This window comes from Gouania willdenowi, chromosome 17 (genome assembly GCF_900634775.1).
Source record: "Gouania willdenowi chromosome 17, fGouWil2.1, whole genome shotgun sequence".
In the NCBI taxonomy this organism is placed as follows: Eukaryota; Metazoa; Chordata; class Actinopteri; order Blenniiformes; family Gobiesocidae; genus Gouania; species Gouania willdenowi.
The window spans coordinates 10,737,127-10,856,379 of NC_041060.1; the positions used below are offsets into that span (position 1 = coordinate 10,737,127).

A 119,253-nucleotide genomic window follows, 5' to 3' on the forward strand; every position below is an offset into this window, starting at 1 on the left:
AGCTTTGAAGCCATTTATTACTCAAATTTGTTACAAAGTTTTGATATTCAGGTTTAGAACAGGCATCTAATTCGTACTCTTATTCGTGCGATGGGTTTCCGCTATATGTTTGAAATGAAAATTAAATCAGTGTCCTTATTGGTTCATCTTTTTGTGGGTATCTGCCCTGCGATTAACTGGTTACCTCTGATAACATCTGATTTCACTCTTATTACCAGGATGCTAAAGATATTCTGTGACCTTTTCTAAAATAAGCATATACGAATGAACAGCTTTTAGTATCTCCATTGTTCAATATATTTTTCAGAAGTATTACTTACTTTACAACATATCCCACAGAGCTCAATTATAGCTGAGAAATTAATTTAGATGAAAACAAATAACACTCTGCAGCTCTACCGCATCCAACTGAGCCTACAGTAAAAAGGGACAATGGTTTGATTGTGACTAAAATACATGAAGGAAATTTAAAAAAAAAAAAAATACACCTGAAAACCCGACAGGAGCATCAACCAAAGCCCATCACAGTCGCCTATCTCACACAATAAAAGTGTGAAATATTTCATTTCCAGTTGTTCCATGAAGCTAATGGATTTTCTTTATGGTGTCTGTAGCACAATTCTCAGGCTGTGTCATTACATTTCCCCCCAAAGTGAGACTTACAATGGTTGTCATGCAGCACAAAAGCTTTTGGTTCATAGAAATAATCAGAACCAACGTCGCCGTCACCGTCTGGATCTGATTTTTCAGTCTGGGCTCCCAGCAGGTGGAATGGGAATGGAGAACCACGTACGAGCCTGCAGAAACATAATCCTGCAGTAAATTCAACCGTTGGCTCAGCTCTGCTCTACATATTTCAAGGTATTTCTGTGACTTTGGTCTGTGTCGCCGCGTAAACACTGAATAAACTAATCTGTTTATTTCCAGGGTTGGGGTCAATTATAACTGTAATCACGTAATTGATAATTAATTACAATTTTGGCATAATTATATTTGAAATTGTAATTGAAAAAATCTGTTTGAAATGTAATTGAAAAAATCTGTTTGAAATGTAATTGAGTTTAGGTAATTTACTATGTAGTTGTAAATTAAGTTAATTTACTAAGTAAGTTGAAAGTTCTATGGAATTTCATGAAAATTCCACAAAAAACTATTCATTACAATTTAATGAAATACAAAACTGTGGAGCCATGTTACAGTTCTAAGGCATACATACATTAAAATGTGTTTCATATCAACTTTTCTCACTACCTGTCAGTTCTCTTGAGGATCATTTTACCACTAAAAAAAATTGAAATCGAGGGGTGTACTGATCCACACCAAAAATATTAATGCCAATATTTTCATGGATAAGGAAGCCTAACAAGGTAACCAAGAGATGAAAAAAAAAATTGGATGATAGATAATATTTTTTACTGTATTTTACAGCTGATTTACATGTCCAGTATTATGCTATTTTTTACACATCTCCATTTGTTCTAAAAACCCCAACAACATAGTATTTGAGGTTTATTTTCCCAAACTTGCTGTTTTCTGGAGTTTTAACCTTTTGAAAAGTCATTTTCAAGATGCTTCTAAAAACAGGCTGTTTTGGGGCCTTCATGCATATGCATGAGTGGGTGTGTCTGTAGACGCAGATTTCATGCCACAGCTGATCACCATAGCGATTTTCTTTTACTATCCACACACTTGTTTTTTTGTTTTCAGCTAAAAAACTGCACATTACAGTAAAACACATGGCTATTTAAGAAGCTATTGTGTGTGTGTGCATGTGTGCGTGCGTGCGTGCGCGCGGTTGCGTGCGTGCGTGTCAGCTGTTTCAAACACCACTCACTAGAATGTTAAGCTGCTAAGTCACTGTTTTGTCATCTTCACCATTTCTAACCACAGGAATAGCCCATTTGAGGTGATACTCATTTGTTTTGTCCAACTGCTGCGTCGCACTGGGTCACAAACACGTCAGATCTTGTCAAAAGCGATACAAGTCGATGTAACGGCTACTAAAAATGGAACCGATTGTGAGCGATCACACTGCGCTTCAGATTATCGTTATACTGGATTATCATACTGAACATAAATATATTAACTGTGGATAAAGGGACTAGTTAAGGGAGTGGGCTCGTCCATCATTGTGGGATGTTGATCAGTCCCTTATGTTAACCCTAACTGCTCCCTGGGTGCTACACCGTGGCTGCTCACTGCTCCTTGGGGAGGGGTTAAATGTAGAGAAAACATGTTGTGCAGTGTATGTTTTACCTGTGAGGTAGTTTGAGAGGGAGGAGCTGAAATTTTTATAGAGTAGGAGGTGCCAGGATTGTTAGGAGGAGGAGTTTCCACGATGTGACATCACAATGCGAGAAAAATCCAACTTGCCCGTTTGGAACTGACTTTTTACAAAATGTGAAATAACAAAGGAGGGAGGAAACAGAACTTTTTCAACTTTGACCCTCTGAATCACTGTAGCAAAACCATTATAAAGTGATATTTTCATAATACCGCACCTTCAGGACATGGGTCAAAACTGACCCGTTATCATAAGAGATGCTAACAGAAAACTAATATAAGAGGAAGGTTAAGTTTTATTGGCTCATTTATTTCAGGCTTGGTAATTAATTGTAATTGAACTTTAGTAATTCAGAGCGTAATTGTAATTAACTTTCAGGGGAAAATAATAAATGTAATTTTAATTGTAATTGGAAAAAATACAGCTCACTGTAATTATAACTGAGTTGTAACTGAACATGGATAATTTAAGATGTAATTGTAATTGAGAAATGTAATTAACCCAAACCCTGGCTGTTTCATTAGGAGCATCGAGTACCTTCCGTAATCAGCCCAGATTATTCCCAGGGCTTCCCACTGGTGTAACTGCAGGGCAAAGCTGCTAATTAGAGACCTACATAAATGATTTAAAAGTCAGAAAATTATGCAAAAAATAACACTAATGATTGCTGTAATATGGAAATCAAGGTATTAATGCACTGTTGCTGTTAGAGCTGCCTGACTAATAAGTGGCACTGTGAATAAAAGTTTCCTTTTCGAAAGAAAAAAAAGAATACAGACATGTCGTAATGCAATGTGGGTCACATCTATTGTAAAGGCCATGTGAAAGTCAATTATTCATTCCTTTTAAAGCAAGAAAAAGTTTTACAGCTTTCATATTTTAATTCTGGCAAGCGCTCTGTGGTGTTGTAAAAATCTGATTTTATAGAAGCTCAGGGGAGATCACATTTGGGTGTTACAGCCATTCAAGGACAGCAGAGGACAGCTGTCAACACTTTTTACTTTTAAAAAGAACTGGGGACATTCTAAATGTAGGAATGAAATAATTAACAAGTAGTAATAGAAGTAATTAACATTTTTCTAGATTCTTGTCAATTATACACATCGACGCCTCTGATCTTATCAAGCAAATAACTCTTGAAGTCTTCCACATCCATCTTCATCCAAGTGTCTCCTTTCCCCTCTGGTCAGACTTAGTTAAACACCAGGGAATGAATTTTCACATAAGGTCAAATATGAGATATCTACGACTGAATTATTGATGTGCTCTTGCTTGCCCTCCATAGTGGCTTCACTTAGAGAGAAGTATTTTATAGAGAGGTAGTTCACACAAACTTTTACAGGGATTGATGTCGTTAATTTGCTACAGGAGGGACAAAATTTGATTGTCACTTCAGAGAAGTAACAGTTGCTATTGCGAATGGGTGTTTGTGGGGGTTTATTTTTGGTTGTTGTATTAAAACTGGGGTACTCAATTTATTTTCTTTAATTAATAAAACAATTCTTATTAGCATCATATAGTATATCATAAAAGTAATCATTTCTGAAAAAATCGTACGTCTGTGTGCTGTCTGTGCCTTATAATTAAGTATTTTAGTTATTAAGACCCAAGAAAACACAATCTTGGCGGCCACCGCCTCCAGCTCCAATCACAGGCTTTAGAGAAAGGAGGGGTGAGCAGAGCCCACAATGGAGCCTTCTCATTGGCTGCCGTGATACATAGTGAAGCGCGAGCACGGTGCAAACTTGTTTTCAGTCTTGGACTAACTTTGGACGCGCAAGTGTCTGTTTTCCTTCTAGGCAGCTATTGTTTCATTTTCATATATTTTGCGTGCATTCTTTTCCATGGCGACGTGTTTGACAGGTAATGCACGTTCAGCCCTCGTGCGCGATTTTGTGCACTTCCGTGAGAGGAGGAGATTGGGAGGGATTATCAGAGTGGAGGACAGGATTTACGGTTCAAATTCAGCCATGCTCCTCTGTCATGGTTCAAAAATCAGGTAGTGCAGGTTTAATTGTGTGGGGGTTCAGTTGTACAATCTTATTTTTTTTTTTTTTTTCTGTGTAGTTTCAAATGGTTGAGTGCGTATTGGTTCACAGTTCCCTGATTGCCTTACCTCCATTGCCTCCACTGCCTTTCACTTGAATGCTTGACTACCTCCTCACTCAGTGTGCCCGACACTTCAAATCCAGGTCAGGGGTTTTATTAGTTTTCCATTTTTTGTAATATTTTTCTTTTATTGGTTAGCTACCTTTTGTTGTCCTTGTTAGTTGTTGTTTTCATCCCCTCAATGTACTGTATTGTGGGTTTGTTTGAGGTGTTTTTGAATCTGTGACTGATATCAACCTTGTTTTCTTAATCCTAATCCTGCTTTAACCTGCCCTAATCCTTCATTATTCCCCACATCACCTTTGGGTCACCAGATGTAAAAGTACATTTTAGACCAATATGGTATTTACAGGGCCGATGCTGATAATTAAGCATCGTGTTAGTTCAGGCAGGCACGGCAGCAGTGGCAGCTGGTGAAAAATATTCTAGGTGGGGCTGTACCACATAAAGACAGTTTCAGTAACCATCCCGATACAACTGAACAGAAACGGCAGGATATCAGTGCTTTGTGAAATAATCATTATTTAATGCCAATATTAATAACTTGAGGCATTTTTGCACAACATATTGCACAAACACAATTTTGGCAATAAATGATTTAACTTGCTACACGTTTTTTAACTTTTTATATACAGCTGAGCACATGCAATAGTGCATTTAGTGGTAAATCAATAACGCAATCTTTATGTTCTAAATATTTTAAGAAATTAATATTGGAATAGAAAAATACTGTACAGTAGTTTATGATAAAGCTAAATGTTACTAATGTAATCAGAACTGTAACAGGTAATTTTTCAATTAGCAGGTCAAGAAAAATACAATCTGCAACAATTTTGATAATTTCAACACTTGAATGAACAATCCAGAAAATGATGAGCCGATTACACATACAATAATATAAGCAAACACACACTATTTAGACAAATAACTGCAATACGTTGCTGGATGACGTATTGTGCTAAGGTCAACTTTATACAAAGGAAAATCTGGTCAAGGCAATCAATGTGTGACAGACAGTACGATCTGTTGAAGAATACTTTATAAGAATATGAAATTGGCCAGGACAAAAATGATGGTACCCTTAAATCACCTGACAGCAGTGATTGGCTCAACAACAACATTGTGCAACAAAATATCAAGTTAAGATTGAGTTATGGGTACCATCTCAGATAAATGTTTCATATCCCTTACTCCTGTAACAGTCCATGCCTTGTCCATGGACTGCATCCAGCTACCCAAGCCTTCATGCTGTACCAAGTACAAGAGAAGCCTCTTGTATACATTTTCCTTTTCTTGCTGGCTTGTTGGCTTATTTTGATGTTAGGCTGATCTGGGCCTCGCTGTTTTATTTGAAGTTTTTCCACCATTGTTCTCAAATGGATTTTGGAGAAGAGCTCATATAGTTTTCCTGTCAGCGTCGTGACTGTCGTCCATCATTGTCATTGTCCTCATTAGCAAACTCCCACAGTCACACTTGGCTTAGGGCGATGTACTATCACCCTTTGGGCATCAGTTTTGACAACGCTGATTGCTGAGTCGTTCGAGCAGGAATTTATCCAGAGGTGAGCAGGAAACAATTTTCCCCAAAAATTAAATGGTAAATAGACTTGATTTTATATAGCGCTTTATCACCACACTGACGCAGTCTTAAAGCGCTTTACATATCAGCTCATTCACCCAATCACTCTCACATTCACACACCAGTGGGACAGGACTGCCATGCAAGGTGCTAGTCGACCACTGGGAGCAAATTAGAGTTCAGTGTCTTGCCCAAGGACACTTCGACAAATAGTCAGGTACTGGGATCGACCCCCAACCTCTCGATCAGAAGACGACCCTCTACCACCTGAGCCACGGTCGCCCATTAGAATTTATATCTTGTATATGACATGTTAATGCAAATTTATTTCATATTATTTATTAAAAATCAAAAACACTGAGGAGGGCGGCGCCCGAGCACCCTCTCTTGGCCAACCGCCACTGCACGGAAGTCAAGCTAGTCCAGCCCCTTCATCTGTCAGTAGCTGTTAACAACTGACAGCATACATCCCCTACTCAGTTAGTCATCCAACTAATCATGTTCTATACTTCCCATTGGTTAGTGTTGGTCTCAGCGCTGCATTTAAACCACAGCAACACGCTTACTTCCGCACGCTTCGTCTGCAAACGCCTCGCAACCCAGCTCAGCTCCTCCTCTTCTTCTAATTAAACACTGTCTTTTATTACCATCGAAACATCTGTGCTTCTGTTCCAGGGGGTCCTGCTGACCGCTCTCTCTGCTTATGCTTCTCCATGTAGCTCATGAAAAATCGAATGGGAGCTCCTTTCGCTTCGAGCTTTTTACGCAGATGCTGGAAAGGGCAGAGAAGTCCCAGATCAGAGTCAAATCTAAAATGCATGCTAAATAAAGCTATTTCACTAAAGTGATCCTGACGGAACTAATATAGGTAAAAGAAGAAGAAATGCGATGTATCGGCCGATGTATGATATACTGGCTAATGTATGAAAAAAGAACATTTATATATTTAACGTGAACATGAATTCTTATAATATGCAAAATATAAATCAAGACAAAGAAGAAAAAACCCTACAGGATTAAAATAAGAACCTTTCATTAGTATCACTACATATAAAGACTGTAAAGCACATGTGTCAAACTCATGGCCCAGTGGCCAAATCCGGCCCTTTGGAGCATCCAATTCGGCCCGCAGGAGAAAGTGAAAAATGATAAGGAATTTTGTTATTATTTATTTGACAGGGACATTGCACAACAAATGTCTTGCACAGACCAGATATAGCTACAAGCTAATTGTCATCTGTAATCCCTGGGCAGAGGCAAAGTGACAGCAGGTTTATACAGTGGACAATGAGCATTCTTACTTAAGAGTCCACTCACAATTTAAAAAACAGATAAAGCACTGGCAAAAGGATCTCCTCAACAAACATTCAAATGCAATATTTACAGTATTTACAATTGCAATTACAATTATTTTGTTTTTAAAAAATGTACCTTCTTACATTTTTAATAATACCCTGATTAACCAGTTTTGTGCTAATGATCACAAGTCTGACCGTCTTTCAACCACTTCTTTAGGTTAAAGCTGATTTCTGAGAGGACGTCTCGATGTCCCGCCCTCAACAGCTCCAGTTCCTCCCCCTGCCTCTGCAATCTACCAGAAGCCACGCCTTTACTTTTCTGCAAGCGCATCGCGGAACATAACAAGGTCGCATTGGGTCGCATTGATATAGGTCTATGGGTCAGGTAAGAGCCGGGGATGCTTTCGGATAACGTTTTATTTAATCAATGCATGTAACGCACCGCATTTAACGTTCAGTAACGAAAACGGAATTGTAACGGCATAAAAAGTAATTAGTTAGATTACCCCGTTACTGAAAAACAAACGCCGTTACTTTAAATGCCGTTATTCCAAACACTGAAGACTAGTTAGGTGTTTTTTCGCATTTCAAAAGAATCATACATAAACATAGATTTCTCAGGAACTCCTGATATCAGTTTTAAGTTTAAACTGTTGCAAGGTGCTATTCTCTCGAACAGTTAATGGCAATGAGTTCCACATCCGTGCAGCTTTCACAGAGAAGCAATTCTGTCTAAAGGTACAGGACCTAAAGTTCACATAACTGTTTCCTCTGGAGGAGGCTTGCGTTGTTCTAAGTCCTGCCTCTACACAAGATTTCACATTTCTCAGGGGCTGTGGGGCCAAATCATGAAGAATTTTAAACACTAACACTAAACTGACATTAGAAAACAGAATGAAATTTTCAAACATTAATAATTCATATTTCTTCACAGTGTGACCAGTAGTGGTATCAAACAGTTTTTTTTATCTTATATTTTGAGTGCCTGTTTGTACAAGCTTTGGAGCAGCTGTGACACAGTGTTGGTTGATAGAGACCAAGTTGTGATGCAATATGTGAGATGTGAAAATATCATTGCATGCTTGGCTGCATCTGTGCTCTGTTGAGGGCAAATTTATCTGAATTGCGATAAATTAAATTACGACAGTGCTCTGTCCAACACTATGCCCAAATACTTGACAGACTCTGCTTCTAGAATTCTTGTTCCTTTTACAATAATTTCCGACGCAGAGTAAGATGTATTCCTTGTTGAGAAAAACATGCTAACAGTTTTGCTAATATTTAGTGTCAAGCATAATTGCACCATCCAATCTGAATTTTTTTCCCATTGCTCCCTGGAGCACAGCACAACATGAATCAATGTGTTAATGAAACTCGATAATATTTGCAGGTGCTCACAGTTTGCTGACAATTTTTTGTCTTTTGTGTATAGCTTCTGTGTTCACTGCAGAGGAAGGGCATCTGATACAGTAACAAACCACAGAATGCAACTTTGCTGTCAAATAGTATGCTTGTTTATTTTATGAAACTAAAAGAGGTAAGTGCATTCTTTACCTATAATTATAGAATTAAAGATTAAGATTTTAAATGTGGTGATGCCTGTCTTTGGGTCTCAATCTCTCTGCCGTAAACATTTGAGAACCGATGCTTTAATGTTTCGTCGGCATTATTTGTAACACTGCATTTGTGATCAAAAACAGTTCATATTTAGACTATTTATAAGCTATGGAAATAATACATCCATGCAGTGAGGTGCACCTGGGTGAGGAAAAGGAAAAGCAACAATCATCCTAGTGTGTGCTAATGCTCATTTACGCCCTACACTTGTTTTCTTTACACCGGTGTTTGATTACAATTGCTGTTAAAGCTTTGAACCTAGAACCTTATTCATAGCAACTTGTAGCCATGCTGTGTCTTTTCTGTGGTTGCTTGATTGAAAGCTTGAAAAATCAATTTGGACCATATTTTTCCAACCGGCTCAGGGTTTGTCAAACAGACAACAGAGAGAAATATAAAAAACACATCCATGTTTTTTTTTTTTTTTCCTTACCTCTGAGCGTGGCCAGCTGAGTCCTGTGGTGAGAGAAACAGTCAATGAATCACGCTCAACCTTGAATTACTTCCCTGACATCCTCAGAGCAATTTCCTCTCCTCCAGCTCTGCTTCGGCTGCTGTCCAGTCTGGGAGCCAAACATCAAAGTAATTGGTCAACAATGGTCAAAAAAAGAGAGGAAAACATCAGCGGGTACGAGAAGATGAAAAAAAAAAAAGCGATGAAAGCCAAGTAGATTTTGTAATAAACATTTACTGACAAATTATGATGAAAGTTCAACCACTTTCCTTAAATTACTTTAATGATATTTTTGTAGCCCAAAATTTATCTCCAGGCTTTCATTGATTTTTAACATATTTTAAAACACTTTACTCACTTCTTTCTCCTAAAATCGTCCATCAAAGCAAACTGATGCTGATTCTCTTTCAGACACAAACTAACAGCAAACCACATATTTATATGTTTTAAACATAATAAACGTAAAATGTAAAAAGTTAAGAATAATGATGATAATAATAATACTAGCGTTTTCATTTCCTGAAGAAAATGCAAGTGAAGATGCAGGTGCTGGCCCCCGTCACGTTAACATTAGCTTAGCATTATCATTACCCTAGCATTAGCATTAACCTAGTGTTGGCATTATCCTAGCATTAGCCTAGCATGAGCATTAGCCTAGCATGAGCATTAGCCTAGCATGAGCATTAGCCTAGCATTCGCCTAGCAATAGCATTAACCTAGCATTAGTGCTAACCTAGCAATAGCATTAACTTAGCATTAGTATTTGCCTAGCAATAGCATTAACCTAGCATTAGCATTATACTTGCATTAGCATCAGACTAGCATAACATGAGACTAGCATTGGCATTAACCAAGCATTAGCTAAGCATTAACTTAATGATAGCTGAACTTTAGCAATAAGGTTGAACAAGTTGATGCCTCCTGGCATCCTCATTAATAAAAATAACAATTAATTTAATCTAAAAGCCATCCAAGGACACTTTGCAATAAAAACAAAATAATAAAAAAGTGTAATACATTATAAAGCAGAATAATAATTTAAAAAAAAGAAAAATACACATACTATACTAAATACATATACTGTGTACTGGGTATACAGTATATAATGCAAACAATTCATAATGGTGTCAAACTGTCCCTTCGTAGAACTACTATTCAGCATTTAGTGTAAGGCAATAAGCACAATTGTTTCATTGAATAGCATTCTGCTAGAAAAGAGGCTTTCAGAGAGTCAGAATTGTCCTGGTTGTGCCAGACTGTCACGGTGCAGCACAGCTTTGCCAGTTCATTGTCACTGTAAAGTCCTTGGACTGGGGAAGAGGACCCAAAGAAAACAAATCCAGATTGAATCTGAACTTCACCAAACTCAAAGTAGATGTGTGCAATGCTGGAGCTCAGGTGCCTGTTTAGAATGATTAAGGGCAGCTGTGGCTACAATAGTAGCTTACCATCACTAAGTGTGGAATGACAGAATAATTCTTTAATTCTGTAAAGCTCTTTGAGTGTTTATGATAGGGTGCTATATAAAATCCAACGCTTTATTATTATTATTATTATTATTATTATTATTATTATTATTATTATTATTATTATTATTATTATTATATCTGTTCCTTTAATTTGCCTTTTAAAAAAGGAACAATCCAAGGTAATGTTGTGCAACGTGTCAGTGCTATAGTGATCATATTGTATTGTTTGTAAATACTAGGGGTGGGACGATACGCTGAGTTCACTATACAATATATTATAGATGGTTGTGGGCTCATGATTATATATATTTTTTCATTATTTAATATTGCAATATATTGTCGCACAATATCTTGTTCATGTGTAATATTATTACAACAGTTAGCTCCAACCAAGTAATTTGATTGGATAACAGACATTCCAAGAGTGCTGACAGAAAACAGGCTCAGATGCCCACACCAAAAGTATTAATAACAATATTTTCATTGATTAGGAAGCTTAACAATGTACCCAAGAGAAAACTGACTTGTTATCAAAAGAGATGCTAACAGAAAGCTAACACAAGAAGACGGTCACATTTTGTGGGGTTAATTATTATTAAAGGCTCATTAAATGTGATTAATTGTAATTTAATTTTAGTAATTGAGAACGTAATTGTAATTCACTTTCATAGAAAAATAATCAAGAGGTAAATACAAGTATAGACAAGGAAAAAAAAAAATATGTATATATATATATATATATATATGTTGATTTAAAGAAGGCTTTTGATACTATTGATCATAAGGTACTAATATCCAAAATGGAGAAATGGGGGTGTTCCTAGGAGGAGTCAGGCGAAGCAACACTCCAGGCAATTCCTTAATGAGGGAATGACATAGTAACATGATATACAGTAAATCTTGAAAAAGTTGTTTTCACATAACACCCCTAACTGGTTCGGCAGGAATAAATCTCTGAATGTAAGTACCGGAAAACAAACCATATGTTATTTGGAAATAACTAATTTTTCTGTACATCTCTGCCTCATGACTGTTAGAGGTCTCCAGCGTTCTCCCACTACTTCCCTTTCCATCAGAACGTCTCAGACAGTTCAGAACCTCAATGGAGGCAGGTCGTTCCTTCCGGTCCATCAGCATCGAGCTCAGACGTTCCTTCAGTTTCACTAGTTCTCGCTCCTTCCTCTTGGACTCATGACTGAACTGAGACGTTCGACTGGAAATTACGTTCTTCAGCTTTAGAACCTCCTCCTTCTCAGTCTTTAGACAGTTCTGCAGGGTCCTGATCTTCAGGTGAAGCTGACGTTCCGTCTCATGGAGACCAGCCTTCTCCCTCAGAGACAGCTCCAGCTGGTCCTGTTCCATGCTCTTCTTCGTGTGTTTCTGTGAGAAACTCTGCTTACGGCCATACCGCTCTGATCAAGCCCGATCTCGTCTGATCTCGGATTCTAAGCAAAGCTGGTCTGAGTGAGTGTGAATGTATATGTGTGCGTTATCGTCGTGGCGGCTCCCCCTTCACTAGCTGACGGGGCTACTCCGTCACACCTTCCTCCCTCTCCCCAAGGTTGCCAAGGTTGGGCAACCTGGAAAGGTAGTCCGCCACAACGTTGTTTATGCCCTTGCGATGACGGACCTCGAATTTGAAAGGCTGTAAGGACAGATACCACCTTGTCAGCCTACTGTTGTGGTCCTTCATGCTGTTAATCCAGGAGAGTGCGCGGTGATCCGTTTCAAGGACAAACTCTCGCCCAAGGAGATAGTAACGGAGACTCTCTAGTGCCCATTTGATGGCCAGACCCTCTTGTTCTACCACCGAGTATCTGTCCTCTCGAGGTAAAAGCTTCCTGCTCAGGTAGAGAATGGGCCGCTCCTCTCCTGGATCACCTTGAGCCAGGACCGCACCAAGGCCAACTCCAGAAGCGTCAACCTGCACTACGAAACCCTTGGTGAAATCTGGACTTTGGAGGACTGGAGACGAACACAAGCACTCCTTCAAAGTCCGGAAAGCTGTCTCGCATTGTTCTGTCCAGACCACCGGATTCCTTTGGTCTTTTGCAGTTAGTGCGGTGAGTGGAGAAGCAATGGTGGCGAACTGTGGCACGAAGCGTCTGTACCACCCAGCAAGACCCAAGAAAGCCCTCACCTCCTTCTTTGTTCTCGGTCTGGGACAGTTCCGCAGTGCCTCCACCTTGTCGACTTGGGGTCGCACCTGACCTTGACCCAGTTGATAACCCAGGTAGCGCACCTCTTCTCGGGCCCACTCACATTTCTTGAGATTGAGTTTAAGCCCTGCGGCCTGGATCTTCCCCAAGACTTTCGTCAGATGGACCAAATGCTCCTCCCATGTCCGACTGTAGATTACAACGTCATCCAAGTACGCCGCACTACACTCTTCGCACCCTTGCAGCACCTTGTCCATGAGCCGTTGGAAAGTGGCGGGTGCTCCGTGTAGACCAAACGGCATGACGGTAAACTGGAAGAGCCCTGCTGGAGTACGGAAGGCAGTATAAGGTCGGCTGGCCGAATCCAAAGGCACCTGCCAATACCCTTTGCACAGGTCGAGAGTAGTGATGAAGGTCGCTGACCCAATCCGTTCCAACAGCTCGTCAATCCTGGGCATGGGGTAGGCATCGAACTCTGATACAGCGTTAAGCTTGCGAAAGTCAATGCCTATTCGTAGTGTACCATCCTTCTTATACACTATCACGACTGGACTGCACCATTCAGAGTTAGATGGCTCGATGACTCCAAGCTGCAGCATTGTCTCTATCTCAACCTTCAGCTGCTCCACCAACTTCTGAGGGATGCGATAGGGCCGCTGACCACATGGCTGAGAGTCCTTCAGTCGGATAGTGTGCTCAATCAACAAAGTTTTTCCTGGCTTGGCAGAGAACAGAGAGGGTAAATCATCAAACAGCTGCCGGAGCTGGGTACCCAGTTCAGCAGTGAGGTGGGAGAGATAAGGTCGGTTCCCAACTTCAGCGACAAGGCCAACATCTAGATCCTCCTCTTCTTCCACTGCTTGGACCAGGAGGGCAGCATTAGGAACTGGAACAGCAGGATCTTTCCACTCTTTCAGCAGGTTGATATGATATGTTTGTTTGGCCTTCTTCTTTTCAGGGTGATGGATCTCGTAGGTGACAGGCCCCATACGCCGTGTTATGACATATGGGCCCTGCCACTTGGCCAAAAGCTTGCAGTTCGAGGAGGGAAGTAACAGCAGTACCCTCTGTCCCGGCTCAAAGCTCCGGTTCCGAGCTTGTCTGTCGTACAACCTCTTTTGTTTCTCCTGGGCCTCCCGCAGGTTCTCAGCAGCCTCCTCCTGATACTGAGCCAGCCGGTCCCTCATCTGGAGTACAAACTGCACGACCCCTTGTTCGCTGGCTTTGGACTTTGAGGATGTCCACATGAAGTTGAGCAAGTCCAATGGGCCCTGGACATCCCACCCATACAACAGTTCAAAGGGTGAGAAGCCCGTCGAGGCCTGGGGCACCTCACGGTAAGCAAACAACAGGAACGGGAGCCAGCGATCCCAATCCTTCCCGGAGTCATCAACAAACTTCTGGAGCATTTTCTTTAGAGTCTGATTAAACCGCTCCACTAACCCATCTGTCTGTGGATGGTAGGGTGTAGTTTTGAGAGCGGTAATGCCCAGTTGCTGGTGGAACAGTTGGAGTAGTCGGGAAGTGAAGTTTGTTCCTTGATCCGTCAATATCTCTTCCGGTATTCCGACACGAGAGAAGAGCTGAATTAGAGCCCTGAGCACACCTGAAGCGGTGATAGTCCGTAGAGGGAATGCCTCGGGAAACCGGGTGGCGTAGTCACACACGACCAGGATGTATTGATGACCTCGGCCGCTCCGGGGCAATGGACCAACGATATTCATGGCAATCCGTCGGAATGGTTCTGCGATGATGGGAAGCGGTTGGAGTAGCGCCCTGTCAGATTTGTGAGGAGAACCAGTTAGCTGGCAGGTAGGACATGTGCGACAGTAAGTTTGTATGTCAGTGTACATGCCCGGCCAAAAAAATCGAGTGCTTATTCGTAGGTATGTTTTGTGCCGACCGAGATGTCCGGCCCAGGGCAGGGTGTGCGCGAGTCGCATCACTAACTGTCGGCAACTAGCGGGAATAACTAAACGTTTGCAACCATCATTACAAGCATACAGAACATCATTTTCGATCACAAACTGTTCTTTCCCCGAAAAGGAAGGGTGTGTGCTGGTCACCACCTTCTCAAATAAACATTTTAGTGAAACATCCTGTCTCTGCAAATTGGCAATATTATCAGGTACTTCCCACAGCCCATCAACAGTTAAGTCCTTGGTATCATGCACAGTACACCCCAACCCTTTCTCAAAACGCCTCTGCCGCCGGGATTTGCGTAGTCCCTTGGTCCCTCCCTCGCACAGACTACCATCCAAGTCAGGCAGAGGTTGGAGACCAGCAACTTTGGCTTGAGTCCGGGTAACGACAGGACACACCACATTCCCCATGACCAACCCCCTAGAGTCACTTCCGGGCCCCGGCAAGAGGTCCATTAGCAGAGGGAAATCCGTTCCCAGGATTAAGTCCTTTGGCAGATTGTCGACTACTGCCACAGTCATGAGATACTGTTGCCCCTCGATCTCAACAGAGACCTCTGTTTTGGGGTAAACATGACAATCCCCGTGAACACAAACAATGTCTGTCTTGGAATGATAGTCTATATTGCTGACAGGAACAAAACTCCTTTTGATCAGGGAGATGAAGCTCCCACTGTCAAGCAGTGCTATAGCCTGCTGACCATTCACCAAAACTAGTCTCTCAGTTCTTAGTGTAAGTTGACTTCCCCCTTGCTCATTCTCAACACGAGGAGCATAACACGCTCCCGTAAGTTTAGTTTTACGCATTGGACACACTGACGCCTTATGTCCCAGCTGCTGGCAGTAAAAACAAATTAAGGTCTTACCCGGTCCTGGCTGTTACGGGGTAGAGCTGGCAGTACCTCTAGCATCCTGGCTGAATTCACCTTGGCGATGTCGTGGTGGTCCAGGCGGTGGAGCTGGACGATGGCCGGGACTGGAGAAGCGATTGGGACCTCGATGGGCATTCTGGTATTGCAGGGCCAATCTTGCAGTGGTGATACCATCCTCAGGTTCATGCTCCTTCACCCAGGTCCTGACTTCCGTCGGTAGAACCCCAAGCAGCTGCTCCATGATGATCAGCTCCCCAATCGCGTCTTTGGACAGTTGATCTGGACGAATCCAACGCCGGTAGAGTCCTTTAAGCCGATGATACGTCTCCGTAGGTGTCTCCCCATATGGCACCGTGGCTACCCGGAACCGCTGGCGGTACGTCTCTGGAGAAATGTCAAACTTGGTGAGCAGTGCGTTCTTTATGCAGGTATAGCTATGTGCTTCCTCATCATCCATGGCAGAATATGCCTCGAGCGCTTTCCCAGCAAGAAGTGGGACCAGCCGGCATGCCCATTCTGACTCTGGCCATCTCCAAGTTTTTGCGATCCGCTCGAACCGTAACAGATAATTTTCAATGTCTTCGTCGCGATGATAGGGTGGAATCTTAGGATCATTAAACTGCCTCCAGTCTGGTCTTTGTCCACCTTCCCCCTCACGGTTGTCGTTAAACGAAGTAGCTTCTGGCTCTTTCCCCAGGTAGTAACCAGGCTGCACTACCACTCTCGTGCCACCAGGGGTTGGTAGCCCCCTCATAGGAGGACTACTGGATATCTCCGTCACAGCAGATGCCTGGGACAGCCGTCGTGGCGGCGGAGACCTCTGCGGTGGTAGCTGTAGTGGTGACGTGCGCTGGTCTGGAATGGCCGCCCTCAGCCCACGAAGCTCCCCCAGCAGGCCCTCCTCTCTCCTCTCTTGTCCGTCCAGGAATGCCTTCAGTATCGATACCAGCTCAGCGATGGGTTGTTTGGTAGAAGCTTCATCTTCCCTTTCCAGTGACCCAATTTCTTCCTCCTCCTCCTGTTTCCGTTGTTGACCTTTACGCCTCCTTCGACTAGCCATATCCCACTTCTGACACCAATTGTAGTGGGTTCGATACAAGAAAATGATATGGCTTAGTCAGCTTCGTGTTCTGGTGAATTTATTGTGCAGGTCCGCCCAAAAGTGCAAACAAAAAAAATGACTTTGCCAAAACCAGATCCACGTGCACTTCTTTCTATAATAATTACAATATTTACAATATTCACAATATTTACAACCTGCTTCGTCCTTGCCAAGCGTTTGTACCTTCCATGTACTCAGCTCCCCCTTCAAGCACACACTGCCCATCTGTCATGTTGAAGGCCCTTTATATAGCCTGAGGCCCCGCCCCCAACACAATGAAAATAAAGAAAACCAACAGTTTCTCTACACACAGAAACGAAATCACAAGATAAGTATTTTTAACAAACGACAAAAAGAACTAACCACAATAATATATTTACTAATGACTCTCACATTCCCCAAAAGAGAAAATAAAATACTTCAGTATTGAAACCGTAAAGTCACCTGACATCCCGTGACGTCACTCATGCGCGCCCTGCATATGACGCAATATAATGCGGAAGACGTATTCACTCAGGTTGGCTGGGTAAGTGTATGACTGAGTGGCATATACCGGTGGAATGTTTGCAACTTGGAGAAACTGTGGATGGGAAAGGAGTTGAGCAGCGACCAAGTGTGCACCCATGGCGGCTGCGGTGGCTGATGACACGAACCCTGAGGACCGTGGTAAACGGATGAAGCGGTAAGGAAAAGCTGGTCTGAGTGAGTGTGAATGTATATGTGTGCGTTATCGTCGTGGCGGCTCCCCCTTCACTAGCTGACGGGGCTACTCCGTCACAATGTCGGGAAGATGGAGCTCAATCAGGGAATTATTGAAAGGGTTTATGAAACCCAGGTTTTGGATAGTTTGATTGACCACAACCTTTGCTGGAAACCATACATAGGATATTTGTGTTAAAAAATGTCAAGGAGTATAGGAATAAATAATAGAACAAAGTATTTACTACCGAAAAAAGCTTTACATACACTTTACTGCTCAATAATCCTATCCTAAACCTATCTTATGGCGTTGAAGTCTGGGGCAATACATTTAAATCAAATCTACAAGAGATCTGCTCATTACGAAAAATAATTATAAGGGTCATCAATCATGCGGGTTATAGAGACCACACAGTCAGACACAGTTGTGCTGGGTTGTAAACAACCCCCCACTTCTGTTCCTCATTGCATAACCCATCATACTGCCCACACTGCTTCACACCATTTACACTGATGTCCACCCCATATATCATTACGTGCGACCAGTACAAGATGAAACCTTGTCTGTAGTGGTAGCATTTCAGAGCATGGAGGATGCCGTAAGACGTTTAATGTTAACCCAACCACAAAGAACGAGTGTATCATGTTTTTTCCTGCAGTCTGTGCCTTCTCCTTGCCCTCCGAGGGCTCTCTTTTGTGTTTCAGGTGTCTTGATGCTGGAGCTGGAGGTTCCTGATCAATGGTTCGCTGCTCAACTAGTGTGAAACACTCGGATGGACGATCCTTCTATCCTATTCTGTTTGCCCTTCTGTTCACTAACCCAACCAGTCGACACAGATGGCTGCCACCTCTGAACCTGGTCCCGCTGGAGATTTCTTCCTATAAAAAAGAGGGAGTTTTTTTCTTCCCACTGTCACTAAATGCTTGTTCATGTGGATCTTGTTGGGTTCTTTCTTTCTTTCTATGGACTCTATATTTTTTTTTTAATTCTTCAATTTTCTGATTCAGTTTCTGTTAAGACGGTGTTTATAGTTCACAAAACTGTGTCACTATACGAACTACCAAATAATCTACAAAAACTGTTCAAAGCAAGAAATAATGGTTACAATTTAAGGGGAGAACTGAACTTTATTCATCCAAAAGTCCACTCAACTTCAAAAACCTTGTGCACTTCTGAAAGATACATTTGTTTAATTTGTGTTAAATCTATTTCATGTTTGGTTTTTCGTTGTATAGTGATGACAACACATGTATTCCATTGTTTTGTTTTTATTGTTTTGATGTTGATTTTGACATAAGTTTGAGACAAAGAAATAAATAATGAAAGAAAGAATTGTAATTATTAGGATAAATGTAATTGAACCCAACCCAACCAGCTAAATAGTGCAAAATTACACATACATAATGCATTTTATGTTCTATTCAAAAGCGCAAGCAAGTCAGGCTAAATGCAGTACGTTTAAAGAAAGAAAACTAGCCTTTGCCATGACAGAGACATTGATGTAAAGGCTAGGCTGCTATCAGCTCGTGTCCTTTATCACTACCCGTCACGGTGGCTGTTCTCTTCCCATCATCCCTCAGTCAATGGATGTCATTTAGCCAAATGTCAGCGCAGATTGCAGACCTTGGCCACACTTCTTATAGCTAATAAAAGGATAAAGCCAGAGACGAATCAGCAGAGGTCTCTGCTTTTCTCCACGCCAATCACTCTCCTGCTGATGATATGACCAAAAGAAAGTCTTGTGATAATCTCTGTCAGAGAGAGAATGCACACAAAAGAAGCAGTTTAGGAGATTATGGTATTCAGCTTCAATTGGGCTTTTCTAATGGGAAATGATTAGATGTCTCACAACACAGAGAGGTGAATTCACTCGTTTTAGCTCATATTTATCCTAAAGCAGAATCAATAGTAGTGCAAAAAAAAAAAAGAAGCAAATTGAAGACCACGGCAATACCTCCTAAAAGTACACATCATGTTGAATTGAGGCTATTGTGGATAACATTTGTGGAAGAACAAAATAAAAGGTCTGTAAAAGATATATTTAGGGAGTGTGTGAAGAGAAGTTTCACATAAAACACGTCCAAAACCAAACTGTCTAGAAGAATTTTGCCAAACTGGGGTACGTTTAACACTTCTCAGGGGGTACACAGAAACATTTGTCAGTTTATTTTTTAACATTATAGATTTTTTTTTTTTCCTCATCCATCGATAACAATTTGTGGCACAACTCTTTAAAATACACCAAAAGTTGAAGTTGAAATTCTAAAATGAGAAAAACATCAGAAATAAATGAATAAAAAGGCCTAAACTCGAGGTTAATGTTGGACGAGACACAGGAGGGAGTTTAGACAAGCCTGCAGACACAAATAAATAATGCATAACGTGAGCTATGGGGTACTTGTGATAAGAAGTAAAGGCTAAAGGGGTACAATAAAGTTTGGGAAACACTGAATTAGGGAGCATTTAGCCAACAGATGCCAAATTGGGGGATAAATAAAGGTCTATCCTGGTTCCCTGTTGCATCGTTGCTTTTTCTCGATTCACTTGATTTGCAAAATAAGAGCTTTAGAGTAGCGTCACAGTTAGACACCAATTTACATTTAGCTTCAGAGAACATGACTTCGACCTGAAACCCTTGTTAAAACAGTGCTACTGTACGTTTCGATCAGGTTACATAAACACCAGTCATCATCCTCTAAAGATTCTACACTTACCCTTATATTCTGTCCACACTCAGAACAAGCCAAAAACGAAGCAGTTACATCAATCAATGCTAGAGTGCCAATTTACCAATAGGTATATAGAATAGGTATCGATCTCTGTCTGCACTGTTATTTTCTTCTTCTGCTCTCCAGCATGAGAAAAGTCAGCCTTAATATAGAGCCGAGATAATTATCCCACAATGCTTTGCTCGCACAAATGATTTTTTCCACTAATAGTTTGTTTACAAAGAATTTCAGATATTTGGTTTCTCCTTTTTGTTGCATTATTTCTTATGAAAGCAGTACACAAAATCAGTATACCTAAAAAATACAAGTATCTTATTCTTCTTCTGCTGCTGCTTTCTGCCGTACAGGAAAAAGTTGTGTAGTTGTTTTATATTGCAAAAGTGCTATTGAAGATGTCAATTAAATTAAATCATTCATTTGATTTCTGGTATGTTTGATCTATAATTTTAATGCAAAAACCCATATGGTGCAGTATATTAGAATATATTGGCACTTTTTTGTTTGGAATATCAAAAGACTAATCCAATATTTTAAAATTAGCAAGCAAAAAATAAATGATTTCAGAGCTCATGGGGAATAGACTCTGCTAGATCTAGCTTGATACAGAAATATAACCACAAAATGAAAAAAAAAATTAGCCCAAGAAATGATATGTTACTGCATTATTATGTTTAAACATATAAATGTGTTTCCTGTTGGGAGCAAACCTTTGCATAACAGCAACCACTCAGCTTTATACAGTTATCTCAAGGATCAAAAACTATATGCTGTGAATGCACACATTTGTGCATATTTGTTTTTTATATATATTGTCCAGTTGCATGACTCAGAGTATTATTTATTTATCTGTTAAACAGTAAGTATTTGCCTGAGTCTATTTACCACCATGTCCTTTAAATACATTCAAATGTACATTTAAATGAATTACAATAGGAGGGTAAAAGGATCTTGAATGTTTTAAATTTGAACACTGTGCAATAGGACCTTAATACTGAAACAAATACAGGTAAACATGCATGAATTTTAGACTCTGCTATATGGGACTTCAATTGTAAAGTTGTGCATGTTAAAATAAAAATGTACTTTTTGCAACATTTAGCAACAAACCACATTTACAAAACGCATGTTAATTTTTTTTTTTTTTACTTGACCAGATTTACAGCAATATTTGGGAAATTTGTGATTTTTTTTCTCGTAAAAAAAATAATGTCAATGTTAAATCTAAATCTACTGTAAATATTAAATATTAAATTAAAATGTTAATCCAAATATAGATGCTAAATTTCAAATCTAAATCTAAATGCTAAATATTAAAACTTAATGTTCAACCTAAATCTAGATGTAAAATCTAAAGGGTGAATTTGCATATTAGCTAAATATTTAGTGTAACATTTAGAATTAGATTTAGATATTTAACATTTAGAATTAGATTTAGATTTAACATTTAAAATTGCATTTAGATGTATCATTTAGATTTAACATTTAGATTAAACATTTATGATTTATATTTAACATCTAGATTTAGAGTTCACATTTAGCATTTGGCATTTAGATTTAGATTTATCATTGGCATTATGTTTTCGCGAGAAAAAAAAATCACAAATTTCACAAATATTGCTGTAAATCTGGTCAAAAGTAACATGAAAAAAATTCACACACATTTTTAAACGTGGTTTGTTGCTAAATGAGGCAAAAAGTTGCTGTTTATTTTAGCATATACAACTTTACAATCAGTGCCCCACACTGTTATTCTCACGTGTAAACATTTTCTTTTTGGAAGAAATATGAACAAATCTATAGTAGGTTAAATTTACCTTCTAGGTAAAAGCTGCATCTTCACCTAAACAGGTTTGTGACAAAACACGATTTGCATTTTGTTTTGTGTTTAATCTTCTGTTACCATGGAAACATTGAGGAGATATTGTCCATATTTCTTCTGGCAGCCTGTTTGAGGCTATGACAAGGAAGGACAAAGGGACTACGGGAGCAGAAAGATGCATAAAATCTTTACAATGAACAATAATGTACTGCAATAGGTTTCATGCCAGATTTGAAGTGAAAAAAAAAAAGTGAAGAGCAATATGCTGTGGGTTTCTTATACTCCTCCTTTTTTTTAAAACGTTATTCTCATCCTCATGAGGAGGTATAACCTATTCCTCCAATCTTCTTCTCAACGTGTGAACATAGAGGATGCAGGAGGCCATTTACTGCACACTTGCTTGTCTGTTTCTTCACCTAGGCTCTGCATGTTTCCTTGTGATACCTTGTTGTTGGCTATTGATTGCTGCTTCCCACAAAGAAAGAGACTCATCGTAGCTGGGGAGAGCTTTTCTGTTGCAGAAGAACAAACAGAATTGAATGGCTTTTATAGTGAATGGTTAAGCACAGCGACCTCCCCAAATCCCTGATATCATAATGACAAATCATGTATTATTGTGTTGTGTACAATGGGGAATACGACTGCATGCTTCTCTTTGTATTTGCCCACAGACTGTATTTGGTGCTTGATTGAAATAATAATACTTTTCTTTTTTAGAAGGCTTTGATACCTCTCTGTCCCTACAGAGTACACACACAAAGAACAGTCTTTTCAATTTGAAATACCACGTTTCAAACAGATTTGACCTCCATCTAGTGGCAGAACGGATTCTGCTTGAAGTCCATTAGGTTAAAAGTTCGAGGAGGCCAAAAATGTCAATCTCTCAGTAATAAAGATTATCAATATGGGTAATCCCAGATGATTGTAGATAAATTCAAAGTTCAAAACTGTAAAGGACTGTAAGTCACTTTTGTTTCAGGCAACTATCAGCAAATATCAGATTGAAGTCATTTGTCTTGTATTGCATTTGGTGATGCCAGATTGAAGATTAAAAAAAAAAAGAAAAAGTGAGACTGTTTTAACGCAAGGGTTCTCAACCTTGGGATCACGAGACACTGAGAGGAGGTCGCCAGTTGCCTTTAAGACACCAAAACATTTTTTAACAATTTAATCCTTTTTTTTTTTTTTTTAACCTTTTTCTGCAACTACACCAAACTTGCCATATTTCAACCAATTTTCAGCACTTTTTCACACCATATTTTTGTTCCTTTTAATTATTTTTTTTTGCTACATTACTCTCATTTCTGCCATTTCTCCATCAAATTTCAATGACTTTTCTGCATTGGCATTTTTTGCATTTATAAACCCTTTCCACCACTTTTCCCACCTAATGTTGCATATGTTGACCCGTTGTCCCCACTTCTAACCTCTTTTCACCATATTTCATGCTTATGTTTGCCAATTGAACCAGATTCACGATTTGTCATGGCCATAATTTGCCAGTTTAAACTACAGTAACTGTTCCTACTTTTTTCTGCCACTTTTAAGCCATTATTGAGACTTTGAAGTGACCCTTTTTTGTTAATTTTTGGTCACTCTAATTTGCAACTTTTAACCAATTTATGTTGTTTTGAAATATCCATTTCACCACCTTTTCCACCATTTTTGATCACATTTAACCCATTTTGTTTCTGATTAAAACAAGGATTTACATCTTTAAGATGACTATATATGGCCCAAATGACAATAAACTTCCTTAATAACAGTGAATATTATCCAGATAAATAAATAAATGTGGTTAACACAGATTCATAGAACAACGAATCGTCATTTTGCTGACTTTATGGATGGGCCCAAAAAAGCTCTCCCCTTTATTTCCCCTCATAGATGGCCCTGTGCCCACATGACTGTTCTGCAATGTTCTTGTCTGTGTTCTACCACCTTCACGTACAGTGGGGGTCCCCGTTCTCTGGTACCTTGATTTTGGGAGTCACAGGCTGAAAAGGTTTAGAACCACTGGATTAAGGTATGAAGCTCATCAAACAAAGCATGTGAGTATTTCTTGGCGTAAACACAAGTTGGATCAAATATAATCACTGTATGAAAATCTGTGCTGCAAGATTCAACCAAAAACTGTTTAGAAATCGTCTTCTATCAGCCAGGAATTGATGTGCCGCGGTCAGCAAAACCAAGTTACTGCAGTGTTTATTGCATTGTTGTTTTACATTTGTCTTCTTATTTGTGAAAAGAGTGTTTTCACGCCAACTGTTGAAGACACAAGGCTTGATACAGTCTCTGTCCTGGATCCTCATTTTAATGCAGGGAAGCTTAAAGCTGCTGCACTGATATTGATTGCTGATTCAATATGGAACGGTAAGGGAGTTTTGATGATGCACCCATTCAGTCAACGGGTGGCATTTGGAATGCATTCATATTAAGGATTGCCCCAGATTTTCACTTCCAGTACCATACCGGTATTGCCGCCTTGAGAATTGGCCGATATCGATTTGATCTGTTATCAACATGACATACAAACTTTTATTATTTTGTAGTGTGGCTTGATTAACCCTCCTATTATCCTCAAATATTAACACATTTTACCTTTGGGGTCAATCTGACCCCAGGCATATTTTCCTCCAGAAAAGGATTTTCAGAAAATTGTTGACCAAGTTTTTCTGTCAAGCACTTTCTTTATTTGTTGAATAAATTAAAAAAAAAAAAAAAAAAAAAACCTTGATATTGAAATCGTGACCTGTTATCAAGCGCCACCATCAGGCCAAACTTTTAAATTTGAATTATTTTATCTTAAATAGTTTTCATCCAAATCATCTTAAATTTACTGACAACATTAACGACCACAGGAGTATGAACCATATTGGTTGTGGTGATGATATGACCTTTCCTGCAGCGCCACCATCAGGTCAAACTTTCAGTTTTAGAGTTAGTGTATCTTGAAAATCTTTCATCCAAATATTTTCTAATTTGCACATTCATGACTCACAGAAAGACCCACATTGATTGATGTTGGGAACCCCCCTTTCCTCTCATAAACATATTTATTTACTTATTTTTATCTTTGTTGTAACATATTTAGGGTTATTCACGATACAGTCCTCTGTCTCAGACACACCATCCTTTACGTCATTTTCACTGTGAAAGAGCTGTTCCAAAATGAGAATATTGTCTATTTTTTGAATGATGAACATTGAATGGGGTCAAATTGACCCCACGTATAATAGGAGGGTTAAGTGATGTTACTCAAACAGAGAACAATAGTCAACAAAAATAGGTACGAGAAAAAGGGATCCATCAACCAATGGGTTACTTACATTTTAATTGTAAACAATAATATTCTATTCTGAATAAGGTAAATAGAAAATAAATCAGAAGATCCTGAAAAATATCATGATTAAGTCCAATAAAAAACAATTTTGTTGGAAATTTGAGATGCAGGCTGATATAATCCTGTTAGTGTTGTAGTACTCGAGATCGGTCTCAAGACCAGATTTTAAAGGTCTTGGTCTTGTCTCGGACTTGAAAGCATCTTTATTCGGTCTCGGAGTGCCTGAATTTTGGATTTTTTTGTCTAGACCGATCAAGACCAGCACTGATTTCTACTATTCTTCAACTTTCCAAATGTGATAATGAGGAGAAGAACTTGATAAAACAATAAATATCTTTGATTTAAACGTTACCTTTTTTTGTCTGTCAAATGTATTCTAAAGAAACTAAAACTAAAGACAGAATGTGTCAGGTTCGGTTTTGTTATTTAGCCCTTGTGGTCCTCTTTCAGTTATTTTGTCTTTGTTTATTCTGTTTGAGTCTGGCCTCCTGTGTTAAACTATTGTCTTTGTGTTTCAGGTATTCCTGCTTGTGGCTCCACCCCCAGTGATGTCTGTGTGCTTGGTTTGTGACTGATTAGCTCCCTCATGTTTCCACCCAGGTGTGGCGTATTCCCAATCAGGCCCCAATCAGCTAAATAGTGCATATTTAGCTGAGTGCTTGAACAGTGAATGTTTGGCTGGATCATTGTATGCTGTTGCATTTTGTTCCCGTCTTTTTGGTTTCAATATTAAAAAAAATGGACTACTACAAACGCTACACCTGCCTGCTTCCTCTATCGCTCTCTGCATTTGGGTCCACACCTAGCCCTGACAGAATGTTCTTTAACTGTTCAACCTTATCAAGATGTTTTAAATGTATTTTTATGGTCTTGGTCTATGGTTGCCTTGGTCTTGTTCTTCACTCGGTCTTGACTCCCAAAAGTCTTGGTCTTGGTGCATTCTGGTCTCTGGCTAGTCTTGGTCTCCGATAATGTGTTCTTGAGCACTAAATCCTGCGCTTGTTTATTTTCCTGATACTGGCTGGAATCCAATATCGATTTAGGACACCTTTCATTGGTACAAAAGTTAGGATAACTGTATTCTTATAAAATATAGAAACTAGTGACAGTTTACGTCCTTGTGCAGAAAACATTGCAACATGATGCTGCGAGATCTTCTGCTCTTTTACCTCGATACAAACCATTGATTTTCCAACCATAACTAGAGAATAAAAACCTGTGTTACAAGAGATATCCAAACAAGTGTGCAGTGTAAAAGCAGACCTATACATCACCACAAACCTATAGAAACTTGTGTAAAAAGAGTCAACAGAGAGATTATTTGGTGATTAGAATAGTCCCAAATTCTGAGTAAATTGTACAGTTGTGTATTGGTTCATCAGCATTCACTTTTGTCTTTCAGTTTGTCAAACATTACAATAACCCTGAAGTAATTTGAAATGAATAAAGGTTTGAAAAGAAGAAGGAAAGTAAGGTGAGATGGGGGCAGATAATTTTCTACGGCACAAACCAAGGATCAATATAATTCTGTTTGTTGTGATTTCAACCCAATTACAAAAAAAAAGAAAGTCGATTCCTGAAAACGATTTTGCCAGTGAAAGCAGCTCTGGCTGTTATATGCACATCTTATCCAATCCTGTGGTGGCATGAACCCACGGTGCAATAACCTGAGGCTTTATTTTGAAATGTTAAGCCTGTGCTGTAGTAATCAATGATAACCCACTACACACAGAAAAGCTTGAATATCACTCTGACAGGCGAGGGTGCAGATGTGTGTAGGCTCACATGACACGGTTCAGATTCGTGAATTTTAAGATTTTCCTTTAATACGCTTTGAAGGGTGAAGCAGAGCACTCATATTAACATATTCAAAGTCTACTTGACTCTGAGCTCCCAGGCTGTTGTGGCTGTCTCATTAACTCATTCAATTTACAATCCCAACGTGTCGTGCATTGTTCAGCCGCCAGTTCAAGCATGAAATGTAAAACTGTTTCTTTGTGATTTAATTTGTGGGCTTTGTTTTTGTATTCCGCTTTCATTTTTGTCTCAATGTTCCTGAAAACGTACTCATTCCAATACTGGGTTTACATTATTTGCAACTTTTGCTCATTTTAAAATAATATGAAAACCTGACTTATGGTAAATTCACAGTAATGAGGAAAAAAAAGACTTCATATTGGTGATTTTTTTCATTCTCAGTTTAAATGTTTTTTTGGGGTTTTACTAAGAAATAACAGCAACATTTATCTCTGACTCCTACAGTGAAATCACTTTTTTATTGGATAAATCATCTACTTTGTATAGAAAATAAATAAAAAAGGTTAATTCTATAACATCTATAAATAAATAAATAAATAAAGATTACTATTGGTTTTAGAAAATAAATACACCAACTATAGTGACTATTTATTTAGATCTTGCATTTATTTCCATCATGTAAACAGAATATCGTAAGAAAGAAAGAAAACAAATCTCAACGCAATTTTGCAATTCAGTTTACATTTCCGAAAAGGACCGTATTTAATCCCACCTTCTATCCATAAATTCCATTTTTGTTAATTAACTAGCTTCTCATTAAAATAATAAACATCATTTCACCTTAGAAAGTCTTATGAATGATTTCAAAAACACTAATTCACAGTCAACATATCCCAAAATACAATTTTACAAATAGCGAACAAACATCACCATAAATACTGTATATAGGGTCAACAAATTGAAATTTACTGCTGAGGATCATCCTCATCACTACATCTTTTGAAAATGATTTATTTCTAACTTTTTTTTTAAATTGCTTCATACTTGGACAATTCCTAAGTTCCCCATCTACACTGTTCCATATTCTAACCCCGCCCCCAGCACTACCAACCTTAATTTTCTTAATTTTATAAAAAGAGTTCCCATTTCATAACACAAGAAATGTCATCAAAAAAGATTAGGATTTCATCTATAACGCCACTGGGAATGAGTGCATGAGCTCAAAGAAAAGATAGAAAAGATCCATGACAAACGTTGTCCCCTACAGTGGATGGAAGTTAATAGTCTGGTTCTCAAAAGGATATGTTAATTAATGTATGTTGAAGAAACTGAAGCTGTTAAAGTCTTGATGGAAAAGAAGGGATTTTCTTTGAAATGAAGACTATATCAAATTGTCCCAATCAACACTGAATTCCAGGTGAATAAAGATGTATACATTACATTGAAATAGTCGATTTTTTTGGAATATGTTTTTTGTGTTACCTAATAAATAACCAGAGTAAATGCTTTTAGGCCTATAGATATTATTGAGATGAACTACCATGAGCAAAAATCCACAGTGGATACATTCAATAATGTAATAAATGCCAATGGTAATAATAGTAAAGTCTGTGGGTGTGCTTTCTGAAGCTCTGACAAATATCAGAGATATTTTAAGGCTTTGCTAAGGCATTTCCTTTAACTTCTTTAACCACTGCAGGAGTTGAATTTTGATTGAAAAAAAAAGGACAACTTTTCTGCAGCCAACAAATCAACGACACAATATGAAAACACTTATTGTTTTTTTATTGACAGCACACAACAGCAATTCAGTGCATCTTTACAAGTCTTTTTTTAATGTTAAAACAAGGAAATGTGACATCATTCGTACACAGTCATAGGAGTAACTGTTGATATTACGTATTTTAATTTGTCCAAATACAGGAAATGATGCAGAGGGTAAGGTCAAACATAGGTGTATTACTATATTCAATCTGCACACAAACTAAACTAATCTTTAAACATATTTGTATGTAAAGTATAAAAATACAAAAAGAATTAAAAAAAAATAGGGTTTACAGTGTAGTAACAAAAAAGATACATTCAGTTGACTAGAATAATAGAGCATAAACTGATCTTAGTACATGGGGACTTTCTGGGAATCCTTACTGAAGAAAATGGCGGCAGCATTTTGCAAGTCATCATCATTGCTTGAATGCTCCTAAAGGAGAAAAGAGAACAGGAACATCACATCTCTGAGAATAATGCAATAAATAACACAATTGGAGGCTGCTCTTACATTGAGTGGTCCAGACATGACCTTCACATCCATCAGTACTGAATCAGACACTGCAAAAAAAAAAAAAAAAAAAAGGCAGACAATAGTATAAAAGGGATGCAGAAGTGTATGGGGCACCGATTGTAAAGATGAGCATGCTAATTTAAACAGCAACTTTTTTTTTTAGCAACAAACCACGTTCAAAAAACTGTATGTGAATTTTTTTGTGATACTTTTGAGCAGATTTACAGCAATATTTGTGAAATTTGTGATATTTTTTTCTCGTAAAAATATGTCAATGTTAAATCTAAATGTTTAACATTAAATATTTACATTTAGATTAAATCTAAACCTAAACCTAAATGTTAAATGTAAATGTTAAATGTTAAATGTAAATGTTAAATGTTAAATGTTAAATGTAAATGTTAAATGTAAATGTTAAATGTAAATGTTAAATCTAAATGTTAAATCTAAATGCTAAATCTTAAATATAAATCTAAATTTAATGTTTAACATTAAGATTTACATTTAATATTACAATTTATTATTCCAATTTAGATTTCATAAAACGAACATTTTGTATTTAGATTTAACATTTTGCATTTACATTTAACATTTATATATAGATTTCAAATAAAAAATTTAGATATACAATTTAGATTTAAAATTTCAAATAGATTGTAAATCTAATTGTTACATTTGAATCTAAATGTTAAATATAAATCTAAATTTTAAATGTAAATCTTAAATGTTAAACATTTACATTTGGATGATATTTTTAGGAGAAAAAAATATCACAATTTTCACAAATATAGCTGTAAATTTGATCAAAAGTAGCATCAAAAAATGTCCATACGTTTTTTTTTTTTTAATGTGGTTTGTTGCTAAATGTTGAAAAAAGCTGCTGTTTATTTTAGCATGCACAACTTTATAATCAGCGCCACATAGAATTAAAATTAAAAGTTAGCCTTACTGTGCGGCTTCCACAACGTTCTCGTCAACAGCAAGCCCAGCAGGACTACGCAGGATAAAAACGCCACGATCACCAACCATACGAGATGGGGCGCACTGAAGACACAAAGAAGTCCAAACAGACCATTCAGCTTTGACATCCATGGAAAATCAAAACTAATCTAGTCTTTTTACCTTTCATGGGGTTGACAGGGAGTGATGGTTGTCTGTAGAGCTTTTTGTTCAAGAGGCTGATTTGATGTCAACCGGGCTGCTGGAGATAAAGCTGTTACACATAGAGATAAACATCACAAAGCTTGGTAAGCTTAGAAGTATTTGAAGGACTTTACATGGAAATCATTGTCTTAATATGGTTGATATTGTAGATATTTGATCAACAGAACACGTGAGATCTGAAACTCCATGCCCTACAGGATCTAACGGGGGTTTTCTCATTATTTTGTGCTACTATTTTCAAAGGGATGTTTTTGGGGGTTTTATCCAGACAAAGGTCAATACCCCAATGCGTAAAGAAGGGGTTTGATTTTATTTCTGTTCTGAACCTTTATTACAACTGAATAGAATATTTTAATCAGTTTTTCATGCTCAATTACACATTGAGCAAGATATACAGATAAATATTTTAGTTTTTTGCACTCAATGAACTGTTCTTAAATATGTGATTGCAGATTTGTTATTTTTATGAGTTTTAAAGAAAACTGTCACAATTTTTTTATTGTTGTTTATTCAATTAACTTTTTTTTTTCCAAAGGTTGCATTTTTTTTACCCATTTTGTAAAAATGCAATTGAATGTTGCTGTTGGTTGAGATTAGATCAATGATGTCACTGTCACTGATGGCCCCACCCCTCCTATAAAAGATGGGAGGAGGGACTGGTTTCCTCCTCTCACAGGCCTTAGTGAGCATTGATTGGCAGCTCCATGCAGAACTGTGAAATGCTGTGGGGGCGGGGCTGCTATGACTGGGCGTGTCTTAACTACTTTAGGAGTAATGTGGAAATTCATTAAAAAAAAATTCAATTCTTAAAAAATTTTGCATGTACTGCTTTGATTCTAACATATTACTGTTAGTTTCATGTCACAGATGTTAGTTCTACCTCAGGTGTGTCGTATGAGTTTTCAGTGAAATGGTCCCAGACTTTTGAGACTTTAGGTTGGTTCTTCTTTTGTTGCTCAATTCTTCTTCACAATGTAAATGGTGAAGCGACACTGTGCCCAGCAGTTCATGTATGGTACTGCAGCAAAAATTAAGCAGAAAGCGGCCACCGGGCAGATTTCATCATGAATTTACAACATTAAACAACGCGTTGACGCACATTTTTGTAGTCAACATTATCAATTATGTTACGAATAATTTTTGCATTATTGCATATGTTCCACACATTGTGGTTGGTGGGAATCTCGAGATGGTATATATATTTAATCCTATTTTTTCTTTTGCCCTCCTGGCAAGAATCTCAAACTCTGCCTATGGTGGCAGGTCAGTAAAAAACCTGGGGGTGTACTTACACTTTAAAGGGGGGTGCAACAGAAAAAGGTTGAGAATAACTTGTAAAAGTTACGGTTTGACAAACACCGTAGAAATTAGTTCCAAGGAGCTCGAAAAAAACAAGGAAATGGTGTTGGCATGCGGAAAACAATAGATAGATTCTTTTGCATTACAGTTTTAGTATCTCCTGGGCGTCAGCTCTGCAAACTAACACAGGTAGTGTGGAAAAGCAACACAACAATGCCTTGTGTGTATATGTGTGTTCTCGGTCAACCTACTGGTGCTTAGCTGTGGTGTAACTATGACTTGTATGGCTTTCTTCTGCTGCCCAGCATAGCACCAGTACCACCCAGCATCCTCCTTCTGCAGCTTCTTTAGGGTGACAGTGAGAGCCTCCTTTTTGTCATCGATAATGGCCACAGACCCGTCGTCATATTTCCCCTCGGATCCCGTCTGCAGGCAGGAGCGCCAGTTTCCACTCCGACACCACTTCTTCTCACTTTCTCTGTTGGCAAGGCAGTCGCTGGTGAATCACTGTGTGCTACTGTTTTTGATTTGAAGATGCAGGAGTCTAACTATGGGGTGCCGATTGTAAAGTTGCGCATGCTAAAATGAACAGCAACTTTGTGCAACATTTAGCAACAAATCACGTTTCAAGAACATTGTGAATTTTTTTTTTTCTGTTACTTTTGACCAGATTTACAGCAATATTTGTGATATTTTTTCTCATAAAAATATCATGTCAATGTTAAATCTAAATGTTACATTTAAATATAAATGTTAAATCTAAACGATAAATGTAAAATCTAAATGCTAAATATTAAATCTAAATGTCAAATGTCAATTTTAATATGTTAAATCTAAATATTTTCAGTCTATTGTTCCATCAATGAGAATTTGCATATTAACTAAATATTTAGATTTACATTTAAAACTTAGATTTAGATTTTACATTTAGATTTAACATTGACATTATATTTTTACGAGAAAAAAATATCACAATTTTCACAAATATTGCTGTACATCTGGTCATAAGTTCCTTTTTTAAACGTGTTTTGTTGCTAAAATGTTGCAAAAAGTTGCTGTTTATTTTACCATGCGCAACCTTACAATCGGTGCCCCAAATTTAACTAGCATGGAAATAAATACCCTAAATTACTACCTGTATCTCTCACTGTAGAAGCATTCAACTGTGACACTCTTTCCTTCCTCTCCGCTCACGCTGTGGTGCATCACTGACATACCTGCCCAAACAAAAGTAAATCCTCCAGTTGTGCTCAAGCGAGAATGATTAGTTGCAATTCCCCTCACTACCAGAGGTGAAAGTAATGGATTACAAGTGCTCACATTACTGTAATTGAGTTGCTTTTATGAGTATTTGTACTTTTTTGAGTAAATTTTTTGTGAAACTACAAAATATTAAGTAGTGCTGTTGATTGATCCTGGTCCAACTCTCAACATTTTTGTCAAAGTATTTCAATTTGGTATATTTTGTTGTAAAATGTCAGTGACTGCTCTCTATGGGTTGAAATCCGACTATTACAATTGATTTTTGCTATTGGCGGAGAACAAGATTAAGTGACATTTTGGAATTATTTTATTTTATTTTTTTATTGAGCAAAAGTGAAGAATATATACACATAACAAGGCACTGACTTGAATGTCATATACAACGATCAAAATAGCAATAGTCAGGATAGAATATTAAAGTCAAAACCAGAAGTTCAATCTCTACACAGAGGAACGAAAAAGAGACAAAAACAAAACAACGCACGAATGAAGAAAAATATAAAATAAAATAAACAATACATACATAGTGACTTTTAAAGGGGATAAATCAATGGTACAGTAGAATACAGATTTAAATGGGGTTATAGCTTTTCACGTTTTGGGACCATCTTGCGTCACAAACAGGCACTGTTAGCCCCGCCCCTTTTATAAAAACTACCACCTGTGGGCTCTACAATCTGTAATGAGTAGGTTGTATTGAGAGCAGACTGAATCGAGAGGTACATTGGCTTGCTGCACCGAGCATTTGACGGTGTGATTCTCAATACTTCCGGTTTTGTTCCTCGCCGGCTGAAAACAATGGCTCTGGGGAATTGTGAAGGTCATTCATCATCAAATGTTGCAAAACAGTTGCTGAATGGCCCCGTAGACTGCTCTATTGGACTTTCCCCCGACACCGAGGGCTCACTCTTCCAAAGACGGGACAATGTGAGCGGCCGAGTCCCTGACAGCTCTCGCTGCACTGTGACCCATATGACGGTGCATAAAAGTGTTTTGGATTTTGGTAGTACAGTATGTGGTGGCTCTTCTAAGCCAGCAGCACTGAATGTTTATAGAGCTGTCTAGCATCTTAGCTGTAAGCGCGTCATGCTTAAAAAAAAAAAAGGAAATATGATGCATATTTTTTTCTGTATTGTATGAGTTGAAACGCTGACTTAACTTTGAATACTACACGCACCGGTTACTATAACTAAATACAGAATATAAAATGCAAACTTATCTGGTATAATGGTGAATTTAGTCATCTGATTTAGCAAAGCGCTGCAGACAAAAACCGTAACCCTAACCCTAACCCAGCCGCTCTATTTGACTCAGAGCCAGCTCAAGTCGTCTCCGCAGGTCCTCGTTTTCAGTTTGCAACTTGCTGGCCATTACCCCAGTTGCCGGCAAAACACATAAATCGTGGTCCAGAGCCATCACCTCCATCTCCGATTCCAAAAAGTCCTCCATTGGATCTGCGGCCGCAGGGCTCTCCTGCTGTGGCCTACGTTCCCACACACTGGGTCTTGACTCAGGCAATGAGTAGTTGTTCCACTCGAATACAACTGGCACAGCCCCCCTTTTTAGAAGCCTCTTTCTTCGTGGTGTAAGCACAATATCACTGGATAAGATAACCAACTCGCCACCATTGTCGGCGAGGCCAGGGAGTAGAGGGGAAGCGCCACTGACGGTGTGAAGCGGGTCGAGCACCGGGTCTCCGGCGGCGGGGAGAAGAGTGCGGCGGTGGTGGCTGCTTCTCCAGCCCATAGACTGTTGCCACGGCACGAGCCCAGCCCCGCTTCGTACCCCAGCCCTGAGAGCCAATCTTATCCCAAAGTTACGGATCTGACTTGCCGACTTCCCTTACTAAAAAATCCACGTTTAACTGAACTATTGCGGCGATTAGTGCACCATGTACCCAACACGAAACTGCCACATTGTGCTCTTTTGGCTGTAGACAGAGGCTAAACTTGTTTTAGCTCCCACAGCAATGGCGCCGGTTCTGGAAATGCCCGTACGTCACGAAGGGACTATATCTATCTGAGCCTGTGGTCACGTGACTGCCATAAAGTGAAACGTTATGCAAGGGAACCGTGGAAAGATTTATGACCAAAAATTAAACACGGGGGGTGAAAGTAACTAGTAACTTTTACTTTGAATATTATTTCATTGCGCTACTTTTTACTTGTACTTGTATTTTTTGTATGACTTACTTTTACTTGAGTACAGTTTCAATCACGTAACAGTACGTCTACTTGAGTAGGACATATCAGTACTTTTTACACCTCTGCTCATTACTTACCATTAATGACATTGATGTAAGTAAACGCCACTGCATCCCGGTTCCACACGCCACCAATCTCCACACCGCACATATACGAGCCTGAGTCGTCCTCCTTCAAGTCCTCCATGGTCACTGTGAAAAGCTCCTGAACGGGGTCGTCAAAGATGCTCACCTTGGGATTGGTCGAAAGCAGATCATCTGTCCTTGCTTTGGTGTCACAAAAGTCCCTGGTCTTGCCCTGACACCAATATTTAACATAGCCGGCGTATTGTGGCTCGTAATGACAGGCGATGGTGAGGGATTTACCCTCAAGGATGGAATACTCCTCTTCAGTGGTGACCCTGCAGAAGAATTCTGATAAAAAGAAAGTATAAAAAAATTTAAATCGTAAAACTGAGCTTCGACTCTTACTAGTCAGATACTCTATGTAATTTCGCCATGTTTTTGTGGAGAATATCAAAACTACACATTTTTGGAAAAATTGATTGTATAAGCAATCATAAAAAAATGTTTCCATTTGCCCTGATACCTATTTGGCCTCCATCTTGGATTATACATAATGGACAACATAAAAAGGGTTTTCTTCAATACCTCGACTTTTAAATAACGTAGAGCTTTTATTTTGAGAGCTTAACTATCATTTTCTGGACCAAGGAATCTAATGATTTCAACATGAATAAGCTAGATCCAACTACAAATTTGTAGTTTTCCATTTTTATTTAAGGTTTTACAAGTGACATGAACGTTCTATCAAGTAAGTGTCCGTTAACCTTTTTAAAACCATCAAACGTAATTGAATGAAAGTAGAAACTATTATACCAGAGCAGTACTGAGAGACAATTTACAACCCCTTGATAATATGAAATCACCCATGAAACAAAATATATAAGATCCTCTACTCTTTGCCTCAAAAGTTTCTTTAAGAGATTTTCCTCACCTTGTCCTCACCTGATCTCGGGCACGTTGGATATGGATATGCGTACAGAGTGTGTTTTTTGTATAGTTTTGCTGTCATATTTGTACCTCAACATAGGTGCTATCATGCAAATCTCTTCCATTATGTCCAGCACACGCTAGGAGCATTGGATTCCTTGGCCCTGAAAATGGTAGAGTAGCTGTCAAAATAAAAGCTCCAGGTTATTTAGAAGCTGAGATATTGACAAAAAAAAAAATTCATGTAAAATCCAAGATGGGGCAAATGGAAAAATTGCTTTTTTGATTGCTTATACTGTAAGGTTTCCAAAAATGTATAGTTTTCATATACTCACAAAAATCGAAAGAAAAATCAAATCAAAATATAGTGAACCTGACTATATCTATGTGTAGCACAGTTTTTTTAATCTGCAACTGAGCAATGGCACGAGTGGCCCTGAGCAACACTTGTGCCACATTTTTAGTTTCACTTCCTATTTGTTATAGAGGACTGTTCCCACTTTAATTCGTGCCTCCAAACTTGTCCAGAATTGGATTATCCCTGTGTAACACACAAGCTTTTGAAGGCTTGACAAAATAAACATCAAACAAAACTGTTGCCACCGGGAAAACAAGACAGAAACCTAAAGGGGGGGAAAAAAAACTTAAACGGAAAGCGAAAAAGGTTTCCCAGACTTCTGCAGAAAATGGCAGCTTTAACAACAAATGATGAATACAGAGAATAATCACAAAGTAAACAAAGGAAAGACACAGAGTATTAAACACTTTAACACTGTGTGAAAAGGTATTAAGCAAAGAAAGCAAGTTAAATTATTTAAGTCATTTTTATCAAGAATAAAATAGGCAGCTGTGACCAATTGGGTTTTCTTTCTAAAGTGGTTCGGTTTTCATTACTTATAGTTTTTTTTCTTCTTTTTTTTACCTGGAATCGATGCCATAAGAACGGTGAGCATAATCAGTCCCAGCATGTTGAGATTAAGGTTTGTTGGGTTTCGTTTCCTCTGCCTGTACCAACAGTCGCGTTTCCTTAAAGTTAAATTCCTGAAGGTCATGTGACTGTTTCTTGGATCCAGATGCTCCAGATGTTAACCATGTCAGTATCAGTTTGATCAATCCGGTAAATTTGATTTTTTTTCCTGAAATCTTTCATCACTGGATCCACCAACATTCCCATTGTACGCATGGAGAATGACATACTTTTAAATGGATTGGTGTTTTTTTTTTTTTTTTTAAAGAAAAAAAAAAAAAAAATGCAGCATTAGTTGCTTTAAACACGTTTTTCAGTGAGAAGGTGTGACGTAGCAAGGGTAAAGTTTGCTTCACTCAAAGGCCATTCCTTCTATATATTTAAAATGATCAATAAACTATTAAAGCTGGGTCGATTAACTAACATTTCTAAAACTGCACCTGCAATTTCATCCAAAAGTTGAGCTGAAAATCACTTCCACAGTGATATTTCTGCTATTTTCACGGATTGAACTATGGTGGATGTTGATTTTGCGGCTTCCGCCTTAAACACTCGAATACAGACAAAATTTTATCACAGCGAACATCATTGTATGGTTTTATTTGACTATAACTACCATTAATCCTATAACGCCCACTGTAAAGGGTGTTCCTAACTGGTGAAATAGCATGTCACTCAAGCTCTATCAGTTTTATTTACATATTCGGCGCACACGCTATGCTAACTAAAACAAGTAACTGTGTCGTTTGCCAGGTAATCGACAGCTCAGCTTCACCAGTCAAACGGCGATAAATGTAAAAATGAAAATCCGGCAAGTAAACACATGTAACAGGTATCTTAATGGATATATCCGCCCCAAATAAAATACAGGAAAATGCAAATACAACATAAATGCAAATGTAAAATATACATCAGCATGTATGAAAAATAGGAGAACTCTACAACACAATCATCATCAAACCAGAACAAAGAAACACAAGAATTGACGGTAAGAATGAAGAAAAAACACTTTTTAAATTTTAGAAATGTAACTTTGAACATCGCAGTAGTATTCCCAATCCCACAATGCATTGCAAGAAACTTTTGCAAAGTTGAAGACTCGTGACCATTTGTCAACAAACCCATTTTTTGTGATGGGAGTCGAAAACAATCTTGCAAACAGCAATTTTCTTCAATCTTTTTTTTGTGAGTTTGTCTGAAATTGTCTGAATTTGGAAAAAATCAATTTGATTTTATTGATCTGGGAGGCTTACATTATGTCTTTATCTGTGTTGTAAAACATTTCTTAGTTATCATCCCCAGCATCTTTGGCTCGTGAAGAGAAAACAACATTCTGGAGAGAAACAGGTACACTGTTGGTTCTAAACGCTGCAGAAAAAGCCAAAATAGTCAAACACTGCTGTTCTTCATTTCACAAAGAAGGTTGTGCCTAAAGTTGGGAAGTATTATCCCCATGAATGTGGATACAGTAAGTACAGCAGGTCTTTGACTCTGCTTTCTTTTTAACAACCTGGCTCCTCCCCAACAACATCATGCCAAGATTTTTTTTTTTTTTTTTTTTTTTTTTACGGCTGTAAGAAATGTAATTGGCAAGCAACAATAAAAAATGACTTCATTAATACCGCACTAAGCTTAAAAATGGTGAATTTGCTCCAAATGTCATTAAGTCAGATTAAATGCGGACAGACAATGAATTGACGACCACATTCATTGATGTTTCTTCATCTTTTGTTTTTATCGAATATCATTTCATGGTAACATTTCACGGAAATAGAAACTAAAAGTTGGTTTTAACGAATTTCAAACCCAGCATACAACACACAAAATGTAAACCTTAAAACTAAAAGCATGATAACATTGGCTTTTGTGTTGTTTCAATAAAAAGACTTTAGCCAAAATATGAGGAAAAAATGTTTCTTTAATAATATCTGTTATTTATTTTAAGAATAATTGCCTTTTTTGTGATTTACAGATGTGTGTTAATAATTTCCTCAGGTATTGGTGTCTAAAGCAGGGGTTCTCAACTGGTCTCATCCTGGGACCCACATTTTGCCACAGTCATTTTTTTTTTTAAATTGAACCAACCAAATTGTGTTTTTTAAAAATAGCTGTTGAAAACACACATATATAATTTTTTTTTAAAAATATAAATCTATATATTTTCCTGTGCAACATGCATTTCACAGCATGTCTGTTAAAAGAAAAGTTTCTTTCAAAATAAAAGACAATTTGAGAGACATGCAGTTTTTTTTTTTTTGACCAGCGACCCATTCAGTACAGGTCCGCGACCCACTTTTGGGTCCCGACCCACCAGTTGAGAATCGCTGGCCTAAAGGACACACATTGGAAAAGTGGGTGTAACTACTTTCTCAAAGATGCACATTTTTTGTAATTTTCCCAAAACAGATTTGTTTCTAAATTGAAGTGTAATAAACTGTAAATGTGCTTTACTGCTACATTTCCAATGATGTATTTTGATAGTTGTCTTTTAAGCTGTAATTATGATGCTGTAATACCGCCTGTTATTTCTTCTCACAGATGCTGCTGAAATATTCTCATACAGTACTTCATATCAAAGATTATTTATAGTATTTAAGACTTTGACTTCAAGTGGAAATTCAACCTGTTCTTCTACCTCTTCTACATTATGATAAAAAACTTCTCAACACTAATCTTGAGATTTACCTCAACCAACCCCAAGGCCAGCACAGGACATGCACAAAATTAACAAATAAATTACTTTTCTATTTCATGCCTCAAAGTAGTTCGAAGGACTTATTTTATTCTTGCTATTAAAGCAGAAAAAGAAAGACATTCACACCTGACCTTTCGAGGGGAAACCGAGGATCTGAACTTGATTAAACCCATTTTTTCTGACCCTTTTTATTTTCAGCTTACATGGCCATGCACTTTCACAGCCAGCCAAAATGCCGGCTTGTGACAAATGTTAATCCACATTGGCTCTGTGCGGTTTAAAGCAATTCAAGGGAAGGAAGACGTGTTGAACATTTCTCCAATAAAAGCAATAGTTTTGGGGAAAGTGTGTGTGAGTGTGTGGGATGGTGGGGGGCCTCAGAGCACTAACACTTAAAAGTTCTCATTGTCAGATTCATCATTTGGGGAAAACCAGGGTTGGGGTCAATTAAATTTTTCAGTTACAATTATGTTTTCAATTCAATAACGAAAACAGAGAACAGCAATCTTTACAATTACAATTACAATTAAATTATAAATATTTCTATCCTCAGAAAGTGAATTACAAATATGTTATCAATTACACTTAATCATAATTACTGAGCCTGAAATAAATAACCTAAAGAAAGTTAACCTTCCTCTCAAATATCTATCATCTTCTTTCTTTCCTATCTATTGGTTTCCTTGTTAGGTTTCCTAATCAATGAACAAATCGGTTTTTAATATTTTTGGTGTGGACATCTGAGCCTTTTTTTTATGTCAGTATAGCCCTAGATTACATTTTGTTCTAAATAGTCAAATTTGGGAAAGCTTGATATGAAACACAATTTTAATGAATCTAAAAGTTCATTTCATTTGAGGTCAATTCAGAAATCAACCTAAAAAAAAAAAACGGTGCAGTCCGTAACTTTTATAAAAGTGACTTTTTGTCATATTTGCTAAAGCTGTCACTATGTAAAGACATCTTTACATGAAACTAATAGTTTGTGTGAAAAAACAGGCTCATTGAGTCCCCCCTGCTGCTCCTGCAGCCTTTGGCAGATTTGCCAGAATGCACCACAAACCAATCAGAGCCAGGATTGTGTTTGATGGGCTGTCTGACAGCTGTTGCTCACAGTCTCCGCCCTTTTCTTCTGTGGCCAAAACACAGCAATGCTCATAGTAAGGTAGTGCCTGGAGCACCGTCTTTTTTACAGTGTATGGTCTGGAGGAGTAGAAGATGGATTTGGTGACTTTTCTGCTTGAATTTAATTACTGCTGCTTGATTTACATTATGTTTGATTTGTAATTGTTACACTAGAACTATGTAGTGCACGTGTTGTTCATGCGCACACAGCAGCCTCCGTGTGGACTGCTGTGAATGACAGTGTTGTTATGCTGCTGCTGCTGCTGATAGATTGGTGTGTGCACATTGAGAGCGAGAAGCGCTGCAGTGATATGCTTTTAACATAGCATGTTATATTACTGTGATGATGCTGTCGGGCTAACGTTAGCTTGTTAACTCTTCTGAGGGAGGTACTTTGGAAAGTTTGGAGGCAGGGCAAGAGAGCAGCGGGGAGGGAGGGATCAGAAAGTTGCAGACTGCACCTTTAACTAGGTGTTCTCTTCTGAATAGTGTTGTATTGAAAAGTTTATTATCTTGTTTCAAAGTCCTCATTATAATAACTTGCATGTGCTGTGATCATCTGTGTGTCCTGTACTGGAGAATAAGCCAGCACATTATACCTGAAAATAACTCATTTGGCAGCAAAAGTCAACAAGACCATTGATTTTATTTCTTAGTGCAAAACTGGAATGCTTTACAAATCTTAAATGAAAAAAAAAATCACAAATTTTCCTGTTAGAAAATTAAATTGTACTGCATTAAATGTGACATAATAAGTCAAATGTATTATGGGATGGTTCCATCCAAATCAGCAACACATTCTTCTGAGGAGTTGTACAAATCTCTCTTGATGTGACCTGTAAAGATAGAATAAAAACAAAACAAAAAAACATCAGGTGTAAGATACTGCACACTCAGCTCAGAAAAGCACTTTTTCAAAGCACCGTCAACCTGAACAGAGACAGAAAAATGCAATGTGACCTTGGCAGCTGCAGCCAAGTGTGAAATCCAATATCCCGGTTTGTTACAAATCAAAAGCAATAGGCAGTATCTCTAAGCTCTCGCACTGAGAGGTTAATGTAACCACGTCTAGCAAACAAACAATAGTAAGTATACATGTTTACTGAGAACCTGGCACACACTCGAACGCATCACAGTTACTAAATGCCTCTCTGGATTCTGATTTACAAACTCCTGTATGTATCTACTGGTGGTTCATTAGCATCAGCGCACACGCACACACATAATAAAAACACCTCAGAATTGCTGTGTATATAAGAAGATAAAACTAGCTTTAGACAACAACAACATTTTTGATTTGTTTATTTTAACATTTTTAGAGTGGCCTTTTATTGTGGCCAGCCTAAGGCACACCTGGGCAATAATCATCATGTCTAATCAGCATCTTGACACGCCTGCAAAGGAAAAGTGCTCACTAACTAGGGCTGAACGATTAATTGCATTAGCGATATTATCGCAATATCATAAAATGCAATTTTGTAATCGCAAAGGCTGTAATTTTTCATTTTGTTTTCTTGTCTTGTAGGACAGTACTTGTCTTGTACTGTACTGTCCTGTTAAGTTCAGACAGTGTTTAAGAAGTACAGTCCACAGGTTTACATGTTTCATGAAACATGAAGTTAGTTAGATATGTTAAAGAGGTAAAGCCACAGATTTGTTTTCTTTATTGTTGTAATCTGTGCTTTAAAATTTATATTTATTGAAAGTTTAAATAAATCTGAAATTGTTTATTATGAAACAGATTGATTTATTGCTTGTGTTCATTGAAAAATTCATGAGGCCCTTGAAAAAATAATCGCATATTAAATGGAAATCGCAATATTGAGGGAAAAAAATAAATCGCAATTAGATTATTTTCCAAATTTTTTCAGCCCTAACACTAACACAGATTTAGACAGATTTGTGAACAATATTTGTGAGAAATAGGGTTTTTTTGTGAATATAGAAAATGTTTTAGATCTTTGAGTTCAGCTCATGAAAAATGGGAGCAAAAACAAAAGTGATGCGTTTATGTTTTTGTTCCGTGTATATTTATACAATGATTATTGCTATTTTAATTGTTTTTTTTTCCTTATCAAAAAACAACATTTTAATCATACACTTCTATAAACAATATATGAGTCAGTTAAAAAAAAGTTAAATAATGCACATCACAAGGTCACATTACATGTTGCACTACAGTACATGTTAGTGTTAACTTACCATGACCACATATGCAGACAATAAAAAAATTAAAAAAGACTATATGGAGAAATATTGATTTCTAATATCATATTTTTTATTTTTTTTTATTCTTAATATATTGTGAATCGATTTTTTTTTTTCCTAACCTCAAACAATCTGAAATAACCCTCTTATTTTGTGACATTTAAAAGTCAGTAATGACAACAAATTAGGGAAAGGCCATGAAAAAATAAATAAATGAAAATAAATACAATGGCTATGGGGACAATTTTGAACAGAAAAAATGTGATGCTTTTAGTTTAGTGTTAAAAAGAAAAAGCTCACCTTTAGAGTGGAAGTGAGTGCTTTAGCCAATAAAGTTCATAACGACGAGATGAAGGACCGTGTGAGCAAACAGGAAGTCAGCAAACGCTCTTTCAGGGGAGATGGACAGGAAGTCTCCTTTGTTCTGTGGGTTGATCTGAATACGAAGACACACTGAAAACAAGAAAGACAAAGTATTATCTTTGGGGCAAAGCTCTCTTTATGTTTAGGATGTTTTCATTTCTTACTAAAGTACATCAAGCCCTGTGATAGCACTGAAACAACCCTTACATATTTGAATTTCAAAATAAACTGCATAAAGTCTGCAAATGTGGGACTTTTGTGCTCAGAAGCTGTAGAGAGAAGCACAAACTAGTATGGATGCATCTAATCTCACACTGACCGTGTCATTACCTGAAACATTTCAATTAGTTAGTGACAGTACAAAGTAGCGAATTATATACACTCCGTTTATTGACATTGTGGGATGTTTTGGCATTGCATTGTGGGAAGTGGAGTCCTGCAGAAGTGTTTTTACTTCATTGCTGTGATTTCTTGTGTTTGTCCCCAAAAACTGACTTCCCAACACATTCCTGATGTTTTCACAGACTGAAAATTTAGTGGCAAAAAATGGTTGTTTGCCTCGAGGCTTACGCGAAAAAATCCGAATCCACCCGACTTTGAGTGTCTCAAGAAGTGAGGTGATACTACAGGGAATACCGGGAACAAACTACAAAAACAAAAAGGGTGTCAAGAAAATCACTGTTCTTGTCTGGGGAAGGAAGAGAAGAAATCTCAGTAAAAATGAAGTTAAAACACTTCCATGCATCAGTCTACGGGATTCTACCTCACACAATGCTAATTTTTATTTTTTTAAGTTTCCGTATCAATAGCCACCAGGACTATCTGTACGTTTTCCGGACTAAGGCGCTGCATTCGAGGATTCGTCTTTCCGCTGCTGTGGGTTCGAATCCCGCTTTTGTCATATATTTTTTTTTCGTTTCAACATATTTAACACGGAAATTTCGACCTTTAAAAACACATATACAAAAAAAAACAAAAAAAAAAAACATTTTAGGGTATTTCCTGGGTTAGGGTTGAATACACTGGGAGTCTCTTGATATGTTTAATGTATCCATAGCCATTTTTTCCTCCAAGCAAATGATCTTCAATTTATTGATCTGAGGCCTTGCTACACTTTGTCTTATATATATTCTAAAAAATTATCTCCAGCGGCTTTATTTCAGCATGTAGATAAATTGCAAAACTCTGTTTAGCAGCACATTTTGATAAATTTGTTTAGATTCAACGTGGATTTAGCAATGAGTCGTCCTTTTGACAGCTGAAAACTGCAGGCAATGTTAATTTTCCACTAATTATTTCACTGTCGCCACATGTATTTCTCTTCATCATTGAATTCTAATAAATTTTCACAAACATTTTCCAAATTAGTCCTATTTTTTTCCCAATAGCTTTACTGCATTAGCTGCTCTGCAGTAGTTTAGTGAAGTTCAATCAGCAGTTTTGCCATCAAATGTTGAACTAACAGACATTATTCTAAATCACAAATCTAATCTAGTCTTACTAGCATTTTATTAATCAGACTATATTACATTTGATAGCTGCAGCCGGGCATCTACAGTATAAACTGTCAATCTCTCCTAGCATTAGCATGGAGGCTAGCACCTGCAGCAGTTTGTGCACAGAGAAGTACTCTGCAGAAGCTCTAAACACTCAGACAATGTAAGATCTCATACAGTAAGTAGATTCATATTTACCAGCAAGTATGAAGGAGCCCACACAGGAGATGAATCCCGACAGAAAGCTGTTGAATGGGAAGGTTCCAACGAGCAGGCAGTAGAGGAACTGCAGAGCTCCAGTCAGCAGGATGTAGAGCAGATACGAGTCCACCACCTTCAGCTTAGTGGGGGTAGTGGAGGTGTATTCCTCCAGAAACCGAGAAATAACGGATATCACTGAGTTAGACATGTTTGTGGTGTTTAATAAACACTAGAGACTTGGCTCTGCTTCCTTCGTCTAATTCGTGACGTGTCCCGACAGAAAGAAAGCCACCACGGTGTCACACGTAAAGTGTTCCGGGTAACTTCGAACAACGGCTTTTAATAGTTCCCGACAACTTTGCATCTAAATTAAAAACTAAAAAGTATTAAAGGGCAATAAAACAATGATTAAAAAAAAAAAAAAAAAAACTAAAATATACATACATACTATTTTTATGTATTGTCTGTTTTTATCTTGGTTATTGTAAGTTTCTTTTTTGACTTGTGTGTAATTGTTTTAACTTAAACTTTTGTTTATTATTATTATTATTATTATTATTATTATTATTATTATTATTATTATTATTATTATTATTATTATTATTATTAATATAACATAGCTGCACAATTCCCAAACAAATTAAAGTTTCTGTCCAACTACATTTCTTTCAGTTAGAAATATTTAAATTCATAACAAAGACACCATATATGTGCTGTCTTTCCTATATATGCACTCACAAAGATGTTTCAAAAAACAAACAAACCCATGACTTAGTCTGTAATTTATAAAGTTATTATATAATTAAGTGTTTTGTAATATTTCTATTTTTATTTCCATCATAATATTCACACAAATGATGCCCATTTTATGAAATAACATCTTGTGAAAATTATTTCACGTCATTGACCCAGTAGTTTATTTTGTATTTTGTTATTTGATGCTATGTAATGCAGGATTTACATTTTTAGCTGTTTGCTGAGTCACCTAGGAACGAACAGAACAGCTCCTCCTCTGTTTAGATTTTGTCTTTCTAAAGATTTCTGCATTCAACTGATGCTTCTACTTTGGGAATCATTTAGAAATTCTAAACGGCATTAACAGGCGGAATTAAGCAGTATTAAATTAATATGTTACTTAAAATAATAATCAGAATATTTTGCTTTTTCATGAGAAAAAGCAATAGATTTAAGTTTTCAGATGTATCATCTAATATTGAATGACAAAGTATCTCTTATTATTCTTATTTAGGACTTTTTGTTGAAAATTAAATGTATTACTAAACAAAGAGAGACGATATTTTCAAAATGACTGACGCGGTTGCTTATTTGGGAGACAGTCAGTGAAAAGGTTTAAAAAATAAATAGAGAGAACAGAGTACCTACCAAAACATACATAAGCTTAATAAATTACATAATATCAACGTTAACAACGTAACTGCTTTATTTGAGCAACAGTTTGAATATATATATTTTATTATTTTGTTTTTTACGTGACTGTGTTTCGAACGCGATTTTCACATACATGTGTTGCTCAGTGTAAATAGACGATCTTTGTAGCTGGTCGGATGACATAACAGGGAACGAGTTATAAAACGAGGGCATGCTGTATTGTTTGTATTCGGTAACCTTCGGCTAAAGCTAAGCTAACATAGCGTAGCTACATTAACATGTAAACCGATGGATCCTGTAATGACTACAGCGAATATTCATCACGACTGTGAAACTGAGTGAGTTCATCTTTACTTTACGTCACAACCTGTATTCAATACACGGCAGCTAAACTTCAAATATGAGTTTTTAAAAAAAAAAACAAAAAAAAAAAACAATGTAAAATCACTCATTTGTTTTCAATGTGGTGCTAAAATTGTGTTTTCTATGTGTTCTTTAACAGACCTATTAGTTGTAATGCATTGACTGCATTAGGGAAATGGTTTTTGTTAAAGTTAAAAGCGTTTTATCTCATTAAACACATTACGTATGCTAGCTTTTCTTTAGCTAAAAGGGACCAAGTTGAGAAAAGTATTTTAATTTGTCAGTAAATTCAGTATGGGGGGAAATTATTATTTTTTTTTCTCTCCCAAAATAAACCAGTATTTCCTGGTTTCCAGATTGTGATTTGCTCTAGGAGTGTCTCTTTCCTTTGTGAACTCTTCATCTGCTTTGACTGGTAAACAGGTGAAAGGTGAGGTGAAACATGTTGGTTTTAAAGGGTGGGGGTTATTCATTCATGGCTTCATATTATGATTGAGGAAAAACACAACAAAAGTGGGTTGTGCACCTGTTAAACTACTTTGATAATGGAGTGCTGACTAATGTACGGAGTGGATTATAAGGACAATTTATATAGATAAAATAATTTTGGGCAAATCTAGATTAAAGACAAAATGTCGAGTTTAAAGTAGAAATTTTGAGAATAAAGTCGAAATTTCAAAAATGATCTCAAAATACGATATTGTGATTAAAGTCGAAGGTTTGCTATAAAGTCTAATCTACGGAAGCAGACGAGGGCCAATTCACCATATACGATAACAGAGTGTGTGTGTGTCAGTGGTAATTTTGTTGACTAAAAAAATGTCGTTATGGTTTTCTACTACATTCTTTGAAGTGACAATAACGAGACTATGACTAATTAGAAAATAAAATATAAACTGTTGTATCGTCACTGGTTGTTCCGTCACTGTCGGACCCGTGTCCTTCTAGCTATAGTTCCGTCAGTTTTATTTTAACCCTAACCCAGGAATTCCCCTAAAATGTTCCTTTTTTTAATTTCATATATGTATTTTTAAAGCTGGAATTTGCCGTGTTAAATATGTTGAAATGAGAAAAAAAAATATGTCAGAAGTGGAATTCGAACCCACATCAGCGGAAGAAAAAAATCCTTGAGTCTAGCACCTTAGACAACTCGGCCATCCTAACACGGTGGTAATACTTTTTCAATAACTAATAAAAATGAAAGTATACGTACTAGTCACATGGAATGTGCAGAAGCGGATTAGAGCCAATTTTGATGGGGAAAATAATTTGGGGTCAATTAAGAATAATACTGAGATTAAAGTAGAAATTTCGAGAATAAAGTTGAAATATAATGTTGAGACTAAAGACGAAAATAACTAGATTTAAGTCCAAATTTCAAAAAATGAACTCGAAATACAATATTGTGATAAATGTTCCAGGTTTGCTAATCAGTCAAATCTACAGAAGCTGACGAGGGCCAATTCACCATATGACAACAAACAGCAGCTCGTGGTCATCTACAAAATGCTGTCTATCGATGAATGCGTTAAACTTTTCTTCGAAGTTGGGTTTAATAACAAAGAGATTTTTTCTTTTTTAACTTTGCTAATGATGTCTAATCAATGGAACCGGACTCGGGCCAATTCACCATATACAACAACAGTCTTCATCAAAACTGGCCCTAATCTGTGTCTGTAGCTCCTCAATAGCCACAGGCGGACTGAATGCTCCACCTCTTCCAAACTTGACTGGTTTTATCTTCTGAACAGATTATGTTTTTGGCTAAATCTCTTCAAAATCCTTAAAGAGTAACTAAACCCCTGCTTTCTACTGACCTACCACTAGGGGGGAAATTCTAAAAGTGCCTTGATTATGGGCGTTACTTCTGTAGCAGTAAGACATGCCCGGTCAGTCAGGACGGTCAACGCTGTGTGCAGAGACAGACAGGAATATACACACATGATGCGTCTGTACACACACATAGCGAGTTCACAGCTGAGATGTGTCACTACACCCACACAATCACGATGTGAAGCTCACACACGGCCCTACAGCCCCGCTCTGCCACTACCTCACGCACTTAGCACAAATTGGCCCTAATCCTCTTCCGTACTAATGTAAACTGATGATGGGTAAGTTAAACAAGCAATAACTGCTTTGTCACTGCTGTGGCTTTGAGCTGTCAGAGTGACTGATGGCATGATTGCTGTGAAATGTGTCTCCCCTGCATATGCCTGATGGAAATTATAACATACAACAGCATTTTTAGTTTGGACCGCGCGTGCTATCAACTATTGTTTTTATTATTTTTAATTCTCCTGTTTAATTTCACTGTGTCAGAACAAGTTCAGTCAGCAGCTGGTGGCCTTCTTGGCGTCCGACCTCCATGTCTCTTTTGAAGACGGCAGAGTCCAAGATCCTTTCCTGTAAGAACACGTTTACATATGGTTTACATGTGATTATGTAACGCCTCCAAAGGAATGTAAATAGCTGCTGAACTGAAGTGCTGTTGTTGTTTCGTCCAGTTATTCAGAATGATTTATGGGCCAGGTTTGTAACCCTACCCAATCAGGAGAGAATATGGACTCTGTCCATCACTAATAAGACGGCTAGGAAACCTACAGAACAAGGTACTGTTCTCACCAGAAATGTAACTAAGCTTTACATTATGTGTCAAATGAAATAAAAATGACAAAATATTGTTGTATTCAGCTCCTAAAACCCCCCTGGTGATGGTCCACGGCTTCGGAGGGGGAGTGGGACTGTGGGTCAGGAACCTTGATGGGCTCTGCAGATCACGGCCCGTTCACGTCTTCGACCTTTTAGGCTTCGGTCGGAGCTCCCGGCCTTTTTTTTCCTCGGACGCTTCCGAAGCGGAGGAACAGTTTGTAACTTCCATTGAACAGTGGAGGCAGTCTGTGGGCCTGGAGAACATGATTCTACTGGGACACAGTCTGGGAGGATACCTCGCCACCTCATACGCCATCCAATACCCATCTAGGTAATCCTATAGATACTGTTTTTCTCAACCAGGGCTGATAAAAAACAAAATGTAGCTTTATTACTGCAATATTTCAGACTTTCATCTGATAGATTCACGTTCTCTGTTCTCAACAATCAATACCATATGTGTCAACACCATAGGTAACAAGTAACAAAGTACAAATACTTTAATACTTCGTTACTGTACTTAAGTCACTTTTTCTTGTGTCTGTACTTTACTTGAGTATTTATTTTTTTGGCAACTTTTTACTTTTACTCCTTACTTTTTTAAACCTATCTGTGCTTTCTACTCCTTTCATTTTAAAAATGAGTTTGTTACTTTTAAGACCTTCGCAGATGACGTCGGGACGTAAAAAGACCCAAAATTTTGGTAGTTTGAGCTTTTTTTTTCCTATTAGACAGGTCCTTCAGTTTTATGCTTAACATTTTCAAGTTTTTAAAAATGTTAAACTCAAAGCTGCTCTGGGTTTAATTGAGCATTTGCTTTTTTTTCTTAAAACATTTTATTTACAAATTGTATTTATAATGAGTGCTAAATTATCCATGTGTTCATGAACGGTAACATATTTAACCTGTTTCCACGTACCAGTTTTCTACAAGTTCTTAAAAAAAATAAAAGATATGGAATTTGCTGATTTTAATTAATTCTGGTGCAAAATTTTTGGTTGGCTCTTAACATAACTGTTAAATATAACTTGGAAAATGTAATTATCATTATCTAAAATATCAGCATCAGTTATTTAAAAATTACTCCACTTGCTAGTTAATTCCAATAAATAAATCCAATGAAATGTTTATAATTCCGGTGTAGTGTTGACATTGGCTCCTACCTCGGGTTGCATAAGGGGTGTAAAATTTCTGGTAAATTTCCATGTTCATTTGTTATTCAAAAATATAAACTTTTATTTGGAAGCACTTGTTAATTATTTGCCTGTTAAGGGCCAACCTTTTAAATATTTAATTTACTGTTAATTCCTATCGAAAGTTACCAATTTTGACAGTTCCTGGAGTTTTGCAACCCTAGTTAAAATGTTATAATAATTACCAGTGCAGTGCCCGTAGGAAGTATGTATTGCTATAGAAAAGTGGGAGGGTAAGTAGCTTTTTCATGGATGGCCAAATTAGGTTGTGTTTGAAGGTGGGACACCATCACTGTAGAGGTAGGACTGATGACATCATCACTGTAGAAGTAGGACCAATGTTCATTTGTTCTAACTGATGACATCATCACTGTAGAGCTAGGACTGATGACATCATCACTGAGTCTGTTTACTCAGGAGGTGGGGCGTAGGGGTGGGGCGTCCAAACAAATCCAATGTTGCACACCCTTGAACCAAGCAGCAGCCATGTTGAAACTCTCAGGTCAGTCTGATCCTGATCTGCGGAGATATTTGAGGAACACACACACAAACACAGACAGAGATTCCTTGCTTTTATAGAGAGGTAAATAATCATTTTGAATAGATGCTAATATTTATGTTTGGATATGATACAATTATTTAAAATGAGCCTCCTCATTTTAAATAATTGGGAATTTCAATAAACAATTCCCACAAAAACACCCGATCTTAAATTCTCGTGGAAAGTTACTGGAAGTTTTCCGCCCCTTTTGCAACCCTACTCCTACCGGAGTAGTAGGTTGTTTAAGTGGTTTTCTTCACATTTTTAAAAATCTTGTTCTAACAATTACTACAGTCAACATAATAATGTATGTTGGAGCTACTTTGGATGTGTCTGAAGCTATTATTGTTGGCTTAGCCACCGGTTACACTAAATGCAATGTCATGATGTTACCATCTATGTATTTATTTGACAGGGTCAATGCAATTCAACATAGATACAAACATTTGCAGCTGATGTGATGCACATATAGTATATAGCTAAACTACTATAATTCACTACAGTAAAATAGTCAAAATACAAGGATTATAAAACACACGCACAGCTAATTACAAATGGGTTCAATTTTGGTTTGTGCTAATGTGAGCATAATGGCTGCCACCTTACCTCAAAGATGACCAGGTTTTTCCTCCTGGATGCTCGCCAAGAACTTTAAAACATATACCACAACTAGACCTTTAGTATTATTTCATCTTTTGATGGAGTTTGCACTTAAAATTCACTACAGGCACCCTTAAATGTACTTTTCTCTGAAATGCAGAATCAATTCTTGAATCTTTGTGACACTGCAATTTTTCCATCCAAATATCTTGAGGAAAGCAAACAAGCATAACCCTACTAAAAACCAATTTCTTTTAAATACAATTTGAGGTTCTTCAATTTTATCAGTGGCTCACAATCCGCCTGTAATGCACGAGGGGCGCGTCTGATGGGAAACAGAAAATGTGTTATCAACACTTTCTTGTCTTTCAGCTCTGAACGCCAGATATGTTTGATTTTTACCTTCTGGAAACTCTTTTGGGTAATCACTGGGTTTTCAAACTGTAAACACTGAGCTGTCAGTGCTCTCACATTGATGAAATCTGTAAATGGATTAACTATTTCTACAGTTTAAGTGTGACAGCAAGTTTACTTTTAGAAGAATTTAAAATCATTAAATTTCACATCTGAGGCCAGAGGTGGTAAAAGTACAAGTCTTCAGTACTCAAGTAAAAGTATAGATACTTGTTAAAAAAAAATACTTTGGTAAACGTATGGAAGTTGCTCTTTTACTTGAGTAAAAGTAAAAAGTACATGCTACTAAATGTAGTAAGTAAAAAAGTAAATCAAATGTCCTTTCAATTATAAGACAGGTTTTTTAATCCAGCAAATTCCATATCTTTTATTTTTTAAGAACTTGTAAAATGCTGGTATATGGAAATAAACTAAATCTGTTACCTTTGAACACTTGGATAATTTAGCATTCATTATCTACCTATAAAAGCAATTAATCTCTGTGGCTCAAATATCTCTGCGGTTCAGGGACAGACAGAGCGGAGACTTTCAACATGGCTGCTGCTTCGTTCAACGGTGTGCAACGTCGGATTTGTTTGGACGCCCCACCTCCTGAGTCGACGGACTCCGTGAAATTGTCATCAGTTGCAACATTTTAGAAGCTCTACAGGGATGATGTCATCAATTATAACATTTTAGGAAATTGGAGTGCCATTAATAAGCTGAAGAAGACTTTGCCAGATTTCTCTTAGACCTTGGCAAAGCTAAAATTCCACTAGTGCCAGGAGAGGGTGAGTTTGCCATTAAATTAAATGACACACTGACAATTCCTGGTGACAAACTGAAAGACATTGTCCTTTGGCTGTATGAAGATATGCTGGCCAACATTTAGTCCAACGTGGCTATGCGATTGTGTCATTTTATGCCCAACTAACTCTGAAGTCGACATAGTAAATGAGTACATGATACAAGATATTTCCAGGAGAAGAACATGTTTGCAACAGCGTTGACACTGCAGATTTAACAATTCTGTTGTTTTTGTCTTTTTACGTAGTGACGTCATCTTCCAAGGTTTTAAACAAGGTTGTAACAAACTGGCTTTGAGTCGCTACGCAGCTCATAGGACTGTTTACACACCTCTCACATGACCCGTCCAGGCTGTGACTTTCTTAAAGGGACCACGTCCTGAATGTGGTTTAGAACACGACAGAATTTAATCACACATTTCAGCTTTAATGAAGGAAAAAGTCAAAAGTGGTACAAAATGTTGATATAGAGCTGCTACTGATGAATAAATGGTCTTTGTGGCATTTTTCTCCACTGACTTTGATCCATTATTGTTTTTCTTAACAAAAAAATTGAGTTCTCGGGCCCTATAATTTCCACGTTGACGGAATCGCGGACGTAATCGAGCAATGAAAATGGAATCCACTGTTGAACGTGGAAATTGACAGAATGTGGATTAAACCCCGTCAGAATAATCCATGTCAGTACAATTTATATCTACCTTTTAACAGTATCTTACTCATTATTTTAAATTACATTTTTATTTTAACATACGTTTTTGTTTAATTATGGTTTTCTTTTTTACTAGTATTTATTTTGTTCCCTCACAGGTGTTAAAAACTAATATTTTCTAAAAGAATTGATTAATATTTTTTATTTATTTATTTTTTTTTTAAACAGAATTTTAAAAACATTAATGTGGAAAACAAGTAATTTGGAAAAAAATAAAATCGGATTTATAGGGTCCTAGAGTTCAAGTCGCCTATTGCCATTTTGAGGAAAAATATTGACATATGAATATTGGTCCATATCACCCAGGCCTAATGTAACCAAAGCAGTGATGTTTTATCTTGTAAAGGATATGATTGTCCAAACTGTGGGAAATGAGGGGTTTTGAGGGATTTTACCTCAATAACCAATGGAAATCACTAGACTGCTGGTGGTGCCTTGTTATGTAGCAATTGATGCTAATGCTACGCCACTTTAGTTAAACAAAGTAAAAAGACTGTGTGACTAAAATAACTTGTCAGCCTTTTTGTTTGATGTTAATTGTGCTTGGAACCAGTTTGATTAATTGCTTACATGCATTTTAAAAAATACTTGAAAAGTACCCTGACTTAAATTATCTTTTATATATTTTGTCCATTTACTGTAGGCTGATGATTTTAAGTAGGTGAATTGTGTGTGTGTTTTTTTTTAATTGGTGAATAACTAAAATAGTCTAAATGGTCTGAATGAAACAATCGGGTTAAAATCGTGATTGTGATATTGTGATGTGAATATTTTTTCCGTATCGCCCACCTCTAATCACGTCAGCTATCTTTTATCATCTTAATCCTATCCTGCTCTCTTTGTTTTCAGAGTGTCACACCTTATTTTAGTCGACCCCTGGGGCTTCCCCGAGCGACGCCAGCCTGAGCCCCAACAGCATGAAGGTCAGGGGACAGAGTTGGTGAAGAGGTCGGGCCCCCCACGCTGGGTGAAAGCAGTCGCCACCATTGTGTCCTACTTCAATCCTCTGGCTGTGATCAGAGTGGCCGGTCCGTGGGGTAAGAACATAAAAGGGTGATTTATTTAGTTCAGTGGTGCGTGAGAGTCCTCCTCACCTTTCTGCACAATGTCTCCATCCTTTCAGGTCCGGGCTTGGTGAACAGATTTCGACCTGATTTCAAACGAAAATTTGAGGATCTGTTCGATGACGATACGATGACGCAGTACATCTACCACTGTAATGCTCAAACCCCAAGGTTCGTCCAAAAGATAATAAAAATAAGTAAAAACTTGAGATCACTTGAAACTTACTACTTCCTTTCTCCTCCACAGTGGGGAGGTGGGCTTCAGAGCCATGACTGAATCCCTTGGCTGGGCCAAGAAGCCCATGATGCATCGGGTGAACCTCCTGCCCCCCTCCATGCCCCTCACCATGCTGTACGGAGCCCAGTCCTGGATGGACAGCTCGTCTGGAGACAAAGTGGCACAAATAAGAAATCCGGCAGATACTCGAGTGCTGGTGAGTAGAAAACATTGAAAACTGTAAACGTGATGAAAATCCCCAAATACTAACGTTAATAATTAGTGATGCACCGAAAATGTTCGGCCGAAAAACACTATATTTTCACCGAAAAAAGCCGGCCCAAACAGGATGTTGTGATGATAATTATCCATTTTCAGACCCGCTTTGTCCTATTTCAGGGTTGCAGGCATCTGCCGGTGCCTAGATGATAATGATAATAATAATAATACATTTTATTTAAAAGCGCTTTTTAAGACACTCGAAGTCAAAATGATGTGGTAAACGCCACGGCCAGCGCACACGATTGTCTGGAAACGGGCCAACTTGTCCGCTGACTCACGGAGCGTCTGTATTTGAATACATCTGAGCACTGAAAGCATTTCCTGAGCAGAGTTGAGCGAGCACGTAAGTGTGTTTATGTTTCTGTGTCACTTTGACTCTATAGTTACGTGTAGCCATCCATTAACACAGACCACACAGCAGCCTGACGCATCGCTACGTATCAGCAGTAGAATCTGGTTTCAGTCTGTCAGCGCACATTTCACAGAGATCCTCTTTACTAGATCACTACGGTACTTGGTCCACATTACAACCATCATTACTCGGATGGGATTAAACCAGAATGCACAAGAAATGATGCATGAAGCACACTGGGACGCACACGCTCTGTGACGTAAATGTACTTTGTGTTTCTCATGAGAAGATATTTCACTTTACTTTCTTATTTTATACTTCGCATTGTTGGAATGTCAGTGCTAAATAAATATTTTCATATTTTAAATGTATTTATTCTTTGAAGCATTGATATTTATACAATTGCAATGTTTTAATTTTAGTGAGGTTAGTCGACATTTATCACCATAAATGCAATGAGACTAATAATTTGCATAATTATTTCTTTCGGTTTTTGACCTTGGCTTTTTCATTTTCAGTTTCGGCCAAGAAATTTCATTTCATTGCATCCCTATTAGTAGTTATTTTACTAGAGATGTTCGATATGTCGATATTGTCCAACATTTAATATACAAACTCTAACATTAATTGATAAAGACGCATGCATGGACCCCCTCCCCCAAACTAATTTTAGGTCTTATTGTATATCTCTTTGTAAAATTAACCCTACTTTTAATATGATGTCCAACTAGATCAATTTTATCTTAATTTTAAAACATCATCATCATGCAAAATAGGAAAATTAATTGAACTTCAGTAATGGAAAAATTGCCTCATTTATTTTTAAGATAAACATATCATTGTAAAAACCAATAATCTATATCAACCAATTCTACATTTTATGGCAAATATTGGCCGATAATATGGGTGGACGATGTCTATTTTTTATGACTTGCAGGCAGTGTGGTTGTGACTGTTTTATTTTTTATTTTGCAGCTTATAAACGGAGCCTCTCACCACGTTTATGCCGATCAACCAGAAGAGTTCAACAGAGTGGTAGAAAATATATGTACGAGTGTGGACTGAGCCACAGTCTCATATGTTTAGTTTCTATGACCTTTGCATGTTAAGCATGGTGGATGTTTCTTTATCAGGGCATTTGGAAGTCAGTTTTGAATCACATCAAGTTTAAATTTATATTAAAACTATGGATATTTAGCCAGTATATAATGTATGTTCTATTTATCTGAATGTATTGCATTTGTGGTGACTGATTAACTTTTTTTTTTTTTTTTTCCATTGTTCCTGATTGTGTCTGTGATCACTGCACTTCTTACTTGTATCAAATAACTGTTTGTATTTTTTTAAAGCCATAATATAAAATAAAAGCCTATTCAACTTAAGCCACCCACGTGATGCACTTTATAGCCCCACCAGTAGAGGTCAGTAGGAAGTGGCATCGTCAGTTAAGTACGCTACTATTGGTTCAAAGTGTAAATATAGAAAGTATGTATTTCACATGATTTGATTGCAACAATAAAAGGTATTTTAATTATAGTTCCCTATTCGTAGGTATTTATCAATTTTTCAATTAAATAAAAGAAGGGATTGATTTAATAACTGATTTAATTGGTAAGTGATTAAACTATCAGTTTAATAAATCTAAACCAAAATAGTGTAGATTAATTAAAAAATGTACACATATTAGCAATTCCACTTACAGTATATCAAATCAGGCTTTTCTTAAAAGTGAGACTTAAAAAATCAAAATCCGATCATTTATTCTACAATCAAAGTTCAATAAATACGTTATCAATGTGGATTACATTGGTTTAAGGGCAACATTTTCATTAGGGACACATGTTGGAAATCATGGAGTTTAAAGGTTGCAGTAGCTCACCTAACGTTGAACATGAGATTGATGAAGGTAACGGAGTGGAGTGGGAAACATGAAGGTTGGTCACAGCCATCACACACTGAGGTACAACTCAATGGTTCCTGTTGTAATACCTGATGTCCTTCATTTGCCTTTTTAAAAATGTACGTTAAAAAGTTGTTTTCGGGTTTCCATGGATACGGTTGAAGATAACGGAGTGGAAAGGAGAAGTGCTGAAAATCATTCATCAAACTTGCATTATAATAAAAAAACTAACATAACTAGAAATCTAGGATTTTTCTGCTTTATGAAGCAATACACACTTGATATTTCAGTGGTTAAAATCTTCCTTTCAGCTAAAGTTATGAATTACTTGCCAATACTTCCACCTGCGTCACAACAATAGGATCACATATTCACTTGGGAACATTAGAACATTATTCAGTACAGAATTGTAAAGGATTTGTTATTATTGAAGTGAGAAAGTTATCATTTCATGTTCCCTTTTCAACTCTCTGTTTTCATAAATGTTGCCCTGTAGCTTAGACCTTTTACCATTTTCTTTTAAATTCATGCCTGTATCATCACCAAATCCCCCTCATCCATCACATCACACCAGTATTCCAGCTGCTCCGCTGGCTTTCCGTTAGACATCGGATAGAATTCAAGATTTCACCTAGTGCGTCTATAAATCAACTACAATCTTCCTCATTCATCCTCCTCACTGTCCCATTCCCCCCACCCCAGCCTGTCCCAGAGCCTTCAGCCGCTCCGCCCCTTATCTGCGTTCTTTCTCCCTCTTCAATATGGAATCTCTTCCACTGAAATGAACAGGCAAAACAAAATCAGTTTGAATCACTCTTTCAGCCAGACATGGAGAATCTGTTCCACATGTGGCCCTTGGGCTAACTTTGTGTACAAAAAAATGACTCCAAAAACTCAAAAAAGTACAGGAAAAATACTCAAAAGAAAACATAAATACACTAAAATCACTCCAAAAATGTACAAAACAAGAGCAATCGGAGAGTCCAAAACTGGTTCTGGATACTGTATCGACAATAGAAGCCGGAACCTCTCCAAAATCTCCAAATTTCTTCTTTCTTTTGACATTGTCTACCAGCTCACCAAATTTCATTTTAATCCGTTCAGAACTTTGTGAGATATCACGCTAACAAACATCCACGGACAGACAGACAAACGCTGGAAAATCAGTCACTATAATTATATAATATAATAGTATGTGAAATAAATGAATTACACAAAAGGAAAGAAAACACTAATAACAAATTTGCACAAAAGGACTCCAAAAAGACATAAAATGACAACAAAAACACTGAAAAATAAATATTTAAGAAAATGATCATAAAAATGCACCAAACAACAGAAATCCACGAAATGCACAAAGCCTTTTTTTGTTGGGATCAGACAATGACCCCACTGCGATATAAAAATAATATTAATAAGTTGCCCTTTTCTGCTTTTTTGTTCTAAGAACTGTTGATTTGAACTTATTTCTAATATTTTATTATGTATGTATGTCGTGTGGTGACCTTGAGAGCTTATTAAAGCTGTTCCAAAAAAGTATTATTTACATAACAATGTTTGGGATTGTTATTTAGAATCCCCACGGTCATGGAATTTCTGGAAAAGTTATGGAATTTGAAAAAAAAAACCATTTTACAGTCTTGAAAAGTCATGGTATATTTGAATTGTTTTGGAAATATAGCTTTTTTTTTTTTTTGATTGCTAGCAAGCATTGGTCGAAACAGAAGTCACATGTTCAAAACTCTTATAACACAGTCTGCATTTCCATTAGACATCTCAGCTCAACAAAAGTGTTTCTCGCCAACAAAGCACTTCATACACGTCCCAAATGAAGCTCCTTCAACCACACACACAGTAAATAGTCTCACTGTGGAAACACACAGTGTCACTCTGAACTCACTCAACTACAACATACCAACAACAGAGAGCATTACATAAAATACATCTCATATTTCAATCTTGAATGATTCTTGTCAGGTAAATCAGTATTTTATTATAAAATAAGATCTTAGCAACATCTTTGATGGTTCTAAATGATTGTTTATGCTGTGATATACAGCAACAAGACGACTGAAACATTTTACAGCAAGAATCTACTTCAGTACCTTACAAAAAATATTACTTATATTACATTAGTCTAAACAGAAAAATACAGAATCTCAGAATTCCAGGTCAGAATAGAAATCAATTCCACATCACATCCTATTGGCGAATAAAAATATTCATACATGCAAATCAGTAACTTTTTGGCGAAATTCACCATTTTGAACTTAAAATAGGTCATTTACGTGAATCATATAGATCCGGTGAGTTGGTTTATTATTATTTTTTAATATTGTACTTAATATTTTGCAAATTTGAGGTACTTTTATATTTATATATATATATATATATATATATATATATATATATATATATATATATATATATATATATATATATATATATATATATATATATATATATATATATAATATTGTAATCTTTCACAAACCACAACTTAAGTGGTGTAAATAAATATTTTTAGGCTTGAAGAAAATAATGTATTTTGCCTTATTGTACTATTTAGAGTGTTCCAGATTGCTTAATTTGTGTGTTAAGATAAGAAAAAAATGATCCCCCCTACAATGGGTTTTGTTGTCAAATTTTTCATGCGGTTAGTGTTTGAAAAATGTATTGATTACAGTTATAAAAGAGACATAAATTACTTGTAAAATCTGGTGCAATACAGTAATTGTGGGATGCATGTGATATATTGCCTTTTGTTTTGCTGGAAAATTCTCATAATTGATGCAACTGATGAACGCTGCAAGTTTGGCTGCAGCATCTAAAAGAGAGAGTCCATATTTTAGCACATGGTCAATCACTGAGGTCTTCCTCCTCTCCCTCCTCCCCCTCCTCTCCTGGCCGCTCTCCCTACATCCTCATCCGCTGCTCTTTGATCCTTACTTAGTCAAAGGAAAAAGAATCAGATCCACTTCTTTGTTTCTAATGAGGCCAAACACAGATCACCTGAATCAGTTTCAGTTGACTACAAACTCAGCTGTGTTTGGAATTTCATCATTGTTTTATTCATTTTTATTGTCATTTTTTTTTAATGTAGAAATTTGAGATGTCCCAATACAACTCTTTCGTTTCCGATATGATACCAATATTGCAGCCTTGCATATCGGCTGATACCGATATTAATCCGATATCAGCATGAATCATACATACTTTTTTTTTTTTCCTCTTTTTTCCTTAAAAGGCTCATGTTAAGTTAAATGAGCTTTTCTGTGCTTTAAACATGATAAAAGTGCTATTTGGGCTTCATACACATGCCCAAGGTGTTTTTTTCATTGATTCCCTCAATCGTATTTTCTACAGTCTATGTATGTACAGGCGAATGCCCCGCCCCCACGCTCTGTCTCTGTTTATAAAGCAGCATGAGCTCAGCTACGGAGTGGGTGGGAGGAGGGCGGGCCGTTCTCTGGCCCTACTTCACCGTGCGGGGAGGAGGAAGTCAGTGTCCCGGCTATAGACACGCCCACTCATGAATATGCATAAGTAGGCCGCAAATCAGCCTGTTTGTGTAGAGTTGATCAGAAAGTGACTTTTCAAAGTCAAACTTTGGAAAACAGGAGAGTTTGGGAAAATAAACCTCAAATACTATGTTTTTGGAGTTCTTAGAACAAATGGAGATGGGTGAAAAATAGCATGACATGGGAACTTTAATAAAAAAAAATTATTACTTGTAGTGTGGAATGTTAGCAAAGGCTTGATCAAGTGATGTTACTCAAAAACTGACCCATTTATTATTAACCAATTGGTTACATTATTTTTAACCTTCAACATAATATCTACAGTATTCTACATTTGAATAAAATAAGTGAAAAACGAATTTTAAAAAAAAAAAGGAAAATCTGGAAATTTGAATTCGATATTTGTTTTTAAGGCTAATATCAGACCGACATCCGATATTGATATCGGATTGGGACACCTCTAATAGATATAATATAGACATTCCCCATGTTTTTCCCTCTATCGTTCGGTTTTGATTGTGTTTTAAAACTGTTTTGAACAAAGTGTGTTAGCATTAAAAAATGTGCTGTAAAAGTTTAGAGTTTTTCAGGTGGTGAACTAGTGACTGCAGAAAAAAGTTCATAAATTTTGGCGACTGCGGTCACTGAATGCATTTTGTGTGAAAGCAATGAAAAATGATTCACAGTTGTGACCTCAGTTTCAATCAATACTTGTTAGAAAAAAAAACTGTATTTTAATGTTTAAAATATGTTAAACCCCAAAGATTTTAAGTGTTATCCTAAAGTGAAAGTGCTGCATACCAGCAGCATAATTCACACAAATTCACGTACATTCACTCTCCGTCTCATTTATAAAACTGTGCGTAGCTAAGATCCCTTCAGCTGGCGTACGCTAAAAATCAGGAAACGCAAACGCAAAGAAAAGCTCTTCGCACTTCAGAACTAAGTCATGGAAATGTTGGTAAAATATTTTTGACAAATCATTGTGGAAAAAAGTGTGGGAACCCTGATTATTGACAGTTTCCTGATGTACTATCACAATCACTGTTTCTGCCCTTGGCCTCATTAGTCACGTTGAGTGATGTGAGTGTGTTTCAACATTGCCACACACACATAACGTCATTATTACCCCAATCCCCAATGACGGCATGTCTCACATTGTGTAGAAATAAATACAAAGTAACTCGGGGAGACTTTCAAATGTTAGTTTAATTGACAACACAACATAAATGATACAAAAAAAAAAAAAGATTAAATATAGATAAGGCTGATAAACAACATTGTTAATACTGTTTTCTTCACATTGTACTTTTTAGTGCTACAGCTATAAAGAAAGCACAATAGGCAAAGCAAAAGTAAAATGATGGTCGTTGTGGTTTCTGTTTAGGTGTGCAGGTTATTTACAGTAAGTTATGATTGTATATCAGTGTTAAAAACAGCAAAATACAAAATATTTCATTTACCGGTTTTCTACTGCCGGTCTGGTCTGCAGGAAGCGATCTCAGTTTATTGCAGATCTAATGCAAAAAAATTAAATTAAATAGAAACAATGAATAGTTTCTTCTCAGTATACAATATCACATTTTAACTTCACTATCCATCACATATAATTGCATTTATTGATGATAAAATCTTAAATCACAAACATTGGTTGGCACTGATTTAAAACACCATTTTCTTTCCAATGATCTCAGTTAACTTTCCTTCATTTAAGCCACGCTAAGTTCATTTTGTCTTAAAACTTTTCACATTATGCAGTACAGTATTCACATGATCATTATTTTTAATGCTCCTTCACTTGCTTTCCATTCAGTGATTTGAAAAAATATTAGTGGTTTCAACATTTTTTTTAATTTTTTTTAAAGCTTGCCGTGCGTATACGGCAATAAAATGTAGTTGTACTAAAGCACGTGTCAAACTCGAGGATTTTTAGAGCATCCAATTTGGCCTGCAGTAGACAGTAAAAATGACAGAGATAACACTAATTATTGTGTAAATTACCAAATAATCCAGTTTAATTTAATGCCCCTCTAGGGGCTTGGATTTTTAAGTCTGGTTACCGGACTCAAAACGCCATTCACACTGTTCTTGTTGTTTTTGTTGTTGTGTACACTAGTTAAAATCACTTCTCCTCTGTTATTCATGAACAAATCAGGCTGAAATTTGGTAGATATAATCTATGGATGTGTACGCATCGACGCTCCAGCCCGATTTTTGATTTAGAGCCTCCCCAAAAAAAAAAAAAAAATACAAAAGTCGATTACTCATTTATTTGCGAGTCAATTATTACCACTGTCGTTGGTACCAAATCATTGGCACATACCAATGTATAAATGGGGCCCATTACCCTGTACGTGACACTGGGGTGCAAGGGGGCCCCATTTTTCAAATTACTATTCCTCCATTAGCTCATGTTAGGTGGTCGAAATGCAGTTTGGTATGAATTAATATGATGAGACGCTCAGAGCCCTTTTTTTAAAAATGGGACCCGGGGACCAACCCCCTATTTCTGGTCATTTCTAAATTTTTAGTAACATGGTCGTGATATATCGTTTCAAAGTTAATTCAACGTAGATTACGATTATGCCTCACACAATTTGATTAGGGGCCCCTTTTTTAGGCAATTTCCATTAAAGTTGTTTTGTCATTTATTTGTGTCAAATATTGCGAGAGTTGGTGGTACCGCATCATTGACGCATACCAATACAGTATTTGAATGGGGCCCATTACTCTGCATGTGCCACGGGGGCACCAGATGGCCCCCCGGGTGCCCCATTTTTCAAATGACTACTCCTCCATTAATGCTCGTGGAATCAGGCTGAAATTTGACATGGATATTCTATGAGCGGATGTCAAGGGCCTCTCGGAGACCTTTTTGAAAGGGGGGGGACGTGGGCCCACCCCCTTTTTCGGTCATTTCTTAATTTATCGGAACATAGCCGTGTGATCTATCTTTTCAAATGCAATTCAACATAGATTACGATTCATCGTTGCACATTTTCATTTGTTTTACTTGGTGGAAGCGAGTCATTTCACTGAATTCTTTGGAAGGTGGTACGTGCTATTGGGCACGGAGACGTTCCGCGGGCCCGGCTGTAGTTCATCAGAACTTGTTTAATTACAAATTGTGGAAATAACTCTCAATTTTTCCACAGGTTTTGCAATTTCTTACAAACAATTTCACAAAATTCCTTTAAATTACACAAAAATTGGTTACAAAAAGGTGAACATCCGGCAGGGACTGATATTAAAAACTTGGTCACAATTGATGTTAAAATTGTTCTTTTTTTCCCCACATAAAATCTTCAGCCCACTTGAGATCAAACTGATCCATAATTGGCCCCTTAACTAAAACGTGTTTGACCCCTGTACTACAGCGAGATATAATTGCACGTATAGATTATTGGAAATGTTAGAAAAACAAATGACAAAATGTTACGCTTGTTAAGCGTCCACAGAAAAGTAAAGAACAGATGAAATTGCTTCACTCCAGTATTGTTAGATGTGCCTCAGATAACGTCAGATAGAAGCTGAAACCCTTTTAGTTTTCAACGACAACAATGTCAGCCACTCCGTGCACTTGTGTGAGCTGTTTGCAGTCGAGAGACGCCACCAGCTTCCTCAGCCCGGGTTGAGAAGGAATGAAGTGCTCGGTCAGTGTCACAGTGGAGAGGCCGCTGACGTCTCTGAAAGAAGCCAAGAGGAGTGATGTGTTAGCGTGGAGAGGGGTGAGAGGAAAAAAGACTAAATGAAAGCCCATTTGATGTTCTCTTACCCAGAGGTGAAAGTAACAGATTACAAATACTCACGTTGCTGTTATTGAGTTTCTTTTATGGGTAATTGTACTTTTTTGAGTGTATTTCTGAATCAGTCATTTTGCTTGTGCATTTTGAAAGAATCAAAGTCATTTGTTACATTTCTACACTCATCCGCTACTGAGTAAATTATCATTTTTTGTTCAGCAGACATTGTGAAACTACAAAAAATTGAATCACCAGGTAATTATCAAATGCATCATAGTTGACCAACCAGATTACTTGAGTCGTAACGTACTGTGCCAAAGTAGCAATGAATGCCGGTTATTTCAGCCGATTAATCAATATAATATCGAAATCAGATTATTTATTGAGGGGTATTTTTAAAATGTCAAAATCGGAAAATTGATTTTTTTTTTCTCCATTTAATCACGTGTAATCAAGGCAAAGAGTCTGTCCCCCTTTACAAACTGTTGACAAAGAAGTTTCAAACGCATATTTAACGTGATAGACCCCCGCTTAATAATGAAATCCAATGTCTTTTTTTTTTTTTAATTAGAAAAAAACAAAACAAAATCCGAGATCGAGTTTTCGAAGTAAAAAAAAAAAATTGTTTTATTTTTAATTGAATTTATTTGTGTTATTTAAAAAAAAAAAATGTTCAACATTTTTATACAAAAGCCTTTGTGGACAATATATTAAGTTCCAATTGTGCAAGACTTCATCTCTTCCTTTTTAAGTTTATACATGAGATGTTTTACTGTATACAAGGGAACCATGGGAAGATTTATTACTAAAAAATAAGCATGGGGGCTGAAAGTAACTGGTAACTTTTACTCTGAGTACTATTTAATTGAGTTTGTATTTTATGTATGACTTACTTTTACTTTTACATTTTCAATCAACTATCAGTACTTCTACTTGAGTAGAATATATCAGTACACTTACCCAACAACTACTTCATGGCCTTTCTGCAGACCCAGACCCTCCACTCTGAATACCACGTTCTTCAGTGTGCGTGGCAGTGGGTTAGTAAAGGTTATCTTGGCTCCCATCTCCTTACCGACCACAGCTTCTCCTAGTGGCTGCAGAGGAAACCAAAGACGGTTCAAAGTGTGTTGTTGATGAAAAGTACATTCATTTAAATGCATAAAATAAAACCCTACTGTGATGTTGAGGTCAGGCATGCGCAGCCTGAACGTCGTCTGGTTGGCCAACACTTGTTTGGTCTCGGTGACTCTTCCAGACAAAGTCAGCATCAAAGCAGCCTGATCTACCAGCTGATCCTGGTACTGTTGATAGGGCAGGAGCCACTTGATGGTTTTCACTGTGAGGTGAGAAATATACGTTTTCATATTTTGTTGTGAAGTGAAAAGTCTAGTTTGGACGAGTGGTGGTGGTAATGCATCAAAATGCTGGTGGATGCCAACCACCATTTAACACAAAATATAGAAGAAAAATTAGGACATTTCTCCAAAATGTCACATAACATGGCAAGCGAACAATATTAGGTAAAGTGAATCTCTCTTTATTTTGTTGTTACAGGCTTTTTGCACAATATTTTATTGTGTGCACAGAAGTGAATTGACACATTTCTTTTTTACCTTTGTTGTGTTAAGAAAGTGTCTGGAGGTATGTTAAATTTAGCAATAGCCCCTGGGACTATAGATTTCCCCGGAGCTTTTCTACATAAGCGCAATGTGCCTGTGTTACCGCCAGGATAGTCGAGTGGTCGAAGGCTCCGCACTCATGGCTCACGTGGGTTTCGAATCCAACAGTTGACTTTTCTTTTTTTTTTTTCCTTTTAACATATTTAACACGGCAAATTCCACCTTTAAAAATACATTTCGGACAAAAATAAACATTTCAAGGTTAGGAATAGAGTTACGGTTAGGGTTAGGGCTAAAATAAAAGGGTTAGCGGGGTAGCTAAAAATAAATGAGCTAAAATACAAATGACGGAACTTTAAGTCACATGGTGCACCTATCACTTGGCCAATGAAGAGCGCTGCGTATCCATAGAGTGTCAGTCTACGGATATGTTTAACGTACCCGTAGCCACGGCCTTTTGTTAAACAGCTAACCTAATTTCTTTGCAGTGTTAATTTTGCAGACTAAAAGTTTTCGTCGACACATTTTTTTAAAGTGACAGTAACTAAAATATGACCATTGAAGAAAACTATATCAAAAATGTATTTATATTTTCGTCGACTATTAATAATTTTTGCACACGGGACGAAATTCGATCAGAACTCGTGATCATGTGCTCCTACGTATTGATCACATCAAATCTTTGTGTGTATTTATAAACAATAATACCATCTCATATCAGGTTGATCAATGGTAATTTAATTTTTGAACAATGCAAAAACTTATGCTGTATATTTTAGTCGACTATATCTGAAACAGATTTAGTGGAATACAAGTTTAATATCATTTAAACTATCACTTAACTAAAACCAAACATTAACTGAAATTGTCCTGATGACTAAATCTAGACTAAAGCTAAGTTGCATTTTAGTCAAAAGACTATATGGCTGTGTTCGAAATGGCATACTACTGTAACATACTACTCATACTAAGTCTGACGTCAAAATGAGTATGTAGTGTGTTCCAATTCGATAATATGGAATGATTTGAGTACGAAATACCCGTATCTATACTATATCGGGACATTTTAAAAGTATGCACGGTGGGCACACCACTCATACTCAATAGCCCCATGATGCATTGCAAGCAGACCGTAAATTCGTCCTGGGACCGACTTCAAGCTAAAAGTCAAAACGTCCCCTTTTCAAAACAAAAGCATCTCTTCTTGTCTTTTATTAGTTTTAAAAATTTTAATAATAGGGCTCTTGTTTTGAAAGTAACCTTTTTTTGTCGTTATAGGCTCAAAATGCATCTTGGGAACTTGGTATACAGTCCATCCTAATCATACTAATAGTATGTAGTAGACAGTATATACTCCTTTAGTGTGTAGTGTGTAGTACGTTAGTATGCAATTTCGAACACAGCCTATGACTAAAACTAAATATAAATTGTCTGTCAAAATTAACCAATCCTGCTTCTTCTGCTATTTTGGTCGTCTATGATGCAATAACTCTAAGTCCAAATGTTTAAGGTGTGATGACAAAATCTAACCTTCGTTGGGTAAAAGCTCCACTGCTATCTGCTCCTTCTTGAGGGCCCCCTTCAACACTCCAGTGTAGTACATGACGGCCGCTTGGCTGTGCAGCGTTGTCTGCCTCGGCTCTGAGCTCATGTTGGTCACCACGATATTCAGCTGAGCGTCGGCCCCCATCCGAGGTCCCTCGCCCTCCATCAGCACCTCCACAGACACGTCCTCTGCCATTGGGACGGCGTAAACCTCTGGCTTGCTTCCATAGCGACTGGCAGTCTCCACAGCGATGCGTTCCTCTTCGGAACCTGGTGAGAAGAAGTTGTGTATGTGCATCATTCTGTGTGTGTGTGTGGTCCTACTGTGTAGACCAGGGCCACAAAAATGTGATTGTCTGATCTTAGGGCCACATTATCAACATTCATGCAATTCTGACCAATCTAAGCCTGAGAAAACAGGCTTTTGACTTGGTTTGTTCTCTTTTTTTCTGTCGTTTTGTTGTTTTCTGAGTTTTTAGAAATTCATTTTGTGTATTTATCTGTCATTTTAGGAATTTCTGCTGGCATTTTGTGTATTCTATGAATCATGATTTGTGTTTTTGTTATTTCTTTGGTTATGTTTGCATTTTGTTCATTGTCGTCAATCTGCAGTGCATTTTTGTAGTTTTCCTGTATTTCTGTCATTTTGGGGTATTTTTTTCAGTTATTTTGTGTAATTGTGTCAGCATTGTGTATGTCTTTGAAGTCATTTTGTAAATGTGTTGTTGTTTTGTGTGTTTAGGTGGTGGTTTTGTGTGTCTGATGTCCTTTTGTGTGTTTAATGAGTCTATTTGTAACTTTTTGTAAAAGTGTTTTTGTTGTTGCTTTGTGTATCTATTGTTATTTTGTGTATTATGTTGGGCTTCATTTTACTTCCAATTTCTTGAATTTACGATTTTTGGTGGACTAGTCTTGGGGGCCACACAGATTTAGACAGAGGGCCGCATGTGGCCCCCAGGCCTCCAGTTGTCCATGTCTGGTGTAAACAGTGACAATTTATTATTCGTAGTCATTACTTTCTAATAATATCGGTCTAAAGTTGGCATGCGTTTACTTCCTCAGCCAAACGTCTCCTCTGTGTACCTTCAGGATGTTTGTACAGATGTGTGATATCGGCCCTCTCATCAGAGCCCACGGCTTTGGTGCTAATTTGGTGACCCACGGCTTTCTTCTCCATGTGGAACTGGCTGAAGGTTCCATCTCGGTTCCTCTGCCAGTAAATCTTATCACTGTTGACCTGGAAAGGAAGAAAAACCATTTGAATTAGAAGAAATGGCTGTTGTTAATTTTTAATAGTAATAAACAGAATCCTTTGGTTCTTACTCTTAAAGGCTTTCATGTAGCTTATGCTAAGTTGCGAGCCACTTCTAGCTGTGGCTGTTACCATAGAGTTATTATCAGTGGGGAATAGGGTTTTCAATATTATTTTAAAGCAAAGACAGACAGATATATTATTATTATATTATCACAGAAATCAGAAGAACATGACTAAAGATCTTGGTTTGGAGAAACAATTGTGGGAGGGCTGTTGTAGTGCAAAATGTGTCAATTTAGTGACATTTAAATATGCCTAAGTGCAGGGGTTCTCAGCTGGTCTCACCCTGGGACCTACATTTTAACACGGTCGTTAAATCGTGACCCACTTTTTTTTTTTAGAATTCAACCAACCAAATGTATTTTTTTTTTTTAAATAGCTGTTGAAAACATGTATAATCTTTTTTTTAAACGGCATGCCTGTCAAAAGAAGTTTCTTTCAAAATAAAAGACAAGTCCAACATGAGAGACATTAAGTATTTATTTATTTTTAACCAGCTGTGTGTGACCTACCCAGTACAGGTCCGTGACCCACTTTTGGGTCCTGACCCACCAATTGAGAATTGCTGCCTTAGTGATTCTCAACTTACATCACCTGCCATATGCAAAAGAGCCAACTAAAGAGGAAAAAAATGACTTGTATACCAATAAATGAGAATATGCAGCAGTTTTTAGCTAAGATACTGTAATACAGAATATAAAATTACTACCTTGCTTATGAACTAAGATATAATAATGTGTTTATACAAGTTAAATCTAACAGTGGAAAATACAACACTGCCAATAGAACTAACAACAGCTGGATTAACCTTGATGTAGAGACAAAACAAGCTGCAAACTTGTGTGTCCAAAAGAGACATTCCCGAGTGGTGACACTATGGATGAAAAGGGAAAAAAACTTCCCAACACCTTCGAAAGAGGAACTATTCTTGAACTGGAGGAATGCTAACAACGTCTGGCAGGGAACAAGGCCAACACGAACAACGATAGAGAGGAGGAGGAATAAAAACAAGAAAACACTGACTACAGATGAGAATACACAAAAAAGGACTGTTCAGAACAACTCAAGAATGTTTGACCACAGAGACATGTAAAGCCATGTAAATTTGCGATGGTAAAACAGGGGACGGGACCCAGATCGTCTCCTTTTTCGGCATGTACAAAAAAAAAAAAGTGAACGTAACCATGTCGGAAATAAACTGAATAAATAAATAGATAAATAAATATACAGTAGCATTGTTTTGAAAGAAAAAGGGTTTTTAGGTTTTTTTTGCTTTTTGGCTGTGACCTGCTGAAAATTTTACCCTTGGGGTCAAACTGACCCCAGTTCCTTAAATTTGGAATTTGGAATGAGGGCGGGGATATCATACTGATGATTTTCGTAGTTCATTCCATTTTAGGCTCAACAACCTCGTTTTCTCTTTTGTAAATCCTCAATGTATATCTGTCCAGTTAATGTAGACATGAGGCTTCAATATTTCTTTCTCTCACCTCAGCAAAAACGAAGGGTGCGTCATGTTTGAGGTAGACGTGTCCACAGCGGATGGCATTGACAGAGGCAGGGCCACAGCAGAAAGTGCCCTGACTTGTCTCCTGAGGAGTGGCGTCCACAGCCTGCCAACCTCCGTGTCCAGGAGGCAGGTCAGGTCGGGCCATCCAGCAATCATTCCATACGTGGAAATTCCTGAAAAATGAAATAGATAAAAGCCAATGGGTTTCAACTTGAAGCACTGTATTGATCTCGATTATGTACAGACACTGAGTCTGAGACGTTGAGTTAATGTTTGAAGCCACTAGTGATTGATTGTAAACTGAGTGTGAATGAAAACTAGCAGACACAAACCAATGCCTAATTTGTGAACCCGTTATCGTCTAGCATATCGTAAATTCCATCCATTATCCCACCTCAACTCATTTAACATCATGTCAAACATTTTTGTCTCGAACTTCTTATTGGATTTATCTTTCAAGAGTATTTTCTGATATGTTTATACATGTTCAAAACGGGTCTGTCATTGTAGTCATAGTTTTAGTCAACCAGTATTTGTTTTGTTTTTATTCAGCCTAGTTAGTCAGGTAAAATTATATAGACTATCATGGCCGGTACTGATCAGCAAAATGACACATGAATAAATACCAGAGCAAATCCAATCTTCATCTCAAACTCATGACACAAGAATGACTCCCAACAATGAACTTATAAATATACAACGTAAATCCTGAGCTTTGAAGGCGCATTGTGCTGCATCACAGATCTGAATGTCCCCATGTGATTGTCAAAGTAGCATGGATAAACTTTAATTCAACCATAAAATAGGCCTACTTAATAGATTAAGAGGAAAAGTCTGTGAACAAGCCAATAAGATGAAAAGAAGGCCCCCTTAGTGTCTCAAGGCAATCTAAGGACACCGTACTCCCAGATAACAGAGCGATACCACATTAGTCTCTGCAGTTCGCCAATAACTGGAAGCATGTGGTGTCTCGCAGGGGTTTAAAGTTAGAGTAGAAATGCTTTTGGAGTACTTCTAAATATATCCAACATTCCGCTGGTATTGATTTAGCAGGAGCAAAATTTTAGAGCAGGGGGGCTCTCGCAATGCAAAGCCTTTGCGTCTTACCACACAGAGTCACTATTGAGGTAGTCGATTGGGTCCAGATCTTCATCAAAATACACATCCGTGGTGAGGGATACGTCGGTGTCGTGAGCTGACTGAAAGTTGGTCACACTGCGTGCGGGTATTCCAAGACATCTCAGCACTGAAAACCATAAGAAAGACAAAACAAGATGAAATAAGGCTGATTGTTCTAGCAAGTTATTTTTGTCTTCTTTCGTCAGGAGATCAAAGTAAATTCCTAAAAAATATTTGTCTGAATAAATGATATTTGAAAAAGAAGACAAAAATAACTTTTTACTCGTAAGTCAAGGAAACATCAAAGCGATCAGCAGACGTCTCTGAAGAAGACTGGCAGCTGACAGTCGAAACATGTCAGGAGATCAAATTAAATGTTCTTAAAATTGTTTGTCTGAATACATTAAACCTTAATACATTATTTGAAAATTAAGACATAAAGAACTTGTTAGAAATATTACTCGGAAGTCAAAGAAACATCAAAGCGATCGACAGATGCCTCTGAAGAAGACTGGCTGTTGGCAGTCAAACCATGGCAGGAAATCAAAATGTTAAAACTTAACATATTAATTGACGTAATAATAAGTTTACAGGGCCGTCTAGTGAAAAAAATGACTCTACAAATGCTGATTAAACTTCTTCAGAGACAGCTTTTACGGAGTTGCATCAAATACTAAAATCTTTCTGAATGAAAGTGACACCGTGTAGTGGCTCAATCTGTGACAGAATTAGGTGGTATGACAGGAATTGCAATGCAAAGTATTTAGGGTGTGTAAAAGTTATAGTTGGCTATCGAGTGGAGCGCTATGAGCAGCTAGGGTCAACTTGCTAGCATGTGAGATTCCTCAGGCAAATGCACAATGAATTAAGTGCTTTGGTACTCCTCACTTCATGGGAGTAATAGCTAGAGTCAATAAGGGATAATGAAAGGATAATGATGGATGGAAGGCATAGAAATTTCACACACCCATAGCAACTTCCTAAACTGGCAGCTGACCTGTGGTGGTGATCCCAGAAAAGACCCAGCACTGGCCATATGACACAGGTGTGCCATTGGTGGAGTGGTATTTCCTCAAGATCTCTACGCTGCTGCTCCACGCTGAAGGAGACACTCCATCCGTGTAATCCCCAGACCAGTTCCCAACCAGAACCCCAAAGTCATCTTGAGCATTAATCTGAAAAAAGGAAAGAATTAAGGTATTTTCTGATGTTTGTTTAGCTTTTGATTTGGTTCTTGAAAACCAGTAGAAGAAACGTTACCGAGTGTTTTGTTGTCATTGAAAGTTACTGTAAACCTTTTTTCTTTTCTTTAAAATTGCAGAGTAAAGCTCACCATTGCAGATATGACCCTGACTACATTCACAGGATCCCCTCGACCAGAAGGTGGCATGTCACTTTTTTCCAAGATAAACAGGCAAGCGTCCAGCATTCCTTCATGAAACTGGAGTGAAAATTGACAAAAAGTGCACATTGTTAATGTTTAATGAACAGATTGTAAAATTGAAGATAATGTCTTACAATATACAGTGACAAAAAATTGATTTTTCACAACAAACATAAGGTAACAAAGAATGTGAATATAGAGCCCGTCTGATTAATTTGTGCAGGCCAATTTTAGTTAATCATAATTAATCACCGATTAATCACGTCGGTCAATATTTGTATATCATCCACTTTTGAATTGGCAGTTACGATTACTAAATGACAACACTGGGAGAAGTACACTAGGTCATTGTTTACAGTTACTTTTGGCCTTTTTTTTTTTTTTTTTTTAAACCATGTTAACTATTTGCAATTGATCAAATTTGTTTAGAATTTTATTTTTCTTACATTGTTTTCCGGAAATACAGTTTGCAACTTGCCTTTTTCTTTTCTTTCTCAGTGGCTAGGTCCTTATATTGACAGTGTTACTAATTAAAGTTCCTTAATTTATTTTAGTTATGTTTTGCTTATTTGTCCTCTATCACATTTTGGATATTATAAGAATTTGTGTTTATATGCAGTATACAGTATATCCTGTGTAAATCTATGTTCTTATTTCATATATTAGCCGATATTTGGGTTATCTGCAAATACATTGGATATCGCCTTTTTTTTTTAAAAAAAAAAAAAAAAACAACAACATCGGTATCTGCCTAAAAATCCTATATTGGTCGACCTCCAGTGAAAAAGTCTAACGATGATTTTCACGTGTCAATTTAGAGAATGGAAACAATAACTGAGAGAACCAACCCCTACTTTCTAATTCTGTCAACAGTCACCAATAATGTAACACACAGCACTGGTTTGCTTGTGTAGCTAAATTATATAAAATATGTTATGTGCTACCCTGGCAGTGTTATTTTTTCCCACCAAAAGCTAATAAAAAAAAACATCCAGATATCCAATGCCTATTCCTACACAGCTTAAGTACGGTAGTTCTCAGTGTATACCCATGATAATCCTATGGGACCGTATTATATTATGTCGACAACCTCCTCTATGAGAATATTATAGGAGAGAGTATAGTTAACCAAGAGTAATAGTGTTTTTTTTTTCAACGAAAAAAAAATTGAGTTGGTGACTGTGTTTTTTAAAAGCTATTAAAATTGTTATAACAGAGGAGGTTATCAGATGATTACAAATGGAAAACATTTATCTTCGAGCTCATAATGTGAAAGCCTCGAGTATTAATTTGGTGTTGCTTGTGCAGCAGAACAATCTGTTCGATTTCGGTCAAATCTTCTCTTTTTTTTTTTTTTATGTATTTATAGTTTTGCAACTGAGGAAGTTACAAACACAATCAGGAAGGTGCAACAACAGGAAAGAGACGGATACTGTGTAGCATATCCTTTAGTCGTAACCATTCAGTGCCCAGCTGTGCCCATGTTATAGGCATTTATAGCCATAATAACCGTAATGATGTCATTTCCTGATTATGTGGATATAAATTCTATTAAGACGGGATAGTTTGACTGTCATTGAAGCCGAAGATTTATCATCATTGCACACAGAATGCTATCAAATGTATTTGGGCATCACTCACTTTGATGAGCAGCAAATAAGTTAAAGAGAACATGTAAAAGCAGCAAGTTAAAGCAATGATTAAAAATGAAGTGAAATAAAAAATAACATAGCTTTTTAATATTTTAATAAATGCTGCAGGAGAAAGTTAAAAAGACAGAAGATACATAAATATGTGTCCAAATTACCAAATAAATCAGTTGTAGATATCTCAGCCCTTCTAAATACACAAATTCAATGAAACTCCACAATATTTGGAGGATCACCGTTTTCCGATGCTTTTATCACATGACTGCAGTCATTTTAAATTTCAAATTGTTTAAATCTGTGATTCTCAACTGGTGGGTCGGGACCCAAAGTGGGTCGCAGACCTGTACTGAGTGGGTTGCAAGAAAGCTGGTCAAAAATAATAAATACTTAATGTCTCTCATGTTGGACTCTTATTTTGAAAGAAACTTTTTTTTTTTCTGACCGGAATGCTGTGAAATGCATGTTGCACAGGAAAATATATAGATTCATGTTTTTAAAAAAGATTATGTAAGTGTGTTTTCAAACTAATTTTGATTGGTTGATTCTAACAGAATGTGGGTCGCGATTTAATGATTGTGGCAAAATGTGGGGCCCCAGTTTGAGACCAGTTGAGAACCAATGGCTTAAAGAACTCAATTTTCCTGAATTATTTCACATGATTCCTCAATTAAATAAAATCGGTCACAAAATCAATGAAATTTAAAAGAGAAAATCTTGCAGAGACTGATATCTGTCACTGATTTCCTGGACATTTTCCTGCGCCTTACATATATATCTATACGGCGTGAAAGAATGGGAAAGTGCAAACTTGGGGTCATTAATGTTGAAATTGCTTGTTTTCCCACATGAAATCTACTTTTGTTTTTGGCCCCTGAACTAAAATGACTTTGACACCAATGATTTGTGCCTTTCAGTCACATTTATGTCATACCTGTCCAAAGTTCCATGTTCGAGCACCAATTTGTTTCTCCGTGCCGTAGTAAAGTCTCCCAGTGTCATTCAGAACGTACTCCTTCCTCTGCTCCTCATCATCCAGGAACACTGGATCATCTGGTAACACATGATATACGGCATGTCAGCCCGCATGCTTCGCTAATTCCATTTAACCCTTGGTTTTGGTTTGTAAAACAGTGAAACTCTTTCTTTAAGTGAGAGCATTTCTTATAATATTCAAATTCATTGAAATTTAATTGAATTTGAGTTTATTTTGGCAGTCTTCAGATAAAAAAAGAAAAAACAGGACCAGGACTCAACTGACTAATCAGCCGAAAGGGTGTAGGTTGAAGCAAAAGCTTATATGCACACCTACCCTATCATAAAAAACCAAACAAGGCTCTCTGGGCCAGGGGTTCTCAACAGGTCTCACCCTGGGACCCACATTTTGCCACGGTCATTAAATCCTGACCAACTTTTTTTTTTAGAATTTCAACCAACCCAAACTTAGTATTTCAAAAAATAGCTGTTGCAAAAAACACACATATATAATCTCTTTTAAAGCATAAATCTATACATTTTTCCTGTACAACATCCACTTCACAGCATGCCTTTCAAAAGAAAAGTTTCTTTCAAAATAAAAGAAAAAAGTCCAACATGAGAGGCATTAAGTATATATTTCTTTTGGACCAGCTGTCCGCAACCCCTTTTTGGGCCTCGACCCACCAGTTGAGCTCTCGATAACATCACAAAAAAAAAAAAAAGAAGGAAACTCGTGTCACTATTTTTACAATACACATTCAATATATATTCGACACAAAGTTTTATATATACAGTTTATACATGCACATATATGTACACACATATACACACATACAGTACATACATATACATACATACACACGCATGTACATAATATAAATAATATACTATTTAACATTTACAGCACAATCACAATCATCAATTCAATTTAAATACAAAATATAGTGTGCTAATATTTAAATTAATAACATTCTCTCTCACATATATAGCTTTTTATCATGTTTATTAAGTATAAATATATTTTATACCAATATATACAAATTGTATATTATTGCTGTCCGAGGTAAATTGTGCTCTTCTTTCTTATACTTACTAATGATATATGATTTTAAAAAGCTTTTTAAACTGCTTTGTTTCACTTCTTTGTTTTATTTCATCCATTAGTCAGTTTCCTAATTGTAATCTGATTACATTCTGTGATTCGGTTTCCTCCCTACTGCTCAGGAATGTGATATCTCTTCTTTTTTTTTTTTACATTTTGTGAACAAGTATGCTTAAAGAAAGGAAATAGTTAAAAAAAAAAAACCCACAATGGCTCAATGGACTTGTGGGGCCCACATGCATTTGCAGGAAACATTCTGCCCTTAGTGACATCAGCACGCCGGATTTGGGCGTGCACCCCTCTTGCACAAGCCTCAGATCAGTTGTATGTGGGGTTGTTGTTTTTTTTAATCTGTAACTGTCCTGATAAGTCATGGGTGGAGGATGAGAAATTGATAAACATGAAGAAATAGAAAGCACATGACATGGAAAATACGGTACAAGGGAAAAGGGTTTTACACTTAAAAGAAAGGGGGGTGAGAGAAGGGAAGTTCTGGTTGGTTAGAGAAAGGGGGGGAGGGATAGTGAAAAAAAAACTCCCTGTGTTCTTTAGGAGAAAGCCAAGGATTGAAACCAGGGGCATCTGGCAACAGTGATAATTGTGTTTCTCACAGAAAGCTGTTGAAATGTGCAAAAAAAAAAAAAAATACACAGGAGGAGAGCAATGTGTCAATGGAGTGAGGGTCGGGTCAGCAGACAGAAAGAAAGGAGTAAGGAAAGGAGTAAAGCTGGGAGGGTGAGGAAAGGACCAGCAGGAACTCCACAAGAAGCCAGTAAACGGGGAGTGAGACAAGGACAGGTTGTTACCAGCTGCTAAGATTCCTCTTTAAAGCATTTTTATTTCATACAGTCACTGTGGGATTTAGGAGTTTTAGGAGCATGAGGGAAAAGACTGGGTTTGGATGGAAAAAAGATTGAAAGCGAAGTCGAGGATTAGGCAAAGGGCCAAAATCAGCAAGAACGTTAAATGAATGACAGGCAGTTCATTTTCATTTTAATTATCAAAGCCAGACCCTTTTCTCCATCATTACAGACACTTTCTTTGGTCACACATCTCACAGTCTAGCAAATTATCAATAGGGCTTATATCTTTAAATGGTCTTGCTAAAAAGAGATAAGCAAACATGTTTGCTTATTTTGCTCAACAGAATCTCATTCAGCATTAGATCTTTAATGATGCTGCTACATATCCTTTTGAACCGCGTTAAATATTAATGTTTCCTATCACTGTATTGCACATGTATTGTTTACATATTTATTATCCTGTTACTTAGACTGCATTCCTATTTATACAATGTTTTATTGAGGAATTAGATTTTATTGTACTTATAACTTCATCATACTATTATGAGTGTTTTTATTCTGTCTATCAATTGTTACTATGAATTGTCCTGTTTTTTTTTATTTTACCTTGTATCTCTACCTTGTATTTTCTTGTTTACCTGCCCAGGGATGTAAATTAGCTGTTTGCTAACTCTAGTGCAACTGACAATTCCAAAATGTCCCTGTTAAATAAACAAATAAATGAAAATGAAAATGTGTAAGTAATTCCAACAAGTTCATTTTGTCTTCTTTTTTTGAAATAATATGTTAAGTTTTAACTTATTCAGACAAAAAATTTTCAGGAAATTTCTTTGAATTTACTTCAATCTAATGACATGTTTTGACTGCCAACTGTCAGTCTTCCTCAGATGCATCTGCTGATTGTTTTTGATGTGTCACTACGAGTTATTTCATAAGAAAAACATCAAGCATCTTCTGATTGCTTTGATGTCACACTACAAGTTATTTATTAAGAAAAGCATCAAAGAATCTACTGATTGCTTTGATGTGTCTCTATGAGTTTTTTTATAAGAAAAGCATCAAAGTGTCTTCTGATTGCTTTGATATCACTGGCAAGTTATTTCTTAACAAAATCATCAAATAATCTACTGATTGCTTTGATGTGTCTATGAGTTTTCTTCATAAGGAAAGCATCTGCTGATTGCTTTGATGTGGATCTATGAGTTTTTTCATAAGTAAGCATCAAGCATCTACTGATTGCTTTGGTTGGCCACGCCCCCTGTTGCTTGATGGTCTCTGGAGAAGAGAGTTTCAGGTGTGGGAGAATAAAAATGTTCCCTCATCCTCATGAGGGAACAACAATAAATAACACCTTAACATATTTGAGCATGTGTAAGTTTCAACCATAGTCAACCATGTGCTAATCACCCTCAGTTTCTGCAGCTCTCCTCAGGCTTTAACAGTGCATGTTTACCTCATTTTTCCCCCCTTCATTGTGTGTTTTAAAGCCAGCGTTTTTTATTGTCTTTGTCTTTTTTCTCCCTCGCCAAAGTTGGCAATCTGCTTAACATTTAGGGAACAAAAACTAGAACAGGCCTCACAAAGAAAACCTTATTGTGAATTATTACCGTGCCCATTCAAAGCTAAACCCATTTACAAAACACTCATTACTTCTTTGTGTAGATTACAAATGCTCTACGATTCATTTCCTCGATGAAACCAATGAGGATAACAGAACATAATTTTTTCACTTCAGCTTGATTTGACATGTATCTGATAATGGTTGTACTCTCCTTTAGAGTGCTCTGCTCTTATAAATATTGAAAAGAGGGTCTTTTGTGTTGGAGCAAAGGTTAAATTGGAAAAAGTTTGGCCCTTGAAAACAGCCTGGAATGGTTTAATCTTATGTACTCGAGTAACCCCTCACATTAGGCCTATGATAAATAAGGCTACATCGTATTGAAATGACCTTGAGTAAAAGAGGAGTAATTGGGCAAAGTAGACATGGTTTAATTCTTTGACCTGCCTTCCCTTTATGTGCAAGACATATTTAAAGTGTAAGACAGAAAGCATAATTTAATATCAGGGATATCAACTATAGTTAAGCTTAGTGCTTGGAGTACGGTTATTATTGCAGTCAAACATCGTGCAATCTTGCAGCTGATGTGATGCGTATAGAGATTAAAGCTATTACATATATCATATATAACACATAACTATCTTCGGTTGGGCTCTTGCACAACATTGCAGTACAATATACAATATACTGTACATCAATTAATAAAACCGTACTATGCATTTAAATCATCCAATATTGCATTTATCTCATATGATAATGTCAATATTGTGTTTCGTCTCTTCATTTCACATGAAGTTGCTACCAGAAGCACACGTGTTTGAAAAACATTGCAGAAGTTTGCACTCGATATTTTTCCAAGAAAGGTGTACAAACAGTTAGAGTTGCTGCATTTGGTACAATCGTAGCATTTCAATTAGCGTCTTTGGTTGCGCATATATTATCATCCCTTCGTGGTCTCAGCTTGTCGAGAAAAGCTGTGCCGCCATAACAAAGATTTATATTGACAACTGAGTGCATAAACATGTCTGAGGAGAACGAGCAGAAGGCCTGGCTCGTCTTACAAACAGTTTGGATCCAAAATGCTGAGTGCGGTGCTGGAGTGGCCAGAAAGTAAAGCCAATTGAGTTATGTAACTGCTGCAGTTAGAGAGCGTCACGCTGAGGGTTGTTGATGGACAGCGACACATTTGTGTATTATGATAGCCTTCCTTACACTCATCTGAAACAATATGATGGTAATTTCCTTAGAGATTAGGTAGACAATGGATTTTATATTTCTTGTTTTCTATCTATCTATCTTCATGTCACTTATTATCAGAGGTGGAGCAGCAATTTTAAAACTGAGGGTGTTCTAAGGATAGGGCAACCGTCGACTCCCAATTTAATTTTTTAAATTAATTGACTAAACCTTGATAAAGCTGTTATTAAGTAATTTGAAACTTCCTTTAGCCTATTTTGCCCCTTTTCTTTTCTTTTTATCCAATTTTTGTCGATTCTTTCGCCATTTTTTTTTTTTGGCCACTTTTTTATCCAAATAAGCAACCTTTTGCCCAATAAATAGCACTTGTTTCCTTTTCCCTACATATTACCCCCTCTTTTTGTTCCACATCTTTGCAATTTTTTTACTATTGTTTGTCACATTTTGCTCATTTAAGCATTACATATCACCTGTTTCCCTCATTTCTGTCAAGTGTATTTGTTTTTGGCCCATTTTAGTCACTTTTGCTATTTTCTTGCCATGTTTTTGCCACTTTTGGACCAAGTTTTTGACACCTGTTACTAACTTTTTGTCACTTTACTTACACACCACTCATCGCTGTTAACTCTTTGTTTACCTTCTCAGAACGGCGGCTTTGCACATGGCTGGCTGTGATTGGAAAGTGCGGGTGTCACCTCCCCCGCATCCCCCACGGGTGAGACACGCCTGCTTATTATTACTCATCTATTCCCTATATCGCTGTCTTTAAATACTTTAAAATTCTCTCCCCCACCCCTACTGCGGTTAGCGTACCTTCACACCAAGGGTTGAAGAGCAGAGTGATGTTCTTTGCAGAGTTGTACGTTGTTGACCCCTCGCCCTTCAAAGGGTTGGTTACCACGGAGAGGCCATACAGGCCAATCACAGCCTTGGGTGGAGAGTTGACAGAGAGCTTGATCTTGTTGCCGTTCTGCTCAATAATCTTTGCCTCCCAGTGTCCATCCTTTGGCTGCTGGACCAGTGGGATGATTACATGGGTGCTTTTGGACACCATAGGCAGTGGCCCTAGAAACCAGATAAATGAAAACACTTAGAACAGGTGTGTCAAACACATTTTAGTTCAGGAGCCAAATAAGCAGTTTATCTTAAGTGGACCACAGATTTTAGGCTGGAAAATGAGTAATTTAATCTTTTTTGTGCTCTAATTTGCAATAAGTGACAGATATCAGTCATTTTAAATTTATTTGATTTTGTGACCCATTTTTATATAAATTCCTTAGAGATTAGGTAGACAATGGATTTTGTATTGTTGTTTTCTATCTATATCTAAAAACTTAATGAAGCTGTTTAAGTCATTTTGCAAGATTTTTGCTTCCTTTTCTCAATAAATATCCTTTTTTTCCTCATTTTTGTCTATTTTTGCAAGTTCTTTTTGACACTTTTATTCAATTCAATTCTTTAACCATTTTTTTTGTTGTTGCCACTTTTCATCCAAATAAGCTACATTTTGCCAATAAATAACACTTGTTTCCTTTTTCCCTACATATTGCCTCTTTTTGTCCACATCTTTGCCCTTTTTTACTATTGTTTGTCACTTTTGGCTGTAAAATTAGTAATTTGATCATTTTTGTGTGCTCTAGTTTGACCTTCCACATATAAATAAATGATAAATAGCCAAGCCGCTGATGATATCAAAGCATAAGTGACAGATATCAAACTTTAAATTTATTTGATTTTGTGACCCGTTTTTATGTAATTAGGGAACATTTTGTGGAATAATTTGAGGAAAATTGAAGGATTTTGCCTCATGTAATATAGGCATGGGGAAAATGTGAGCCCTGTGATATTGTGGAGTTTCATTGAATTTGTGTATTCATTTGGCGATATCTGCCACTGAATTAGTTGGTAATTGACCACAATGATTCATGGATTCTCTGACTTTTTTGCTTGCTGCCGTGGGCCGAATTGGATGCTCTAAAGGGCCGGATTTGGCCCTCGGGCCTTGAGTTTGACACGTGTGACTTAGAAATAAACTATATTTATACACTTTGCCTTCTTGCTGCTACTGTCAGAGATTACTACAGATTCAATATCACCACTTTGGTTTTCTTCTTCCCTTCTGTGGTTTCCTGGAAATATTAGTAATGGCTCTGAGTGGGAAGTGAATCTACTGAGGAAGATTTTATGGTGCAAACAATTATGACGAATACTTAAAGGGCAATTCTGCGATTACAAGGACAGCAGGAGAAAAAAAATATGCAAATTCTCCTTTTCATGATTGATTTAATGATACGGAAGATGATTGCGTTGGCATTTCCCTCCCTGGGAGTTAGCGGTTTAATCTCCATTGCTGATATTAGTATTCTAATGACTCTTTGGGAAGAAGTAAAGCAAATGTAGGAATAGCTGTGGCTCATTTTTTCTTATTAACCATTTTTGTGCTGCAAATTCATCAATTTATTTGTTACGTTCTTTATAATTGGACAGAGAATGCGGGTTAATAACCTCTGCCATCTGTAACTCCTTCTGTGAACTATTTAGGAAGTCTACCCAAATGCAAACCACGCCCACAGGATAACCTTCTCCTCATATGGCTTCCCAGCATTAACCAAATTGTTAGCAGAAGCTTCCCACACTGAGCCCCATTCCTTCCCAGATTCATGTGAGAAACTATGAAGCTATCAGCTTGTGGTGTGTCCTTTTGCTGTGAATGAATTCGCCATTCCATATTCTGGAATCTACACTTCCTGTTGATTTGTTTTTGAGACACACTGTTATGCTATTACTGTAATTGAGGAAAGTTTATCGAGAAAGCATTGTTCTCCTTCTCCACCCTTCCTCTTCTACCTCTGAGTATGTTTAAAAGGAAATCAATGGAAAAACACAGTTTCCTCTTTGTTGATTACTATTTTGTCATTTGACGCTGGCTCTTTCCTTTAGCTTTCAAAACAAGAGAAAGTTCTCAGTTTGGTTGAGAAAGTGTGAATAGCTCTTGTAATAATATATATTTATTTAACTGGAATAATTAATCAGCAGCAGTGAATGGAACATTCCATTTGTGTGCTGATGTAATCCACGGTTTATTCACAAGTGAGTACGATGAGGTCTGTAAATACCAAAGGGAGGTGTCTGGTGTCCTGAGGTCTGGAAACTGTTAACACTGAGGGCTGTTGGGAGGAAATCCAAAACTTGTGGCGTGGCTGTATCTCAGCTGCTGCTTTATTTAAACATGCCAGCTACGCGTAGCATTTGGGACCCCTTTCGTTCTATGAAGGTAGATATGTTGCAAAATGTCAGCGCTTGTAGAGTGTGACGTGAGCTTGTGTATAAAAAATCCACACACGTGTCACAAGTGATGGGGGGAAAAAAATGTATAGACTGATATTTACACATAAAATCTCAGCTGCAACTTGTAATCCAGCATTTATTCACATGTGTTTTTTTTTTTTTAATTACTTCCGTAAATCATCGTTTACAACCACAACTCGCCGGTTACAACTTCTCGAATCTGCCGCAACAGGTGCACAAACTACTTTTCTCGTGTGAATCTGCGCTGCTTGAGTTTGCAACACATTTTGCGAGACATCTGTAGCGTAACGCCCCTCCTGCTCCCCCGTGTGTGTGTGTGTGTGACCATCAGAAGCGAGGATTTGGAGACAGAGCGCTGTGTCTTTTTAGCGCAGCAGCCAGTGAAGTCATTTTCTTCACTGTAAAGGCAGGATACTGAAATTTGCCTCCACAGATTGTTTGAAAAAGAGTCATTTATGAACAAAAAGAGTCATGGAGAGTGATTCTCCTTGTTTACATTTAGGTAAATGCTATGTGGAAGATGAGAATCTGAGAGCTGAACGCTGATGCAGTGGCCTAAGCGGTTAATGTATTTTACAAAATCTACAATCTGTATAATTGACGAAGCAGTAAAACAATGAACATGTACTGTATGTGAACTGTCTCATAAAAATGAAGATTGGGATTAGCAATGTTGCCTCTTAACAAAATGATTAAGGTTTGAATATCCGTGCACTGAAATTTGAAAGTTACCCCCAAAGCACGTTCAGGTTTTTTTCTAAAATTTCTCTAGATTGTTCTTCCTGCTTGATATTTTTTTTTTCTCTTTTTTTTTTTGGATTCTTTATTAAACACAGCAAACACACAGAATAATTTGCTCCCTAGTGTCCATTAGGTCAAGAGATCATGCTTTAGCCGACAACACATTCATGTGAACGCAGTGCATGGGGACCATCTGATCCATCAAAAGTGGCTCTTGAATTACCAAAGATGAACTTGAGGAATTTGTTTAACCAATTTCAAAGTAAAAAGCAATTTGACCTGGAACCAGGGGACAGACGGACTTTTTTTTTTTTACTTCTTTCTTTATTTCAGGTTGTTTTTGGTTTCGTAATCGTAATTATGAATTAAACACTTTTTTCAATATCGATATATATATATATTTTTAAGTATCCTAGGAAACCATCCATTCCTTTCTTAAAATAATAAATTGATCTGTTCCTCTAATGAATCCAGAGTAAATAACTAAATGAGAGAAAACAATGAAAATAACAAAACAATGACAATACGTCCACAGATTGGAACCATTTTAGGTTCCCATCTATGATTTGAGAACATCTGGTTTATTTGGACCCAGAATAATCTGGTATAAGCTCCAGACAGATTCTCTGTGACCCTAAACAAAATACGCAGGTGTAGTTTGGACACTATTCATGAATAATACCTGTTTTTAGGTCCAGATGAAGCTTGTCTGTATCAGCATTGTAGGCTCTGTTTAGCTCCAGCTCTACATTAAACCTCTGTCCTCTGCGGATGATCAGTCCATCTCCATGGTACTGGTCAGTGTGATGCTCCTTCCTGTTCTGACCCTCCTTGGAGCTCAAAAGGTCCACGGAACACACTGACAGCTTGATTTCTGGGTAAAAATGACACTTGTTAGAATACAACGGAATATCAATTTTTATTTATTTTTTAAACTTTACCTTCTATTTCTTTTGATTCTCCATTCTCAACCTTTGGTTTGGGGACCTCAGAGACTGGAGCGGTGGACGGGAGTTTGGTGCATTTCCACTTTATCCGTAACATCGTAGGAGCTGCTGTTCTGGCGTTTACAGCAGCAGGGACACATCTTCCTGAACCAGCGATAACATCCTCCCTCCTCTTTCTTCTCGCCTTCCTTCTGAATGGTCAGCTCCACCCTGGTGGGCGGGGCTGCTCCGGAAAAACGCCCAATCTCTGACGGGCTTCTTACAGTTAGCCGTTCACCTGGCATTCTGAAGGGCACACACACAAAAGTATTGTAATTTGGAAAAAAGCGTCGAGTTTTTTGAACCAAAAGTACAAATTTGCAAAACTGAAACTGGGAAACTGCTTTTACAATTTCAACACAACATCCAGATTTCCCAGCATGCTTTGCTGACTATAGTTTCAAACCGAGTATTAACAATAATAAGGATTAACGCTTTAAAGTATTACTATCCATTACATATTACCAGAGGTGAAAGTAACTCACGTTACTGTAATTGAGTTACTTTTATGGGTGCTTGTGCTTTTTTGAGTATATTTTCAAATCAGTCATTTTACTTGTACTTAAGTACATTTTAAAATAAACAAAGTAATTTGTCACATTTCTACACCCAACCGTTACTGAGTAAATTATAACCTTTGGTTTTAGAACAATGAACGGACATTGTGAAACTACAAGAAATGAAATGACCAGACAACAATCAAATGCATCACATCATAGCCGACCAATCAGATTAAAACGTAATGCATGGTGCAAAAACAGCATTGATGCTAGTTATTTATCCCTTTAGAGTTCATAAATGTAGCTATACTTAGAGCCTGATGATTGTTTTTTTATTTTTAATTGAATTCATTGGTGTTATTTTATTTAAAAAATAATTGTACATTTTGACAAACCTTTTATTTTATACAGACGCCTTTGTGGAAAATAAAATAAATTCCAATCGTGCAAGATTTATTACCAAAAATAAACGTAACAACGAACTTTTACTTTGAGCTACTTTTTACTTGTACTTGAGTATGACTTACTTGTACTTACACTTGAGTACAATTATAGTCAAGTAGCACTGCTTCTACTTGAGTAGGATATACCAATACTGTTTTTACCTCTGGAAAAAACACAGAAATATGTACATTGTAAAAAAAAAAAAAATGGGGAAGTATGGTTATCAATTAAAACGACAAAAAATGTGTTTTTTTTTAAGCAAAACTGAAACTGGGAAACTGCCTTTAATATTTCAATTGAACATCCTGATTTCTCAGCATGCTTTGCTTAATTAGGATAAATGCTTTAACATTTTATTATCCACTACATATTACTTTCTTCTTTTTTTTTTTAAGATTATTGAAATGACAAATGTTAGCATACATTGTACGACTTGTGTGAGGAACAATATTACACTGTGACAAATTGTGCCGTTAAAAACACATTCAATGACCATTTATTCCCAACACAAGGCAGTAATGCAGCAATAAAGTGTAATCTACAAGCTTTGGATGAATTGAGTTGTTTCGGTTGTTAGTAAAATTGCTGAAACAGCAATGCGTTTAAAGGTCTTTGTTAGCTTTCGGGATTCTCTTTCCATTTCAATGAGATTTACATCTCCAACTCTAGCAGCTATTTAACTTTTCTTTCACTTTTTCCCACAATTACTGCATTCTCTACTTTCTTCTACGTGGTGCATTTAGTCATTTATCCTTGTCGAGTGCACTCCAACTGAGATCTGATGTGAACTGTTAGAAACAGCTGGATTACATCTGCTGAAGCCCAGATGTTGGTGTGCGCTATAGATTCTATATGAGATGTCCGTGTGCGTGTGTGTGTGCGTGTGTGTGTTCTGTTCTGTTCGTCGTGGGGATATTCATCACAGTGTCACTTCCTCCACTCTGCTGCACTCTGCGCTAATAATCTCAAAGAAATTAGATAATTTGTCACCAAGAAGATAAGCTTGTCATTCCTGCACATCCTCACTGGTTAAATCTGAGGGTAATAAGTTCCAAACAAAAACAGTGACATTTATAAAGTCAGACAGACACTCCTCACACAGACACAGTTAAAATCTAATCACAGTGTTTCTTCTTATACTTTCTTTTTTCTTCTTTTCCATCTGCATTTTCTCTGCACCAAAAAGTTTGTTACAAGCATTCTTGGCTAAAACTATATAAACCCAACATCCTTACTTTAAAGATCCACTGACGTATGAAGGCCCCTGTAAACACATACTAAAAACTGTGAGGTTACGAATGAATGTACTGTATACAGAGAAATGGTGGGTTTAAGTGAACACATATGGTTTCTTTTTCTCACCCTTAAAACTATAGACAAACCGTCACATGAATGCACTTTAAATGACTGGTCTAACGCTGAATAATAGAAAACTTTGTTACTAATTTGTGTCAGAAATGTCTTTGGAGTCACTTATAACACATTTTAGCCTTCAAATACATGTAATATATAACCTCTGATATGTGGGCATCACCTCTGAAAAGTGGGAGTTTTTTCTTCCCACTGTCGGTAAATGCTTTTTCATGTGGATGTTGTTGGGTTCTTTCTTTATTTCTTTCTTTCTTTCTTACTATGGACCATATATTTTGTTAAGCGCGGTGAGATGACTTTGTTGTAATTTACGCTATATAAATAAAGTTGAGTTGAGTTGTTGTCACATCAAGACTACTCTTCTTATATTGGAGCGAAACCATTTTAACCTGATGCTGTAGCACGTAACAAACTTGACTTCAGCGACTAGATTAGATTCAAAATCACTGTAAATGACTCAATGTCAAGCGATCTCCCTTCAAGCAACGCGACTCGCGCGATTCCAGCAACTCAATCGCGCGACCTGAATCGCTGGATGTTGCTCAAAGTTGAAAATGTTGAACTTTTCAAGCGACTTTGAGTGACACTGTGTGGCGACATCCAATTGGCAATGAGTTTCCCCCCACGTCACTGTGGGAGATTAAGCGATAAAACAAGCAAGAAGTATGACTATGTTCAAGCGACTCCTCACGGGCAATTTAAGCAACTATAGTCGCTGAAGTCACGTTCGGTGTGAACGCACTTTTAGTTATGTGGAACCCCTTCTCCCTCCCTATAAGAGTAAATTAAAATAATAAAAGAAATTAAAGAACAATGTAAAAAAAAGAGGTGGAGGTCTGCAGCTTCCTGTGAGATTAAAAAACACATTATCAGCCACCCAATTAAAAAAGTTCATAAGAATAAATAATTAAGATTTGGATATAAAAGACAAAATGCTCTACAGGGATGTGCAAAAAGGGGTGGAGGGGAGTTGGGGTTAGTTAAGGGTGGGGTTCGTGGTTTCGGGGGGTATCTGGGGTTAGGGTTAGGCGTGGGTAAGGGAAGGTTAGGGTTAGGGTAAGGACAAATGGGTAAGGTGTACGAATGGGTGATCAAAGGTGGGAATAAATGTGCTTCAATCATAATCTAACTGTAAGACCAATTTAAAAACAAACTGTGATGTATACATATACAGTATACACAGCCCACCATTTATAAATCCAAGTCCAAGTGAATAATGGATGACACAGAGGTACATTTAAAATAATTTAAATCAAACAGGTGGAGGTGGTCTTCCGGGGGTGCCTTTATCCGTATATGTACAGTAGGGTTAGGGTTGAGGTTAGGGCAACAAAGGACACTTAATGACAGCCTTCATGACATCTTATTCATGCTAATGACAAGTGTCATGTCATAATAAATGACAGCGTAATGTCAGCCTTATGTATAAAACTTTAAGTAAAGTGTTACCAAATATTGTGATAAATCTTCATTTTTTGCAACACATCAATAAGTTTTCTTTGTTTTTTTAAAGAAGGAAAGAAAGACACGACACTTTCAACTGGTGCTGAAAGTAAAAACTTTAGTCATTTGCTCTTTAAAAATTGATTTGTGCGTAGGATTTGCTGGGGCCACAGTACCAGGCAGGCTGAACAGGGTGATGAATGAAAAACATAGTGAAAGTGCAGATATGTGGTAGAGTTTAAAGGTCAAACAACAGCTGAGGAATGAAGTGATGGGAGAGGAGCCTGCTTGTTTTTCTTGGAATTGTGTGTGCGTATGTGTGTGTATGTCTCAGTTTTTGTTGCATTTCTGATTTTTCAACTTCCCGAGTTCATCTGATGGTTAGATTGCACTCCCATCCATAGTCCTGAAATTCTCATAATAATATGACAGACACAATGGATCAGATCAGTAGGAGTTTCTGTAACTCGACGACCTCCCAAATCGTACATCTGCTCCCCTCTGACTGTAATTTGTAAGAAACCAAACAATGTGAAAGACAGTAAACACATGAAACCATCATTTACTTTATATTTGTCTAAAATAAACCACACAGTGGGCTGCAAACATGATGATAAAATGCAACATCCCTCTCATAGCACTGCAAATACGGAGCTGTTCCAAATATAACAACTGAACCAACAGTGTTGCAGCTTTTTTCATTTCTATGTTGTTTTTCACTGCATGCTGTTAGCGTTATTATACCATTGCACCAAGGATGGCCCAGAATTGTTCAATTAAATTTATCTTCTAAAATGCAGTAGAAACAAAATATGCCACATTACAAGCCTCTAACTTTGGCAGCCTTTCCCTACTCTCGTGCTTTAATTCTAAAAGTTAAATGGCTCTAAAGAACATGCTCCAGCAAGCTTGAAATTAAGTGTTTTTTTGTGTTTTTTGTTCCTTCACACATGCTGTATCCTTTGTTGTGCTGTGCCCTCTCACTCTACAGCTACAGTCAGTGTGTGTTGGCATTGCTGCAGCAGTTGGTATGTTTACTGGATCCTTAGAGCAGGGGTTCTCAATCTTGGGTCGTGAGACACTGGGAGAGTGCTACCAGATGCCTTCAAAAAACAGATTTTTGCTTATTTTTATCCTTTTTCTGCAACTACACCAACTTGCCATATTTTAACCTATTTTCATGACTTTTTTTTGTTCCTTTTAATGTATTTTTGCTACATTACTTTCATTTCTGCCACGTCTCCATCAAATGTCAATGCCTTTTCTGCACATTTTTCCACTCTAAAGAAATTGTCGGCACTTATAAACCCTTTCCACCACTTTTCCCCACCTAATAATAGCATGTTATTGTCACTTTTAACCTCTTTTCACAATATTTCATTCTTATTTGTCAATAGAACCACATTCACCATTTCGTCATGCCCATTACTTGCCAGTTTAATGTAATTGCTCCTGCCACTTTAAGGGAATATTGACTCTTTGAACCATTCTCACCACATTTTCTGTCGGGTTTTGGCCACTTTAATTTTAACAACTTTTAACCAATTTCGGTGGTTTTTGAAATCCCATTTCACCACCTTTTCCCACTATATTTTTGGTCACATTTAACCCATTTTATTTCTGATTAAAACAAGGATTTACATCTTCAAGATGACAATGTACTATGGCCCAAATAATAATAAACTTCCTGGATAACAGTGGATATTATTCAGATAAATATATAAATAAATGTGTTTATCACCGATTCATAGAACAATGAACCATCAAAACTTTTGAAAACTAATTGATTGTCATTGAAAGAATGCCATTGTGCTACCGTGGACCCCTCCCAGTCAGTTTCACAGCAGCCCCCGACCGCAGCTGCAGGTCAGAGCAATATAGGAGACCCCCACCTCTGTAGATGTGTGCAAATAAAGCTATACTTTAACTTGTGATATTAATACAAATCTTGTCAAAAAAAAAAAAAAAAAAACCACTATGCGATATTTGTTTGCTATAAGCACCATGTGTACTTTGCTGCGCTTTAGCACTGCTTTCACTCTGAGGAGAAACAGATGAGGAGCTCAGTGTTTGCCTCTGTGTGAAACACAGCCATAAAAAATATAATAATGAAAAATAACGGCACACAACTGCCACTCACCTCTCATCGTTCATGTCAATAAACTAGATTTGTTTCATTCTTGAACATCACGTCCTTTAATAAAAGCCTTTGGATCAAATCTGACAGTCTTAACGATTAGCAATAGAAGAAAATGTAATTATTATAATATATTTTACATTCATTTAGTAGATCAGAGCAGATAAGCTTTATTGACCCTGCAGTGGTGGAAATATACTGTCAATACAGCTTTAGATGAAGTACAAGAAAAAAAATCACAACAGAAGACAACACAGAGAATACCCAAAAAGCACCCGAAAAATAGTGCAATGAAGTAGATCAAATAAACAATACAACTATAGAGGCTATATATAAATAGAAAAATGTCTATAAAAAGTATAAAGAATATAGATATATACATATTTACAGGTGGGGCAAGGAGAGTTATTCGCATAGTTACATATTTATTAATAATAATGTTTTTATATATTATATAAATATAAGATAAAGATTGTCAGTTGCACTTTTCAGTCGAAAGAAGAAATGTTAAAGATCATAAAAAACGTTTATTTGATTCCTATTTGAGACACTTTGATAAAAATGACTGTATATTGTTATTATTGGCTACAAAGTTTGTTTGTTTGTTTGTTTGTTGTTACATTTTCGGTTGATGGTGTGCGTGCCTTGGGAATTTTTTTTTTTTTTTTTTTTCTAATGAAAAGATGTGCCTTGGCTCAAAAAAAGGTTGAAACACACTGAACTAGACTGCTCTCAGAAAGCACCATCAGCCTTAAGGCTGGGTTTGTTTATGATGCAGCATCACCAATGGCAAAGTTTCTTCATAAATATAGACAATAAACACCAAAGTGAATATCATCACAGGAAAAAACTAAATGGTTTACATCCCCATAAAGGCATGACCAGTCTGGGAATAGATCAGCTGCAGCCGCTGCATGATTGGCTGCTCACCAACAAGGCTGAAGGCATGAAAATAATAATAATAATAATAATAATAATACTTGAACTGAATGACTCCTTATACACAAACAAACTCAGAAAGTAGCTGAAACAGTGGAATTTTCTGGGAGATGAATGGATGTTTGCTGTAAACAAGTGAAGTAATTGATTAAATTGTGGTTGCATGTGATCAGATAAAAGTTCAACCAGAGGAGGAGGAGGAGGAGGAGGAGGAGGATGACATCAGGTGATGGAACAGTGGTTATAGGTCAAAGGAAACACTGATGTGATCACTTTGCTAAAGTCTAAAGATATAAAATGTGATAAATGATGTAATGAAAAAAAAATCGACCCGTGAAACCGTTAAATCACGTTCATCCAACTACTTTCACTTTTTCTTTTCTGCTTTTTTTTTTTGTTTTACACAGAGAGGCAGATTAAATCAAAGACAACTTACTTTGTGTGTGTGTGTGTGGTCTCAGCGGTGAAAGCTTCTCCACCTCCTGAGTTAGAATCACCACCAATCACTGAGAAGAAAACTTTAAGAAAACTTCTCCTCGCTCCGTCCACTGAGCAGAACAGTTCATGTGAGCCCGTCCTGGTATGTACAGCTGGGCTCTTACAGTGTGACACACCCCCTCAGCTCCATAGATGGGCCCCCATCCACCCGACCGCGCCTTCTTCTGCCCCCCCAACCCCCCCCCCTCCACCGCGCGCCCTGACGCACTGAGATGAATACTTTTTTAATGAATATAAAATATGAAATAAAGAAAGACTTTCTTGACCTGACATATTTTGTCTGAGCACGTCAGTTGTCCTCATGCTGAAAACGTGACTTGTTGCACACGTGAGAAAGGGTTTTTCAACCTTGGGGTCGGGACCCCATGTGTGGTCGCTTGGAATTAAAATGGGGTCACCTGAAGTGAGCGATTTAAAAAAGAAAAAGTTAGGTAAAGACGGATTATTATTATTTTTTTAATCTATTTTTTATTAATAGTATTTTTCAAATACACATCACACACAATAAATATCAAAAAAGTGTCCTATACTTAAACTTTCTCAAATAAAATGCAATATAAAAATATCTGAGGTGGCGCACTTGTCACTTTGTTCCCTATTCCTGGCTGCTCTGTATTTGTAATACACTTTAATAAATATGATAACAAATTAATTGTCAAAGAAAAAAGAAATCTTCGGAACCTCTGGTTTATGTGTTAGATTACTCAGGACTAAAAAAGTATTTCATATTAGAGCAAAGTTTCTCAAATGGGGGTACGCAATGGCAATACAGGGGGTACTTAAGAGGGAAAGTGGAAAATTAACAAATGCAAGAATTAAAACATGGGATTTTATTATGTATATTTTTTATTCTACTTAATTACAAAATGAGATTATTTAAATTGTGTGTCATCACTCATTCATTCCATCATTACCTCTGCAGTTTTTTTATTCTTATTTTTTTTTTTATATTCTGCTTTCTTGTTGGACAAAGGGTGTACTTGGATTCAGAAATGAGAAAACCCATAGGCGGAGTTTGAGATTCTTGCCCTGGGGGGCAAAAGAAAAATTAGAATTAAATATACAGGCCGTCTCCAGATTTGCACAAAAATGCCAAAATGATTAGTAACATAATTAATAATGTTGACTACAAAAATTTGCGTCGACACGTTGTTAAATGTTGTAAATTCATGATAAAAACAGGCCGGCGGCCGTTTTCTGCTTCATTTTTGCTGCAGTACCGTACACGAACTGCTGGGTGCAGTGTCGCTTCACCATTTACGTTGTGAAAAAGAATTGAGCAACAAAAGAAGAACCAACCTAAAGTCTCAAAAGTTTGGGACCGTTTCACTGAAAACGTGAGGTAGAACTAACATCTGTGACATGAAACTAACAGTAATATGTTAGAATCAAAGCAGCAGAAAACAAATTTATATATTTTTTAAAAATGACTCGAGGGTGAAAAAATGACTTGTATTTGTAAAACAACAACAAATTAATTAATATATATTTGTTCAGCCACTATGTTTTTTGTGCACTTAAAATATTTGGTTCAGTATATTAAGAACCACTCTTTGCATACAATACAATATATATATATATATATATATATATATATGTATATATGTATCAGTTTCTGCTCTTGAAATCTGATCTAAATCACTTCAAGAGTCGAAGCAATACATCAGCAGTCATGTCTCAGCTTTTTGTCTGTTTAATATATATAGGCTACATTAGGTTTATGTCATAGCTCTAACTGTTTGAAAAATGTACACTATACTGTATATGTTTGGCTTTGTTTTGATGTTGCCGCCTTGACGACAGCATGATAAATAACAGGGACACTTGCAGGGTTCTCCAAAGCAGTGCATACTGTATGTGGGAAACCAAACAGGCAGTAGCAAGGCCAAGGAAAACTTCCTGTGGGTGGGAGACACATTAGGATTAAAGTAAGCACTTTCTACAAAACAAAACAAAAAAGAATGAAAGTAGAGGGGGAAAAAAAACACATTATATGGGTAATTTTCTGATTGTGTATGATAGCTAATGACTTTATTTACAACATTACCCACACACAGTAGTTTGTTTGCCAAGTCAAGGAGTGCCAGTGAGAATATTTGGGGTATGTGGTGCATTGACCTGTCTCTCTTCAATTATTAACAAGTTTCTTTGACGTGTTCGGAGTATTTGGTGCACAATCAAAGTGCTATAGAAATGAGAGAAATAAAATTAGAGAAAGATTTCAACAGAAAGACAAAACTGTTAAATAAACAAAATATTTCCTGTCAACATGTCTATGTCAAGGAATTCTGAGCAAAACGTGTGTCTGCGTGAAAATCTCGATAGCCTACACGATTTGTTAGAATAAACATAGTAATAGGGCTAAAGCAGTGGTTCTCAAACAGGGGTACAGGAGGACGTGGCAGGGGGTACTCGGAAAGATTGAACAATCCATTTAAAAATAAGTGTTTTTTTTTTTTGTTTTTTTGACAAATTCACCACAATCTAACAGTACTATTGCTCAATAAACAACTGTATTTTTTTGTACTTTATTGAAACAAGTCATTTTATCACACTTCTGACAATTGGAGATTTTTACATTTTACATTTTACAAAGGAAACTATATTTACTTACTATTGAAGTACAGTAATCACATAAAAGTTGTAGCTTAACTAAATTGCACTTTAAATTTCACTCATTGTTCTGAATTTGTATATTAAGCATAGGGAACCAATGTTCAAGACACATTTAGGGGTTTAGAGAGCCTGATTTGTCCACAAATGAAATAGCATATGAAATTTTTATGGAGAGGGTACTTATGAGATGAAGAGGGGGTGCACATGATTTGACAAAAATGGGAATGGGGTACACGAGACAAACAAGATTGGGAGCCAATCATCTAAAGAAAAGCAAGAGTTTGTTCATGGAAAAGAAAGTATGGTAAACTTACAACAAAATGTTGTTATAACACATTTGTTAGCAGACATTTGTAATAATTAACATTTTACCAGGCTAATTCTTCTTATTGCTAGACATGCTAGCCTAGCTATCTTGCACATAAATTAAATAGAAAAGGAATGTGAAGTCGAGCATTATTAATTACAACAATAAGCAAGTTATTACACGTTTTTAATTAGAAAATAAATTGTAGCCCACATCTGTTTCCAGACTTTAAGCTAGGCTATATATAGCATTTTGGCTAGCACGTTTCTATGTGTAGCTCTACAATTGTTCAACAAATCTGAAATGTTAAGATAAAACTAAAAAGGTGTGTGAAGAACATGTCATTATTTGGATGAATTAGTCATTTAACTATCAGACAGTGACTATGCCCACATTTGTTCTACTCCTATCAGTGACGTAAGATGCAGAGTGTGTTTTGCAATGCACTGAGGGCAACACACACATTTGTCATTAGTGTTGGTAACAATTTGCTGTAAAGGAGCTGAATCATGTGTTGTTACCGTGGAGATGAACATAAGTAAATGAATGTGAAGGTTCTCGGTCATCCAGGTCACAAGCTTAGATGAGGCAACAGGACTTTCACATCCAGTTGACCCAACTAAGCTACCAAAAATAAATAAATGAAACCAACACAAGTTCTGCTTTTCAAGAGCTTGTGAGCAATCAGTGCTCAACGCTTGCATCTTTGTTCTCACTGTTTAAAAAAAAAAAAAGATTTTAAACTTTACTTTGTGAAGTTTTGTACGTCATATTTTCCACTATACAATAAACATGCTCTTTTTTTTTTTGCTTTTCATATTGCCAACTATTTTTGTTTTTTATCTATATACAGTATGTGTAGTAGGCTATAGGGTATAAGACGTCTATTTTTTTTTTTTTTTTTTTAGTTCAGACTCATCTTATCAATTTCCTTGTGTTATTTTTCTTACAGTGATCATAATTCCTCTCATCGACGCAAAAGCCTGTCTGTGCCTGTAATTTCTGCCGTATCCATAGCAACATACATTGTTTCCTTCTGTCAAGCTTAAGGCATTGATGTGTCCACAATTCCCTTTTCATCCCTTTTCTGGGCAATTACTACCATTGCAGACCTACTAAACCAATATTGGCAAAGTTAGGATAAATCAAATAAAAAAACAAAAAACAAACAGAAATTCTCATTAAGTTTTTTGTGTGGCATTTTTCTGTCTTTGTCAATGTGTGGCATAGTCACAAAACCAGTGCGACAATCCCCATAACTGCATTATCAGTGTAGTATTGTGGGTGCCACAAATGTTTGCCTCTTTTTGTTGTCAAAAATGGTTTTAATACATTTGAATTTTGAATTGGTTGACATTGGCACTTCTGTGGTTTCCTATTTCACCCATTACACAAAGTAGTGTAATGACATGCACATCCTCTTACAATGAAAAAAAAAAAAAACATGCTGTGGAAATTTGCAAATTTACCTGCATTGCTCACTGATACAAGTTATTTGGTATGATTAAATATGATTTATATATGAAAAATATGATTGTATCACCAATATTGCCATTTTGGATTGTGAAAATAACAGTTTAGAACATAACTAACACTCCTTCAAATTTGGCCTATAATTAGGGTTCATTTTTACTCTATGTAGGTGAACAATATACTCTATTATTTTCCTGGATTTGCACAATACAAAAATAAAAACGTCACTGGTGTGTCAATTCAGTTCAAAATAAGGTGAAGCTTGTACATTTTTCAATTGTTGGGGGATAAATCATGCACTTTCAGAGTTTCATCACTTTTGAGTAGCGAATACTGAGTCACCAGCACATTATTTATTTATTTTTTCTTCTAAAAATGACGCTGCTGCCCTCTACTGGCATAATGTCATGCAGACCCTCCTTGTGCCTACGTCATCATTATGCGTCGACAACGCGACGTTGCTGTTTGGACTGTAGATCTCACACGTGAGTTTGCTATTAAACCTTTTTTTAAGGTTTTTAAATAACTTTAAGTGATTGTTAAACACAGGAGATTAGCATATACATTTTTCAGCAAAATTGGTAACAAATAGTCCTTTATTTAGGGGTTGAAAATCGAAGTCGTTTTCTGCTCTTGTAATTACTTATCTTGCCATTACGTTAATTACTCTCATGATGTAAGATGAGATTTTAAATCTTTAAAATGTTATCGAAATGAAATTTTCATACTTTTTTATAACCTTTTATGTTGACAAATTTGCATATTTTCAGTCTTCTTTCACATTGAGAAAAAAACCACAACAACTGTATTTTGGTGACAGAAAATAACCCAGAAACACCGTTTAGGACATTTTTTTTTTTTTTTTTTTTTTTTGATAACCTGATAAGTTTATGTACATTTTTATCACAATTGCAGCCCTAATAGTGAAATGAAACAATTTAGAAAAAAATAATGACATTTTGGACTGAAATATATGTGGTATGTTGTAGGCAATTTTTACATTTTCAAAGATAAAACATCAAGTCATTTTTTTTTTTTTTTAAATCTCAAATTATATTATATATTGATTTTTGTACATTGTTTGTTTCTCTTGTGTTAAGTATGGATTAACTGTTTTGTTTGAACTGTGTTCCTGTTTACTGTGTGGTAATTCTGAGAGTATTGTATTGTATTTTAATACCTTTTACATTTTTACTTTACCTTTTAAGATCTAGTCAGTGTCACCAGATGAAAACTAGCCTCTTTCGGCTAACTCTGCCTCATTTACAGCATGTCTGTTTATTAATGTTCATTGTTCCTTTTAAATAATCAATAAGTTAAATAAAGAATTATCAGTTATAAATGTCACTGTGTTTAATTTGGTCTTTTCACTTCAGTAAGAAGATAAACAGACAAAGCTGCTTATCTGACCCTCAGCCCTTTATCCATAACCTGCATGTTATTCAAAGCGTGCAAAAATGGAGAAAAAGAAGAAGCAGCAGCAAGTAGAAGGAAAGAAGAGAAAGTCCAATGGTGAAGATGGAGGAAGAGGAGAGAAGAAGAAGGAAAGTGAAGAAGAACAGAAAAGTCAGGAAGAAGGAAGGAAACGACTCGACCCCCTCAGTGTGGGATATTTCCGCCGTGTTGGAGAAAGACTCAGTGAGGGTTTTGATGACGATGAGGAGAAAGGTGAGTTGTTTCTGCTATGCTACGCTATCTTAGGCCAGAGGTTCTCAACCTTGGGGTCAGGACCCCATTTGAGGTCGTGAGACACTGGGAATGGGTCGTCAGATGCATCTCCACCAAACTTGCCATATTTTAACCTTTTTTCATCACTTTTTCTTGCCATATTTTAGCTCTTTTTAACACGTGTTTGCTATATTATCAAATTTCAATGCCTTGTTTGCACATTTGTTCCACTTTCAAGACATTTTCAGCACTTAAACCCTTTCCACCACTTTTCCCAGCTAATGTCGCATATGTTGAAACATTATTGTCACTTCTTTTCAACATATTTCACGCTTATTTTTGCCACTTTAACCACATTCACAATTTATCATGCCCCTTATTGGCCAGTTTAAACTAATTGTTCCGATATTGACACTTTGAATCCGTTTTTACCACTTTTTCTGTTTGTTTTTGGCCACTCTAATATGCTACTTTTAACCAACTTCTGAGGTTTTCAAAATCCCATTTCACAGCTTTTTCCACCATTTTTGATCACTTTTAACCCATTATGTTTCTGATTTAAACAAGGATTTACATTTGTATAGTATGGCCCAAATAATAATCATCTCCTAGATAACAGTGGATTTTATTCAGATAAATAAATAAATGTGTTTATCACAGATTCATAGAACAGTGGACCATCATTTTGCTGATTTTATGGATGGACCCCATAAAGCTCTCCCCTTTATTCCCCCTTATAGATGGCCCTGTCTCCACATGACTGTTCTTGAATGTTCATGTCTGTGTTGAACCACCTTCAGCTACAGTGGGGGTACCCGGTCTCTGGAACCTTTATTTTGGGGGTTGCTGGCTGAAAAGTTTGAGAACCACTGGCTAAGGCATCCACACTGTATTGTAGACAAACATGTACCTTAAAGGTTGCTCTGCCTTTTCTGCTTCCTTCTCACCTGTGTTTTATCTCTCCTTTTTGTCCTTAGAGATGTTTGTGGGCAACGTCCTGTCAGAGGTGAAGGGGAAAGCCCCCTTGGTGACCACGGACCAGACAGGAAGTATTACTCTACAGCGGCTGCTCCCCATGTCCAACCTCGAACAGGTGGGAGAAGTGTTGGCTGAACTCGGAGGAGAAACGGGCTCAGGTTTTCAGGTGGCTTCTTGTGACCGATGTGGGGGACACGTGGTGGAGAGCGCAGTCAGACAGATGTCCAGGTGGACGGGTAGGTTGATGCCACAGATTCAGAATGAGGTTTAATGAAGATTCAAACTTCTTATCTTTATTTATTTGTGTGCTTGTTTTTCTCAGAGTCCTCTGCCTGCACTGAGGAAGAGGAGGAGATGTCCAGCTTGTTGGAGGTCCAGGTGTTGTCGCTAAGCCGTGCAGTGCGAGACCACGCCGCAGAGTTTATAACGCACGTTCACGGCTCACACGTCGTCCGCACACTCCTGCATGTTCTTGGAGGCTGCATCGGACCACCTCGTACAGAGGCCCGTGCAGGTAAAAGAGACCAAAACTGTCCCAAATACAGATTTTAGCATCATGGGAATGTGCTGGATTTTTTCTTTGCTTTTTTCCTGTGAGACTAACACGTTGAAGCATGAACTTTAAAAAAAATGTGTTTGCTGGTTTGAGGTAGGGGTGTACATTGCCATGAGGCTGACAATACGATTCACAAATTTTTTTTAACTTGCGAGAACAAGTAAATGGTAACTAACTGTAGTTTAACTACCAATATCAAAACAAGTGGTATGTTTATCAAACTGCCAAATTACATTTTTCAATAAAGTTAATTTTTTTATTCTACAACAGATTCTGATTATGTTAAATTCTTAAATTCTTTTTTTTTTTTTTTTAAAGTGCCCAGTATGTTTTATGAAAATAAAGTGCAATTAACTTCCAAGCTAAAATGCATTTAGTAGTGAGGTAGTTTAACAAGGTCTGATGTGGTTCATTGTAGGGGTGGGAACCTCTGGGTACCTCACGATACGGTATGCGATACAAAGCTCACGATAACGATTATCTCACGATATGACGATACTGCGATTATCGATATATTGGTCAGAAATCAATCTGTGACAATCAATGACATCAGAAAAAAAAAGATTAAGTGAAAAAATAAAATTTTTATTTTATATCTCTGAAAGACAAAAAGTGTCCTATGAACAATGACACTATTTTAGTGCAACATTTCTGTAAATAAGTGTCAACATACCAATGTAAATGAACCAGTGACACCATTATAGTGCAATATTCCAGTAAACAATATATTGGTTCCTTCAACAAACAGTGACAGAATTTCTGTGAAGACGTACCTGTACATTTTAGTGAAAAAACAGAAAAGGTTTAAAAAAAAAAAAAAAAATTTCAAAAAAGAAAAATTTAATTTTTTTCATGATATTTAGCGGGAGCATATTGATAATCGATCGTGCGGAAAAACATCGAGATATCGTCACACTCCTAGTTCACTGACATCTAGTGACCGGGCATTTATGTGCTATGCATATGTTACCGCAATTATTGCAATTTGTTAAAAATATTTTTTTCATTATATCACAGATTATATTCTTATTTGCTAAGCTTTTTTCCTGTAAGACTAACATTTTGAAGCATAAACTTTTTTTTTTTGTGTTTGAAGTTTTATGACCATAAAATATAGTATGTACTTATCAGGAAGTCAAACTGACTAAGGGATTTTGATGCCTTAGAATATTTTCTGCTTCTGGAAACTTGAATGTGGACTGACTTTCAAAGTTTCCAGCTCTAAAATGAACATATGTGAGTTTAATGCACCAATAGACCAAAACTCATATCTGGATTTTTTTTCTCTCAAAATGGCGATATAAACTATACAAATCTCAATATTTGTAACTCAATAAAGTCTTACCAGAAAGACAATTCTGAGTTAAATTTGCTGATGCAAAATGCCACAGGGGCACATTTATGAACAAACATCTAACTTTTCATGCTGTTCTGAGAAGTAGCCAAAGCAGCGACTCCTAAAACGAGTATTTTTTATTCAAATTAAGCTACAAAATAAAATTAATCTTCACAGGCAAAATTTTGCAAAATTTAAATCTTGATATATCTTGAATCTTGATAACTTACGTCCCCAGGAACCGAAGTTTAAATGTTATATGTATAAAAGAATCAAAATCTTGAAATAAATTGCAGGAATTAATTGTAATAAGCATTTATCAGAAAGAAGCTCGTCTCTCTAAAACAGAAGTGGAGCCTTTGTCTCCCTGAGGCTTTTTAACGATTGTTGAACTTTCGTGGCACATTTAACAGCCGCCTTTTTTAATGCCATCTTTTTTTTAATTTTAAACCAGGTGCAAAGGAGCGCAGCGCCGCTCCTCAACTCACTGATTTTGAGACTCCCACCTCATTCTGGTTCGAGCTGAGAAGCCTGACGGAGACGTTGATGGAGAATGTGAACCGTGAGTCATCAGTGCTGAGCACCCTTTGTAGGCTGCAATACTCTGATTTAGATTTCCTATTGTTATAGAACATTTCAAAAAGTATAGCTGTGCTCAACAGAGCAAGACATGCTTTAAATGAGAGCGCACGCCACACACTTTATTGTACAATAGTATTACCATGTCTCACACACTGTGCAGAAGTTTGGGAAAAAAACTACAAAACAAGATTACAATCATTAGTTTCACTTCAAAAAGGAGCAATACTTTATGTCGTTAAAGCAGGAAACAGTATTTGGACCACACCGAGCCGCTATTCACTAAATACAAATTATCCACATTAGCAGAAAATGTAGCTTTTCAAAGAAGTCAAATAGTATTTAAAGCACACAAAAAAATCTTTTCCCAAAAATGATTCAGAAACTATTTAATGAAAAGGCTGAGACTTAGACTTATAACTTACGAGACCAAATGACAAAAAAAAAAAAAAAACATTTGTGTGTCTGCTTGTCAGTAAGCGGTACCAGGTTGTGGAACAGTTCGTTTGTGGAAATAAAAAAAGATTCTGAATTTAAAGCAAGGTTTGGACTGGGATCAAACCCCCAACCTCTCAATCAGAAGATGACCCCTCTACCACCTGAGCCACGGTCAAAATAAAGTAGAGTTTTAGATATTTCAATGGGTAGGATCACATAAGGTAATACTTCCTCCTACTCTTTTTTGAACATGTACAGGCTTCACTCTCAGGATTTTGTAACCATTTATTCTCTCTTTGCTTTTTTTTTTTTTTGGTATTTTTTAATTATTATTAGAAAAAACGGATAACAATAGTGAGGATGCAGGAGACATGTGTTTTTTCCTCTGTCTGCGTTAACTCCTCCAACACCGTTGGTCAGATTTTGACAATTAAGCTATCAAAATATTCTGAAAGTTATAGAGATTTATGCTTGTATTTTTTTATAATTTCTAACTTTTAAACTTTTTGACTTATTTCATTTTTTTCCCATACATTTTTATTGGACATTTAATCTTTTTCAACTTTTAACCCCTTCACCCCCAGCCATTCTTCAAGCGATTTCAACTTTTTTAAAAAAAAGTTTTTCAACCTCTTTCAACTTTAAAAAAAAAAACTTTTTCCAACCAATTTCATTTTTTTTAATCTTTTCAACCCATTTCAACCTTAACTAATTCTAGGCTAATGCTAAGCTAAAGCAGTGCAACTCGTGCCAGCACCTGCATCCTCACTTGCATTTTCTTCAGGAAATGCAAATATTCTAGTTATTATTATTTTCTCATTGTGGTAAATACACTGCTGTTTGTGTTCATGTCTCTAATAAAAATGAACTCAGATCATTAATTAAGCTGGTTTAGGGCTGGTTTCATTGTCCGAGGACATTTCCAGTCTGTACTGGACTTTCCCATTGATAAAGAAGAGATCATGTCCAGCCCTTTCAATCCTGAACATGATTAGCAGGAATAATGGAGTGGATTTCTCTTCAGAAGCTTGTCATCCTAAAATACTTTGTTTCTTAGCCCTCGCACAAATAATGTGTGAATATGTGTTGCTTTTAGCTCTGCTGTTATTAATGTATTCAATCAGATGGATTAGTTTAAAGTGTGGGTTTGCTGGGAAAGGAGTGGCAGAGGGGAAATAAGCACTGAGTGTTTGTGTCACAAGATGATTTTTAAACCCATTTTTAGTTTTTATTGACACTTCCTGTGAGGCTTCACTGACGAGAATGTGCCCAAGGACGGCTTTTCAAAACCAAATGTGATGGAGATTGGGTTCACAGTTTATACAGTACAATGAAGCTGTGCAAGAACAAAAAATGAATAAAAATCAATGGACGACCTCAAGGAAAATGCTGACACTGCAGGAAAAACTCCAGTTGACTTTAAGGCGATTGCATTGGCTCAGGCACGAGAGGAAATATCCTGTTTTGTCTTTTAACATATGCTCTCTCTCTCTCTCTCTCTCTCTCTCTCTCTCTCTCTCTCTCTCTCTACTCTGATGGAGGCTTTAAATTGCAGAGAATTACTCTTAAAGAGAAGTGGAGAAATTAGCCACTGCAGGAACCCTTACATTGAGCTTTTGCCAGTATTATTTAATTGAATTGCTTTGAAAGTGTGTGCATGTGCGTGTGCGCGTACGTGTGCGTGTGTGTGTGTGTTAGTGTGTGATCCTCAGACAGCTAAAACACATTAATTTACCTTTATCATTTAAAACTTGATCATTTTGTATCTGTTGTTTCTTCAGCAGAAGGTGGAAGTTCACGTCTTGGCTGTGTAAGGTATTATTGCCGTGTCATCCTACTTAATAATGACACTAGTGGACAGCGTTTTGTGACACAAGCCTGCAATGACTCGTGTTTTGACCAGTTGACATGTTAGATACAATTTTCTGACTACAGGAGATACCAACTACCAACCCAAGACAGTATAAATACCCCAAACAAACCCAGGCCGTGACAGAAATATGCGTCACAACGGGGCGGTGTGTAGCTCAGTGGGTTGAGCGCCCGCCCCATGTACGGAGGCTGTAGCTCCTCACCTGCAGCGGGTCCAGGTTCGATTCCCGGCCTCGGACCCTTTCCTGCGTGTCATTCCCTGCTCTCTCTCACCCCCCTCCTGTCAAGCAACTGTCATATAAAGGCCACTAGAGCCAAAAAAATCCTTAAAAAAAAAAAAAGAAATATGCGTCACAAATACTTAAAAATTCTGTTATTTTGTTTTGTTTTTAATCCTAATCTCAAAGGATTTAACTGAAAGAATGATGGAAACACTGAAAAGTCGCTTTACATTGAAAAAATTCTTGATATTGTTAAAACAACTTAAATCTGGTGTAAATTTAAAAAAAACTTTTAAGTGTTTTTTTTCCCTTGTCTGCAGATGCCATCATAGGTAAACACTACAGTATATACGGGGATGGTGGACTTTAGTAGTGCAAAGATATACAGTTGTGTTCAAAGTTATTCATCCCCCACTGCAGTAAAATGTTTTAGCCAGTCTGACATTTATTCTTTATCTTGTTTATAATCAGATCAAATAAGGACTTAAAGGAAACTTAAATTACAACATTTTTTTTTTTTGGGAATATACCAACAATTGTCCTTTTTGTGATTACCTCATTGACCAAATTATTCAACCCTTTAGTCACATACAAGTTTCTTGCAGCGATCTACTGGTAACTTTTCTCCAGTTCATTGACATTCTTGGGCTTGCATGCTGCAACTGCCTTCTTCAAATTCAGAGATTTTCTATGACAGCGATTCTCAACTAATGGGTCGGGACCCAAAAGTGGGTCGCAGACCTGTACTGGGTGGGTCGCGGACAGCTTGTCAAAAATAAATAAATAGCCTAGTTAATGTCTCTCATGTTGGACTTGTCTTTTATTTTGATAGAAACTTTTCTTTTGACCGGCATGCTGTTAAATTCATGTTGCACAGGAAAATATATAGATTTATGTTTTAAAAAAGATTATATGTGTGTTGTCAAGAGCTATTTTTGAAAAACTAAATTTGGTTGGTTGAATTTAAAAAAAAAAAAAAAAAAAAAAGGTGAGTCGCAAGTGATGACTGTGGTGAAATGTGGGTCCCAGGGTGAGACCAGTTGAGAATCACTGTTCTCTGGGATTTAAGTTAGGCGATTGTGATGGCCACTCCAGAATCTTCCAGCCCTTCGTCTGCAACCAAGCTCTGTACCTGAAGAAGCAAAACAGCCCCAGAACATGACTGACCCCCCACCATGCTTCACAGTAGGCAACGTGTTCTTTTCTTTATTGGGCTTATTTTTCCTCCTCCTCCTGACATATTGTCGATCCATAGGCCCAAATAATTCCAATTTTGTCTCGTCGCTTTAGAGAACAGTATCTCAAAACCTTTGTGGCTTGTCCATGAGGTTTTTGGCATACTGGAGTCCACTTTTCTTGTGCTTTGGAGTCAGCAGGGGGGTGTGCCTGGGAGTTCTGGCACAGAGGCCTTCATTTCGCAGCGTGTGCCTTATTGTCTGGGCCAAAACTTGGGTACCTTCCCTCTGACAAGTCCTGTCACAGTTCCTCAGCTGTCACCCGGGGATTTTTCTCCACTTTTCGCTTCAGGTCCCAGACAGCAGTTGCCGACAGCGTCCTCTTTCTGCCGCGTCCAGGTAGCGTTTCCACTGTGCCTTTGCAAATTATGCTTCCAATTGTATCTCTTGAAATGTTTAATGTATTTACGATCTTTTTATATCCATGTCCTTGCTTATGAAGAGGAATTGCCTCCTCTCTTGACTTCTTTGACCATTTCCTGGGCTTCACCATGTTACAAAGACACCATTGACTGTCTAGAAGGAGCCGAGCATTGCAGGCCTTTCAAATCTGCTGAATTGTTGTTCGTTATGGTTCTGTTCACATCTACAGGTGTTTTTAACACCTGATTGAAACCTCTGTTCTAAAGAGTGGTCTTTACGGGGTCAAATCTTTAGGGGGTTGAATAATTTTGTCAGTGAGGAAATCACAAAAAAGAAATTTTTTGGTATATAACAAAAAATGGTTGTAATTTAAATGGAATTTGTTTATATTACAAGTCCTTATTTGATCTGATTAAAAACAAGATAAAAATAAATTTAAAACTTGCTAAAACACTTCACTGCAGTGGGGGTTGAATAATTTTGAACACAACTGTATGTACATGTGACATATGTAGAGATAATATTAAGGGGTGAAACATCCCAACGCTCACACACTAGGAGGAGAAAAGTGAAGACAGAGTGTGAGTGTGTGCTTAAAAATGTGACAGAGCTATTTGGTGGAAGCAAACATTTCTAATTTATGTCACAGCGTAATTTATCCCAAAGCCTCAGACATGTGATAATGTTTTATTATTAAGGGTTTTAAATTTTGTTAATAAAGTTTTTTCAATTTTATTTAATTATCATAATTTTTTACATTTTATTTATTTTTCAATTTCCTAAGCAAAGTTTTTATTTTTTATTATTCACATTTTTAAATTTCATTAGTAAAGTTTTAAAAATTTTTTAGGAAAGTTTTTATATTTTATTTTTCAAGTTTTTATATTTTATTTTTCAAGTTTTTAAATTTAATTATTACAATTTTGAATTTTTATTAGTACATTTTGAATTTGTATTTGTAAGTTTAGAATTTACATTATAGAATTTACATTTTATTTTTTAAGTTTTTAATTTTTATTAGCAACCTTTTCACGTTTTAAGTTTCAACATTTTTACAAGTAAAGTTTTTAATCTTCTATTAGTAAAGTTTTGTATTTTTATTCGAAACTTTTTTTATTTAATAATAAAATTTTCAAATTTTATTAGTAATGTTTTTTCATTTTATTAGTAATGTTTTTACATTTTATTGGTAAAGTTCTTAAATGTTTAAAAAAGTGTTTTTTAAAGATGTTATGGTGTGTTGATTTCCGTTGTTCTGTGCCAAGGGATATTACCGTACATGTATGGTTTCTTTCCCTCATTGTTTGTGCAGTCAGCGTAACCAATGCCGTTGCCAGCACAGTGTTTCAGACCATGCTGAATGTGTGTCACCGAAAACGTCCCAAACTGTGCAGAAAACTCCTCAAACACATCATGGAGTTCCTGACCAGTCGTAACGCTGCCCCAGGAGTCAGGTTAGTGTCCATGAACTCATTTATTCATTGTGCTGTATCGATACATTTCTAACATACTTACTCAAGTACAGTATACAGTATGTTCTTTCTTTTAATCTTTTTCCAGCCCATTATTGGTCTTCCTAAAAGATCAGGCCTCCAGTCACCTGATAGAGACCATCATACAGCTGGCTCACAAACCGCTCCTCAGGGACATCTACAAGAACCATGTCAGGGGTCAGCTGGTCAACCTGGCTCTCCATCCTATCGCCAACTTTCCAATACAGAGGCTGACAGCAGCAGCAGCCCCGTACAAACTGGTAATGTGACATATCCAGACAAGTCAAACAAAACATGAACAACACCTAAATCAGACAGTATGGACAGTACAATAAAATACCAAGATTGAAATACAACATTTAGCTCATAGGACAGACTAGAAATAAAGTGACCAATGCTGCTAAATATAAGGCAGACGATAAAGTGCTTTAGTGCTAAAGTATAAATGTGATAATATTTTGTCTTAAATAAGAAATTGCACCTTGGTTATAACTTTGGTTAGTGCTAAAATGATTGCACACCACCCTTGGTCTGGTTAGTTGTTAGTTAAATGCTATTATTGCACATAGCCCTATTGCACATGGTGAGCATTAATAGATGCGTTTATAGTTAAAATGCTAATATTGCGCATAACCCTTATGCACATGGTTAGCATTAATAGATGTGTTATAGTTATAATGCTAATATTATTGCACATAGCTCTATAGCACATGGTTAGCATTAAGAGATGTGTTTTGTTAAAATGATATTATTGCACATAGCCCTATTGCACATGGTTAGCATTAATAGATGTGTTTATAGTTAAAATGCTATTATTGCACATAGCCCTAATACACATGATTAGCATTAATAGATGTGTTTATAGTTAAAATGCTAATATTGTTGCACATTACCCTTATGCACATGGTTAGCATTAATAGATGTGTTATAGTTAAAATGCTAATATTCTTGCACATAACCCGTATGCACATGGTTAGCATTAATAGATGTGTTATAGTTAAAATGCTAATATTATTCCACATAGCCCTATAGCACATGGTTAGCATTAATAGATGTGTTTATAGTTACAGTGCTAATATTTTTGCACATAGCCCTATTACACATGATGAGCATTAATAGATGTTTATAGTTAAAATGCTAATATTATTGCACATAGCCCTATTGCACATGGTAAGCATTAATTTATGTGTCTATAGTTACAGTGCTAATATTATTGCACATAGCCCTATTGTATATGGTTAGCATTAATAGATGTGTTTATAGTCACATTGCTAATATTATTGCACATCGCCCTATTGCACATGGTTAGCATTAACAGATGCATTTATAGTTAAAATGCTCATATTATTGCACATAGCCCTATTACACATGGTTAGCATTAATTTGTGTTTATAGTCACATTGCTAATATTATTGCACATAGCCCTATTGCACATGGTTAGCATTAACAGATTTTGTCACCTCTAAATTGTTCTGCATAAATAATGTAATAATAAACTGAATTCTTCCACCTCTCATGGTAAGATTGTAACTGTCTGAATTCACTAAGGTTGAATTTGTTACATGACAATTCACACGTGTAAATGAAGCTAAAGCTAGCAAATACTATCATTTTCTCTAATCTTTTTTATTTCACTACAGTTCCTGACGCTGTTTGACGAGCTAATCCAGGGCGTGGAGGCCATCTTGGCTGCGGGTCACATGGGTGTGATCGTCCAGCTGGCTGAAAGCTGTGCACAGAATGTGGAGAAACAAACCCCATTGATCCAGTGCCTTCTCCAAGTGAGTTGTATAATGTTTTCTTTAAATTAGGGGAGTCATATTTACAGGTAGAGTTCCAAATACAAAGACCCTTGACCTTCCCCCAGTCTAACATACTCATCAATAATCACGGATGCACTCGATTAAAGTGCTAGTCTTTTTTTTTTTAGTTTTATTGCCTAAATAATCTACTTTTATATTGTAAAATTTTTTTTTCATATATTTTGAATATATATATAGTTAAAAATATTTTAAAAATAAATGAATTGCACATAAAATCTCAAAATGGTAAAAACATGATTTTGGTAACTTTAATGAGGATGACAACATGTTGTTCCTGTATGGATAGATATCTGCTTCACTCCATCCTTCCTGTTTGTATTTATTTTTCCACATTAGGAGTAAAACTGATGGTGTAAAGCAGCTACTTCAGTGTTTTTCAACCTTGAGATCGTGACCCCATGTGGGGTCGCCTGGAGTTTAAAAGGGGTCGCCTGAAATGTCTGGTACCGGTAATTGATTTAAAAAAAACAAATTAGGTGACTGATTACAATTTTTTTTTTTTTTCATTTTTTAATTATTATTCTTTTACAAATTTAAACAACATACAATCTTAAACAACTGTATTCTATACTTTCACTTTGTCAAGTATAAATCTAGTTAAAAATAATAATTTTATACATATCTGAGCTGGCACAACTTCTTATTAATACTGGCAACTCTGTATTTTTAAATACAGTATAACAAACTTGATGAAAAACTAATTCTAGGAGATCTTTTTTTATACTTAGGGTCACCAGAAATTCTTGATATCAAAATGGGGTCACGATCCAAAAGTGGTTGGGAACCACTCAGCTTCTCACAGCATTACTTAATGTATGTGTGTGTTATTAAACCATATTCCAGGCTTTCCACTGCGCTGAGCCTGGCTCTAGACATGTGGCCTGCCTGCCTCTCTTCATGTCCCTGCTCACCTATGAGGTGTATTACCAGTCTCAGACAGCAGATGGCAGCACAGACACAGAGGTGAAACATTCATGAACATATCATGCTAAATCCACTTTTTTAGCCCTTAAATGCATTTTGTTGTATATTTAGAGTGTTTAGAAGTACAGAAAAAATCAAATTAGTCTCTTCAGGTGCTCCGTAGATATCTTTATATTCTGTTTTGGTCATATTTTTCAATCTGTTTTGATTTTTCTATTCTCTTACGTTTTTTGAACAATAACGTCACAGTATTTGCAGCGGAACTGCCAAATTAGTACATCGACTCCAGGTCCAACACTTCGAGCAATCCGCCATTTTTATTTCTCGCTGTGATTTTGTAGTCCAAGCTCAAGGATGCAGAAGTTACGAGAGGATAAGTCAAAATGTTCGGTTGTTGGATGTAGTAACCCACACACTTCATTACACCGTTTCCCAGCATCAGAACCTTTTCAAAGTGCCTGGTTGAGTTTTATTTTTTATAGAAATGTACCCACATCTGTGGGTAAGGTCATTTTTGTGTGCAAGAAGCACTTCAAGGATGACTGCTTCAGCAACCTCCACCAGTATAAAGAAAGATTTGCTGAAAGACTTTGTCTGATTGAGGGTTCAATTCCTTCTATCTTTGGAGACGATGAACAGAGCACTTCGGTAAGCTGTAAATAACGCTAAAAAGTGTGATGATAAGACGTCCCTGTCATTGTTTTGTTAGCATTAGCAGTTGCACCGTCTTCAGACTTCATATGTTAGCGCTGTGTGCTCGTTTTAGATCCTTGATGATATGGCCTACGTGATTTAATTTAAGTCTAAAGTTTTCATTAGTCATTTCATTTTGACGTTTTTGTCTTTGAAAAGACTGTATTAAAATGCATTTCGTGACGTTAGCTTGGCGCTAGCGTTAGCTCGGTGCTTGTGTTAGCTCACTTGTTAGGGTTCTGCAGGTTCATCATCTTCATTTTCATCTCGCTCCGCCGGGTCCGACTCTGGCTCGAACATGTAAGGCTGGATGGACAAGTCTTCTGTTGTTGACATTTTGTAAATAACCTCTGAATAAAAAGTTTATGCACCGCTACATAGCCGTATCTCTTCTATCAAACTACAAAAATGGCCAAACAGGGTGGAGTTGAACCGAGAGGGGGCGGGGTATGGAGTGTCTCATTTGCATTTAAAGAGACCGCACCAAAACGAGTTGCTCTCAGAAGCACATCAGAAAAGGGGTAGAAAAGGGGCCTGTGGAGCTATAATAATGAGGAATTCAGACCCAAGCATTGCAGTTACGCTTTATATAGACCACAACTGTATGATTTATATGTAAAAAGGAAGGATTTAAAACCATGATATGTCCCCTTTAAGTCAGTGATGTATCAGCAGTGCAGCACAATGGGATTTAAGTGTTTATCACAGCAGCAGGATCAGTGTGACACTTCCTGGGTATTTCCAGGTCCCGCTGACGTCCATCTGCTACCATGGCTCCCGGTTGGTCCAGGCACTGGCCAAATTCAGTGAGCGCTCGCTCCTCCTCAGCAGCCTCCGGTCCCTCAGCCCAGCCGACCTCCTAACAATGGCGTCGGACCCTTCAGGAAGCCACGTCCTGCAGGCCCTCATCACCACATGCAGCGACAAAGGCAGGGGAAAGATCCTGAAGAGGCTCGAGGTCAGTGGTTTTATTTCATTTCAACACATAATGAAAAGGTGGAAATCACAGAGTTATCCTCATGGGTAGTGCTGTGCCATATGGATGAAAGTTTTATATATCACGATATAGCTAGATTTATATCCTAATAACTATATTTATCCCAATATAGTATTTCTTCCTAGAATGGCATGAAATTAATGGAAAATTGCTATTTATTATATATTTTTTATAATTAAAAATAAACTAAAAAAATGTGTGTGTATATATGTATATGTATATATATATCCCAAAATAATGGTACTTCTCAATTAAGGAATATTAGTAATATTCCTTCAGAAAAAGCTTTTTTTCTCAGTTTTTGTCACAAACGATTTGTGTGAAACTTGCCTCTATTCAACTGCGGATTACAGAAGAACAAAACACGATAAAAACAAAATTATTTTTTCAGAATTTTGATTGTCATAGTACAAAATATTCTGTGGGTGTTTAATTATCAGTCAAAAGACTCAAAAAAGGCTTGCACTGAGGGGGTAGAAATTCTGAAAATGGCTGGCACTGAATGAGTTAATTAAGGGAAATACTATATGTAATAATTTGAGGAAAATTGAAGGATTTTTTATGAATTTTGAGTTTTTTTCAACAGTTTAACACAAATTTTTACTTTCTCCTGGATGCTCCAAAGGGCTGGTTTTGGACCAAGGGCCATGAGTTTGACACGTGTATCAAAAAACTAGTAATATTCCTTCTAGAGCCGCAGGAGATAAATTAACACTTCCATTTTTTAGACATATTTGCAGCTATTTTCCTTGAAGAGTCCTATTGGCTGTATGTCGTATGTCGTACGATAGATTTTTATAAAGTACTATGATATATATCCCCATATCGTACTCATGGGTGAGTTGTTCCACCTCCCAGGGTCAGTACGTGCCCATGGCCTGCTCCAGGTTGGGGAGTCGGGTACTTGAAGCCGTGTGGAGCAGCGCGTCGGTCAATCAGAGGCAAACCATCGCACAGGAGCTGGGTAATGCTCACAGGAGCCTTTCACTTTAAAACTCATTTCATTTCATTTCACCATCGCTCTCAGGTGGAGCCTCCAATTATTGTCGTCTCTCCTCTTCTTCCAGTTGCTAATGAAAACCAGCTGAGGTCCGATCAGTTTGCCCGACACGTGTGGGCAAATTTTGCTCTTTCTCACTTTGTGCACAGACACGCTCACTGGCAGGAAATACAAACTGGAGAATCCAAGAAAAGGAAGCTGTTCAGCGACATCCTTGAATGAATACCAGATATTTTAGCCATTTTTCAGTATTTTCTCCTTTTTGTAACCTTTGTGTAATCAGGTTATTGATAGATGTGATCATAGAGTTAAATAAAAAAGAATGGTTCTTCCTAATTGGGTGCTGATTGTTGAATGATGCATTTCTGTGCTGCTGTTTTCACTTTCTCCTCTAGGGGCCACTGACTGGACATTTATTATTGTTTTTTTTTAACCTCTGTGGCCTATATATCTCTACTACAGTGGAGCAAAACAAAATAGGATGAACATAAAAGTCCTAAAAAAATCATAAATCATTCGTCTAAACCAGTGGTTCTCAACCTTCTCAGCCCGGGACCCCCAAAATAAAGGTTCCAGAGACCAGGGACCCTCACTGTAGCTGAAGGTGGTTGAACACAGACATGAACATTGAACAACAGTCATGTGGAGACAGGGCCATCTATAAGGGGGGACATTTATGATTATTTCTTTCAGTCATCTTAAAGATGGAAATCTTTGTTTTTATCAGAAATAAAATGTGTTAAAAGTGACCAAAAATGGCGGTGAAATGGGATTTTATAAACCACAGAAATTGACAGAAAAAGTGGTAAAAAGGTTTCAAAGTGTCATTATTGGCTTAGTTATGCCCATTATTTGCCAGTTACAACTGGCAAATAATGGGCATGACAGATGGTGAATGTGGTTAAATTGTAAAAAAAATAAAATAAACATGAAATGAGGTTCAAAATGACAATTAGTCGACATATGCAACATTAGGTGGAAAAGTGGTGAAAAATGGTTTATAAGTGCTAAAAATGTCTTTAAAGTGGAAACAAATGTGGAGAAAAGGCATTGAATTTTGATGAAAAAAAAGTGACGAAAATAGGTTAAAATATGGTTAAAAAAAAAAAAAAAACACAGTAGAATAATAGCTATAGACTGAAAAACCTGAGCAGCCTTTGGCTCACATCTATCTATAAAAGCAAAAAAGGTCTGTGTGTGCGTGTGTGTTTGGAGCAAATATCTCCCCGACGCGGTAAGAGTTCAACCTGAAACTTAGTCAACGGGTTCCAAATGCCCAAAGTGTGTATCCGTTATTTTGGAGTAATTTGGTGTATCAAAATGTTCATTTTAAGATTACGGCCCTCTCGGTAATGAGCGCGGTAGTGAGCGCATAACTTCTGGTTCCGGGTTCATGACGTCACTGTGTCGCAGTTTGTTTGGGTTAAAAAAAAAAAAAAGTCAATATTAAAATCGTTTTTGTACTGCTAAAAGTTATTTGTTAATATTTCATGGTTTGAAATTATCCCCGTGATCCCAAACTTCCTTTAAGTCACGGGTCACGGACTCCACTTCCTCTTCCGTCTCCATCTCTGTGCCTGCCATGCTGTCGTCATGTCTTAAAAACGGGAGCTCTTTCAATAGGTCATTTGAAACGTCAGCCACTGGTGAGTCTTTTGCAGACAAGTTTCTCATTGTTTAAACCATATAACTGTCCGTGTAATTGCTCACTAACGCACTGTTTCACTAGAGTCGGTATTGAACTCAACCCGTTCAATACTCCATCTGGAAAACTGCGGATTCTCTGTGGTGTCGCAGTTGGAAGTTAAGCTCTGACCACTCGGTTCGAAGGTAAACAATGATTTTTGTTTTTAAAAAAAGACATCCGATTTATAGTTAATACTTTAATTTACTTACTCACTCGTGTAGTTTGAAGCTTTACATTTAGTTTTGCGCTGTTTTGTTGTTTTTCTGATTGGCGCTACAATGTCTATGGAGTTTGGTTATCAGCGTCTCAGACATTTCACGGGAACACACACACAGTATTTATTTATAATAAAAAATATACTAAATGAGTAAAATAAAACAAAAAACTAAACAATATTTATACAAAAAGTACACAAAATGACTCCAGAAACACACTGCAATGGCAACCAAAAACAATTATACAAACAATGCACAAAAAGACAACTGAAAAATAAAAAAACATACATTACAGAAAAATACAACAAAAATATGAAAATGGCTCAAAATACGCAAAACTAAATATTTATACAAAAAAATGCATAAAACTAAATATTTACACAAAAAATACACAAAATGACTGCAGAATTGCACTACAAAATAATAATTATACAAGAAAATGCACAAAACACAAGAGAAAGATACACAAATACACATATTGACTCCAAAAAAACATACATTACAGAAAAATACACCAAATAAAAACATATAATTGTGAGTTAAAAAAAACACATTTATCATGCACATGTCCCATATGATTAAACCAGGAAAATTGCACCCACATTTTGCACCCGCAAATATACCCCTTGTTCTCCCACATGAATGCATACTTCCGACGGGCAGTGATAATAATAATAAAAACAGTTAATCTTTGTAATTCATTTTAGGGGAAACACAGAAATCTATTCTTTTAGAAAATCCTTGAGCTCCGCATCAGTGAGCTGATCCTTTGTCAGGCGTGTTGGAGACGGACATTGATTAGAGCAGAGGAGCTGCTTCACTTGGCAGATTCCCCACAATGGGAGAAATGGCTCGCAGCGAGTGAGCAGAGAAGGAACAACAACAAAGAGCAGGGAAACGTTCCAACGTCATGCATCTGCCATCAGAGGAAACAGAATCTGTGGAATAAATTCCATCTGTGGAATAGTTTATGGCAGAGTTATCAACATTTATGTTAGCATTTAGAATATAGACCCACCTGACTAATATGCTTGTGTGTTTTTCTCTCATTTTGTGTGTATTTGTGTTTGGTTTTTTTGGTATCATTAAGTATATGCTCTCATTTTGTGTATTTTTTTAATAGTTTTATGTGTTTTTATTGTCTTGTGCTTTTCTTTGTATATTTTGTGTTTCGGTAATGTTTTGGTGTCATTTTGTGTTTGTCTTTGTTTTTAGTGTCATTTAGTAATGTTTTTCTCTCATTTTGTGTGTTTTTATTGTAATTTAGTATAATTTTCTTTGATGTTGTGTGTTTTTAGTGTCATTTAGTAATATTTTTATCTTCTTTTGTGTGTTTTTGTCATCGTTTTGTGCGTTTTTAGTGTCATTTAGTATATTTTTCTCTAATTTTGTGTTTTTTGTGATCATTTTGTGTTTTTATTGTCATTTAGTATATATCTCATTTTGTGTTTTTATTATTTTTCTGTGTTTTTAGTTTCATTTAATATATTTTCTTTCATTTGTTGTGTTTTTGCCAGTTGCCCATGGCTAGTTTATGGTATTCTGTAAGAATCCCTGTGCTCATGGGACAATTTAAAAATATATATATATCTGCAAGGTAATTCAATACATCCAAAAACAACCATTGCTAAATAGAAGCGTTGAAAAATAAAAGAAATCTGCTAGCATTTTGGATACTGTGCAACCCTCCCACTTTATTACATACATTCATTTTTGAGGTTTTTCTTAGAAATTACGGTTAAGGGTTAAAGTATTGTTGTCCTGTGAATTGTGCTGATATTTATGTTTGGAATAGAATATTTAATGCTGCATACAGTATTTCAGTGGATTATCCTTTCATGTCTTATTTCTGCTCCATGCTGTAACAGCAAAAAAACATAACATTGCATAAAACCATGTTACAAACACATAAATGCATACAATCATTATTTTTTATTTTTAATGATGATGTGAGAGAGACTTATCAAACCCAGTTTATCTACTTCACACATGATGGAGCGTATTATATTAGGTTTTAATAGGTGAATACAGGCTCATGATTATGCACAGGGACACGTGGTGAGTGTGAGTTTTAAAACCTTTAGTTGTCATGAATGTTATCGTTCCTTTAATGGTTCTTGCCAAAAACATTTCATTATGAGTTAGTTTTTTTTTTTTTTTTTTAACTTGGCATCTCTCTGGCAATTTGGCAGCACATCAATTATTCAGGCCAACATCGTCTCGAGAATTACAGCTATTAGAAAACACTTTAAACTAAAGTGTTATTGGTTTGGTTATTCTGTTAGGATTTTAATTCTTTTCTAAGATTGATGTATTTACCAACATTTGTACATAACACTGAAATAGATCACAACTAATTGGAAAATGTATTTTTCAAGTAAACATTCCATTTATTGCCCTGCGCTGCTTTTTTCTATTTTCCAATAGTTACAATCAGATCTAACAGTGTTTGCTCTCTAACAATAATGAAAGTTGAGATCACAAAGTGTAAACGGCTTGTATTAAGCTTTAAAAAAGAAAAGAGAAAAAAAAAGATGTATAATGGAAGAAAACCTATGAAGCCTCTAACATGGTATGGAAAAACATTTTTAGCTGTCACGTGCACAAAACGCTTTTTTGTGACCACATTATACTCATTTTGTAGCAACAAAACAAGCACAATCATGCCTCACTTTGCACTTTCACATATAAATGATGTCCCTTGACTCCCTGTAAGATCTTCGCTTTCAATTTTTTTACACCATTTGATCCATATGAGTTATTTTAAATGATTCCTCAGGCCAATATGCAGCGCTTGACACTATCAGTGCTCCGAACGGGGCTTCCCTCTTGAATTACCGACTATATAAGTTTTGAGGAGACGAACCGTCTTTCACCATTTCATGTGACCTGGAGAACGCCCGGAGATAGTTTCAATTTACGGCAGTCACGTGACCACAGGCTCGGATATACGTATATAGTTCCCACGTGACGTCACAACATACGGGCATTTCCTGACCCGGCTCGATTGCTGTGGGCAGCTGAAACGAGTTAGCATCTGTTTACAGCCAAAACACCACAATATGGTAGTTTCATGATGGGTTAATGGTTCACTAGTCATCGCGATAGTTCAGTTAAACATGGATTCTTTAGTAAGGGAAGTCGGTAAGTCAGATCTGTAACTTCGGGATGAGGATTCGCAGAGCCAATCCTTATCCCAAAGTTACAGGTCAACTACTGTCTGCATACACAATCAAAAGACAAGGGAGGCTGGCTGTTTGTTGATTTTTGCGACAGTGCTGCGGTGCTTGTGGCCACTAGGGGGCGCTTGCGTGAAAGTTACCAGTCTAGCGCCCTGAGTGGCCAAATGTTACACAGTGTGCCTTGAATTATTTGATACATTTCAATTAATTTCGGGACATTTTGTGTAATCATTTAAGGAAAATGCCAGTA

The 119,253-nt window shown here is 36.9% G+C and overlaps 5 protein-coding genes across 9 annotated transcripts; 2 read left to right on the forward strand and 3 right to left on the reverse strand.

Moving 5' to 3' along the window:
• Nucleotides 1-29,127: 29,127 nt before the first annotated feature.
• On the reverse strand, nt 29,128-37,497 carry pigr (polymeric immunoglobulin receptor). Its single transcript, XM_028472214.1, has 8 exons — nt 37,340-37,497; nt 35,503-35,838; nt 33,094-33,175; nt 32,210-32,436; nt 30,618-30,708; nt 30,445-30,539; nt 29,493-29,542; nt 29,128-29,414 (listed from the first exon to the last, which is right to left on the reverse strand). The coding sequence occupies exons 1-8, from the start codon at nt 37,467-37,469 to the stop codon at nt 29,331-29,333; spliced, it is 1,095 nt and encodes a 364-aa protein (XP_028328015.1). The 5' UTR covers nt 37,470-37,497; the 3' UTR covers nt 29,128-29,330.
• A 4,334-nt stretch (nt 37,498-41,831) lies between these two features.
• On the reverse strand, nt 41,832-45,777 carry dad1 (defender against cell death 1). The gene is made up of 3 exons (XM_028472221.1): nt 45,470-45,777; nt 43,713-43,865; nt 41,832-42,040 (listed from the first exon to the last, which is right to left on the reverse strand). The coding sequence occupies exons 1-2, from the start codon at nt 45,678-45,680 to the stop codon at nt 43,735-43,737; spliced, it is 342 nt and encodes a 113-aa protein (XP_028328022.1). The 5' UTR covers nt 45,681-45,777; the 3' UTR covers nt 41,832-42,040; nt 43,713-43,734.
• A 1,246-nt stretch (nt 45,778-47,023) lies between these two features.
• On the forward strand, nt 47,024-57,474 carry abhd4 (abhydrolase domain containing 4, N-acyl phospholipase B). Of its 3 annotated transcripts, none has more exons than XM_028472212.1 (9): nt 47,041-47,199; nt 47,581-47,654; nt 49,547-49,632; nt 49,732-49,836; nt 49,919-50,207; nt 54,971-55,158; nt 55,245-55,356; nt 55,433-55,619; nt 57,012-57,142. In XM_028472212.1, the coding sequence occupies exons 3-9, from the start codon at nt 49,593-49,595 to the stop codon at nt 57,099-57,101; spliced, it is 1,011 nt and encodes a 336-aa protein (XP_028328013.1). In that variant the 5' UTR covers nt 47,041-47,199; nt 47,581-47,654; nt 49,547-49,592; the 3' UTR covers nt 57,102-57,142. The 3 variants fall into 3 exon arrangements, with proteins under 3 accessions (XP_028328012.1, XP_028328013.1, XP_028328014.1); XM_028472213.1 differs by having other exon boundaries at nt 47,060-47,199; nt 47,564-47,654; XM_028472211.1 differs by lacking the exon at nt 47,581-47,654 and having other exon boundaries at nt 47,024-47,199; nt 57,012-57,474.
• Nucleotides 57,475-64,671: 7,197 nt separating this feature from the next.
• Nucleotides 64,672-93,409, reverse strand: tgm1l1 (transglutaminase 1 like 1). The gene is given in 15 exon segments (XM_028472193.1): nt 64,672-65,143; nt 66,161-66,297; nt 66,379-66,539; nt 68,353-68,637; nt 69,451-69,604; nt 71,173-71,365; nt 72,300-72,438; nt 73,309-73,486; nt 73,645-73,752; nt 76,276-76,394; nt 81,793-82,044; nt 85,712-85,903; nt 85,971-86,044; nt 86,046-86,261; nt 93,286-93,409. Coding segments are annotated over 14 exon segments (2,352 nt in total). The 5' UTR covers nt 86,261; nt 93,286-93,409; the 3' UTR covers nt 64,672-64,998.
• On the forward strand, nt 78,085-114,255 carry nop9 (NOP9 nucleolar protein). Of its 3 annotated transcripts, XM_028472199.1 has the most exons (14): nt 78,090-78,219; nt 81,625-81,694; nt 98,157-98,228; nt 99,120-99,411; nt 100,389-100,625; nt 100,712-100,903; nt 102,736-102,843; nt 108,302-108,443; nt 108,550-108,742; nt 110,123-110,263; nt 111,149-111,268; nt 112,668-112,880; nt 113,778-113,883; nt 113,987-114,255. In XM_028472199.1, the coding sequence occupies exons 4-14, from the start codon at nt 99,201-99,203 to the stop codon at nt 114,139-114,141; spliced, it is 1,818 nt and encodes a 605-aa protein (XP_028328000.1). In that variant the 5' UTR covers nt 78,090-78,219; nt 81,625-81,694; nt 98,157-98,228; nt 99,120-99,200; the 3' UTR covers nt 114,142-114,255. The 3 variants fall into 3 exon arrangements, with proteins under 3 accessions (XP_028328001.1, XP_028328000.1, XP_028328002.1); XM_028472200.1 differs by lacking the exon at nt 98,157-98,228 and having other exon boundaries at nt 78,085-78,219; nt 113,987-114,141; XM_028472201.1 differs by lacking the exons at nt 78,090-78,219; nt 81,625-81,694 and having other exon boundaries at nt 98,163-98,228; nt 99,160-99,411; nt 113,987-114,141.
• The last annotated feature ends 4,998 nt before the right edge of the window (nt 114,256-119,253 follow it).

Bases quoted from the DNA above. Each gene is read 5' to 3' on its own strand.
- pigr (XM_028472214.1), bottom strand. From the start codon at position 37,469: ATGACCTTCAGGAATTTAACTTTAAGGAAACGCGACTGTTGGTACAGG. The intron at 32,437-33,093 runs GTAGTAATTTAG...CCTTGCCAACAG, and splicing joins TTCTACAGTGAGAGATACAG to AGAAAGTGAGAAGAAGTGGT. The intron at 30,540-30,617 runs GTAAAAAGACTA...TTGTGTCTTCAG, and splicing joins CCCTGTCAACCCCATGAAAG to TGCGCCCCATCTCGTATGGT.
- dad1 (XM_028472221.1), bottom strand. From the start codon at position 45,680: ATGTCTAACTCAGTGATATCCGTTATTTCTCGGTTTCTGGAGGAATAC. The intron at 43,866-45,469 runs GTAAATATGAAT...TCTTGTTTTCAG, and splicing joins GGGCTCCTTCATACTTGCTG to TGTGTCTTCGTATTCAGATC.
- abhd4 (XM_028472211.1), top strand. From the start codon at position 47,150: ATGGATCCTGTAATGACTACAGCGAATATTCATCACGACTGTGAAACT. The intron at 49,837-49,918 runs GTACTGTTCTCA...TGTTGTATTCAG, and splicing joins TAGGAAACCTACAGAACAAG to CTCCTAAAACCCCCCTGGTG. The intron at 50,208-54,970 runs GTAATCCTATAG...CTTTGTTTTCAG, and splicing joins GCCATCCAATACCCATCTAG to AGTGTCACACCTTATTTTAG.
- nop9 (XM_028472200.1), top strand. From the start codon at position 99,201: ATGGAGAAAAAGAAGAAGCAGCAGCAAGTAGAAGGAAAGAAGAGAAAG. The intron at 108,444-108,549 runs GTTAGTGTCCAT...ATCTTTTTCCAG, and splicing joins AACGCTGCCCCAGGAGTCAG to CCCATTATTGGTCTTCCTAA. The intron at 112,881-113,777 runs GTCAGTGGTTTT...TCCACCTCCCAG, and splicing joins AGATCCTGAAGAGGCTCGAG to GGTCAGTACGTGCCCATGGC.